The sequence below is a fragment of the Perognathus longimembris genome, chromosome 13 (genome assembly GCF_023159225.1).
Source record: "Perognathus longimembris pacificus isolate PPM17 chromosome 13, ASM2315922v1, whole genome shotgun sequence".
Lineage (NCBI taxonomy): Eukaryota > Metazoa > Chordata > Mammalia > Rodentia > Heteromyidae > Perognathus > Perognathus longimembris.
In genome coordinates, this window is record NC_063173.1 from 24,448,383 (window position 1) to 24,558,987 (window position 110,605).

The 110,605-nt window shown below is 40.4% G+C and overlaps 3 protein-coding genes across 6 annotated transcripts; 1 reads left to right on the forward strand and 2 right to left on the reverse strand.

Annotated features, from left to right (window-relative positions):
• Nucleotides 1-2,237: 2,237 nt before the first annotated feature.
• Uevld (UEV and lactate/malate dehyrogenase domains) lies at nt 2,238-44,064 on the reverse strand. 3 transcript variants are annotated; one of them, XM_048361506.1, is made up of 12 exons: nt 43,931-44,064; nt 41,320-41,404; nt 37,749-37,814; nt 28,618-28,781; nt 24,839-24,974; nt 23,857-23,969; nt 20,649-20,751; nt 14,154-14,324; nt 13,174-13,347; nt 7,949-8,012; nt 5,262-5,385; nt 2,238-3,029 (listed from the first exon to the last, which is right to left on the reverse strand). In XM_048361506.1, the coding sequence occupies exons 1-12, from the start codon at nt 43,970-43,972 to the stop codon at nt 2,841-2,843; spliced, it is 1,431 nt and encodes a 476-aa protein (XP_048217463.1). In that variant the 5' UTR covers nt 43,973-44,064; the 3' UTR covers nt 2,238-2,840. The 3 variants fall into 3 exon arrangements, 2 of the variants coding, with proteins under 2 accessions (XP_048217463.1, XP_048217464.1); XM_048361507.1 differs by lacking the exon at nt 43,931-44,064 and having other exon boundaries at nt 28,618-28,704; nt 41,320-41,388; XR_007213069.1 differs by lacking the exons at nt 2,238-3,029; nt 5,262-5,385; nt 7,949-8,012 and having other exon boundaries at nt 13,210-13,347; nt 14,154-14,298; nt 43,931-44,054.
• Nucleotides 44,065-48,536: 4,472 nt separating this feature from the next.
• Spty2d1os (SPTY2D1 opposite strand) lies at nt 48,537-58,265 on the forward strand. 2 transcript variants are annotated; one of them, XM_048361514.1, is made up of 4 exons: nt 54,555-54,623; nt 55,022-55,110; nt 57,408-57,445; nt 58,063-58,265. In XM_048361514.1, the coding sequence occupies exons 1-3, from the start codon at nt 54,555-54,557 to the stop codon at nt 57,427-57,429; spliced, it is 180 nt and encodes a 59-aa protein (XP_048217471.1). In that variant the 3' UTR covers nt 57,430-57,445; nt 58,063-58,265. The 2 variants fall into 2 exon arrangements, 1 of the variants encoding a protein (XP_048217471.1); XR_007213071.1 differs by lacking the exons at nt 54,555-54,623; nt 57,408-57,445; nt 58,063-58,265 and adding an exon at nt 48,537-48,650 and having other exon boundaries at nt 55,022-55,105.
• Nucleotides 58,266-60,941: 2,676 nt separating this feature from the next.
• Spty2d1 (SPT2 chromatin protein domain containing 1) lies at nt 60,942-83,811 on the reverse strand. The gene is made up of 6 exons (XM_048361500.1): nt 83,544-83,811; nt 70,887-71,001; nt 67,690-69,222; nt 65,545-65,710; nt 64,671-64,748; nt 60,942-63,061 (listed from the first exon to the last, which is right to left on the reverse strand). The coding sequence occupies exons 1-6, from the start codon at nt 83,601-83,603 to the stop codon at nt 62,968-62,970; spliced, it is 2,046 nt and encodes a 681-aa protein (XP_048217457.1). The 5' UTR covers nt 83,604-83,811; the 3' UTR covers nt 60,942-62,967.
• Between the last annotated feature and the right edge of the window lie 26,794 nt (nt 83,812-110,605).

A 110,605-nucleotide genomic window follows, 5' to 3' on the forward strand; every position in this document is an offset into this window, starting at 1 on the left:
ATAGTAGTGCTCAAGAAATAGCTACTGTATTGAAACGTTCCTTTTGTAATTAATATAGTCAGCTTTTGGCAATTATAATCGTTAAAGAATACTGGAAATCAGATTTTAGGATTTATCCAATTGCTAATGATCATTTATTAGAAATGAATGTCTTTTCAAATATACAAGGTTTTGTTGTCTTTTTTTTTTTCAGTGCTGGGAACAATCCAGGGCTTTGGGCATGTTAGGCAAGTGCTCTACCCTTACTTATATATGTTGGGCACAAATGTCAAAGGTGTTTTGTCCAGTTAAATCTGGGAACCTTTCCAAGCATATTAATTTTCAGCTTTCTTAAACATGTTATATAGAATTTCATCTGCTGATCAGCATTATAACTATCTACTATTATACTAAGTGAACATTAGATTATTTCCTTTCTACCTAGGATGCATGTATCATTGACAAACCATTTGGCTCCTATTTCCTTAGCTAGATTTGGATTTGTTTGTTAATATGCCTCTAACGCAGGTTGGACTTCTTCACAGTAATTACTATATTTGCCACCATACATTTGTTTGTGAGATTTGATTACTGTGTTTCTAACAGTTGATTTTTCTTTTCTTATATTAGATCATAAGCACCAGAGAGTTTGTACCTCATTCAGACAAGTTCATCATTTGTACTTGATGTATAATAAATTCCTATTAACTACTAGCTGAATGATTATAAATAAACAAACATTTGTGTCAGTATCTGTCCCATTTGCTATTAGCTGAGGATATATCTCATAATACCAGATAATCTTTCCAAACCATTTTTTTTTAAAGCAAGCCACTTATATGTCAGTGCTTGTGGCCTATAATCCTGGCTACTCAGAAGGCTGAGATCCGAGGACTGCAGTTCAAAGTCAGCCCTGGCAGGAAAGACCATGAGACTCTTATCTCCAATAAATTACTCAAAAAAGCTGGCAGTGGCTCTGTGGCTCACGTGGTAGAGTACTAGCCTTGGACAGTGCCCTGGCCCTGAGTTCAAGTCCCAGGACTGGCAAAAGAAAAAAGAAAAAGAAAAAAAAGTAAGTCACTACAGACAATAAAACTTTCATAATACTCAAAACCCCAACTTTGGGGTCTTGTGACAATCATTGGCTGTTAGAAGTCTTTTTCCCTTTTTGGTATCTATAAAGTTGAGGTTGTATGGATAGGTAATGTCCCTTTAAAGGCCACAAGAGCTTATGAACTACACCTTAATTTTCTCCTTAGCAAAGTAATGCTGGATTATTTAAGTGGATTATTTTGAGGATAGACTAAATAAAGCACTAAGCACAATGCCTGGCACAAAAAAGCACTGATGTTAAAATAGTTATGTTAAAATAGTTGTGTGTCACAATAGTACTAACATGATATTGTTCACATATAAAAATATTACTGCCCTACCAGTAAAACATATGTATTGCTATGTGATTTCTTCTGCAATGATTAAAGGGTTTTCTCAGTAAAACCTGTCCATTTAACCTCTTTTCTCTTAATACCAAAGGCTTTTCATGAAAGCCCATATTTTGACCTAATACATGGCTTTGTTATTTCTGTCCATTATAATACATATTTCTCTATGCTTTTCCTAATATCACAGTAAGTTTGTGACATAGGAATCCTAAACATCCCAGGAAGACGTAATATAATATTTCAGAAAAGAAATTCCACTAAAAATTAAATTACATGTTTTCTTTATATATTGAAATGTTTACTATTTTAATTTCTAAAAATTGTTTATTATTTTACTATTAAACAGGCATACAGAGCCTTTATTTGATAATAAATATAAAATTCTTTTCTAAGCACCCAGAGGCTCATGTCTAGATCACAGCTACTCTGGAGGCTGAGAAATGAGATTGCTATTCGAAGCCAGCCTGGCAGAAAAAAGCTGGAGTGGTAAAGTATCAGCTGTGAACACAAAACGCCAAGAGAGAGGTCAAAGCCCTGAGGTTCAAGCTCCAGTATAAAAAATAATAGCTGGGTGCCTACTATTACTCAGGGGGCTGAGATATGAGGATCGCAGTTCAAAGCCAGCCCAGGCAGGAAAGTTTGAGAGACTCTTATCTCCAATTAACCACCAGAAAACTGGGAAGTGGCACTGTGGTTCAAGTGGTAGAGCTCTAGCCTTGAGATGAAGAGCTCAGGGACAGTGCTCGGGCCTAGAGTTCAAGCCCCACAAGTGGGGACCAGTGGGGGATATATATATACACACACATATACATATATAAAAATTATTTTTGACAAATTTTTGGTGTTTGTTTTTAGACATGCTGGGGGTTAACCTTGGAGCTTTATGCTTGCTAAGCAAGTGCTCTACCACTTGAGCCATTCTACTAGTTCCTCTTTTCTAGCTTTTGGTAGCTAATGAATTTGAAGAATGAAAATAAAATACTTTGCCAACTGGATTTTGCAAAAGAAATATTAATACCTTGAGCTATGAAATCTTTGGAATGTGTACTCAATACTGATTTTATAAGTAAGGCCCATTCTAGCCTTTCTATTCATCATGTTTATTATAAATGTCAAAGAGAAATTGTTTAAAATGTATTTCTTACAGGACATTTCCAAAGTGCTAAATGTGCTTTGAGTTTAGGATATACAATTCAAAGTTATATACACTGAAGAGTAATATTTATCCTTGTTGTAGGTTTAAAGAACAGAATAATAATGTCAAGAATCCCCCCCCAAAATCAGATTTATCACTTTAACTTCTTAAAGACTCAAATTAGAAAGCTACCAAGAAACTATCTACCTTAACCAAGCAAGGATAAGATACAGAACTTCTCAAACTTATCTGTGCTGGAAAAATTAAGTGACCTTTCTTCCCTTTTAGGTAACTATACTTGAGAATCCAAGTTTTAACTGTTGTTGGAGACCATGGATTGTGTGTGCACTGCTCTGCAGTTTCTTAGCCACTGTGTCTTCTTTCACTGTGTTTCTGATCACTTCAGATACCCCAGTTGCTCCAAGGATGCAAGGCAGACTTAAAAACACTTCATTAGGTATATCATAATATCCCTGGAATGAAAATAATATGGATTATAATAGATTTAATCATTCTAAAGGGTAAGACAATATCATAATTTTCATCATTCATTCATACATTTGAATAGAGTCTTGTTACGTAGTCCAGGCTGGCCTTAAACTCATTATGTAGCTGATGCTGGCACTGAACATGAGATTCTCTTGCCTTAGATTTTCATCTCAAGAAGTATAGTTGTGTAGTACCATGCCTGGCTTTATTTACCTATTTTTTTTTTTTAGTTGGTCATGGGGTTGAATTCAGGGGTTGGAGTCCTTGAGCTTTTTTGATCTACCACTTTGAACCGCAGTGCCACTCTGGTTTTCTGGAAGTTAACTGGAGATGAGTCTCTCAGGCTTTCTGACCCAGATCCTCAGACCCTCAGATCTCAGTGTTATGAGTAACCAGGATTACAGGCATGAATTGGTGCCCAGCTATTTACCTGTTTTTTTTCAAAACTCAAGTAATTACTTCAGAAAAATTTTGAGACATGGGAAAACTTGGTCAAAGATATTCCCCTTGTAGGTAGGTAATTGAGCTGCCTGAAATGTGGGTTAGAAGCAGATTGGAAGCTAAGAAAAATGGACAGTGAGTTCCTTGGGGAGTGGGCAGAGTAGGTGTTCTGGACAGTCAAATACAGTAACTTTTTTGCTTTTGTGCCGGTCCTGGGGCTTGATCACAGACACTGGGAGCTGTCCCTTGGTCTTTTTGCTGGAAGCCAATGCTCTACCACTTGAGCCACAACTCCACTTCTGGTTTTTTGACAGTTAACTGGAGTTAAGAGTCTCGTGAACTTTCCTGCCAAGGCTGACTTTGAACATCAATCCTCAGATCTCAGCCTCCTAAGATAAAGCTAGGATTACAGGTATGAGCCACCAACACCTGACAAATACAGTAAGTTTTCTTTCCACATTTTATTTCCCTGCTGGAAAATTCTAATTTTTAAAAAATATTTGACTATGGGGGCTGGGGATATAGCCTAGTGGCAAGAGTGCCTGCCTCGGATACACGAGGCCCTAGGTTCGATTCCCCAGCACCACATATACAGAAAACGGCCAGAAGCGGTGCTGTGGCTCAAGTGGCAGAGTGCTAGCCTTGAGCGGGAAGAAGCCAGGGACAGTGCTCAGGCCCTGAGTCCAAGGCCCAGGACTGGCCAAAAAAAAAAAAAAAATATTTGACTAAACATTTGTACCTCATTTTTTTTTTTTTTTTGCCAGTTCTGGGGCCTGAACTCAGGGCCTAAGCACTGTCCTTGACTTGTTTTTGCTCAAAGCTAGCTAGCACTCTACCACTTGGGCCACAGTGCCACTTCGGGCTTTTTTTTTTTGGCCAGTCCTGGGCCTTGGACTCAGGGCCTGAGCACCCTCCCTGGCTTCTTCCCGCTCAAGGCCAGCACTCTGCCACCTGAGCCACAGCGCCCCTTCTGGCCGTTTTCCATATATGTGGTGCTGGGGAATCGAACCGAGAGCTTCATGTGTAGGAGGCGAGGCAAGCACTCTTGCCACTAGGCCATATTCCCAGCCCCACTTTAGGCTTAAAAAAAAATATATATATATATATATATATATATATATATATATGGTGCTGAGGAACTGAACTCAGAGCCTCATGTATACAAGACAAGCACTCTACCACTAGGCCATATTCCCAGCCCCTTGTACCTGATTTTAGATGTACTTTACAAAATTTATATCCTGAATAAAGTGGCAAAAATAAACTGGACAAGCAGAGCAATAACCAGCTTAGACCAGCTAGCACATCAATCCAGGGTGAGGTGGCCGACTGAAGTGACAAAAGACAACCAGAAGTTCATGGCATATATAATACTCGTTGATGAGGGCTGGGAATATGGTCTAGTGGCAAAAGTGCTTGCCTCATATACATGAAGCCCTGGGTTCAATTCCCCAGCACCACATATATAGAAAATGGCCAGAAGTGGCGCTGTGGCTCAAGTGGCAGAGTGCTAGCCTTGAGCAAAAAGAAGCCAAGGACAGTGCTCAGGCCCTGAGTCCAAGGCCCAGGACTGGCAAAAAAAAAAGTCAACTATAATACTTGTTGATGAATCTCAAAAATTATAAAGAGAGAAAAACTGGGCAGAAGTCTAGACTTTCCATAGCCAACAGGATAATGATGCTAAACATACCCGAATTACAGTTTGAATAGCACTTTTTATGGTTTTACGTTATTAATCTGTCAGGTCAAAATACAAGAGTAAGAATAGCTATTACCTTTGCTAAAACTGACACCGAATGTACTTTCTTTTTATTGTTCACAATGCTGTCAACCAGGTCAGCCACTGACAGGCCAACAGACCAGGATCTTTGACCTTTTACTCTTAGTATTTCCATGGCTCTAGATTACAAGGAGACAAAATCTCAGTAAATATCCAAAACATACACTATTTAGTTTATATTAAGGAATTATACATTTTATAATATGAAAATAAAAGTTATACATCAATTATTAGGGTGGCATACAGATAATTAACAAAGTTAAAAAAATAAGCTTATATTAGATGCATACTTCAGAGAGAAAACACAAATGTTCCCTGCCACTTCTTGTCATTCAATACTCTTTATTGTTACTGTAAAGGTGATGTAGAGGGGTTACAGTTAACCTAAGTCAGGTAATAAGTACATTTCTTTTTGAACAGGGTCATCTCTTCCCTCACTGTCTCCCAGTTTTTCCCTCCAGAGCCCCTCTCCTACAGGTGTAAAGTTCATTTTCAACATAGCGTCTGGTGAGCACCACTGCTACATTTGTTCACCCTTTATCCCACCATTTCTGTGCTCTCCTCCAAATAGATAAACTTACACAAGGCAAAAAGGTGTGGAAATCAAAAACAGTGACAAAGAAGAGAGAGAGAAAAAAACAAACAAAAAAAGAAAAAATAACATAAAACTTCTTGTTTCCATTTCCTGGAGTTCATTTTGATAAATATCATTTTATATGATCATATGCCTATAGCTAATGAACCCTTGTGAGTATTTAACTAATAGAAATTAAAACATCAAATAACAGTTTAGCCTATTAACACTGGCAAAAAATTAAAATGACTGAAAGCTAAGAAGCTACAGATAGGTATTCCTACAACTAATGCTGAGGGTATAAAGTAATCTAACCTTTTAGGAAGATTTGGCAAGATCCTACAGTAACATGTGCAAATTCAGGTATTTGGAAACAATCATCAAAGCAGACTGGTTCCATAAATCAGTACCAAAAGCTATACCATATAACTATTAAGAAAAAATGAGACAGAATTACATGTATAATATGGAAAGATACCCAGACTTATCATTAAGGAAGGATGTTGCAAGATAGTATGAATCTATTATAAGAAATAGCTATATTTATAGAAGTATTGAAAACAAACCAGGTGAGATATGAACAATAAATTCAACAGGGGTTCTCTCTAGAATATAGAATTATCCCAGCTTGTTACTATCTACTTTATGATCTTGCAGTATTTGAAGTGTTATCAGCATATAGCTTTTTTTGTTGAACCTAGGTGCTGTCTCTGAGCTTTGTAGCTCAAAGATAAAGGCTAGTAGAGCCACAGGCTCCACTTCTGACTTTTTAGAAGTTTAATGGAGGCGAGAGTCATGGGTTTTCCTGTCCAGGCTGGTTTTGAACAGCAGTCCTAAAATCTCAGCTTCCTAAGTAGCTAGGATTAAAAGCATGAGCCACCAACACCTGGCCATATATTCTTCTTATAAAAATAAAAATGAAACAATCATTTACATTTGTTTCTTAAAAAAAAAACTATAGGCAGTAGAGCTCAGTAGTAAATAAATGTTTACCATGTTTCAGGCCTTGGGTTTAATCCCCAGTACCACCAAAACAGAGCAAATAAGTTTACAAATGCAAGAAAATTATGCACCATTTTTCTCAGTAAGAAAGCACTCTTTCCACTTATTATCATATAAAAACCCCAAGTCGGGGCTGGGAATATGGCCTAGTGGCAAGAGTACTTGCCTTGTATACATGAAGCCCTGGGATCGATTCCCCAGTACCACATATATAGAAAACGGCCAGAAGTGGCGCTCTGGCTCAAGTGGCAGAGTGCTAGCCTTGAGCAAAAAGAAGCCAGGGACAGTGCTCAGGCCCTGAGTCCAAGCTCTAGGACTGGCCAAAAAATAAAAAATAAATAAAAACCACAAGTCAAGGTTTAAAAGTTAAATATCATGGGGCTGGGAATATGGCCTAGTGGCAAGAGTGCTTGCCTCCTCTACATGAGGCCCTGGGTTCGATTCCTCAGCACCACATATACAGAAAATGGCCAGAAGTGGCGCTGTGGCTCAAGTGGCAGAGTGCTAGCCTTGAGCAAAAAGAAGCCAGGGACAGTGCTCAGGCCCTGAGTTCACAGCCCAGGACTGGCCAAAAAAAAAGTTAAATTTCACCACCACCTAAGATTTGAGTTAACTTTGTTATTATGTGGCAGTGAAACAACAAATGATGTGAAAGTATGTGTGTATAAATCCAACCTGGGGAGCTCAGATCCTGGAAGACCTCAGAATAAAGGCAAACAGCAAGAATCTGTGAATTATACACTTGTCCTCTTGACATATAAGACAACATATTTATTCACATTAGGCTGATTTGAAATGCATAATTAATATAATTCCTAAGTGGTATGGAAAAATTTTCTTCTACATTAAGAAAACTGCTAATACCCTCAGATGACAGAATATAAGAAGAGTCTCTGTCTCAAACAAGGAAAATGTTCTCTTTAAATGTCAGTTGGAAGAGTTTACAAGGTAATCATAGATCTACCCTGAGGTAAGAAATCAAAGACTATACAACACCATTCCCTTACACTTTGGAATTTTTCCACACTAGGTAGTTTTTGTTAACAGAAGCCTCATAAGAACATGCTGTGATTTTTAGTTGGATTTGTGCAAATCTGCATGGTTACCTGTTAGACAGCTGTGCCTGAGAGCTATCACTCATTCCTTCCTCTTGGCCGCCCCATGTGGGCACTAAAAATTAAATGAAAAATTAATTATATTTTGTCAATGATTCTCTTGGGATTAAGATGTGATAAAGGTACCTGAATTAATTTCTTAAAGTTTGACTCCTTTGAGCAAGTTGTTTCCCATTTATGGTACTGTATTTGCTGAGAAAAATTTTAAACTACTACTTCCCCCAAAACACCATTCCAAATCTACTTGTAACCTTCTTATCTGTTCTCTCTTGTCAAGAATAGTTCCATAACAGCCATTTCACTGTTCAACTAGGAACAGTTGTTTCCTCAGCAGGCTACATATAACAGGCCACCAAATGCTGCAAGCACTTGGCATTTGTCCTGTTGGGAATTGCACTGGGCTAATTTCTTCCACTAGGGGAAAAATAATTTAGCAGCCTTCAATGTCAGGATAGAAATTTCACATTGTTAGAGCGTCTATGTTAGAGAGTCTGTATGTTAAATATTAAGTGGAAATAGTTACATTTTGTGCCTGGGAATGTGGCTTAGCAGTAGAGTGCTTGCCTTGGGATTGATTCCTCAGTACCACATAAATGGAAAAAGCCAGAAGTGGGAGCTGTGGGTTAGGAGGTAGAGAGCTAGCCTTGAGCAAAAAGAAGACAGGGACAGTGCTCAGGCCCTGAGTTCAAGCCCAGGACTGATAGGCAATAAAGGAAGGAAGGAAGGGAGGGAGGGAGGGAGGGGGGAGGGAGGGAGGGAGGGAGGGAGGGAGGGAGAGAGACAAAGAAAGAAAGAAAACTAAAGAAAGAAAGAAACAGGGCTGGGGATATGGTCTAGTGGCAAGAGTGCTTGCCTCCTATACATGAAGCCCTGGGTTCAATTCCCCAGCACCACATATATAGAAAATGGCCAGAAGTGGCGTTGTGGCTCAAGTGGTAGAGTGCTAGCCTTGAGCAAAAAGAAGCCAGGGACAGTGCTCAGGCCCTGAGTCCAAGGCCCAGGACTGGCAAAAAAAAAAAAAAAAAAGAAACAAAGAAACAAAGAAAAATTAGGAGAGAGGGAAGGGGTGACATTGCCTAAAAAGAAATTACTTATTATCTGACATGTAACTGTGACTTCTCTGTATACAACTTTATAATAACAATAAAAGTTAAAATTAAAAAAAGATGAATAATGTAGCATAGTAGGCACAAGACATGGATATGAAAGTCTAAAATTCTAAGGACTGCTGTCATCATACAGATAGATCTATCTTATCAGATGAATATAGATGGTAGCCAGCAATCTCACATTCTTTATCTTTCTTCTATATGAGATCTGACTTTTAAGAGCCACAAGAAAAAAAAATGTTAGAGAGGGAGAAAGGTTCACCATGTTCAGACTTCCCGGTGACATCAGAACTCTCAAGTGTTTCGATGAAAATAGTTATTATTTCTTTTATGCTCATCTTTTCAAATTTTATAAATGTATATTCATCCTAAAGTAGCCATTTCAAATATTGTATCTAATCATTCCTTATCTTCTGACGAATTCCTCAAGAGAAGGTGCTAAGAATTTTAATGAAAAATACCTGTGAGATAGCTTTTTTCATTATATAAACACTTTTCCCTTACCACAAGCAGTTGGGTCTTTTCTGTCCAGAGGTCTAGCCCTTAGATTTCTAAGATACCACTGCAGTTATCTAAAATTTATATAGGATTTCAGTACTAGCTGAAAATATCAGCATCAAACTATCTAGTTGTCCTGAAATAAATGAATGGGTTTTTTTGTTACATCAAGGTAGTGCCAAGATCACTCATTAGTTCTACAACATATGGAAGCCATTCCAAGCTCAAGGACATAAGCCTAGTTGGGTAAGTTGGCAAGTAATTAAAACACAGCATAATAATGAAACAGACACAATCACAACCCAATAATGGTCATAACACATGCATGAATGTATTTAACCTTGAGTACTTCCTAGGAGTGTTGGTACCCACTCCCAGTCCTAAGAGTAAGCAGAAATTAGCCAAGTGAATGAATGTTCAGGGAGAAGACGCAGCAGGTGCAAAGGTGAGGAAGCAAGGAATGTAGAACCATTATGAAGACTGTAAACTAACCATCTAACTGGCAGAGAAATGCTTGGCACAATGACAGAAGATGAAATTGAGGGAAGCAGGAAACTGATCCTAATGATTTTATATGCCACATGGTCCTTCCTGAAGCTGTAGCTATTGTTTGTAATTGAAAAATTTTAAAGAATAATTTTGTCTCTGCAACTTGTAGTCTTTCTTTCTTCCTTCTCTTATTTCTTTGGGCAGTACTGGGGTATGAACTTAAGGCCTTGTTCTTGGCTGACAGCATTCTATAACTTGAATCACACCTCTAACTCTACAACTTGTGTTCTGATATCTGTTCCCAAATCCTAACATTGCTTATTTCAAAGCACTGATGTTCTTTTGCCATTTTTAAATCCATCATTCTCTGGCCAATCCTATCATAACAACTACCATTTGCAGAGTGCTTACTATGTGCCAGACTTTCATAAATGCTTTAGATAAAATTATCTAAGTGACAGCAAGAAAGTGCACTTGTCAGGCACCTGTGGCTTGCTCATACCTGCCATCCTAGCTACTCTGCAACTCAAAGCCAGCCTGGGCAGGAAATGTCATGAGATTTATCTCCAATTAACCACTGAAAATCCAGGAGTGGAGCTGTGGCTCAAGTGGTAGAGTGCCAGCCTTAAGTGAAAAAGCTAAAGGATAGGACCTAGGCCCTGAGTTCAAGCGCCACTACAGGAGTACACACACACACACACACACACAGTTTCAATTCCGTTACTAGCTATATGACTTTGAGAAAATTACTTTTCCTTATTGGGCCTTCAGTTTCTTCATCTATAAATTTAGAAAACATCTCCTCTTTCAGAATGTATTTGTAAAGTTTAAACGAGATACCAAGGAGATGTACCCAGAGAGTTTACTATACATAGTAGGCACTTAATAAAAACTAATGATAATATTAATTACCTCAAATCATTACTGTGGTGATGTCACTTATACAAAAATATACCAGTTGGGGGCTGGGAATATGGCCTAGTGGCAAGAGTGCTTGCCTTGTATACATGAAGCCCCAGGTTCGATTCCCCAGCACCACATGTATAGAAAAGGCCAGAAGTGGTGCAGTGGCTCAAGTGGTAGAGTGCTAGCCTTAAGCAAAAAGAAGCCAGGGACAGTGCTCAGGCCCTGAGTCCAAGCCCCAGGACTGGCAAACACACACACACACACACACACACACACACACACACACACACGATGTCTGTACATAAAACCAGCAGAGCCTCTAACCTATTTCTGGCTTGAGGGTCAAGGTAAATGTACCTATCAATAGATGTAACTGTCAGCTATTTCTGAATCAAGCGTAGCAAGGAGTATAACAGTGGTGGAGCGTTTGCCCAGTAAGCTTGAGCGGGGCCTGATCCTTAGCACTGCTAAAACAAAAACAAAAAAGTGATCTGATGATACCCCTAGATGGCAAGCTGGAACACAGACTTGGGAGAAGTACATAGGAAGCTTCAGTGGTATTGGTAATAGTGTTAATTTGGATATTTTCTCTCTTATGTTTTACAACTTACGTGCAGGTTTTATGTGTTAAATATTTTACAACATTAAGTAATTTCAATTTACAAGCACCCATTTCCATTTTTGCTCCCAGTTTAGAGCTCAACACAATTCCCATATGCATTCTCTGTGCTTTTATCCTTGTTCACACTAAGTCAATATTTCCCCCTAGTCATTTCCTGACTTAGACTGCAAGCTTCTTAAAGGCAGAGTCAGGTGTATCCATGTCTATCTAGTAGTTCCACCAACAGACAGCAAGGCTCAGTAAAAGTTTCTGAAAATAAATTCCTACATTTGGAGGGAAAAAGATTCTTTAATCAAACATGAACTGGTTTTTTTTTGGTAGGTTTAAAATTGTTCCTGTTTGAAGAATTCACAGGTTTCTTTTTCTTTTTTTTTAAATTTTAATCTCATAAACCTGTCATTCCTAACTATGTGCCTTTTCTGTTTCTTATTTCCCACTCCTGGAATATCTATCCCATCTTTGTTATCTATTCAAATATTAGTTATTCTTTCAAAATCCAGTTCGGTGATGGCTTTTATAGGAAATTTTTCTAGCAATGTTGAGCCTATGTCCAATGCTTACTTATAAGTATCTACGTATGATAAATTGGTAATACTCATTTCGACAAATCATATCCTATACTTGTTAACTAAAAGATTTAATATTTTTACTATATATTTTCTATCTAAGATAAAGCACAAATAAGGTATAGACTTTGTTCTATACATCTTTTATGTAACCCTAGTATACAGTACAGTAGTAAGTAGACAAATGCTTATTTAGAAGAATAGAAATGTATACATAAAGGGGTATTGTTACCATCTGACCACCCTGGCTTTGTAATGTGGAATAATTAAGGAAGAGAACCTCAAATTAAATAGGGAAGGCTTTCTTTTAAGATAAGAAAAGGGGTCCTTTCTATTCAAAGAACTGAAACAATGCTTATGGTGTAGGGATAGAACAAGAGACTGGTTTAAAAAAAAAGACTGTAGGGGCCAGGTCTATGGCATGGTGGTAGAGTACTTACCTTGCATAAATGAAGCCCTGGGCTTGATTCCTCAGTACCACAGAAACAGAAAAGGCCACACATGGCGCTGTGGCTCAAGTGGTAGAGTGCTAGCCTTGAGCAAAGAGAAGCCAGGGACAGTGCTCAGCCCCTGAGTTCAAGCCCCAGGACCGGCAAAAAAAAAAAAAAAGACTGTAAGGATGAACAAATGGTAAAAATTCTTTTAGAAAAGGTATTTAGGAAAAAGACTGAACTTAGCAAAAGTAATAAGCAAGTTGGACAGTGGGACAAGAATGGAAAGAATTTTGTAACCATATATAAATATATATGTAAATGTTTACATGAAGAATTAAACTTTAAGTTAATTCTGGACTCTCAAATTAAGGACAAAAATTGAAAACCTGACTTATGGATTTTACCTCATCTTAAGCTTAAGGAAAAATGAGAATGAGACATACAAAGGGTCTACAGAGGGTCCTTTGCACAGAAGGTACTCAAAACATGACACAAAAGCCAACTAAGCTCCACAATTCTAAAGTCCCCAGATGGGCCTGAAAGCCTTAACTACTGGTGACTTATCAGTAACTAACAGAAATATACTTCTTACCTTTGTCTTCTCCCTGCTCTCCAATAACCCATACATCCTTGCCTGAAGACTGTGCCTTTAAAACATTTGTAATAACATATTGTAATCTTTGTGAATCCAGATTGCATCCAGTTCCAATCACTTGATTTGCAGGAAATGCACTCAGTTTCCATGTCACATAGGTCATGATTTCCACTAAATGTTATAGGCAAGGTGAAAACATAAAGGTTTACAAAATTGTACTTCCAGTCTAGCTCATAAATATTTGTTACTATAATAAGTATATCACAGCTTATTTACATTCTTCTTAGATACTAAGTGCATTGAAGCATTACATACACGTACTCACATACTTATACATCCCCAGGCTGGCCTCAAATCATAATCCTCATAAACTCTGTAAAATGTTAATGCACCCTGGCACATTCCTCAATATTTATAATGCTTCAGATTTAATAAAAGGCTCTCATATAAGTCACTGCATTTTTTCTATTGGTCTTTCAACCATTTTCTCACTGAGGAAGATATAGCTAACCATTGCAATATAATACCACATTTCATAAGAAATTCTAAGTTGCAGTATGGTTAATGATGGTCCTAGAAGTAACTGTCTGACAGCATATGGCAAAAGTGCTTTTACGGGATATCCATCCTTTTTTTTTTAGTGTCAATCCTGGGGCTTGAACTTAGGGCCTGGGCACTGTCCTTGAGCTTTTGTGCTCAATGCTAGCACTTGATCAGTGGAGCCATAGTTCTACTTCCAGCTTTTTTGGAGATTAATTGGAGGCAAGATTCTCATAGACTTTCCTTCCTGGGCTGGCTTCAAACTGAGATCCTCAATCACAGCCTCTGAGAAGCTAGAATTACAGTGAGCCACCAGCACTCTGCCTATCAGCCTTTTATAATCTAAAGTTTTATGCTTTTTTTTGTTGTAGGTAATAACAATTCTATTACTGATAGTAGTCTAAACCATCATATTAATGTAAAATAAAGCCTTTTACCTGGTTGAGAGGCAACAAGCAGGACACTATTCTGACTATAATGTCCCAGAGCTGGGACCAGGGATCTGAACATATCCACATTGTTCTGTACCACATCAAGGTAGGTCTCAGAACTACCCAGAGAGTTGACAGTGAAGATTACCACCTTGGAATGAGCAGAGGCAGACAAATCTAATGAATAAAAAGAAATAGTTGGAGCTCAAAATGTAAGCTTTAATTCAGTTCTAGTTTATGAGGACAAGTTTATTTTTCCTTTTCTACAGTTTTTAGACATACTTAAACCTAGATCAATTATACAAACTGCTAAAGTTAAGAGGAAAAGTAGATTCTACTCAGAACTAGTCTGAACTATACAGCAAGACAGTCTCAAAAACAAAACAGTTGGGAATGTGGCTTAGTGGCAGAGTGCTTGCCTAGCATGCACGAAACCCTGGGTTCGATTCCTCAGTACCACATAAACAGAAAAAGCCAGAATGGCACTGTGGCTCAAGTGATAAAAAGTGCTAGCCTTGAGCAAAACAAGCTCAGGGACAGCGCCAAATCTCTAAGTTCAAGTCCCAGGACTGGAAAAATAAACAAAATCTAAAAACAAAACAACAAAAAAGTTTATCCCAAGAGGAATAAGACAGCAATAAAGTTAAATAAAAATAAATTACAGACTCTAGAATGTAAATACAAGTTCTATTTCCCACATAATACTCAAATTTTTTAGGAAAAATAATAGGCATGAGCAAAATGAACCTACAATCAATTATATCACCAGTGTGATTTTATTGGTCCTAAAATTCCAAAGGGAGAGACAGGAAAGAGGAGAAGAGGGGGAGAAGGAATGGCGGGAAGAAGTGAGGGAAGGGAAAAAAGAGACACAGATAGACTTTGAAAGTCTCTAAATTAAAATGAAGTTTCTTGACAGGATGTGTGTGTGTGTGTGTGTGTGTGTGTGTGTGTGTGTGTGTGTGTGTGTGTTTTACACAGGGTCCTGCTATGTAGCCCGGACTAGTCTCAAATTCATTTTTTTTTTCTTTTGCCAGTCCTAGGGCTTGAACTCAGTTCTTGGGCACTATCCTTGAGCTCTTTTTGCTCAAGGCTAGCACTCTACCATTTGAGCCACAGTGCCACTCCAGATTTTTTCTGTGTATGTGGCACTGAACCCAGGGCTTGCTACATGCTAGGCAAGTACTCTACCACTAGGCCAAACTCCTAGCCCTTTTGGCTCATTTTTAACTGACTTTTTCTTACACTGGGTATAAGAAACTTGGGTAATAATTTTGTTCAACAGAACCCCCAGGTAAGCTACTGTAATGACTGGTCTCTGACCTCAAGCAGAAATATTTTCAGACTACCTAATTCTCTACCTTATCATGTATTTTACAGTAATTACATGTAAGTAAATGTCAAAACTGTGGCCAGATATAATGTTATCAGGACCTGAAACAGAAATAAAGTAGCTAGGATAATATGAGTCTACTCAACATTTATAATTGAATATTAGCATACCATTAGACAGTAAGTAGATTGCAAAGTTTGTAGATTATATTTGTCTGCCTATAGGCAAGCACCTCTAGCCATTTTCTGGGCTGGTTCTTATTATTTTTTGTTGTTTTTAAGGAGTTGTACAAAGTAGTTACAATTTCAGACAATTTCATGGGCACTGTCACTTCTTCCTTCACTTTCCCCCATTTCCTTGCCCCCTATGCTTAACCACAAGTTATAGTTCATTTTTAGCATAGTGTATATTGAATACAGTGGCTGCAAGTGCTCACCCTTCTTTCCCCATTCCTGTGTCCCCTTTTGTCCACACCTCCTCCGAAAGAGAAACAAAACAAAAACAACAATATAGAAAAAAAAAACCATGTTTCTATTTCTCAGAATTTGTTTTGATATGCTGTACTTTAGATGTTCAGAGGAATTATGCATTTGGATTCCTCCGCTTCTTACAACCTCCTTTAGTTAGTTTGTTTGTAAATACATAAAGCCCTATAAAAGTTACCATGTTTTAGTTGTATTTTAGATCTAGCTTCCACATATAAGAGAAAACATATGCTGTTTATCTCTTTTTATGTACTGGTTATTTTTTAGATAGGGGCTCACTTCCTACTCTGGTTACTATTAGGAGCGCAATCAGCCCATTTTAGATTTCTGGTCATAGCTAGGATGACAGGCATGCATTTCCACACAGTTATTAGTCTTGTGAACTTTTCTGCCTAGACTAGCTTTGACCTCTGATCCTCCTTCCAAAATAGCTGAGATTACAGTGTGGGTCATTAATAACCAGATACAAGGCTTATTATTATTTGTGTGTTTGTGTGTGTGCACCAGTCCTGGAGGTTGAACTAAAGGCCCTAGGCACTGTCCTGAGCTTTTTCACTCAAGGCTAACACTCTACCACTTGACCCACAGCTCCACTTCTTTTTTGTAGTTAATTGGAGATACCAGTTGTACAGAATTCTTAGTTTTTCCTGCCTGGGCTGGCTTCAAACTACAATCCTTAGATCTCAACCTCCTGAGTAATTAGAATAAAAGGTCTGAGCCACTGGAGCCTGATTCAAGGTTTATATTTAGAATTAAGTCTCTAAGACCTATATAAACTAAGATCTTTATAAACTAGTTCAGAATGACACACTTGTATAACTACTGAGAAATAAAATAATTCAATTTTAGTTCAAATTCTGACAGTTATGATGATAGTAGATCTTCAGTAATTCCTGTGTTTCAGGGCTTAGAGTAAAAAACTTCAAGAGCTGAAAGAGATACTGTTAATAGTTATTCATATAATTTAATCCATAACACAGAACAGGCCCTCATTTTACAGATAAGGAATCTGAGAAGCAAAGAGAAATTGAATAAATTGCTCAAAGTCTTAGAGCTGGTTAATAGATTTATAAGTCAATCCTTTGGCATTTGGTTTCAGATGCTATTAACACTCTTTGTTTTTAGAATCTTATTTCTTCTACAGACTCATGGAGATGAGGAATTCTGGGGCAGTAATGTGACTTGCCATATTAAAAATCAGGGAACAGAGCTGGCAATATGGCTTAGCGGTAGAGTGCTTGCCTTGCATGCATGAAGCCCTGGGTTCGATTCCTCAGCACCACAGAAACAGAAAAAGTGCTGCTGTGGCTCAAGTGGTAGAGTGTTAGCCTTGAGCAAAAAGAAGCCAGGGTCAGTGCTTAGGACCTGAGTTCAAGCCTCAGGACTGGTGAAAAAAAAAATCAGGGAACAGCTCAATTTACCACTCTACAATTTGGCCTCAACAATCTTGCCAGATCAATTTTCTTTGCCTCCTGTATGTTCTACTTTGAATGATATTAAGAGTAAGCAAAGTAATGTCTAATATAATTTCAAAAATACAAGAAAAGCTACCTACTCCATTGAGCTCCCAAACCTTTTTAATCTCTTTAGGCTTAGAAGCCAGTATTGCTTGATACTTTATTGCATAAATCCTTGGCTCAAGCTGATCTGCTTTATATTCACTCCCCAAAATATTTCTCATTTTCCTGATGTTGGTTTTCCCTGATGTTCCCAAATTCTTTCCATATGCAATGTTTCCCATATACTTATCACATGTTTGATAAATACCCACTAGCTACTATATCAGACATACTATGAGCTCTCAGAGAGCAGGAGTTGTCTGACTTAACTTTCTATGTATACGAAATAGTCCCTTAGTATTTGGTACACTTCTCTCACCTCTCTGCTAGTACAAGCCTCCGAAATCCTGCAAGACTTGGCACTTATCTCAATCTTACTCAGCTTAAAGTAATTCTCTTTGCATTCAATGCAAGGGTCCTCACTGACTGAACAATCCTCTCCACAATTATTTTACTCTCACTGCAAATTACTGTTTATATCTTCCTTTGTCTTTACATCAATTTGTGGCGTGTGTGTGTGTGTGTGTGTGTGTGTGTGTGTGAGAGAGAGAGAGAGAGACACACAGAGAGAGAGAGACAGAGAGACAGACAGACAGAGAGAGAGACAGAGAGAATGTCCTTGGGCTTAAATTCAGGTGTTGTCTCTGAACTGTTTTGTTCAAAGCTAGTGCTCTACCACTTGAGACACAGCTCCACTTCTGGCATTTCTGGTAGTTAATTGGAGATGAAATGTCTTAGGAACTTTCCTGCCTGGGTTGGCTTCAAATTGTGATCCTCAGATATCAGCTTCCTGAGGAGTTAGCATTACAGGCATGAGCCACCAGCACTCAGCTTTCACATCTGTGTTTTTAGCTACTTCTGATCACAGTCAGTCTTTCATTTGAAGCAATTCTTACATGCTAGTTTGGGCATTTATTATAAAGACAGTGCTGATCTTCCTCTTGAGCCATAGGCCCAATAGACATCTGTATTACCAGAACACAAAACTCCCTTCTCTCCAGTATGCCTAGAAAACACTACTACTTTCTTGCTAGGCCACTGGTTACCAAGGAATAGGCCCTGTGCTAGCAAGCATCACAATTATATAAGGAATTCTCAAAACAGTATTAAGTATACTGAAATGCTCAATAAAGACTATTTCATACTCAGATTATGAGGATTATGTGGTGATAAATGAAATATGACTTGACTTTAAAAGATTTCTCATTTATTCACAACTATGAAGAGGGTTTGGGAATGTGGATTAGCAGCAGTAGAGTGCTTGCCTAGCATGCACACTGTTTGATTCCTCAGCACCACATAAACAGAAAAAGCCTGAAGTGGCACTATGGCTCAAGAGATAGAGTGCTAGCCTTGAGCAAAAAGAAACCAGGGACAATGTTCAGGCCCTGAGTCCAAGCCCCAGGACTGGCAAACACACACACACACACACACACACACAAATATTTTTAAACTCAGAATTTCATGTTTATGTAGTCTGCTTGCTAGGCTTGCTCTCTCATTACTACCACATGAGCTGTACTTCTAGCCTGGACTTTTGCTGGGTACTCTGTAGATGAGGTGTCTTACAGACATTTTGGTCCAGCCTGGTCTTGAACCACAATACTCCAGATCTCATCTTCCTAAGTAGCAAGGAACTGAGGCATGAACCAATGGTGCCTAGCTTCAAATTCTTTTTAACACAACCCAAAATATTTGAAATGTATGTTTTCTTATACTTGTAATGACCCTTAATCTAGAAAATTGTTAAGATGATAACTATTAAAAATTGTATTGGTAGGGTACAAAAATTCCCAGTAGCTTTAGGTATTTTACTTTGCTTAATGAATAGAAGGAATGTATTTTTTTAGTATTTTCCCAGGTTCAATAAGTGCACAATCAGCTTAACTGTTTGCATGTTTTATATGTCTGTATATCTGCATGATCATATGTAAATCCCTATTTTATTTTATTTTTATTTTTGCCAGTCCTGGACCTTGAACTCAGGGCCTGAGCACTGCCCCTGGCTTCTTTCTGCTGAAGGTTAGCACTCTGCCACTTGAGCCACAGCGCCACTTCTGGCTGTTTTCTGTATATGTGGTGCTGGGGAATTGAACCCAAGGCCTTATGTATACAAGGCAAGCACTCTTGCCACTAGGCCATATCCCCAGCCCGTAAATCCCTATTTTAAAAAAATCTAAATAGAGCAAAATGCAACTCTAGGATGATCAGTCAGTTGTAAGCAATTTGCCATATCATAATGAGGTTACTAAAGCTTCCAAAGAAGCTTAATTCCCTAAATTGTTAATGTACATCTCTATGAGATGATAGCTACTGATACATTTTAAATTATTTATAGTAGTAGTCATCAGAAATTTACAACCCAAACTAATAAAAACATGATATATGCTTCAAGATCATATACATTCATTCAATATTCAATAGTTACTGTGTGCCATATGCTAGCCATTTAGTCCAAGAGTTCTGTCTTTCAGTTATGCAATAATTTCAAGTTTTTTTTTTTTTTGGCCAGTCCTGGGCCTTGGACTCAGGGCCTGAGCACTGTCCCTGGCTTCTTCCCGCTCAAGGCTAGCACTCTGCCACTTGAGCCACAGCGCCGCTTCTGGCCGTTTTCTGTATATGTGGTGCTGGGGAATCGAACCTAGGGCCTCGTGTATCCGAGGCAGGCACTCTTGCCACAGCCCTCAAGTTTTTAATGGATAGTAACACATACAAAAGTAGAAAAAGAAAAAGAATTTACTCAGGTTCTAAATGGCCTCACCTCTACGGTCAATGTACTAAAGAATTTTCTAAAGTTATATAGAAGCATTAAATGATCCCTTAAGAACTTTAGTACCTACAAATGACAAGCCCAAGAGAATAGCTCCCAAGGGATCGTCTAAGTGAAACCTATAAAGAGATTATTAAAGCAACTACAATACTCTTCTCAAAGAAGTAAAACAAACCAAAGGTTTATTAACCCGTGGCACCCAACTTTTGAACACACATGACACAAAGGTGGTTTTTAGCATTAAAATTCTATGATTTAATTCTTAGCACCAAGAATAAAAATATAAATTAAAAAAACCTAGGACTCAACTTTAAGAGCAGGCAAGGTAAACATCTTTAAGCAGAATATACAAACCTTTGCTGATCTCCACATGGGGCAGGTTGAAGATGTCAAGATCCATCGTCCCACCTTTAGTTCCTTCAGAAAGGTCTAAGAGGACCAGTCTGTCTGTAATGCCCTGCAAAGAACAATTGGAAAAAGAATAGAATTACACTGGACATGATCAGTTATTCAATCTAAATTCAGTAGGAAGTGAGAGCTAAACAAGGCCTGATAGGCCATCTAAAGAAGGAAAAGTAAGAGAAAAGCAGTGCAAGAAACATATACACTGAAAAAAAAAAAAAGCTATGTAACTTGTGGTTAGAGATGGGTGGAGGAAATTGGGGAAAAATGAAGGAAGGGGTAACACTGTCCAAGAAGCATTGTACTATTCATTACCTGACTTACGTAATTGTAAACCCTTTGTACCACTCCCTAATAAGAATTTAAACTTAAACATTAAAAAAATTAAAGTAATAAAATGATATCAACGTAAAAGGGAGATTCTCCGGGGGAGGAACCAGTAGGATTGAGGTAGTGCAAAGCAGATGAGAAGGTAAACACGGTCAAAGCACTTAATATGTATGTACAAAGACAGAACATAAAAATTAGTTTTTAAAAGTGAGGGATGCTGGGATGTAGCTCAGTGGCAAAGTGCTTGCCTAGCAAGTGCAACGTCCTGGGTTCGATCCCCAGTACCAAAAAAGAAAGACAAACAAATAAAAGTGGGGGATAAGATAAAAAGTCTAAAAACATAATAAACAAATGAATAAAGTACTTAAAAAATGAAATACAAGCAAGAAATTATTAGGAACTTGAGTAATGCGATCCTTGACTATTGAAAACCAGGATCACAGGCCTTAACTCAGTAGCCACAAACTGCAGGTTTCTTTGGATGGTAACAAAGATGAGTTTGTGTACTCAGTAAGTTTGCAACTGTTCCTAAGTTTATGTTTTCATGTTCATGCCATTATGTCCATTCTAATGATTTAAAGGGGGTTTATTTAAACTCCTCATTTCTAGCCTGAAAGTCAGAACAAATTAATGCCAGGTTTTTCTTTAAAAAAAAAATAATAAGAGGCTGGGAATGTGGCCTAGTCGTAGAGTGCTTGCCTTGCATGCATGAAGCCCTGGGTTCAATTCCTCAGCATCACAAAACAGAAAAAACCAGAAGTGGTGCTGTGGTTCAAGAGGTAAGAGTACTAGCCTTGAGCATAAAGAAGCCAGTGACAGTGCTCAGGCCCTGAGTCCAAGCCCCAGGACTGGTAAAAAAAATAAAAAAAATGAAGTAAGTAATAGCCAGAAGGCTAAAGTCAAATTTTATTATCATGCAGAAACTTCACCAAAGGTTTCATGGAAAAAATTCTACTGTCTGTGATTGGCTAGCAACCTGAGTGGTGGGTGATTTGCTTGTAAATGACAGCAAGGAAATTCCTAACAGTTTGTAGAAGGTATTAATTACCCTTGGATCTGTCTACCAGACCATAAGATAGAAGTGTAATGGTTAAGAGTATAACTCCATTATAAATTGTAAGTCCTGCCTTTCTGAAGAGCAATCTCAAAATATATAATGAGCTATAAAACAATTCATGTGGGCTGGGAATATGGCCTAGTGGCAAGAGTGCTTGCTTCGTATACACGATGCCATGGGTTTGATTCCCTAGCACCACATATATAGAAAACGGCCAAAAGTGGCACTGTGGCTCAAGTGGCAGAGTGCTATCCTTGAACAAAACTAAAAGAAGCCAGGGGCAGTACTCAGGCCCTGAGTTGAAGGCCCAGGACTGGCCAAAAAAAAAAAAAAAACCCACCAAAAAATCCAATTCATGTGCTCTGACTCACTGGTACTATTTTTTGAGTACATTTTTGAGTACTAGTACTCAAAAGTACTCACAGTACTGATACCCTGATGAGTACTTTGTTCTTATTGTCTTTAAAAGAAGAAAATACAAAAGAGAAAAAAATTGCATAGAGTTATTACTTGTAGAATTTTATTTAGTATTAAAATAACAAGAAGGGCTGGGAATGTGGTTAGTGGCAAGAGTGCTTGCCTCATATACATGAAACCCTGGGTTCAATTCCCCAGCACCATATTGTAGAAAACGGCCAGAAGTGGCACTGTGACTCAAGTGACAGAGTGCTAGCCTTGAGCAAAAAGAAGCCAGGGACAGTGCTAAGGCCCTGAGTTCAAGCCCCAGGATTGGCAAAAAAATAAAATAACAAGAAAACTCAAACTCTAATTAAGAGGTAGTACATTCAGATTATAGGTGAGGAAAAATAAACCTAATATGTGCCCCCAAATAAGCATAGACTGTCTGAGTTAATTTATTTCTGGCTCCTAGGATATAATCTAATTATTTGCTGAGGCAGAACTTAATTCTAAGATGTACCTGATTCTTAAATGGAAAGGGAAAAATTTAGATAACAATTGAATTTTAAAGGAAAAAGAAAAACCAGTGACAGCCAACAAATATACCTAGCAACAGCTGTTCCAGTCTAGGCACCCTCTGAAATGACCTAAAACATGCTATTACTATGATTCTGGGCCTGAGAGGGAGAGGGCAGGGCTAGAAGGGGATTTAAGTTTTGGTATAAACAACTCATACAGAAACGACTTAGAAAAAAAGGACAGGTAGTGGTAGAGTGCTTGCCTAGCATGCATGAAGCCCTGGGTTTGATTCCTCAACACCATGTAAACAGAAAAAGCCAGAAGTGGCACTGTGGCTTAAGTGGTAAAGTGGTAGCCTTGAGCAAAAAAGAAGCAAGAGACAGTGCTCAGGCCCTGAGTTCAAGCCCCAGAACTGGCAAAAAAAAACAAAAAAACAAAAAAACAAAAAGGACAGACCAAAAAATCATAAACTAATGTAAAATATTGAGTCAGAAACTAAGAAAGTAATTATGTAAGAAGAGACAATCCATTTTCTAAAATGCTAATTTTAGAAAGCTAAAATAATGAATTCTATTAAATAAGTTAATTAAACCATGATGACTCAGAAATCACAGAAGAATTTGTAACTAAGTCCGATGAATGTCAAATTGAGGCTTCTTTTGGATTAGAATGAGGCCATTGTTCAAATTACTTCTACAAAACCTACTCCATGACTGTTCTTTTTTTATCAAGTTACTAAATATATTCTACAGTACAATGAGGTATGCCTCCATGAAAAAATGTAGCCATTGGGTTTTGCTGTTCAATAAAGTACTTGGAAGTGTAACTGTATTGACAACCTTGATGCTTACATACCTTTGCTGAGATAGCTAATGTGCAGGCAATACCCAACTCTCCACCTCCAACCACAGTAATCTTATTGACTGTCTTTTCATTTGTCCAACTCTTTGAATTTATGTCTGAGACACCTATACAGAAAAAGATAATCCTCATTTAAAAATTCCAAAGATGTTGTTCTAGCATCTTAAAAAAAGAAAAACCACACACCAACCAATAGATATCTGTTGAATATACAAAGCCTTATATTAAGAATTCTAGGGCTGGGAATATGGCCTAGTGGCAAGAGTGCTTGCCTTGTATACATGAAGCCCTGGGTTCGATTCCTCAGCACCACATATATAGAAAATAGCCAGAAGTGGCGCTGTGGCTCCAGTGGCAGAGTGTTAGCCTTGAGCAAAAAGAGGCCAGGGACAGTGCTCAGGCCCTGAGTCCAAGCCCCAGGACTGGCAAAAAAAAAAAAAAAAAAAAAAAAAAAAGAATCCTAAAATACTGTTTTTAAAAATATTTTCCCAAACATTAAAAAAAAACTAAAAATATGTAAAATTTCTGAAATCCTGAAAAAAATTGTGATTCTTGCAGCTTTGTTCTACAGGACAAAAAAAGTTTAATACTCTACTAACATATTCTAAGTATGAATATTTATTTGGCTTGATTTTCAATAAGAAACACTGAGAATTATACATCTTGTCCAGTGCACTAAGTAAGTTAGAAAGCTACATAAACATATAGTGAAAAAGACTGGGGACCATTAATATATACCATGTGGTTTTGGTTAACACAACTATTTTATCTAAGAGTGATTGTTTTTATTTTAAGAAACTATTGAAACTGTATGATAATACCTTATGAAAGATGTACAGGAATTTTTATTAAATAGAAATGTATGTATACATGTGCATATTTATTTATCTAGAAATTAAGAAGCAGAGGGTAGAGAACTTTAATGAGAAGTTATCTAAAGTCTTAGGTCTGAAGGCAATCTGACAAAAATACAAACCTTCCGTGATTTTTGCAATGTAGGCTAGCAAGTCCACCTGCCGTGCTTCATCAGATGATGATACAGAATACAGGGGCAGTTCTTCTTGAAACTTGGTGATCATTTCTTTAATTAATCCAACAATGACAGATTTGGGCTGCAGAATATACACCAAGGGACAAGTTACACAAAAATTCTGCTAAAGAATGCGACTTTCTAACCTATACATCATTGACAATTTACTGTTGAACAATAAAAGGGTTGGAGACCTCAACCTGTGCACAGCTGAAAACCCGAGTCTCTGAGTGTTAGTTTCTTGAACTTTTTGTATGTTCTTGATATTAGGCCAGTCAGATGTAGTAGGCAAAGATCTTCTCCCATTCTATAGGCTGTCTTTTTAGCTTATTAACTATGTCCTTCCTTTGCTATGCAGAAACTTTTTAGCTTTAAGTCAAGCTAAAAATTCTTCATGATTTGCTGAGCACCTGAAACTCTACTGAAAAAGTACCTACATGTGCCAAGAAGTTTTAGTGTTTCTCCTGTTCCTTCTTGTAGTAGCTTCAAGGTTTCAGGTCTTACACTGAGGTCTTTGATCCATTTGAATTGATATTAGTACAAGGAGACAGAGAGGGATCCATTTTCAGCTTTCTGTATAAGGATATACAGCTTTCTCCACACCATTTGTGGAAGAGGCCTTTTTCCAAACTGTATTTTTGGCTCACTTGTCAAATATTAGATGGCTGTAGGTCTGTGAGTTTATTTCTGGATCTTCTATTCTGTTCCACTGGTCTCCAGGCTTGCTTGTTTTTGAGATAGAATCTTGCTAACTTTTGCCCTGGCTCCCTTCCAACTATGATTCTCCTATCTGCTCAAACTGGCTTCAAACCCTGATCCGTTTGGTCTCAGACTCCTGAGTAGCTAGGATTACAGGCCTGAGCCACGAGCATCTTTCTTTTTCCCTTTCCTTTAAGGTTTTGTATATTAAAATTACAGAAAACAATGAAAACAAAGTAAAACTTGTACATCTTTTTATAACACTAATATCTTCTTATATCTCTAAAGGCCACTTTTTATTCCAACTTCACCTGATTCCAATAGCCCTGCCCTCCAGTTCTACAATGTTATAAGTACTTATAAGTATATTGTAAATTGTTCTTTTATAAGATTTTTCATTACTTATAAAACATGAGGGCTGGGAATATGGCTTAACAGTAGAGTGCTTGCCTTGCATGCACCAAGTCTGGGTTTGATTCCTCAGTACCACATACTCAGAAAAAGCTGGAAGTGGGGCTGTGGCTCAAGTGGTAGAGTGCTAGCCTTGAGCAAAAAGAAGGCAGGGATAGTGCTCAGGCCCCGAGTCCAAGCCCTAGGACTGACAAAAAACAAAACAAAACAAAACAACTTATAAAAAATGAGAACATATTATGTATGGCTACCTCAGTCAAGTTTTTTGTTGTTGTTGTTTTTTGGTCGGTCATGGGGCTTGAACTCAGGGCCTGGGTGCTGTCCCTGAGCTCTTTTGCTCAAGGCCTATCACTTTGAGCCACAGCACCAGTGCTGGTTTTCTGGTGGTTAACTGGAGATGAGTCTCACAGATTTTCCTGCCTGGGCTGGCTTTGAAATGTGATCCTCAGAACTCAGCCTCCTGAGTAGCTAGAATTATAAGTGTGAGCCACCTGTACCCAGTCAATATTTTTGTTTTAATGACAAAACCTCCTTTTGTAGTATCCTGGTCACCCAGGACTTGAACCCATGACAATAAAGTCGCCAGCAATGAGTCAATCAGGCTAGGAGTCTTTATTTAGCTGTGCACAGAGTCTGGTCTCCATTGTCAGGATGGTGAAGAACAGCCCTGAGCTGGATAGGGCTGGATTTTTAAAGGTAAAAGCTACGCATTCCACAGCAGGTTGTCACGTATCACACACAGGGGGTCAATGCAAGTCAAAAACAGGTTAAGCAAGCCATTTATAAGAAGCAGAATTTCACACGCAGGCTGACCTAATATTAACTTCATTTTTAACAATTGTTACTATGTTCCCCTAATATCAACTAAGCAAGCATGAGCAGGCTAAAACAATCCAGTAAGCAATCATAAGTGGAGCAACCTGACAGTGGTAACCTGACAGTTACCATGGCATTTCTATAACTACTACTATGATTATTTCTATAATTTGTTACTACGATCATTTTCACAATCCATTACTATGGTTGCTACCTAGATACAGAGAGGAACAAAGGCTACATGTATCTTTAAATGTAAAACTATAAGGGGCTGGGGATATAGCCTAGTGGCAAGAGTGCCTGCCTCGGATACACGAGGCCCTAGGTTCGATTCCCCAGCACCACATATACAGAAAACGTCCAGAAGTGGCGCTGTGGCTCAAGTGGCAGAGTGCTAGCCTTGAGCGGGAAGAAGCCAGGGACAGTGCTCAGGCCCTGAGCCCAAGGCCCAGGACTGGCCAAAAAAAAAAAAAAACAAAAAAAAAACTATAAGGAACTAGTCTCATGGTTGGGGGTGCAGACATCTAACATGGAGTCACAAAAATGGAGTTACAGAAGCTAAGAGTAAACTCTAAGACAGTGAAATTTTACAAGCCCTATTGTTCTCACACTTTTAGTACACAAGTACTATAAAATAGGTGCCCTCCTACACTGACTACTGTTGATGTCAGAAACGTGTTTTACTTACATTTTTGGAAGCCTTGGTAATATATAAAAAAAAAAACCTTAAAAATATGTACAATTCCTTGATTCCATAATTCCAGAACCATGTACATACTAGGCAAGCTCTCTACCACTGAGCTACATTCCTAGCCCCAAGAAATATTAATGATAACATAAGATTATATACCTTTGTACATAATGATATCCACCATTAAGTTATAATACGGAGATTTAGAGGGATGATTTTTAATATCTTTATTCTGGATCATGAGGGAAACATTAAAAACTATGTACTTTGAAAACATTTTAACATGAAAAAAATGCTCAACATAATAATAGGTGGAAATTAAGAATACAAAACCATATGATGAATTGTAAAATAAACAAGTTACAATTACATACATAAATGAAGATAAAAATTTAAACTTCTCTGGCAAGGAGTATAACTCAGTGGGCTGAAAGGTTCAATCCCCAGAACTACAAAACAAAAATCCAAGAAACTAGGTATGGTAGCTCATGACAGTACTCAGCTACTTGAGAGGAACAGAACAAGAGGAACATGGTTTCAAGGTCAGTCTGGGAAAGAAGCTGTCAAAACTCCATCTCAGGGCTGGGGATATAGCCTAGTGGCAAGAGTGCCTGCCTCGGATACATGAGGCCCTAGGTTCGATTCCCCAGCACCACATATACAGAAAACGGCCAGAAGCGGCGCTGTGGCTCAAGTGGCAGAGTGCTAGCCTTGAGCGAGAAGAAGCCAGGGACAGTGCTCAGGCCCTGAGTCCAAGGCCCAGGACTGGCCAAAAAAAAAAAAAAAAAAAAAAAAAAAAAAAAACTCCATCTCAACAAAAGAATGTAGGTATTAATTCCCTAATGTCTTGTTACCAGCTTTTCATGTACTTTCTCAAGTGGCAAATAGCTATAAAAAGACTAGCTGGCTCCCAGACCAGGAAACTGGCTTCACACAGGCTGTTGTCATCAGGGTTCTGGACCTGAAGTACCTTAGAGAGCTCAATTTCAAATTCAAAGATCTTATGTAAGATCATAGAGCACTATACTTATCTGTACTATCAGAATCATAGGCAAATAATACTCAGAAAAATAAAGAACTTTTTGAAGAAAATCCAAGTTGGTCTTACATGGTTCCAGTTTTGGAGGTAGGGCAAGTATATTCTGCCTTGAGCATCCACATGTTTTCCAACTGAGATTCCCATATTTGCAGTTGGCTTCAAGAAACAAATGGGGGGAGCAAAAGGGTGAGAATCCAAAATCCAGAAACGAATTGGTATGTTATATGTATTACCTATTTGAGAAAAAATAAATACATTTTCAAACAATAATGAAGCATGTACATTACATTTATGTTACACTTAGATGTCATTTCAAAATATGAGTTGCTGACTCAGAGCACCTGATTATGTGTGAGTCACTAGGTTCAATCCCTAATAGTAAAAAGGGTCAGAGGAGGAGGGAGAAGGACAAATAGTTAAGTTTACATGAAAAGGATTAATGTAAATCAAAGCCCACTTCTCTCACTTCATCCACACTGAAAATCTGTCCACATATAGCATCAGTAAAACGTGAAGAATTAAGATAAGCCAATAACCAGTTCATCTAATTCAATAAATATTTATAGGATCTATTTCAAGAATTTGGGATATAACATTATTGTCTTTCCTAATACCAAGCAGAGATATTGTATCTCCCTTGAAAAGTAGTGGATATATCTATTTTTTAATTTATTGTATATTGAAATTATTTATTGGGCTGGGGATATGGCCTAGTGGCAAGAGAGCTTGCCTCCCATACATGAAGCCCTAGGTTCGATTCCCCAGCACCACGTATACAGAAAAATGCCAGAAGGGGCACTGTGGCTCAAGTGGCAGAGTGCTACCCTTGAGCAAAAAGAAGCCAGGGACAGTGCTCAGGCCCTGAGTCCAAGGCCCAGGACCGGCAAAAAAAAAAAAAAAGAAAAGAAAAGAAAAGAAAAGAAAAGAAAAAGAAAAACAATTATTTATTTACCAGCCTGTCTTCTTGCTTGCTTCCTTCCTTTTCCTCCTTCCCTCTGTCCTTTCCTCCCTCCCTCCCTCTCTCCCTTTATTGTGCCAGTCCTCAGTCCTGGAGCTCGAACTCAGGGCCAGGGTGCTGTCCCTGAGGTTTTGTGCTCAAGACTAGCACTCTGTATCACTTGAGCCTTAGCTCTACTTCTGGTTATTTGGTGGTTAATTAGAAATAAAGAGTTTTACAAACTTTCTTGCCTTTGTGCTGGCTTTGAACCTTGATCCTCAGATCTAAGCCTCCTGAGTAGCTAGGATTACAGGTGTGAGCCATTGACATCACTCAGGCTGCTTTCATGTTGTGCCATAATTTGGCTCATTTCTATAATGCAAGTAACAAGTATAGTGTCTAAGATGCCAATTGCTTTATGAGTTTTTCTGTAATCTCAGCACTTGGGAAGCTGAGGCAGGACTACAGGATCAAGAATGGGCTGGACTATTGAGTAAATTTAAGGCCAGTCTGTTATATAGTCTATGAGATCCTGTTATAATTTTTTTGTTTTGATTTTAGTTAGGTATGGTAGTTCCTACCTATAATTCTACTGTTCAGGAGGTAGAGGCAGGAGAATAGTAAGTTCAGGGTCACAAAGAAATACATACTCTATGGTTTCCCTCATTGGTAATAATTAGTATGTCTAGGGCAGTCCTAGCAGATGATCACAATAGCTCAAAAGCTATGTACATATATGATCACATAAGATGATGCTAAGCAAAATGAACTCTAAGATATGGAAACAAATGGTTTATCATTGTTGTTATTTTTAATGTACTATGTGAAATTTTTTTCTTTTGTTTATCTTCCCTGTGGTTTAGCCCCTGTTGTCACTGTATTTGATTTTGGTACTCTGGCTATTATGAGACAAGCACTCTTGCCACTAGGCCATATTCCCAGCCCGGTACCCTGGGTATTGTGTATACGTTTATCTGAATTAGGAAAGGGAACACCAAAATGGAGAGACAAAGGATAAAAGATGAACCAATGCAACAGCAATACTCACAAGACAATGTGCTGGAAATTAACTGTACAACTCGAGGCGGGGGGGATTTGGGAGGAGGGAAGGTGGGAGAAAAATGAGGCAGGAGGTAACAGTTAGACAAGAAATATACTCACTACCTTACCTATGTAACTGTAACCTCTCTGTACATCACCTTGACAGTAAAAATTAAATTTTAAAAAATGAAAAAAAATAAATTCAGAGTCTAAGCTACATGACATCCAGTCTCAAAAATCAACAAAAAGGCTAGGCATTGGTGGCTGACACCTGTAATCCTAGCTACTCAGGAGGCAGAGATCTGTGGATCATGGTTTGAAGCTACGCCAAGCAGTAAAGTATGTGAGACAATTATTTCTAATTAACTACCAAAAAGCCAGAAATGGAGCAGTGGCTCATGTGATAGAGCACTAGCCTTGAGAAAAAAAAAAAAAAAAAAAGCAGCTCAGGGACAGCATTCAGGTTCTGGTTTAAGCCCCAGAACTGGCAAAAAAAAAAAAAAAAAAAAAAAAAAAAAAAGGAAGGAAGGAAGGAAGAGAAAAAAAATCTTAAATAATAATGAACAAATAAATTAAAACTGAATGAACTAACCAAATAGGGTCTGATAACCCTCAAGAATCAGGCACATAGAATATACAGACAGAGAACTTAAAGATAGTACACACACAGATAAAAATAATCTTAGGGGCTAGGGATATGGCCTAGTGGCAAGAGTGCTTGTCTCTTATACATGAAGCCCTGGGTTCAATTCCCCAGCACCACATATACAGAAAACGGCCAGAAATGGCGCTGTGACTCAAGTGGCAGAGTGCTAGCCTTGAGCAAAAAGAAGCCAGGAACAGTGCTCAGGCTCTGAGTCCAAGCCCCAGGACTAGTAAAAAAAAAGAAAAAATAATAATAATCTTAACATTTTAAATATAAAAACAACCTTAACAGTCACCTTGCTCAATAATTCTGATACTTTAGTGTATGCATGAAATTTAAAAACATTCAGTTTCCTGGGACTTATCTTCAGAGATTGAGTTTCAGTAGATATGGAATAAAACCCCAAAATCTGCACAACCTTATACAAATCCATATTATACACTCTAGGAAATTAGATGCAAATGGTCCATGCATCATTTGGAAACACTAAAAAAATACATTTTAGAAATATTCTAGTACTATTTACAGAAAAGGAAGCAAGCACTGTGAATGATAAACACAAGGTAAAGAAATGACTGGATCTGGGAGAGCAATTCAGTGACAGAGGGTTGCCTAGCATGCATGAGGTCTTGGGTTCAATCTCAACCCCGCGGTAGATTTAATTACTTGAGGAAAGAATTTGAGCACATGCTATTGCAGTTTGAATCATGTAGGTCATGCCTACCAAGAGCAAATATTTCTACTTTGGTTACTAGGAAGCTAGAGATATTCTACTGTATCTCTTTTTATTCATATCTCTTAGTATTATTGAAGACTGTATCTTTTAGTGCACTTAACAATATGTTGCTTAGGACAAGAATGTCTAGTTCCACACACTACTAGCTTTATGTCTTCAGGCAGTTACTTAACTTCTCTGTTCCGCAAGTTCTATGTGAAACAAGGATTATAATAGTTCCTATGTCACAGAATTCTTGGCCTGAAATCAGTTCATGTATATAGAATACTTGCCATATATGGTACATGACATGGTAAATATTAATGTAGGATAATCTACAGATAGAATGCATGGAAATGAAAACCAGTTAAATCCTGGGCATAGAAAAAAATGTAAAGTGAACTAAGAGTCAGGAGCTAAGAAAAAGCTCTGTACTGAAGTTTCTCACTTTCCAACAGACTTTAGTAGCTAACCATGTGTTTAATCATGAGCACATTCTGGGTAAATATCTCAAAAAAGAAATCTAGTGAAACTCAAAAACTCATCCTGGGACTAAAAGGAGATCTTATTAAAGAAAAATAAGTATCTCTCAGATTTTTTTCCTGACTTTAGTAAGTCTCTGCTATAGAAAGTACCTGGCAGATTCTCAAGCATGTATCATTTATGTCAATTAAAGAAACATAGCCTCTGAGAATCTAAAAACGTATTATTAGCCTCAAAAACATACAATATGAGTAAAGGAGAATTACTAAGTTTGTAGGATTAAAAACTGTATTGAAGCTGGGCACCAGTGACTCAAGCCTGTAATCCATAGTTGCTCAAGAGGTTAAGATCTGAGAACTATAGTTCAAAGCCAGCCAGCACAGAAAAGTCCATGAAACTCTGGTCTCCAATTAACCACCAAAAAGCTAAAAGTGAAAGAAAAAAAAAAAAAAGAAATTCTCGGGGCTGGAAATACGGCCTAGTGGCAAGAGTGCTCTCCTGGGATACATGAAGCCCTGGGTTCGATTCCCCAGCACCACATATATAGAAAACGGTCAGAAGGGGTGCTGTGGCTCAAGTGGCAGAGTGCTAGCCTTGAGCAAAAAGAAGCCAGGGACAGTGCTCAGGCCCTGAATCCAAGGCCCAGGACTGGCAAAAAAAAAAAAAAAAAAAAGCTAAAAGTAGAGCTGTGACTGAAGTAGTAAAGTGGTAACCTTGAGCAAAAAAGCTCAAGGGTAGTGCCCAGGTCCTGAGTTCAAGCCCCAGGATTGGTGTGTGCAGGCATGCACATGTGCGTGCACACACACACACATACATGTGCACATACAACTGTATTGAAGAAAGAGAACACTATTCCTTCTCTGGGCATGTCTCATTTCCCCAATTAAGAATATATGAGGGGCTAGACATGATGGCTCATGCCTATAACACCAGCTATTCTGGAGATGGAGATGGGGAGGTTTGCTGTTTGAGGCCAGTCCAAACAAAACTGCAAAATGTTAGCAAGACTCAACAAAGTTCCTGAACGGTAGAGACTTTTATAATCAAGCGTGTCCTATAATCCCAGCTATGAAGGAAGCAGATTTAAAGGTTATGGTCTACAAAAATCGGGAATTCTATCTGAAGAATGACTAACAAAACAAAAAAGGATGAAAGTTTGGCTTAAGTGGTAGAGCACAAGAGCATGAGTTCAAGCCCCAATACCCCTCCAGAAAAACTGAATAATTTCTCTGACCTTGCCCCAGATGAGGGATGTGGACAGAATTTAAAAATGTCTGACACAGCAAGTGTTTTGATCAAAAGAGTGCTAATAAAAGTTACACGAGCCTGGCACTGGTGGTTCATGCCTGTAATCCTAGCTACTCAGGAAGCTGAGATCAGAGGGTTGCAGTCTGAAGCCAGCCTGAACAGAAAGGCTGGTGAGACTCTTATCTCCAATTAACCTCAAAACTGGAAGTAGAGCTGTGGTTCAAAGTGGTAGAGTACTAGCCTTGAGCAAAAGAGCTCAGGGATAGCACCCAGGCCCTAAGGTCAAGCCCCAAGACCAAGAACATCAACAAAAAGTTATAAGAAACAGGCACCCATGTCCCAAGACTTTTTAGTAATATCCTCCTTACATGCAATGCTTCTGCTTAGGTGATAATGTCAAAACTTTCTATCAGAAAAATGACTTGTATAGTACTAGTGCCAAGTATTAAGAACATGCTTATCTTGAGGAAAGTTGAAGTTCAGTTCTCGTAACCCATTTTAGCTAATATAAAGAGCCCAAGGGGAGTTAGGCACCGATGTCTCCCGCCTGTGATCCTCAGTGCTTGGAAGGTTGAGGGCCTGAGAATCATGGCTTGAGGGCAGCCCAGGCAGAAAAGTTCCAGAGACCCTATCTCAAAAATAAACAGCAGAAAAACTGAAAGTATAACTAAAATGTAGATTGTCAGCCTATTATACTCTAGTATGAGTTCAAACCCCAGACTGTCTCCTGTAAAAATAAAAAGGCCTTAAGTACACCAAGCTCTTGGATGAACTTCTTCCCCCACTATCTATGCATTAACTAAAACAGTCTTTGCTCCCTCTTCTTTTTTTTTTTTTTTTGGCCAGTCCTGGGCCTTGGACTCATGGCCTGAGCACTGTCCCTGACTTCTTTTTGCTCAAGGCTAGCACTCTGCCACTTGAGCCACAACACCACTTCTGGCCATTTTCTGTATATGTGGTGCTGGGGAATTGAACCCAGGGCTTCATGTATATGAGGCAAGCACTCTTGCCACTAGGCTATATTCCCAGCCCCTCTTTGCTCCCTCTTTTTTTTTTTTAATTTGTTTATTAATTGAACACAAATTTTTTTACAAGGTGTTGTGCAAAAAGGGTACAGTTACATAGTAGGGCAGTGTGTACATTTCTTGTGATATCTTACGTCCTGTTTTTCTATCCCTTCTCTAGGTCAGGTAGACATATATACAATATACAATGTATCAAGAACATATATAGTATTCACAGACTTGGTCTCTACTGTCTCTCTGTCTCATGCCCCTTTGTTTTCTGTGTTCTAGGCTTGTCTCGCTCAACATTATTTGTTCGAGTTCTGACCATTTCCCTGCGAATAACAACATTTCACCATTCCTAATCGCTATGTAGTATTCCATTGTGTATAAGTACCATATTTTTTGGATCCATTCGTCTGTGGAGGGGCATCTGGGTTGTTTCCATATTTTGGCTATTGTGAATTGTGCCGCGATAAACATGCAAGTACAAATGTCTTTTTGATATCTTAGGTTTTGCTGTTTAGGATAGATGCCTAGGAGTGGTATGGCTGGGTCATAGGGTAGGTCTATATTGAGCTTTTTGAGAAACCTCCATACTGTTCTCCAAAGTGGTTGTACTAATTTGCACTCCCACCAACAATGGAGAAGGGTTCCTCTTTCCCCGCAACCCCTCCAGCATTTGTTGTTTCGTGAGTTCAGAGTATAGGCCATTCTAACTGGGGTGAAGTGGTATCTCAGGGTTGTTTTTATTTGCATTTCCTTTACTACCAGGGATGTTGAGCATTTCCTCATGTGTTTCTTTGCCATTTTTATATCTTCTCTTGTGAAATCTCTCTTTAGCTCTTTTGCCCATTTCCTAATAGGTTTATTGGGCTTGGAGGGGCTTAGTTTTTTGAGTTCTCTGTAGATGACAGATATCAGGCCTTTGTCTGTTGCTGTGCTGGTAAATATCCTTTCCCATATCATTGGCTGTCTTTCTATTTTGGTGGCTATGTCCTTAGCTGTGCAGAAACTTTTTAATTTGTAGTAGTCCCATTTGTCGAGTCTTTCCCTCTTTGCTCCCTCTTACTTTGTGAATTGCTTTGAAAATTTTCCCATCAAATGGAATTCAAGGATCAGTCCAATTGGGAGGGGCACATAATGAGTTAAGAATCTGATGCAGAACCTTCTCTCTACCTTGTTTTCATGACAATGCTATGAATTGTACTTTTTAACCTCCAATCCATTTTAGAAATAGGCCAGGTATAAATAATAGTTCATTTTCACCAAAATATTTTTCTCACCTTGGAAATCCTCCTTCCTCTGAAAGCTACTTTTCCATCTTGCTTCCATCCACATAGAGCTTATACCACAATGATGCTCAGTATGTTTACACATTAGAAACATTTAAGGAACTCTGACAATACTCAAGGAAGTTTTGGCCACACCCCCAATGCTACAATGTCAGTTCTAGAAAACTTTCTTTTTGCTGATTCTAGGGCTTGAACTCCGGGCCTGGGCACTGCCTGTGAACCTTTTTTGTGCTTAAGGCCAGCACTCTGCCTCTTGAGCCACAGCACCACTTCCAGCCTTTTCTGATTAGTTTATTGGACATAAGAGTCTCACAGATTTTTGCGCTGAGCTGGCTTCAAACAGCAATCCTTAGATCCCAGTCTCCTGAGTAGCTAGGGCTCCTGATACCAGAAAACATTTTTACTTTTTTTTTTTTTTTGCCAGTCCTGGGGTTTGAACTCAGGGCCTGAGCACTATCCAGGGCTTCTTTTTGCTCACCGCTAGCATTCTACCACTTGAGACGCAGCTCCCCTTCTGGCTTTTTCTATATATGTGGTGCTGAGAAATTGAACCCTGGGCTTCATGTCTATGAGGCAAGCACTCTACCACTAGGCTATATTCCCAGCCCCCAGAAAACAGTTTTAAAGAGCTTCCTATTTAATGGGAATGTGCAACAAGCATTAAAAATCAGCATATTATAGAAATGTCTCTAATACATAGAAGTCTACTGATTTTATCTTAGCCTCTGTCAGAACCAGACTCCTTTTCCTTTGAGTAACTTATTTACAATATGTCTTTGAGAGCTGAGTGCTCATGCCTGCAGTCCTAGCTACTCAGGAGGCTGTATCTGAGGATCATGGTTCAAAGCCTATTGGGGCAGCAAAGTCCATGAAATTCTTATCTCCAATTAACCACCAAAAATAAAGCTGGAACTGGAGCTGTGGTTAACATGGCAGAACACTAGCCTTGAACAAATAGAGCTCAGGGACAGCACCCAGGCCGAGTTCAAGTCCTAGGTACACACACACACACACACACACACACACACACACACACACACACACCTACTACATAGGTATCCTGGTCACACCAGAGGACTGAGTCAGAAGAATCATTTGAGTTCATGAGCTTGAATAACATAAAAGACTTTGCCTCAAAATAATAATAACAAGAATTTTTAAATGTTCATTAAAGAAGTAAAATAATTTTCATTTTCCATAAATGTCTCTTAGCAGCATTTACACACTTTAATAGCCCATTCCTGGCAAGTCGCTGATGACCTGGATTCCCATAAATGTTAAGATTTTACTACTGATTTTTTCCTAGTATCTTCTTCCTTCTTTCCTGTCAGCAAATGTCCTGCCTCTAACCCTGCCTGTCTCGATTTTAGTAATTCATTACCAAAGGAGTCAGAACTACTGGAAGAGCTTTCAGATTTAAAGTCATTCTATAATAAAATTATAATTTCAGTCATCATAATGTTTAGATGGATATATTATTAAGATGGCATATATCTCTAAAGAATGGGCATAAGAAGAAAAATATCATCATGACCTTTACACAATTTTAACTTATTTACATTATGCCTTTGAGAGCATATAGAGAGAGAGCAGAATGAAATACAGTTATAATGGAGGACAGAATGTATACTGTTATGGAAAGCAGAGATAACTCTCCCCAAGGGCGTGTCTATGTCTTGTTCTTCTTTGTATTCTGTATCCCAGAACCTATCACAGTAGTAGTAGGCACACAGAGAGGAGGAAAGAGAATGTTATGGCATAAAAAATATGATTTGTATTAAAGAAACTGCTCTTTGAGGATAACCACAATTTTCTCAACTTCCATTCTTACCTTGATACATCACAGGAATAGTGCCAGTAAAATTCAGCAGGTCTTTTTGGGAACTATCTTTAAAAACTAGAAAGAAAAAAAAATCCCAAAATGTCAATCTTAAATAGAACTATAATTCAGTGCATGAGTGCATGTTCACACACACACACATATATACCCCTCGGTCTTTAAATACCAGGATCTATATAAAGGTCAGCAAGAGGAAATGACTAGAATGTTTACTCAGAAAACATGCTAGCAGAAAGAATGGAGAATTTTGACACTGAAACCAAGTTCTAAGCCATCTTCTTCCCTTAAGAGGAATGTGACTTGTGTTTAATCTATTTCATCTTCAGTTTCATCACTTGTAAAATAAAGATAACTGCTTCACAAATTTGTTATAGGAACAAATGAGACAAAAAAGCCCTTAATAATAAGTATTATACAATAAAGGAAGTTTTGCTTGTTTTTGTGCCAGTTCTGGGGCTTGAACTCAGGGCTTGGGGGCCACCTCTGAGCTTTTTTTGCTCAAGGTTGGTGCTCTATCACTTGAGTCACTCTTCCACTTCCAACTCTTTGGTAATTATTGGAGATAAGAGTCTTACTGACTTTCCTGCCCAGGCTGGCTTTGAACCATGATCCTAAGATCCCAGCTTCCTGAGTAGGTAGGATTATAGGTGTGAGCCACTGGTGCCAGACAAGGAACATCATTAAAGAATTGTCCCATGTAATTAATCAGTTATAGTCACATATAACCAGAAGACAAAATGTTAGATTTTCTTAAAGCAAACTTCTAGAAAGATCAGAAATTACTTTTTTTAATTTTTTTTGTTTTTTTGCCAGTCCTGGACCTTGAACTCAGGGCCTGAGCACTGCCCCTGGCTTCTTTTTGCTCAAGGCTAGCACTCTGCCACTTGAGCCACAGCGCCACTTCGGGCTGTTTTCTATATATGTGATGCTGGGGAATTGAACCCAGGGCTTCATGTATACGAGTCAAGCACTCTTGCCACTAGGTTATGTTCCCAGCCCCAGGACCTTGCACTCTTGCATGGCTTTTTTCTTCAAGGTTGATGCTCTGCCACTTGAGCCACACCTCCACTTGGGGAGGACTTTGATGACTTGTAGAAAGTAGGGTAAGGAAACTAGGCTGTGTTATCTTTTTAGGCTGCTATAATGGAATATCATAAAGTAGGTTTGTTTTGTTTTGACCAAACAACAGAAATTTATTTTGCAGAGTTCCAGAGGCAGGGAAATCCAAGGTGGTAGTGCTGGCAGTTTGGTGTTTGGGGAAAGGTTACTACCTAATTTACAAACAGCCTGATTCATAAGGCAATGGGACAAGACTCTTCTTTCTCTGGCTTCTTTTGTAAGGGTATTTATCCGATTTATGAGGGCTCTGTCACAGAGCCTCTCAAAGGCTGCACATTCTAAGGCCATCACCTTGTGGCAAAAACTAAAATGGAAAGAGAAGTGGAGTGGATTTTTTTTTTTTTTCCAGTTGTAGGGCTTGAATTTAGGGCCTGGGAGCTGTCTCTGAGCTTTTTTGCTCAAAGCTAGTGCCTCTACCACATTGAGCCACAGTGCTATTTCCAGTCTTCTGGTAGTTAACTGGAGTGTCTCACGAACTTTTCTGCCTGGACTGGCTTTGAATCACTATCCTCAGATCGCAACCTCCTGAGTAGCTTAGGGTTACAGGCGTGAGCCACCAGCACTGGCGAACATATGTTTAACATGAACAAAGCATTCCAGCAAAACAAAAGTGGGAACAGTCACAAATTAATCAAAGTCTAATAATTTCTTTTGCAAACACAATTAGCTCTTCTTATTTCATTAAACCTCAGATGTGTAATATATAAATCTGAATTTTATACATTATCTTAACTCAAGCAAATTCAAATTTAAAACATATCTACAGAGGAAAAATGCTTTTCAAACTGCACTCTGACTTATCTGTAGGTCTCAAAATCAACTTAGGGAGTCTAAACCAATATCTGTTTTTAAGTGGGATGGAATAGAAGAGAAATACCAGAACTAGAAATAACTAGAAAGTTATGTATATACAGTATTGTGATAAGAAACATACTTTCAACAGTGAATGGGGTAAAAAATTTTAAATAAAATAAAATCTTTCTTAGATCATCAAATTATCTCCATGAAATGAATAAGACAACTAGATTTCGTTATTAATACATAAGAATCAGGCTAGATGCCAGAGGCTCACACTTGTAATCCTAGCTACTCAGGAGGCTGAGAGCAGAGGATCATGGTTCAGGAAAGTCTGTAAGATTTTTATCTGCACTAAAGTACAAAAAAAAAAAAAATCTGGAAATGGAACTGTGGCTCAAGTGGCAGGGTACTAGCCTTGAGCTAGGTATAGACCCTAGGCCAAGTTCAAGCTCCAGGACTGGCACCAAAAAAGTAAAAAAAAAAAAAAAAAAATCAAGAATCAGCTATAGAGGTTTTAAGTACAATAAGGAAACCTCCAAGATGTCCCTGTCTTATCCCTTGGGATCTATGATTTGTTACCTTACTTAGCAAAGTGACTCTGCAGATGTGATTTAAATGACTCTGACATGGGAAAATTACCTAGTACTCAGAGTAGGTCTAATCTAATCACACTGGTCCTTAAAAGCAGAGAATATGCCAGGCATTGGTGAATCTTGCCTGTAATCCTAGCTACTCAGGAGGCTGAGATCGGAGAATTATGGTTCTAAGTCAGCTTGGATACACAAAACCAAGAGACTGTTATCTCCAATTAACCACTAAAAAAGTCAGAGGCAGAGCTGTGGCTCATGTGGTAGAACCTCAGCCTTAAGCAGAAAATATAAGGTTGTGAGTTCAAGCCCCAATACCAGCATGCAAATGCATTAAACAAAGAGTCTTTCTCATCTATAATGAGAGAGAAAACTTAAAACAGAAGAATGGTTATAGACATGAAGTACTGCTGGTTTTGAAAAGACAAAGGTGATTGAAAGCAAGGAATGTAGGTAAAGAAGTTAGGGAGAAGATTCGCCCCAAGAGTCTCTAGAAAGGAGGCTGACAGAAAGACCTGCTGACACCTTGATTTTAGTCCAAACTTCTGAGTCATACACTTATGTGACTCTAGACTGCAGAACTGTAAGACAATAAGTATATATGTGTATGTGTGTGTGTATATTTTTTATTTTATGTATATTTTTTGCCAGTCCTGGGGCTTGAACTCAGGGCCTGAGCACTGTCCCTGGCTTCTTTTTGCTCAAGGCTAACACTCTACCACTTGAGCCACAGCGCCACTTCTGGCTTTTTCCATTGACGTGGTGCTGAGGAATCGAACCCAGGATTTCATATATGCTAGGCTAACACGCTCTTCTGCTAAGCCACATTCCCAACCCCTAAATTTATATATTTTTAAGGCACAAAATTTGAAATAGTTTATTCCAATAATAAACAAAACTAACATTAAAATATACTTAAATTTCCTCAAAAACCATAAATAGTCACAGGTAGTTAAACAGCAGACATAAAAGAATAATAAATTAATCATTTTTCAGGTTTCCAGAGCCAAATAATAATCACTCAAACAATGCAAGAAAAGACTACATATCATTCTTACCATATGTGTCCATGGAGTATCTGAAATGTGGGAAAAATGTATTTACATTCTTCAGTTCTTCTACAGTTAGATCCCTAAACTTGTACTGAAAAAAGAAAATAAGGAATAAAATCTACTATGAACAACAAAATAATTATACCTAAGTTATATTTAGGCCCTAGAGCTTTATAAACAAAAAGAGTATTTGATTTAATCCTTTAAACCAGTACCTAAAGTAAGGTTTACAACTGTCCTGTTTCACAGAAGAAAAAAAATACAGAAAATCTAGCTAATTAGCTGAGCAAGTAAAGTAATGAAGCTCAAGCTCAAACCCCAGGACCTGGGCCTTTCATTGCTAAAATAAACTGCCTCTAAATACCCTTAAAAGACAGGACAAGATGAATCACTCCCCTCACCACTACTAAAGATCCAATTCTCTTTTCAGAATACCTCATTCACTCAAGAACCTTGACTTTACCAACCCATACTCATGGTCTTGCAACTTGGGTTTCGTTTTTTTTTTTGCCAGTCGTGGTACTTGAACTCAGGTCTGAGCATTGTCCCTGGCTTCTTTTTGCTCAAGGCTAGCACTCTACCACTTGAGCCACAGCGCCACTTCCGGCTTTTTCTATATATATGTAGTGCTGAGGAATCAAACTCAGGGCTTCATGTATACGAGCTGAGCACTCTACCACTAGGCCACATTCCCAGCCCCGCAACTTGGGTTTCAAAAGGAAACAAAACGGGGCTGGGGATATAGCCAAGTGGCAAGAGTGCCTGCCTCGGATACACGAGGCCCTAGGTTCGATTCCCCAGCACCACATATACAGAAAATGGCCAGAAGCGGCGCTGTGGCTCAAGTGGCAGAGTGCTAGCCTTGAGCGGGAAGAAGCCAGGGACAGTCAGGCCCTGAGTCCAAGGCCCAGGACTGGCCAAAAAAAAAAAAAAAAAAAAAAAAAAAAAAAAAGGAAACAAAACCATGCACATGCTGAGCACCAGTGGTTCACACCTATAATCATAGTTCAAAACCAGATGGGGCAGCAAAGTCTGTGAAACTTTTTTTTTTTTTTTTTTTTTGCAGTCCTGGGGCTTGAACTCAGGGCCTGGGCACTGTCCCTGAGCTTCTTTGGTCCAAGGCTAGCACTCCACCACTTGAGCCACAGTACCATTTTTGGCTTCTTCTGTTTATGTGGTACTAAGGAATCTGAACCCAGAGCTTCATGCACGCTGTGGAGCTGTGGCTCAAGAGGTAGAGGGCTATCCTTAAGCAAAAAAGCTAAGAGAATGTGCCCAGGGCCCATAGTTCAAGTCCAGGTTTGGTTTGCCTTGAATTGAAGCTCCAATACACACACATACACACACACACACACACACACACACACACACCCATTGGTGGGATGGGAATTGTGCGGATGGGTGATAGGAAAGCCCTCCCCCACTACACACTGGTGGGGTGGGAACTATGCAGGTAGGGGTGATGGGAAAGCCTGGACTAAGAGGCAGGTAGCGTTTCCTTAGAAACTCAAGCTAGCTGAATCCCAGAAATGTAGGTCAGACATCTGGGTCAACAACCCCAATCTTTAACCTACCAATATGGAGAGGCAATCACCTGTGTTTTCAAGCTCTACATTCATTTCTAAATCTACTCTGCTCTTTCAGTTGGTGATTTAGTACCGACTCGGTCAGGCACAGTGCTGTTAAATACAAAAGCAACAGCAGTCACTACCTTCAAAAAGAGCTCACAGGGGGCTGGGGATATAGCCTAGTGGCAAGAGTGCCTGCCTCGGATACACGAGGCCCTAGGTTCGATTCCCCAGCACCACATATACAGAAAACGGCCAGAAGTGGCGCTGTGGCTCAAGTGGCAGAGTGCTAGCCTTGAGCGGGAAGAAGCCAGGGACAGTGCTCAGGCCCTGAGTCCAAGGCCCAGGACTGGCCAAAAAAAAAAAAAAAAAAAAAAAAGAGCTCACAGCAGGAGTAAGGTTGGTAAATGATCACCTCCCGAAAGTGACCGTGCAGATATGTCTGAAAGCAGGTTCAAGTCTTCTAAGGAGTGTCTCAGAGTCCAGTGAGAGGCTGAGAAAAACACTCGGTCCTAGCTAGACTCCGGTGGCTCACGCCAGTAATACCGACTAAAACCGACTACTCTGGAGGCTGGGATGGCGGTTCGCAGATTGTGGTTCGAGGCCAATCCGGGCGGAAAAAGTCCGTGACACTTAAGTGGTAGAGCACTAGCCTGGAGCAAAAAATAGCTCAGGACCAGTGCCCAGGCCCTGAGTCCAAGCCCCAGGATTGACAGATTCACGGACACACCTGGGACGGTCACACCTGGCCCATTCTAAGAAAAAAAGGCGTGGGCACGGAGACGGCAGGTGCTGGGAGGGAGCTGTTAGCGACCCGTGTGAAGGCCGTGGCGGGCGGAAGCTGGGGACGTCCGGGCTGTGGGCCTAACCAGAGCCTGGGCCGGGCCTGGGCAGTGAAGGGGAGGCCTGGCCGCCGCGCGGCCTCTTCGCGGGACCTCTCCCCTCAGCCGGCCTCCGCTTCAGGCCGAGGAGCGTGAGGAGGAGGCAGCCCAACCTCCCAACCCCAGGGCCCTAGAGCCCCCGGACCCAGCCCAGCCTCCAGATCGCACCTTGCCAAGCAGCCGCCTCACACCTTCGCAGTCGAACTCCATCACTAGGCAAGTTCTGGAGTCAGACCCCCAGACCCCAGACCAGAAACTTTCTTCCGGAACAGCTCCTGGACGGAAGCCACCGAGGGCCAAACGCAGGCGCGGCACGAAACCCCGCCCCTTTCCCCGGACCAGAAATTCCTGCGGCGTCCCACGTACGCACGCTTGCGGGCCGCTAGCATCCAGCCCCAGCGAGCTACAGGTGACTTGGAGGCACCGTTCGAAATGCGTTGGCAATCCCACCTCTGTCCAACTGGAAGGAAACTCGACATCCTGAAGAGAGGAATGGCAAGGACCTGTGTAGTAGCAGTAAAGGGGGTAGAAGCTATACGCAGATTTCTAGAAAGATGTATTAACTTTAGCATAGTGCGGGGGGGGGGGGGGGGGGGAGCCATAAACTTTGGTTGTATTTGGGGAGCAAAGCTATATGGGAAACAGGATCAAGAGGAACCTTTTCACCTAAAAAGACAGTTGTATAAAGATGATGCCCAGTGGTGGGCTTGTAGGGTTTTGTTGTTTCTAAGGAGAGTTGTAACAGTTGGTGTTTGATTGGGCCTGGTGTAGACGCTCAAGTGCTGATCCCAGCTATAGATAGGCAATAGGTAGGATCCCAGTCCCCAGTCCCGTAGGCCAGGACAAAAACCAAAGACTACTATTTGAAAAGTAACTTAAAAAGAAAAAAGGACAATAAAAATTAAAAAAAAAAAGAAAAAGAAAAAGGCTGATGGAGTGGCTTAAGTGGTACAGAGTCTGCCTAGAGTGCATAGGACCTTGAGTTTAAACCCCACTACCACCAGCTGTTGGTGGCTAACAAATGAAACATGTGTGGGTTAGTTTTGTGGAAAAGGTCATCTGGAGAAAGGCAGCGATTAAAAGGTAAAGCATATGGTAATTTTGTTTGGTCTCTTGACTTATGGAGCTAGCTATTTACCTTACTCCGTGTCCATGGGGTTAAGAAGGTGTAAGAGCTCCCATTAAGTTGGTCCTTCAAGAGGGTGATTGTATTTATAGAAAGAGCCAAAGGGGGCCAGGGATGTGGCTTTTTGGTAGAGTTCTTGCCTAGCATGCATGAATCCCTGGGTTTGATTCTTCAGTACCACATAAACAGAAAAAGCCCAAGTGGCACCATGGCTCATGTGATAAAACACTAGCCTTGAGCAAAAAGAAGAGACAGTGCCCAGGCCCTGAGTTCAAGTCCCAGGACTGGCCCAAAAAAAGCCAAAGGCAGTGATGCCGTTACTCAGTTGGAAGAAACTAAAACTACTGGAAGGCACATTTATTTATTCCCTAAAACTTGTTGATGATCCACTTTGTTTTCCTAGGTCTGAGAATACAGTATTGAACAAAAAAGGCAAAAATAACTGTTCTTATCCTAGACTGTCACTCTTAGAAGAGGGAGGGCAAAACAGTAAACTTAGTAAGTGAAATATTTAGCCTGTTGGAAGGTTATAGAAATACAGCTGTGTTCTGCTCTAAGCTACTCCATATTGTTTAGTAAACAACAGTAGCTTTCAGGCTGTGTGTTGCCCTGAGTGACTCCATTTTATAAAATGACACTTTGTTCCATTCTGAATGCAAATACTGATGCAAATGAATTTACCTCTTGTTTTTGCAAGTCAACACTTGCCATCTGTCCATCCCAAACCATGAAACAATTAAATAATGTTTATGCAAATAAATAGTGTCACCTATGAACTAACAAAATAAAATTAGGAACACATGGGGATATCATAACCATAGCAGATAAAGGAGGCCAATGTAATTAGCACAGCAGACCAGGGGATGCTTCAACCCTCTCACCTGGATCATGTAAAAGAAGGGTCATCTAACATTGGAATTCAGGTGGCTTTTTCCTGTGCGTGTGCATCAAGGATGAAAAAGTCATGAACTTCCCTATGAACTCTCAACTCTTGCCTCCAGAGCTGTCTATCAGCAGGGCTTCAGCTCAGCATGATTTCCCTACTTAACCCACTCAGTCAATGTGGAACCTGCTCTGTGTTTTGACACCTCTGTACCACAACTCCATTACTTGAGGTTATGTTAGACAATTACTTTGAGTTAACTGCATTGGTATCAGCTATCTGCCCTTGCATTTAGTAAGATCTCTTTGAACCCCACATCTGCTTTAGCCCACTTTTTGCAACCTATGCTATATTATGTGGAGTGCAATATGTGATCTTGGAATTAAAGTACCTGTGATTATAAGTCACTTTGGCTACCAGATGGAATCAGTAGTACTTGGAGAATTATTACCAACAAAATTGATGTAGCTTCTTGTCACTCAACAAATTCTAACATTGTGGAAAGACATAGACATGTTTGGCTAGTTTCTGACAGCTCATGATATATTCTGAAGATTTTTTTTTTTTTAAGATTAAGGGGATCAGAGCAGGTTTTAGAGCTGAGAGAGTAAGTGCACCAATTAAATAGCAACCACAGCAAGATTCTGAGACAGGCCCATGATTGGAGAGGCTCAAACAAGGAGGAGGAGGCCAGAGGAAAATGAACAAAGAAGTGGAAATAGGAGCAAATGCAGAGAAAGAAACAAAGGGATAGTTTAAAAAAGGTTTCTTCCAGGGAGGTGAGGGAAAATGAGGGAAAGAGTAACAAGTTGGATAAGAAATGTGCTCACACCTTATGTATGAAACTATAACCCCTCTACTTCTCTTTGACAATAGAGAAAACAATGATTTTAAAAAAGTGATTCTTCCAGTGTGTTTTTCAAAACTACACCCCCAGCATTTCCTAGAACTTATTTTAAAAAAGCAGATTAAAAAATATTGGCAAGGGCTGGGGATATAGCCTAGTGGCAAGAGTGCCTGCCTCGGATACACAAGGCCCTAAGTTCGATTCCCCAGCACCACATATACAGAAAACGGCCAGAAGCGGCGCTGTGGCTCAAGTGGCAGATTGCTAGCCTTGAGCGGGAAGAAGCCAGGGACAGTGCTCAGGCCCTGAGTCCAAGGCCCAGGACTGGCCAAAAAAAAACAACAAAAAAAAATATTGGCAAAACTGTATGTTTATTGCTTGCGGCTTGGTGTTTTGAGATATATGTACATTGTATAATAACTAAGTTGAGCCAATTGACATAGAAATGTAGATCCTAATATCTCACACTGGACTTATTCTTTCAGAAACTCTGGAGATGGGCCCAGCAGTTTGTTCTTGTCATTTATTTTTTGTGTGATGGATAGAAATAAGGGTGCCAGTACTCAGTCACTGTGTTACACTGTGTTAATTTTTTTTCTTCTTCTTTTTTTTTTTTTGCCAATGCTGGAGCTTGAACTCAGGGCCTGGGCACTGTCCCTGAGCTTCTTTTGTTCAAGGCTAGCACTCTACCACTTGAGCCACAGTGCCAATCCTGGATTTTTCTGTTTATGTGGTACTAAGGAACAAACTCAGGGCTTCATGCATTCTTGGCAAGCCCTCTGCCACTAAACCACATTCCCAGCCACTCTTAATCTGTCTTAACCAGTCTTTCAGGTGATTCACAGGCAATGAAGTCAGAGCTGAGTGTGACACCATGTAGATAATTTGAAGGACTTTGTTGTGAGTAACCTTCAGCTTCAAACTGGAATAATAAGCTCATTTAAAAAATTACATGAACACATTTAGACTTAACAAATTGTTATTCTTTATAGTGAGGGAACTGGTACTCTTACCATTGGGACAACTCAGTAAGTGAGTGTTAAGTATTAGAATCCTATTAAAGGACTTAGTTGAGTTCTAAGGAAACAGGGCTTCACTTTGGATTGTGTGCTGTCACAAAGCGGACATATTGGTGGCTAAAATAGCTATACATATTGTTGCTGTATATAAGCTTTGAGCCAGGAATGTAGCACATTGTTCTCATTCCAGCACTAAGGAAGCTAAGGCAAGAGGATAATGATAAGGCCAGCCAACTCTTCAGCTACATTGTAAGACTCTGTTTAAAAAAACAAGACTAGGACTGGGAATATGGTCTAGTGGCAAGAGTGCTTGCATCCAATACATGAAGCCCTGGGTTCCGTTCCCCAGCACCACATATATAGAAAATGGCCAGAAGTGGCGCTGTGGCTCAAGTGGCAGAGTGCTAGCCTTGAGCAAAAAGCCAGGGACAGTGCTCAGGCCCAGAGTCCAAGCCCCAGGACTGGCCAAAAAAAACAACCCAAAAACCAAAAAACAAGACTAAAGAGTGAAGGTATAATTGATCAAAGAAGCCACAGTCACATTAGCAGAGAGAGGGAGATATTTGGTATTTTATGCCTTGTACAGTGACCTTGATCTTACCTCTGTTTAGACAGAATTACACAGTGCCCCAGTTGTTTCTCACTTTCTTAGTCAGAGTAACCTTGTTGTGTGAGATTGTGTGTGTCCAACAGAAGAACCTGCATCTAACAACACTGAGCTCAAGCTATGTCAGGTATCTCCCTGAACTCAGGACTTGATTATTTTCCTTTCTCAGGCTATTATTGTGAAAAAAAGAATCTAGGAGAAGAGGATAAGGGAAAGTGATGGAGGTAAGTGAAGATGATTTGGAATACATTTGTGAAAATGTCACGATGAATTCTTCCTTTTTATAGAGAAAATATGCTAATAAAATAGGAAGAAAAGAAGGAGAAGCCACTGGAAGGTTTGGAACGGAAGAGTGATGTGAGTCCTCTGATGATGGAGACTGAACCCAGGACCTTTTGCATGTTAGGTGAGCATTCTCCCATTGAACTACATCCTCAGTACTTGTGATTGAGTGTTAAAAAGAATGACTCTAAATGCAGTGTAATAAAGAGATGGTAGGGCTTAATGTGAGGCAGGAACAAAAGCTGGGAGAAAGGTAGGACATGGTCAGAGGAAGACTAGGGAGCAAAGTTGAAAGATAATATGTCTATTAAATATACCTTACCCAAATCTGAGAAACCTTGGAAACAGGAGAACATATGGGGGTTCCAAGATCTAACAGAAATTACTTTGTTAGCAAGAAATCTATTAATAAAGGAAAAGGTATGAAGTTAGCAGTTTGACCAGAATAAGTTCTATCTTTTATGAAAGAGACTCACAGAATAAGCCTTCCATCCAAACCACCAGTTCTAAGCATTATAAATACTTTTTTTTTTTTTTTTTTTTTTTGCCAGTCCTGGGGTTTGGGACTCAGGGATTGAGCACTGTCCCTGGCTTCTTTTTGCTCAAGGCTAGCACTCTGCCACTTGAGACACAGTGCCACTTCTGGCTTTTTCTATGTATGTGGGGCTGGGGAATCGAACCCAAGGTTTCATTTATGTGATGCAAGCACTCTACCAGTAGGCCATATTCCCAGCCCTATAAATACGTTTTGCAAAAAAACCCAAAAAAACTTTTTGCACAAGTGTGTGTGTGTGTGTGTGTGTGTGTGTGTGTGTGTGTGTGTTAGGTACATCACTAAGAGTTTATGAGGGGCTGGGAATATGGCCTAGTGGCAAGAGTGCTTACCTCCTACACATGAAGCTCTCGGTTCGATTCCCCAGCACCACATATATGGAAAACGGCCAGAAGGAGCGCTGTGGCTCAGGTGGCAGAGTGCTAGCCTTGAGCGGGAAGAAGCCAGGGAAGGTGGTCAGGCCCTGAGTCCAAGGCCCAGGACTGGCCAAAAAAAAAGAGTTTATGAGCTTTATCTTAACCTTTATGAAACCTTATTGATAGAATTATTACCTGTTAAATTTACCTGTTTCCATGTTTCTGAGATCCTGTTCAAGGTGTATTAATGACAGGGCAAAGAAAAGTCTATAAAACTATATATACTTATTTTAACATGTGTACTTGCTTAAAAATACACTTGAATGTGTGGGCTGGCATAGTGGTTCAAATTGTAGAGCACCTGTCCAGCAAGCATGAAGCCCTGAATTCAAACCCCATGTAGTACAACTGGCTCCATCTTACAGATTGAAAAAACAAAGACTCAGAAAGCTTATACTATTGTAGGTAGGTAGTATCAGAAATCATTTTCCTAGCATATATGTTATATTGCCTCTCACTATGTATGAAATTGTGATAAAACTTTGTGAACAGCAATTTAAAATATTTGCTTACTGTGATAAGGGTACTAGGATTTGATCTCTAGCATTGACTGCAAAGAATGAATAAGTTAGACATAGGTGGCTCACCTCTATAAAACTAGCTACTCAGGAGGATGAGATCTAAGCATTGAAATTCACAGCTAGCCTGGTCAGAAAAATCCAAGAGACTCTTATCTCCATTTAACCAACAGAATACTGGAACTGGAGGCATGGCTCAAGTGTAGAGCACTAACCATGAACAAAAAAGCTGCGTAAGAGTGAGAAAATAATTGAGGAAGTCAGAATTCTGTGTCTATTGGTATTTATTAACCAAAAGAAGGTGTGTAATGCAAATGCTTTCATGACATCTAGTGTGGCAACTTTTTTCTCTCGAAACAGATGTAAACTAACCAGGGTGAAACATTCGCTCTTTCCCCAAGCACCATGCTTAACTCATAATTCAGTGCCTGGTTGTTCTGAATTGTATTGGATACCTGTCTACTTCCACCTGTTCCCAAAGACCTGAGGTCCTGGAGGATAAGGGTAACATCCCATTCATCTCTGTTGCTAATGCCATGTGTTCTTGAACCTGTGCATTTATTCATTCTGTTAATATTTAAAAAATGGGATACAAAGAGGATGTGAATAGAAAATTTGCTGAATGAATAACAATGTAAGTATAAGGTGACCAAAGCCTTAGAGGGAAGAAGATAAAGTATATTGATTCTTTGCTTTGTCTGGGTTTTACACTTTTTTTTTTTTTGGCCAGTCCTGGGCCTTGGACTCAGGGCCTGAGCACCATCCCTGGCTTCTTCCTGCTCAAGGCTAGCACTCTGCCACCTGAGCCACAGCGCCCCTTCTGGCTGTTTTCCATATATGTGGTGCTGGGGAATCGAACCGAGAGCTTCATGTGTAGGAGGCAAGCGCTCTTGCCACTAGGCCATATTCCCAGCCCCATGGGTTTTACACTTTTAAGAAAATCTTTTGGGAGATATAGGCTTGCCTTAAAAAAAGGTCATATTCCTATGTATATAGTCCATTTTGTGTGTGTGTGTGTGTGCGTGCGCGCGCGCGCGCACGCACACACACACACCATTCCTGGGGCTTGAATTCAGGACCTGGACACTGTCTCTGAGATTTTCTGCTCAAGGATAGTACCCTGCTACTTGAGCCACTTTTGGTGGTTAATTGGAAATAAGAATACTAACGACTTTCCTGCTTGTGCTGGCTTGGATCCTGGATCCTCAGATCTCAGTTTCCTTATTAGCTAGGATTACAGGCCACCAGCACCTGGCAGAAACAGGAATTAAAAAAAATATTTTCTGGGGCTGGGGATATGGCCTAGTGGCAAGAGTGCTTGCCTCGTATACATGAGGCCCTGGGTTCAATTCCCCAGCACCACATATACAGAAAATGGCCAGAAGGGGCGCTGTGGCTCAAATGGCAGAGTGCTAGCCTTGAGCAAAAAGAAGCCAGGGACAGTGCTCAGGCCCTGAGTCCAAGCCACAGGACTGGCCAAAAATATATATATATATATTTTTTTCTAAATTATCATTAAGTTGTTGTTTAGAGAGGTTTTAATTCAACTAATCAGTTTATAAGTACAATATATCTAGCTCAATGTCACCCCCTCCATTGTTTTCCCGTCTCTCCTAACTCCTGCCCTCAAGTTACATAGTTCCATTTTCACATGTGTACACTGAATGTGACTGTACTTTCCCACCTTGTCTCCATTCTTTGCTCCCTCCCCTTACCAGTCCTTCCCTGGAAAAATGTGTTTCAGCTTTCCAAAACAAGAAATTTTGTGTATACTCTGTAGCTTTGTTTAATGCTGTAGAGGAACTTGTTTAAAATTACAGCTTGTTTCTTGGTATTCTGCTTCTGGTCTGTGCATACTAGTTGTTGCTTTCAGGTTTTGCCTATATCACATGCTCTACTAAGGGATGAAAATGGTTATTGAAAATACCAGGCACAGATCTATGCCTCCTAGATGGATGTAGCATATTGTTAGTTTTTTTTTTTTTAGTTGACCATGAATTGGCGTATTCTGTAGGTTATCCCGCCCATCCACAAACATTCTTTTTTCAATTTTTAAAATGTTTTATAAATTTATTTTATTGTTATTAGAGGGATTGCAATTACATGAATCAGGTAATGAGTACATTTCCTTTTTTTTGGCCAGTCCTGGGGCTTGAACTCAGGGCCTGAGCACTGCCCCTGGCTTCTTTTTGCTCAAGGCTAGCACTCTACCTCTTGAGCCACAGCACCACTTCCAGCCTTTTCTTTTTTTTTTGTTTTTTTGTTTTTTGGCCAGTCCTGGGCCTTGGACTCAGGGCCTGAGCACTGTCCCTGGCTTCTTCCCGCTCAAGGCTAGCACTCTGCCACTTGAGCCACAGCGCCGCTTCTGGCCGTTTTCTATATATGTGGTGCTGGGGAATCGAACCTAGGGCCTCGTGTATCCGAGGCAGGCACTCTTGCCACTAGGCTATATCCCCAGCCCCACTTCCAGCCTTTTCTATATGTGTGGTGCTGAGGAATTGAACCCAGGGTTTCATACATGCTAGGCAAGCACTCTACCACTAGGCCACATTTCCAGCCTGTACATTCCCTTTTGTACAGTGTCTTCCATTCTCTCTTTCTCTCCTAGTCCCTTCCTCCTGTCTCTACCCACAAGTTTTATAGTCAGTCTCATCAGTGTCCAGTGAGCTCCACTGCTGCACTTTTTTATCCTTTTTTCCCTCAAGTTCTGTACCTTCCCCCAACCCTTCTGAAGATGTGCTTTTTTTTTTTTTTTAAATTGGACAATCCTGGGCTTGAATGCAGGGCCTGGGCACTGTCCCTGAGCTGCTTTTGCTCAAGGAAAGCACTCCACCACTTGAGCCATAGTGCCACTTCTGACTTTTTCTGTGTATGTGGTACTGAGGAATCAAACCTAGGGCTTCATGCATGCTAGGCAAGCACTCTACCACTAAGCCACATTCCTAGCCCCTGAAGATGTACTCTTGAATACACCATACATAAGGTAAAGAGGATAGAGTCATCAAAAACTAAAAAAAAAGGATAAAAGAAGGTCTCTTGTTTCCATATCTTGGAGTTCATTTCAGTATGTATATTATTGTTATTGTTGTTGCTGTTGTTGTTGTTATTGCCAGTCCTGTGGCTTGAACTTAGGGCCTGGGCACTGTCTCTGAGCTGCTTTTGCTCAAGGCTAGCACTCTACCATTTGAGCCACAGCACCACTTCCAGCTTTTTCTGTGTATGTGGTACTGAGGAATTGAACCCAGGGCTTCATGCATGCAAGGCCAGCACTCTTGCCACTAGGCCACATTTCCAGCCCACATACATTTTTTTTTTTTTTTTGGCCAGTCCTAGGCCGTGAACTCAGGGCCTGAGCACTGTCCCTGGCTTCTTTTTTGCTCAAGACCTCAGTTCACAGTTCACCTGAGTTCACGGCCTAGGACTGGCCAAAAAAAAAAAAAAAAAAAAGAACTCAGGGTCAGCATGCAGGCCCTGAGTTCAAGGCCCATGACCAAAAGGGGAGGGGATAGAAAGGAAGAAAAGAATTAACACTAATTCCCATTATTATTTTTTTTTTTTGCCCATCCTGGAGCTTGAACTCAGGGCCTGAGCACTGTCCCTGGCTTCTTTTTGCTCAAGGCTCTCTTCCAACTTGAGCCACAGCGCCATTTCTGGCTTTTTCTAAATATGTGGTGCCGAGGAATCGAACCCAGGGCTTCATGTATATGAGGCAAGCACTCTACCACTAGGCCATATTCCCCACCCTACCAGGGATGTTTAATGTGGTTATCAAATCATGTTGAGAATTCCTTCAAGATGTGAGGGAAAGGGTTGTAGGGACAAACAGAAGTAATCACTTTCCTAGGACTGATAGTACCCTCATTGCTGTCATAGACCTAGCAACACAACTTTCCAAATTTTTTTTCTTTTGGTGCTAGTACTTGATCTCAGGGCCATAGCTCTGTTTCCGGTTTTTGTGTGTTTTTTTTTTTGCAGTTGTTAATTGGAGATGGATCTCACAAGCTTTCTTAACCTGGCTGGCTTTGAACTACATGTATCCCTAGATCTCAGGCTCCTGAGTAGTTAGGATTACTGGCATGAGTCACCAGTACCCCTGGCCTTGTCTTTGATCTTAAGACCTCAACTTCTTACAGATAACTGGGACCAAAGTCTTGACCTGGTCTGGAGCATCAGTGGTTTCCTCTAGTGCAAGTCACAATCTCTTCACCTGGTTTTCTCAGTGAAATGGGATTAGTAAGAGTACTTACCTCATAGTGTTTCTATGAGATAAGGTATACACAGAGCTCAGTTTGCTACATTCAGCTACTGTTCTGGGGCCAGTATCTCCAGGGTGTTGTGAATCTGGGCCATATGATCAATGATGTCATAATGCCCCAGTAGACGCCAGCTTCTCCATTAGGTAGTTTCGGAGCCAAGGAATGGAACTGACATGTGACACCTCTATCAACTGAAAGTTTCATGAACACACTCCTTTGTCAAGATCTTGGTGAATAGTGTCTCACTGTGCAATTGTATCTTTAGATATTATTTTACTTTTTATTATGATTGTGCTTGGATGGATGCTTTTTGTTGGACTTACATGTTACATGGGTACATTTCCAGAGTTGATGGTAAGTAATGGCCTTATGTATGATTCACTGGTGGTCCATTCTGGCTCTGCCTCACCCTCTCATGGGAATTCTTACCAACTGGGAAAGATTGTTGAGATCTCAGCGCTAATTGGAAGTCAGGATATGATAGACACAAAGTTGAGACGTATTTCTTTTAAATCTTCAACTCCTCTCCTTTCTCTTCCCCTCCTTCTCTTGGATCCACAACTTGTTTCAAGGCAGTATAGAATTTATAAGGGGTCCATTAGAGACTGCCTGAGTTTTGAGTTTCAAGTTGAGGCGTTGCTGTTAGGAAGGGGAATTGGGACTGGGGGCACCTTTGATCAGTCACCACACAGAGGCACTGATCAAGAGCCAACAAATGTTGACACCCCTTCCTTTAATTTTCTTTCATTCAGCCTCCGACTCTGAAGTGGAAAGAGAGGTGGCTTGTTCAGAAGAGCAAGGCACGATGGAAGAGCCAGGCTTGGGAAGAAGAGCGGCCCCGGTGAGTGGGTAATCTGCTCTGTTGGGCTAGGTTCCTAATTTCCAGAGAACTCTGCAGTAACCCTGGAGATTCTATTCTCTTGGAAAATGTAGTCAACGGTGAAAGGGTAAATGATAAGTGTATGGAGGGCAAAGAGTGGAGGAGAACTGAGGATAGAAGGCCAAGGTTCAAATGTCTGTTAACACTGCCTTGTAATTGTTCTCTTTGAAGACTTCCCATTTTCTCTTCACATACCAGCACATTTGAAAAAAATTTTGTTAGTGTATATTAATGGTACAAAACAATGGATTTCATAGGGACATTTTCATGCATGCATGTAACCTACTTTGATCATATACTCGCCTCCCATTATCCTCTTATGTCCCTCTTCCCGTCTTCCTTTTGTTCCCTTCTTCCTAGATGTGGGGTTTTCTTTGCTTTAGGTTTATTTGGATAGTCTCAAGTTTTTGTCCACAATCCTATCTACAGCTTTCCTGGTAGCTGGGTTTATAGATATGCCCACCAGGTTCAACTTACTGTGATGGGGTTTTGGTAATTTTTTGCCTCACCTGGCCTATAACTGCTATCATCTAATTCTCTTGACTCCTGAGTAGCTGGGATTACAGGCATGTCACCATACCTACTCTCTCTTTATTTTTTATGCCTAGCCTTGGCTTGAACTCAGGGCCTGGGCACTGTACCTGAGCTCTTCTGCTTAAGGCTAGTGCTCTACCACTTGAGCCACAGCTCCACTTCTGGCTTTTTTTTTGGGGGGGGGGGTAGTTAATTGTAGGTAAGAGTCTCATGGACTTTTTTGCCCAGGTTGGCTTCTTCAGAGTTCAGCCTTCTGAATCGTTAGGATTACAAAATGTGAACCATCCGTGCCTAGCATGCACACTCTTTCGACTTTTTAATGACCCTTTTGGCAGATTGTGAAATGAGTTAACATGAACTTGAGTTCAAGCCCTTATTTTGTTACTTGCTAGCTCTGTGATCCAGTAACTATGCCTTAGATTCTTCATCTATGCAATGAGCGCTGAGTTATCTTATTGTTTTTGTGAAGATTATATTTGGGAATTTAAGGTATTTTATGCCAAGCTTGGCAGTTAGTATTTAGTTAACTACTGCCTTAACAGCTAGCTGAACAAAGATTTAACTGATGACAGTGACCTGAAGCACCTAATACTACACAACCAGCTCATTGGTATAGGTGGAATGCACACACATCCTCTCACATGCATTTCACTAGACCAGCCTGCCTCTAGGTAACATCACAGTATCCTTCAGCAAACATTGAGCTGCTTGTATCCCACTCATTTCATTTAGACTTGTGTTTGTGTTTCAGAGCAGTTCCATTGTTAAAGAAACTTAATAGTTTTAACAACATTCTGATTACTTGCGTATTAGTGTTTTGGGAAAGCTCCTGAAGAAGGTAGAAGTATCAAACCTAAGTCCCAGGTGTACTAAAGTAGGAAACAATGGTTGGTCTTTTAAAATTTCCATCTGTGCAATGATTTCTTTGAGCTTTGGTCTAAAGCCAGACTTTTGTGAGTGTGGTGTGTGGTGTGTGGTGATGTGGATAGGAGAACGGTACTTAGTTGTTTACTGAATACTATTATGAGATCCTGATCAAATCATTTAAACTAGTTTGTTTCTTCCCCTGTGAAATGAGTACAGAAATCAGTCATCTTTCTTCTCTTTCCAGAGAGGTTATGGAGTGTCTTGTTCTGCATAAGGTTTTGTCATTTTAAATTACAAATGCAAGATGTTCCCTCTTTAACAGCACAAATAGAATAAAGCCTACTACGGACAGTCTTAGCTAGACAGTTCAATAAATCTAGAGTGGGCTTATTTTTCCCCATAGCTATTTTTTAATGTATCATTACTTAAAGCCAATAAACATTTTGGCTTGCAATACATTATTAAGGATGTGATTCTAGCTAGGTCCCAGTCATCAAGAAAGATTCTCTTTAGTAAGATTTTAGCCACAGCACTCTTGGCATCCTGGTCAACCATCTCATTACTGCTCACCCTGGGGCTCCAGTGTCATAGGCAAATGTCACAATTGATGTCTGAGCCCTGCCCCCAAAATGGCCATGAAGAGCCATTTTAGTTCAGACTAGACCACAAGGGTCCTTTCTCAGGAACTGTCATGCTGGGCCACCCACCATCTGGTCTCTAATGAAGAGAGCTCAATTCCCAGGACTTAAGAGATAGAACACCACACCTTTCCAAATCACCCACTTCTCCTGCACACACCACCAGCTGAGTAAGAAATCCCACAATGATTGTCGTCTTATGGATGCTTCTCATTGCAGGAACAATGTGGAAGGGATATAAATATCCCCCAGGAGGGGTAAGTGTACTTTTAACTTCTTTATACCTACTTTAAAATGTATAAAAATTCCCCTCCGGTAACTTTAGAAAACACTCTCGTGTATTAAAGTTATTGTAGTTTATCTACATCTATTCTTTACTCAGAAATGGGAAGATTCCTACATTCAGGTGTTTTCTTATACCTATTTTTTCTTTATTTTGTAATTTATTAATTAAACAAAATTTTTTGAGGTGTTGTGCAAAAAGGGTACAGTTACATAGTAGGGCAGTGTGTACATTTCTTGTGATATCTTACACCCTGTTTTTCTTTCCCTTCCCTAGGTCACGTAGACATATATACAATACACAATGTACCAAGAACATATACAGTAGCCACATGGCCTACGTCTTATACCTGTTTTTAAGAAGTTCTTTATGTAAAGGAAATATTTCTAACCCATGGTCAAAGGTTTCTGGCTACAGTAAAGTAGTTCATTGTGCTAACCAGATGTTTTTAAATGTTTAGCCATTTATGCCATTTTCGGAATCAGTTCATTTCAGCAACCCAACCTAAAGCTCTTCTTCAGTAAATTCTTGTTTGTTAAAGGGTTGGAGGGACAATCACTAGATCCACCTAATAAACTTTTTTCCCCTCAGACTCCTCTGGAAATAAGCAAGGATGATCCTGGTGAAGTCATGCAGCTCTGAAGCTCACCTGAATAACTGTACAGTTCCTGTTGTTGGTTTCACATAAAATAATTGCACATTACTTTGTCAGTTCATGTATAGTCACTGTACTTTTGAAGATGAACACATAGCTCCTTGTAGGGAAATAGATTCTTTCTGTTGCAGGCTCTAAGGCTGGCATTTAAAGCTACTCTGTGTAAAGAGTCGAGGAGCATGAACCCAGGACTTCGGTACTGTCCCAAGACACAGCTCCACTTCCAGCTTTTTGGTGATTACTGGAGATGTCACAGACTTTCCTGCCCCAACTGGCCTTGAATTGCAATCCTGTCATCTCAGCCTCCTACATAGCTATGATCTTTGGAGGTGTTATCCCTGTAGCCTTTTCATAGGTATTACTAAGAATCCAGAGCTTTCCCCATGTGGGGAAAGGTCCTCATTTTAATATTGGGGCCAGACAGTAAAGTATAAGTTAATTCTTACAATTACCTTCTAAAGCTGGGAAGTCTCATTTACAAAGGAGCAAAATTGAGGCCAAGAGGCCTTAAATATCTTGCCAGCATACAGCCCTGGGTCATAGTCAAGATTAAAACCTGGGCTTTCTCCAATGCATGCCTTTATGTGCCATGGCAAGAATCAGTCAGATTTGAGGAAATGGGATGTCCACAATTAGGCTGCCTAAATGTTTCTGTTACCTGAAAGATGAGGTCCAGTGTTTGTTTGTTTGTTTTTAAAAACCACACCATGTATAAAAACAAGCTAATTGTGCCTATGATGAATGAACTGAGGTATGAAACCAGAGTTGGGAGCCCAAATAAAAACCTATGAAATTAATGAATAGGGTTTCTAAACCCTGGGATCTTAATAAGCCCTCTAAAGATGGCTTTAGCTTGAGGATCCCCTCTCTGTCACACACACACACACACACACAGTGAGTGGGAGCTTGAGGGTGACAATTGTTCACAAAAAATGTACCTTTCCCCTCATTAGCACATCTTTTTTTTTTTTTGCCAGTCCTGGGGCTTGGACTCTGGGCCTGAGCACCGTCCCTGGCTTCTTTTTGCTCAAGGCTAGCACTCTACCACTTGAGACACAGCGCCACTTCCAGCCTTTTCTGTGTATGTGGTGCTGAGGAATCAAACCCAGGGCTTCATGTATACGAGGTGAGCACTTTACCACTAGGCCATATTCCCAGCCCATCATAGCACATCTTTTGGTTTCACAGGAACATTTTGTAGATGTACTCAACTATAAGTGCTCTCTGCACTGAACGGCTTCCTTTTTTTATGGAAAGGAAAATGAATTCAAAATTTATGAACACAACTATGAGTAAATTCAGAATCTAGGATATTAGCATCTCTCTTGTATATACTACATGACCTAGACTCATTCCAGTGAATCAGGTACCTATAGTCTCTTGTGTGGTGGTGCCCACCTGCTCACATATAATCCTAGGACTAATTTTCTCAACATCTGAAGCTCTATTGGGATTGGAACATGTACATTTCATAAGAACTAAATACTCAGGTCTATTTTTCCCCTCCAATTTGATTAAACTTCCAAAACTCAAGCCACAAAGCTAGATTCTGCTGCTCTAACCACCTTACAGTTCTCTTGGACATCTTCAGAGCACAGAGGTACTTTGATATTGGAAGCAGACATAGTAGTGGTAGGAACTGAAAAGACATCGATGTGTAAGAGAATGCACAGGCATGTGTATAAGTAGACAAACCTGATCTCTGAAGTCTGATACGTCTACTATAAGGTGTCTAGCAGGAAAAAACGTTTTAAGTTGAGATAACAGCTTAAAGTTTTGACCAATAAAGGCAAACCAATAAGAATATCAATAAAATACTTTTAATGCCTACAATTTCTTGTATACATAAATCGTAAAACATTCACCTGTATGTGCAAAAGTATATTCTCTTGCAGGTCAACAGCACCAGAAAACAAGCTAAGCTATGTAAAAGGTTTCCATTTAAACTTTTGATTTGTCCATTATGCAAAAGACATGGATTTAATAACTCCAAAGAAATCTATATTCCACTCTTAACCATACACTACACACCTGCATATTTATCACAACCACTCACAAAATAAATAGTAGTCTAATCAGCACACTGAAAATAAAATGACCAGTCTCTCTTCATATATTTATTCTCTTTCCAAAAATTGTTTTGGTCTCCTGCTATAATCTCAGAAATGTACTAATAGCTGCTGTGAAGTTACAAAATACAAAATAATTTATTTCTTGGAGAAAATCTTGGGGATTATTTTTTGAAATGAACTTTTGAGTTCCCATAAACTTTCTTTTTAATTGTCTTTGAACTTTCTCATGGCACACATGTAAAGGCTGCCCATGACATGTGATACCCTGGCCTCCAAATAGACATATTTGCATTTATAGTTTAGAAAAAATACACAGCTAAGTCCTGAAAGTAGCCTTAAAAGAAAGTACCCTTTGCTTTGACACATAACATCAGAAGCAACTGGGACTGTGCAATCAGAGCTGTGAGTTTTATGAAAACTACTTTCCTTACACATAATTTGTGTTAGAGAATACCACATCCATGATCATGTAACATTACAATTGTGAAATAACATTACTACATTCGTGAATTAATATTACCCAATAAAAGGCACATCTTTAAATATTAAGGAAATCTGAAAATCAAGACAGAATATACTAAAAACCAAGCACTTCATTTGTAAACCTTGATAAAATGACAGCCTATTCCAGTTTCTTCAAAGGTCTGTGTGAACAGTGGTTAGGAAGTACAGAAGAACAAGATGGAAGACAGGATTTGAAAACAAGGCCAAGATTTAAAAGACATTTTTTAAAAAATAATTACTTTAATAATATTGATGCAAATTAGCATCTATTATAGAAGAAACTATAAATGACAGACATTACAATCTGACTCTTCTTACTAAGTTCTGCAACTTTAGCACAAAGATTCCTTTCTGTACAAATAACTGTACCATATCAGCAAATGCTAGTAAACTTTAAAAGCCACCAGAAATCTTTTGGCTACAACAAGCACTTGATTGCAATTATATTTCAGTCTTACTATTGAAAAAATATTCAATAATTCTCAAAAATATATCCAATAAAGACCATTTAAGTGGGGTGGGGGGCAGAGGGTAGAAGCAAATAAATGATAGCAAAGAAAATGTTTTAAACCTACATTAAATGGAGTATCCACTACCTTAAAAATAAATTTCATTGAAGGTATACGATTTTTTAGTACTTTGTAAAAGATCTATGTGGAAGGGTGTTACAACTAGTGATTAAGACAACTTTCATATCATATTCAACTTTAAAATTAGATCCTTGTACTTTCAAAAGTTTGAAAATTCATCATGAGTTAATTCTAGACTGGGTCACATGGTCCCCTTAGGGAAGGCTAACAACAATACGCTACAATTCCCAAACTTAAAGAAAAAAGGCTTTATGGATAAAAATATACGAAACATCTGGATCTGTTGAAAAGTAAGGTTTCTTAGTGGGATATTCCCTACAATTTCCTATTCTTTTTCCAATGGCTTAAGATGGCCAGAACATTTACTGTAGAAATTTTCTACAAGCTTAGTTCTGTCTCTAATCCTCCAATACTTAAGAGTGAAGGACAAATATTCTTAACAGCGCATCTCATTTTCTGATGCTGTCCTTGAGACTTAGTTTCCTTCCAGCAATGTCTGGAACTGCTTGGACTTGAGGCTTAAGTGATACAAAGGCTATGAGGGTGAAAATGAAGAAAGTTCCATAGCCCAATAAAATTCCAGTACAGAAAAAACCCCTTTTTTTCCTACCTGGGGAAAAATTCACTTCACAGTGCATAGTTTGAAATAAAAGTGCAATATGGGCAAAAGGAGAAGGTGGTGCTCTTGATATTCACGAATTTAAATGTTTTTGGTTTTTGCCATTTAAGGAAGTTAAGCTAAAAATGCAAAGTCAAGAGGTACAGGGCACATTGGGATTCCAAAAGATCTTTATGATGGGATATCTTTATGATTGAGAGAAGCCTCACATGTCACTTTCTTGTTTTTGTAAACTATGACTTTTTCAAATCTAATGTTTGAATAATTACTTAATACAAAAATGAATTTTTCAGATAAAGTTAATCAACACAGTGACCATGTCTATTTTATACTAACGCCACCATAACAGTTAATCTGAAAGGAAAACTTGGAAAATATTCCTATACTGACATTTGTATTTTTAACATGGAAAATTAAAAAAAAATTAACTGCCAAATTACCTATTAAATAAGAATGCTTAGCATCCAATCCACAAATAATGACGAATACAATATAATTTAGTCTATTTTGTACTTCTGAGTCACAAGGATGACACCCATGTGATAATTATAAAGCCTTCTCTACATTTTTGAGATCTCAATCTGAACACAGATTAGGCTACTTTATTGCTGACAACATTCATGAAGGATCAAGTTCTTCATAAAGACAGTAAGTTTGACTAGAAGCTGGACAGTACCCTGTTCACACATCAGTGGAATTATAAGAGGTGGAGGCAATTTTTTTTTTTTTAATCCTTAAAGCAGCAAAGGAACAATAAAAGATTGACTGACTGGTCAGTAGCCCCACAGAGTGCATAGCTCATTAGGATCAAGGCTGACATTTGTGAACAGGTGACTTCATAAGGGCACACAGCAGACATTCTACCATCTACATTAAGATTTCACCCTGGAGTATTGAAAATACTTTATGCTCAAATGACAGCCTGCATTGACAGTATGCATTCCTTCTCCTTGAATACCCAAGTACAAATATAAAATGGTAAGGAGGCTTATTCAGTCTGAAGGCAGGAAATCCTTGTAGCAGTCTTCCTAGAGTTTTACAAAAATAAAGCAGCAGCTAACGTCTCTTCAGCTTCTTAGCCTTTCGACGTTTCATTTCTTCTTCCTCACGTCTCATTTCCTCTAAGTCTTCTTGCATACCTAGTCTTAAACTGTTTAAAAAAAAAAAGTAATATACATGAGATTGCTACTTTAAAAGCAAAATGAAATTTCAACTGGGAGTTCATAAGGATTGTGTGGATTGTGCTTCTAAGCCATTGCTGCTTAAGATGACTTAATACTTGCCTGCCATGCACATGGTTCTGGGCTCAATCCCCAGCACCAAAAAGACCAAAAAAACTAAGAAGAAGAAACACCTATTAATCTTTCCCAACATTATTTTGGCATTTTATCTAGTAATAGGAGGGGAGGTCTAAGAGGGAGAAAAGAGGCTTATTGTGGATTAAAACCAGGGGCCAAGTGGCTCATGCCTGTAATTCTAGCCGCTCCAGAGGCTGAGATCTGAGGATCATGGTTCAAAGCCAGCTCAGGCAGAAAAGTCAGTGAGACTGTTATCTCCAATTAACTACCAGAAAACTGGAAGTGTTGCTGTGGCTCAAAGTGGTAGAGCATTAGCCTTGAGCTGAAGAGCTCAGGGACAGGCCCAGAGTTCAAACCCCACAACCAACACACACACACACACACACACACACACACTTTATAATAGTGAAAACGATAAAGTAACCAGGGTTACCCCTACTCAAGAAATTATCATTAGTTTATCCAGATAGCCAAGCATGAATTAGAATCTAACAACCTGGGTTATCAAGATTACAATTTAAGTGGAAAGAAAAGAAAAACACTTCCCAGTTAGAATTAGGGGAGGCTTCTAATATCATTTGCTACAATACACATGTGAGGCACTATAAGCATCTTGTATACATATTGTCTCAACTCAAGGAAAAAAGTACATGTTCATTTCACAAATGAGAAAACATTTGTAAGACCTAATGCATTTGTCTAAGGCCCTTACAGCTAATTGGTAGGATGATAGTTCAAAACTGTGTGAGCCAAAACCCATTTCTAATATTCCAAATGTAGCAATAAGCAGAAGTATTTATTTTTTTGGTGCTAGTCCTGGGGACTGAACTCGGGGGCTTGGGCACTGGCCCTGAGGTTTTTTTTTTTTTTTGCCAGTCCTGGGCCTTGGACTCAGGGCCTGAGCACTGTCCCTGGCTTCTTTCTGCTCAAGGTTAGCATACTACCATTTGAGCCACAGCGCCACTTCTGGCCATTTTCTGTATATGTGGTGCTGGGGAATCGAACCCAGGGCCTCATGTATATGAGGGAGGCACTCTTACCGCTAGGCCATATCCCCAGCCGGTTTTTTGGTTTTTTTTTGCCAGTCCTGGGCCTTGGACTCAGGGCCTGAGCACTGTCCCTGGCTTCTTTTTGCTCAAGGCTTGCACTCTATCTCTTGAGCCACAGCGCCACTTCTGGCGGTTTTCTATATATGTGGTGCTGGGGAATCGAACCCATGTATGCGAGGCAAGCACTCTTGCCACTAGGCCATATTCCCAGCCCTGGCCCTGAGGTTTTTTTGCTCAAGGCTAGCATTCTACCACTTGAGCAACAGCTCCACTTCCAGCATTTCTGGTAAAAGTCTCGTGGACTTTCCTGCCCCGGTTGGCTTCAAACTGGGAGCCTTAAATCTAGCCATTAGCACCAGACTGAAAAGAACTTTTAGAACATCTATGCATGAACATACTGTTTTGTGCTTACCTCTTTGCTTCTTCCTTTTGCTGTTCTTTCCAGCTACTTTCCATGTAACGTAAGGCATAATCACTTTCATCTTTGTATCTGATAAGAGAAAAGCAAAACTGTAAAAAAAAAAAATTCAATTTTCTAAAAGATCTACATCCTCTCATTTAAAAAAGAAACAAATCTTGGCTGGGGATGTAGCTCAGTGGTAGCAGCACTTGCCTAAAAATATCTCTTTTAGCCAGGCATCAGTAGCTCACACCTGTCATCCTAGCTACTTAGGAGGCTTCTTGAGAACTAGGGGATTAAGATTCAAAGCTGGCCCGGTGCATGTGGCTCATGTTTGTAATCCTAGCCTACTCAGAAGGCTGAGATTTGAGGACTGCAGTTCAAAGCCAACCCCGGCAGAAAAGTCTCTGTGAGACTCTTATCTCTAATTAACCATTGAAAAACTGGAAGTGGTGCTGTGGCTCAAGTGGTAGAGTGCTAGCCTTCAGGCTGGAGAGTTCAGGGACAGTGCCCAGGCCCAGAGTTCAAGCCCCATGACACCCCCCCCCCCAAAAAAAAAAGTCTAAGAAGGGTATTTTTTGGGTTTCATGCAAATAACTATGCAAACTATTAAAAATACTGTTAAAAGAGTAACTATTTAAAATAACTATCATCCAAGAGTTTCTAATTAAGCACTGTATTCAATATCACTACTATGAATATTTCTCCCTCATAATGTGAATTATTCAAAATATGCCAGCCTGGTAGTACATAGTTGTAATCCTAGCACTTAGAAGAATTTCAAGTTAAAGGCTAGCCTAGGCTACATAGCAAGACCCTATCTCAAAAACTAAACAACAATGGCAACAATGAAATATATCATATTTATCTAAATCTTCAGACGTACTTTTTTCGGTCATAGCCAAAGATTTCCCGAATGTGCTTGGATATTTCTTCCTGAGGTTCTCCTTCATCTTCAATAAAATCATCCATTTCAGAATCATAATCATCTTCTTCATCTTCATATTCTCGCTGCCTTTTGTAACCAGTAGGAAAGGGAAGCCTCTGAGGACCTAAGTACAGAAACAATTATTTCTACTTAAATCTTAAAGTATTTCTCTAATAGATTTCTACATAAATTGGGATCTCTCTTATTAGTACTGTACTTCTGGGACTTAAAAGATTAGCAGGGGGCTGGGAATATGGCATAGTGGCAAGAGTGCTTGCCTCATATACATGAAGCCCTGGGTTCGATTCCCCAGCACCACATATATAGAAAACGGCCAGAAGTGGCGCTGTGGCTGAAGTGGCAGAGTACCAGCCTTGAGCAAAAAGAAGCCAGGGACAGTGCTCAGGCCCTGAGTCCAAGGCCCAGGACTGGCCAAAAAACAAAACAAACAAAAAAACCGGATTAGCAGAATTTCTAAAACTAAATAAAAGTTATAGAATCATGAAGTGTGTGTGTGTGTGTGTGTGTGTGTGTGTGTGTGTGTGTGTGTGTGTGTGTGTGTGTGTGTGTGTGTGTGTGTGTGTGTGTGTGTGTATATATATATATATATATGCAGGTCCTGGAGACTGAACTCAGGGCCTGAATGTTGTCCCTGAGCTTTTGTGCTCAAGGCTAGAGCTCTACCACTTGAGCCACGGCACTATTTCCAGCTTTTTGGTAGTTAACTGGAGGTTAAGTCTCAGGGACTTTCTTGCCCAGGCTGACTCCAAACTGCGATCCTCAGGTTTCTTGAGTAGCGAGGATTATAGGCATGAGCTACTGGTGCCTGGCAGAATCATGTTTAATTATGTCAAGTAAAGATGTCAAAGTAACACACTTCTATTCTGATCACCATAATTTTGTCTATAAATTTCAGGTCCTGTACACACTTACAGCCCCAGCTATCAGGAAGGTTATGACAGGGAGGATGACTTGTGCCCAGGAGTTCAAGATCAGCCTAAAACACAGGCAAAAAAAAACAAAAACAAAAACAAAAAAACAAAAAAGAAAAAAGGGGGGGGGGGAACCAGATAGGAAGAAATTACAGAAAATTGTTCAAGCTGAGTAATTTTGGAAAAACTTTTAACTCTATTTTAGCCATTTTGCCAAAAAGATTGATTATACAACAACAACAACAAAAACCCAAAACTGCAAAAGATAGATATGAGCTTGTGGGCCAATACTGGGAATAAGTGCATTTTAGTCTTTGAGTACAGATACTCTTTTTGTTGTTCTATGATTGTTTTTAATATGAATGGCCTGTCCCCCTGGCTCAAAGTTTCTCAACCTTGACATTAAATAACATTATGGCCAGATGATTCTGTGTTATTGGGGGCTGTCCTATGTATTGTGTTAGCAGCATCCCTGCCAGAAATATGCCCTGTTCCAAGCTGTGACAATTAAGTGTCTCCAAAGAATGCAAAACATTACTTTTGGGGGTTCTAACTGAATTAATCACTTATTTCTTCTTACATTCTACTCAATGTTTAACAAGTGCTTTAACAAATGCCTACTACCATGTAGACCAAGCAACTAGCAGGTACTGCCAACAATCTTGTACCTTGGGAGAGTAGAAGCCTAAAGCACCAATGGTTAGGACCTTGATTACTATCTCTGAAGAAAAACAAGGACAATCTAAAATAGCTCATGGTACATAAACAGGTGCTTAACAAATATTTGGTGAGTGAACAATACTCTGAAGGCTTCAATTATATTTTCATAGTTAAAGGCATCTCTTTTTGATAAAGATCTCTTCATGATAAAGAATCCACTGAAACACATAGATTGCATGTACAGTTACACAATCTCACAAATCACAAAACCAAGTTTCTTACACTTGGGAATACTGCAGGGGTCAATAAAGGGGACCCTAGATAACCCTTTTTCTAAAGACTTACCCAAACCACGTTCAGTAAAGGAATTCTCAGGCACAGGGCAGACAAGGTATGACAATTCTATCCACACTAGAGTACATTAATGGGTCCTTGGTTACATTAAACTAAGTTCTCTTCCTAATTTCTTAGAACAAATATATGTATTCTGTAAAATGAAGGCCAGTCTTACCTTGGGCAGATCTGTAGCCAGGTAGAGGAGGCCTCATTCCATTCATCTGTCCACTGTGGGATCGGCTAATAATATTCTTTGAAGAAATTGTTTCTGCCACGACAGTACACCTGGGCTTTGTGGGGGGACCTGGGGTACTAACTGTCCGCCCAGGTCCTAAGCTGCTTACTGGTCTCCCAGGACCTGAACTACTGACAGTTCGCCCAGCTGGAACTGAACCACTTATGGATCGCCCAGAGCCACTGACTGACTTCCCAGGATGGCCTGGGCCACTCACTGGTCGTCGAAGGTCATGTGGACTGCTTCCTGGCCGCCCAAGGCTTCCAGAGTTGCCCACAGGTCTTCCAGAACTACCTGAGCCACAGCTGGGTCGACCAGGGCCACTCGCGCTGTTTGCAGGTCGTCCAGGACCACTTGTACCACTGACTGCCCACCCAAGGGCATTTGTGTTACTGGCTACCTTCTTGGTCCCACTGACTGATCGTTCAGGTCCTGAGCTGGAGCTGCCATTCTGGCCCCTGGCAACAGGGCCAGAACCCTGAGTAGGCCGAGTTGTTCCTAAGCTTGGTCGCCCAGGAGCTGAGCTGGAGCTGCTGCCTGTCTGCTTCATACCTGAACTCTTAGCTTTATTGTTTGGAGTAACCACGAGCCCAGGCTTGGAATGGCTAGGATTAGGAGATTTTTTGGCTTTATGCTCAGTGGCAGACTTCTGAGTCCCACTAGCAGAAGTCTTTGGGACATTTGGTGAATAGGTGCTGGAGTGGGGCTTTTTAGCCCCATTGAAAACAGGTCTGTCATGACCCTCATGAAGTGAGGGTTGGGAGCTACTGCCAGATCCTGCCTTGGTCCTCTCTGCCAGCGTGGATTTGGATAAAGTCAAAGCTGAGTGCTTCTCATTGGCTGGGCTGGGTCGGGATTTCTTCTCAGCATGAGGAAAGGGTACTCCCTTGGAAGAAGGTTGCTTGTCCCCAGAACCTTTGCTAAGTTTTGTGACCATACTTTCTTTCTGAGTGGGTACCTTTTTGGACACAGTTGGAGGTAGTTTTACATCTGTCTCAGGTTTCTTTTTCCTATGCTTTCGTTCAAGGAATTCACGCTCCCTAAGTTCTTCTGCAGTCATAGGCCGTTCTTCTGATTTCTTCACTACCTTGATCTCCACTGGTTCAAACTGCTTTTTCTCAGCCAGTCTCAATAAATCAGTGAAGTTCATGGGTGGTGGGGCACTTTTAAGGGGGACCTTTGGTTTGCTTTCAACTTTGGGAGGTTCTTGCTCTTCCTCGTATTCCTCCTCTGACACTGCTTGATTGTATTCAAAGAACTCATTCTCTTCTTCCACCTCATACTCCTGGTTTGGTCGGTGGCTGGTGTGGCTGTCCACTGCCTGCCTCTTCTTTGACTTTTCCTCAATAGGAATTCCATCGTAACCATGGAAATTATCCTTAGTCCTTTTGGCCATAGCTCTTGCTTTCTTGTCATGTTTGAGCTCAATTCGCTTTTTCACTAGGTCTTCTTTTCTCTTTTTCTCTTCTAAGGCTAAAAGGAACAAAATAAGAACATATTATTTCAAGGTCTCAAAATAGCAGAATGCTCATGTGACATCAGTAGGTGGCCAAAACAATCTTCATTACAGTCTGAAGATATCTAGGAATCAAATGAGGAAGTTACTTGAACAAATACCAATTGAGTCATCTTCACATAATGAATAGGTCGTGAGTTTTTCTATATGACTAAACAAGTAGAGGACTTGGTTTTCAGCATTAAGTACACAAATCACTTAGTACTCACTTAGAATTTGTTAATAATTACAAATTAATATTCAAGGTTTTTTGTGAGCACTGTCCCTGGCTTCTTCTTGCTCAAGGCTAGCACTCTGCCACTTGAGCCACAGCGCCACTTCTGGCCATTTTCTGTATATGTGGTGCTGGGGAATCGAACCCAGGGCCTCATGTATTCGAGGCAAGCACTCTTGCCACTAGGCCATATCCCCAGCCCCAATATTCAAGGTTTTTGAATTGTTATTTGCATTAAGAACAACTTCTTGAGAGTTTTTCAAAATATTTTTTTTGAGGGGGGTAGGTGGTCCTTAGACTTGAACTCAGGGACTGGGCTTTTGTTCAAGGCCAGCATTACACCACTTGAGCCACAATGCCACCACTTCTGGCCTTTTCTGAGTAGTTTATTGGAGATAAGAGTCTCAAGGTGGGGTGCTGGTGGCTCATGCTGGTAATCCTAGCTACTCAAGAGGCTGAGATCTGAGGAGCAGAAAAGTCTCCATGAGACTCTTATCTCCAGTTAACCATTGAAAAACCAGGGGTGGAGCTGTGACTCAAAGTGGTAGAGAGTGCTATCCTTGAGCAAAAGAGCTCAGGGATAGTGCCCAGGCCCTGAGTTCAAGCCCCACAACCAACAACAACAAAAGTCTCATGGACTTTCTTACCCCAGCTGGCTTTGAGCCAAGATCATCCCATCTCAGCCTCCTGAGTAGCTGGGATTACGTGTGTGAGTCACCATCATCTGGCTAAAAAAATTCCTATTTTAATTAATGAGCTCTAAAATAACTCATTTTTATTTTATTTTATTTATTTATTTTTTGCCAGTCCTGGGCCTTGAACTCAGGGCCTGAGCACTGTCCCTGACTCCTTTTTGCTTAAGGCTAAAACTCCACCACTTGAGCCACAGTGCCAGTTCTGGCTGTTTTCTCTATATATGGTGCTGAGGAATTGAACCCAGGGCTTCATGATTATGAGGCAAGTATTCTTGCCACTAGGCCATATTCCCAGCCCAAATAACTCATTAATTAAAACATGTAATATATGTACAGTTTCAGAACCAAAGTTGAAGAATAGTGAACAAAATCACTAACTCCAATAACCTTTTTGTTTTAAATAGGTCTTGTTACCCAGACTCTTATCAAGGTCCTAGGCTCAAATAATTGTCTTGACTCAGATTTCTTAGTTGCTGGGACACACCACTATGCCTGGCTCCAAAAACCTTTAAGGCAGATTAACAAACAAACAAAAAAACTTCCATACAAACAACCACTACATGAATACATGTAAAGACATACTAAGTCAATCCAGAGACAGACATTCAGATTCAAATCCATGACCTATTATGTTTTTACAACCAACCACTGGTTAAGTACATACTAGATATGAAATTGGGAATCTTTAAAATGGAGAATAAGGCATATGTACCTTTTCGTCTAAGTTCTTCTTCTTTCCTTCTAAGAAAAGCTTGTACAGCGGCTGATTGAACACCTTTAACTTTTGGGTCTTTCTTGGGAGGCCCCACTGCCAAACTATATCTTTTCTAAAAAGAAAAACAGAGAGAAAACAATAAGCAAACCAACTTTACAAAAATATACTCTTTAGGGGCTGGGTATGTGTGTGGTTTGGTGGCAGAGATGTAACAGGGCTGGTGTAGAATGCCCCAGGCCTGGGTTCTATTCCCAGCACCAGAAACCCCCACCCCACCCCCCCTTTCCTCAGAAAGAAGCATTTCCAAGTCCAGTTTTCAACTCAAAAAATGACTACTTAACTGCTTTCTGACTACACTATTTTGTAGCAAGAATCTTATAACTGCACAGGTTATTTTGCTTAGAACAAGGAAACATACATTTTAAAATTTGCTAGTTGGCAAGTCATAGTTTCATCACAGCAAATTATAGCCTAAAAGCATTTCAAAGAAATTTAGGGGTACTACCTAGCATTTGTGAAGCACTGGGGTCAATTCCTAGCACTGCAGAAAAATGAAAATAGAAGGATGGTAGAAGGAAAGGAGGAAGAGAGAGAGTGAAAGAAGAGGGGAAGAAAGGACAAAAGGAAAGAAATGTAAACAGAAAGAACCTAACTTTCAGTAATCTTTAGCTCAGCCTCACATTTATTAAATATTAATTTGCTATACAAACTCTTTTATACAGGTTCCCATATCATCCAAAACATGCTGACTCTATCTTGGCACAGATGGTATTTCCCTGAACCTTAGTTTTTATGTAACTGCATAGAGAAATAAATAAGAATATTAATTTGAACTATGAAAGGAATCTTTTTTACTTTGTAAGTATTTTTATTAGAAAAGTGTGATAAACATAGAGCTAATAATTCAAACTGGGGACAAACAATTCATCTCCAGGACCACTCACATTAAGTTTATGAGCTAGGAAATAAAGGTGTTATTTTGGGCTGTTTGTAGTTTTTTTTTTTTTTTTTCTTTTCAGTGCTGGAGCCTCACACAACTAGGCAAGTACTCTACTACTAAGCTTTAGCCCTAGATAAGATTTTAAAAGTATTCTTTCTATTTTGTCTTGTTGGGTAGATATCATTCTCATCCACTGCATTCATTAAGGGACCTAACAGAAAATGAAGTAGTCTCATAAACCAAACATATATTCCCATTATGTGTATGAAATCCTTGGAGGAAAGCCAAAGGATTAGTGTGGTAAACTAAAGGCTGCTAAGTATAAACTATCTTGAAACAGGCTCAAGTTCCAACTAAATCAGCATACCAACAAAGCAGCTGGCCAAGGAGGTAGGCCCTAATCCAACCTGAAAGTCCTGCATGATAGCAATGCTAAGAACTGACACATCCCTGACACAGAAATCCCAAGACAGTATCCAATTTTTCCCCCCAGTTACACTGGTTAGGACACAATGAAATCTCTTAGTCTACATCTTTATAAATTGAATTGTAAACTCTTTTAATAGTGGACAGAGAAAAAAAAGAATGGGAAGAGAATGAGATATAGGACTAACTAGATATGTAACATTTTCACCATGAAAATTCTACCATGAAAACAATTCCTGATTCAAATTAAAATGCATGAAGAGTCAGAATATGCAGGGTCACAAATTAATTCCAGTTCAACTCATCAAGAAGTTCTGAAAAGGGCTGGGAATATGGCCTAGTAGAAAGAGTGTTTGCCTCCTATACATCAATTCCCCAGCACCACATATATAGAAAACGGCCAGAAGAGGCGCTGTGGCTCAAGTGGCAGAGTGCTAGCCTTGAGCAAAAGGAAGCCAGGGACAGTGCTTGGGCCCTGAGTCCAAGCCCAGGACTGCCTCCCCCCCCCCTAAAAAAAAAAAAATCTGAAAAAAGGAATCTTCAATTTTTGTTGCAAATACTATAAGATTTTCCTGTTCCTGGTCCAATTAGATATAAAACTCACAGAGCTGGAGATATATAAATGGCAGACTGCTTAGCCTAATAATCAGTCAATCTTATCTATCAACCATAGATTTGCCTGCCAAATCAAAGCTGAACATAGAATTCTCTGCAGAAAAGTTAGAACATACATACTAGCAGTATTTATTTTAACTAGACAGGTTTACTATCTAGGTAACACAAAACTGAGTACCACAACATGTTATGAGACACCTTTTGTCCAAACCTGGGATAGAAACTGGGATATTGTAACAGATGTTCTCCATTGAACAGTGGCATCCAAAAGAGAATGTATGAGACATAGTTAAATGTGTTTGCCAAGCTCTGGTCATTTACCCAATATCCTTCATGATTTCTGACTTTTTAAATATACATCCTGAACTACTACTAAGAGAAAATGAACCTAATACTATGACCTATTAATATACTGCTGAGATAGAGCTCAGAATATTCATGAAATCCCTGGCTTGAAAGCTAGTTATATTTTTCCATTTTATGTCAATATACATAATAACTACTGGAATATAAAATACCCGTTTTATCACCTAAAATCATGGTTCAGCCAGTCCTAAATGTAATGTCTTGGAAGAAACAGTGACTTAAGGGGCAAAAATATAGCAAAGGCAGAAAAACCAAGAAATGGTGTTCAGGAACTCAGCTCTGCTCTGAAAAGAATTACAGACTACTTCTATTTATTTTTCCTCTGAATTGTTCCTATCATTTTCCATGTATATATCAAATTCTTTTTTTTTTAAGTACTACTAAATTTGCTTTGGTATTGGGGTTTGAAAGCAAGGCCTTTACCCTTCAAGCAACACCTTAAAGGTACTAAGCCTAAGGATATGTAAACTAGTTTCACACTTAATCCAACTACAGTACATGTGCTCTTCTCCCTAGAATGCACAAGGAATTCAACAAGCGTATAATACATCTACTTTATAGATCTGCTAGAAAATAATGATAAAACAAGCTACAGGGCAAAGTTAACACTGTTTTGATGAGGCTAAATCTTGTTTACATGAGCTGAATTACAATAATTTCTTTTAAAAATTGTTATTATAAAAGTGATGTACACAGGGGTTGGCATTTCATAAGTTAGAAAATGAGTACATTTCTTTTTGGACAACGTCACTCCTTCCTTCTCTCTCTTCTACTTTTTCCATTCCATCCCTGGCCATAAGTTGTGTGTATTTTGTTTTTGCCAGTCCTGGGGCTTGTACTCAGGGCCTGAGCACTGTCCCTGGCTTCTTTTTGCTCAAGGCTAGTATTCTACCTTTTGAGCCACAGCACCATTTCTGGCTTTTTCTGTCTGTATAAAGGTGCTGAGGAATCAAACCCACGGCTTCATGCATGCTAGGCAAGCACTCTACCACTAAGCCGCATTCCCAGCCCCCTGGCTAAAAGTTGTATAGCTCATTTTCAACATAGTGTCCACTAAGTACCACTGCTGCATTTGTTCACCCTTTGTCCCTCCATTTCTGTACCTATCCTTTTTTTTTTTTTTGCCATTCGTTTTATTTGTTTTGTTTCTTTGCCAGTCCTGGGGCTTGAACTCAGGGTCTGGGGACTATCCCTGGCTTCTTTTTGCTCAAAGCTAGCACTCTGCCACTTGAGCCACAGCACCACCTCTAGCCTTTTCTATATATGTGGTGCTGAGGAATTGAACCCAGGGCTTCATGTATACGAGGGGAGCACTTTACCACTAGGCCGTATTCCCAGCCCCTGTACCCATCCTTCTTATCCCTTCAAAGACAAATAAACAAGACAAAAGCAAACAAACCCTTGTTTCCATTTTCTAGAATTCACTAAGATCATCCTCCTTTGGTCTGTGTGTGAATGACTAGATGCTTGCTTAATTTTATCATGTCCTCGATGTTTTAGGTCTGGCTTCTGCACGTGAGAGAAAATATGTGCCATTTGTCTCTCTGGGCTTGGCTTACCTCACTTAACATGATTTGTTCTAGATCCACCCATTTCCATGCAAATGGCTGTGTTTAAAATTCCATTGTATATATAAGTACAGCATTATTTCAAGCCATTCATCTATTATAGGACACCTGGGTTATTCCCATAACTTGGCTATTATAAATAGTGCAGTAGTGAACATGGATGTATCTTGGCTTGTGATATTGTGGGTAGATGGTATGGTATGGCTGGGTGGTAGGGAAGACCTATGTTTAGTTTTTTGAGGAACCTCCAGACTGCTGTCCAGAGTGGTTGTACTAGTTTATATTCCCACCCAATAGAGTTCCTTTCCCCCCATATCCCCACCAGCATTTGTTGCTGTTCCAATTCATGATGTTGGCAAATATAACTAGGGTGAGGTGGAATCTCAAAGTTGTTTTGATTTGCATTTTCTTTATGGCCAAGAATGTTGAACATTCTTCATGTGTTTCACTGCTATTTTTTTTTCAAGCAGAGAAGATTTATTGGAGGGAGAGCAAACTGCAGGCCCTCACAAGATGAAGGTGCGGGGAGACAGAGGGGAAGGAAGAAGAGAAAAAGAGAGAAAGAGTCACTGCTATTCTTATCTCTTCTGAGAAGTCTCTCCTTAGCTCCACTGCTCCATTTAGTGATTGGTTTATTAGTTTTAAGAGGGGTTAATTTCTTGAGCTCTTGTATATTGTGGATATTAGGCCTTTGTCGAATTATTAGGACTTTCTTACTTCTTCTTGAAATGCACTCAAAGGCACAAGATGCCAAGAAAATAAATAGTAAAACATTTTCTTAGGCAAAGTTGAGAGCACAACCTAAAATCTGGAGGATTGGGGAGCTGGGTTGCCACAAACTTCTACTTTTTTCCCCCTCTGATACTGGGGATTAAACCCACCAACTCCAAATATTAGCAAGTGTTCCACCATTTGAGCCATGATGCCTGCCCTTTTATAAAACATCTTTAAGGTGCAATTCACATGCCATGAAATTCATTCATTTAATGTGTATAATTCTTTTTGTAATATTCAGCAAATATATACCATGTGATATATAAGCATCACTACTGACTTCATCTTAAAAGGAATCTGCTGAGTGCTGGTGGCTCATGCCTGTAATTCTAGCAACATAGGAGGCTGAGTTCTGAGGACTGTGGTTCAAAGCCAGCCCAGGCAGGAGTCTGTGCTGTGGCTCAAGTGGTAGATTGCTAGCCTTGAGCTGAAGAGTTTAGGGACAGTGCCCAGGCCCAGAGTTCAAGCCCCAGGACTGACAAAACACACACAAAAAAGACAAAACAACAACAAAAAACACACAACAAAACCCCCAGAATTAACTCCTGCCTCATTTTTCAGTCTACTGGCCTAGCCTACTAATTTTGGGCTTACTTGGCCAAATAATAAATTCCCTTAAAGAAATACTACTGGGTCTATTTCTTTGGAGAACATATATATATATATAATATGCCTTTTGTATTCAGCTTCTCTCATTTTAAACCATGTTTCCAAGGTTCCTATTGTAGCATGTGTCAACATACCATTTTATCTAATGGATGAATATTTCAATGTACATGGACTTAAAAATCTATACACCTATATCTCACATACTCTATTAACTATTCCTCAGCTAAATATCTGGATTATATATGTTTTGGCTATTATGAATAATGCTGCTGTTAACATTGTATACAAGTGTTATATGGGGGCTGGGGATATGGCCTAGTGGCAAGAGTGCTTGCCTATAATACATGAAGCCCTGGGTTTGATTCCCCAGCACCACAGATACAGAAAACTGCCAGAAGTGGCGCTGTGGCTCAAGTGGCAGAATTGCTAGCCTTGAGCAAAAAGAAGCCAGGGACAGTGCTCAGGCCCTGAGTCTAAGGCCCAGGACTGGCAAAAAAAAAACACACACACACACAAAAACAAGTGTTATATGGATATATGTTTAAATCTTAACCTTGAGCTGGCTAGGGCTTTAGTGAGACACTGCAACAATGGCCTTTATTTCAAAAGATTTTTAATAATGGACTATTTTATAACACTCCCACCCCACTGGGGTACTCCAGTAGAGAATGACTTTGTTTTTTAAAGACTCAGGCTCAGAGCACATTATATCCTATTTAATAAGGCAGAGGGCCTTATTAAAAGTAAGTGTGGTAAGTGTAATAAGAGTGCTTGCCTAGCAAGCACAAGGCCCTGAGTTCAAACTTCAGTAGCAACAAAAATAAATAGATAAAAATAAGAAGAAAGCAGAAATACTTGGCATTTTCCCATGTCAGATAGTTATATGTAGTTCTAACCACAGCATATCAAGATGTACCCATCAATTCTGAATCTGATTCAAGGCACCAGGCTGCTTCATTGTTTGAGGTTCATGAAAAGCAGCCAGACAAGTTTCTTTTATACTAAGCCTATCTATTCTGTTACACTGCAAGCTAACACTCTCATTCTGTTGGACTCCAATGAATGATCCACAACACTGGTGCTTATATCATTCAAACAAAGCACTAGAAAATTTGCCAAGATTTGTTATTCTGAAGCCAACAAATGTAGAAAATATCAATCCCCTTTAGCATATGTGTCTCTTGCGCTGAAACTATCACGCCTATAATCTTAGCTATTCAGGAGGCTGAGATCAGAGAATTGAGGTTCAAAGCCAGCCTGCCAGAACAGGAAAGTTTGTGAGACTCTTACCTCCACTTAACTCCTTAAAACAAAAACAAAAAAAAGAAGGAAAGAAAAAGAAGCAGCTATAAGTACAGCTGTGCTCAAGTAGTGGAATGCTAGTCTTGAGCACAAAAGCCCAGGGACACTGTCCAGGCCACGAGTTCAAGTCCCAGGACCAGCATTAAAAAAAAGAAAGAAAGAAAACGTGCTTTTGGTCTGGAAATAAAAATTAACCAATGTTACTCTTTTCTTGAAAGCTGCTCTTTACTCAGAAAGTAACACATTTTGTAATTGTAGAATAAACATAATTCCTGATTACTTACATAAATTGAGTTATTAGAATCAGGAGTTAGGAATAGAAATATTAAAAGAATATGTCTTCTTTGGGAGGGTAAGGGGGAGACACAGAAATGGAGGGACAAAGGGTGAACAAATGTGGCAGTGGTACTTACTGGACACAATGTGGAAAATGAACTATATAAATTGTGGATGAGGATGGGAAGAAAAAACTAGGAGAGAGCAAGGGAAGGAGGTGAAAGAAATGTACTCATTACCTGATTTATGTAACTGTAACCCTTCTGTACTTCACTTTTATAATAACAATTTTTAAAAAATTAAAAAAGAATAACTTTGTGTGTAATCTATAGCTGTGACTCATACCTAGCTACTCGGAAGGCTGAGACGTGAGGACTGAGATTCAATGCTGGTCCAGGAAACAAATCCTTTGGACCCTGATCTCCAAATAATCAGCAGAAAGCTAGATATGGAGGTGCAGTTCAAGTGCTAGAACACTAGACATGAGTGAAAGGAAAAGTATGAAGCCCCAAGCTCAAGACCCAGTACTGATACACATAAAAACTGTTTATCCTAAACACTATTTTCATAAAAGAAAAATTTCATTCCTTTTATTAGAAATTGACAATACAGCCATGCACTAGTGGTTCACACCTGTAATCCTAGCCATCTGAGAATCACAGTTGGAAGCCAGCCTGGGAAAATTTGAGAGAAAATCACCAATCAATTCCCCAAAAGCTGGAAGGGGAGCCCAGTGCCAGTGGCTCATGCCTGTAATACTAACTACCTAGGAGGCTGAGACCTGAGGATTTCAGTCCAAAGTCGACATGAGCAGACAAGTCCATGAGAATCCTATCCCCAATTAACTACCAAAAATGCCAGAAGTGGAGCTGTGGCTCAGGTGATAGAGTACCAGCCAAGCAAGAGTTTGAGACCCTGAGTTCAAGCATCACTACTACCACACACACATACACCAAAAGAAGGCAATGTAATCTTATATTTATGAAACACAAAATGGTGTTGTTATGGGGGCTGGGAATGTGGCTTAGTGGTAGAGTGCTTGCCTTGTATTCATGAAGCCCTAGGTTTGATTCCTCAGCACCACATAAACAGAAAAAGCTGGAAGTGGCTCAAGAGGTAGTGTTAGCCTTGAGCAAAAAGAAGCCAGGGACAGTGCTCAGGCCCTGAGTCCAAGCCTCAGGAGGGTGGGGGGTGGGAGTTATGATTTGAGTACAATGTTGAATAATGAATACACTGAGCTAATTAACACATTCACACTTCCAAAAGTGGTGCTATGGCTCAAAGTAGTAGAGCACTAGCCTTGAGCTGAAGAGCTCAGGGACAGCGTCAAGGTTGAGTTCAAGCTCCATGACAAAAAAAATAAAAATACAGGAGCTAGGGAACAAGGAGCTGAAGAGTTTAGAATATATATATGATATTTATTACCATCATATCTTTGATATTGTCCGTATTCAATACAGTGTTGTCATCTTTAAGAACAAGAACTCTAAAGCCAGTGTCCCTGGATGAGATTCTCTGCTCTGTCCTAACTAACCCTATTACTTACAGGCTTTGAGTTTCTTCATCTCTCTGGAGCCTTAGTTTCCTTATCTGAAAAATAACCTCCTGTACATGCTTGTAAGAATTTATAAGGTCAAGAACTGGTGGCTCATGCCTATAGTCCTAGCTATTCAGAAGGTTGAGATCCAGACTGGGCAGGAAATTATGTGGAACTCATTATCTCCAATTAACCACCAAAAAGTCAGAAGTGGAGCTGTGGCTCATGTGGTAGAGTGCTAGCCTTCAACACAAAAGCTCAGGGGCAGCACTGAGGCCCAGAGTTCAAGCCCCAGGATTGGCACACGTGCTTGCACACATGCACGCGCACGCACACACACACACCCCACATAGAAAAGTGCCTGGCAAAGAGCAAGCACAGTGTTATTTTTAACCAGAGACACGTTATCTAAAAGAATTCTTGTGGGCAGTATTTTCCAAAAGATCTTCTCCCTAACACCCTGGTTGAGAAGTACTGTCCTAGGCTAGAGATCCAAAGCTGCCTCGGGTACGTGTCATCTTTAGATCTGAGTAGAGAACCATCCAACTTACAGATAAAACACTACCCACAGGAACAAGTTTATTACAGAAACTTTGGTTGGCTCCTTCAAAATAAAATGTTGCTATAAAAAAATCAGACTTTTCTGGCTATTCTATCAAATAACTACTTTGTTTTTTGCTATTGAAGCTGGGGGGGGAGGGGGAGAGGATCAAGGGCAAGGTTACCAAAAATACCTTTTCTCCTTTAAATAAAAGAGCCTGTGATAATGACTAGTTACATCACCTTGATCAGCTGTTATTTGTACTCAGATTTCCACTGGGAAATAATAGTGTGCCTAATATTTCTAGGCATGAATGATGCAACCCTACCTTTGCTTTAACTAAAACATTATAAAAATAACTATTTCACATAAAAGAAACAAAGAAAAAGAACAATTTGGGAAACAGTTGAGTTGAGCAGCTCTAGTCCTCAAATCCAAAACATTTTAGGCACTGACATGTCACTTTAAGTGGAAAATCGCACATCTGACTTCACACAATGGGTCAAAGTCAAAACAAAACATACTAAAAATACGATATTAAGACTGTGTATAAGATACACATACATTTTTTGGTTTAAGTTTGGCTCCCATTTCCATTAAGTCTGGCTCATTGTATTATTATTATTTTTTTTTTTTTTTGCCAGTCCTGGGCCTTGGACTCAGGGCCTGAGCACCGTCCCTGGCTTCCTTTTGCTCAAGGCTAGCACTCTGCCACTTGAGCCACAGCGCCACTTCTGGCCGTTTTCTATATATGTGGTACTGGGGAATTGAACCCAGGGCTTCAAGTATATGAGGCAAGCTCTCTTGCCACTAGGCCATATTCCCAGCCCTCTATTTGTTTATATATTACAAAACAGGAAAAAAATCTAAAATCCAAATTACTTCTGACCAAAAGCATTTCAGATAATGGATACTCAACTTGTAGCTCTCAAGGAAGATATAAACATACTTCCTTTCCAGAGTAAAGGTCTTACCTAAGAATTCTGAAGGCTAAAACCTATCAGCCCTAATAGGACCCAAATGGGAAGTGAAAACGGCAAAGATAGCTAAAAGAAATAATCATGCACAGAAATGGAGGGGCAAAGGATAAACAAACACACCAATGGTACTCAGTGGACACTATGTTGAAAATCAACTATACAACTTGTGGGTGGGAATGGGATGGAAAAACTGGAACAAAAAAAGGGAAGGGGTGGCAGTACCCAAAAAGACCTGTCTCTTTACCTGATTTAGGTAACTGTAACTCCTCTGTTCATCACCTTTATAATAACAATTTAAAAACCCAGAAATGATCACTAGAAAGGAATGTACCTTTGCTGTCAGTTATTGAAACGTCTCAGACTATTGAAGTGTCAACCAAGCAGATTCCATATAGGGCAAGAGAGTGTGTGTGTGTGTGTGTGTGTTTGTGCACATGTGTTTAAATTGCTTTTGTAATAATCTGTTACATGTAGAGTAAGTCTTAATTAAAAAAAAAAACAAGATTTAACAGTCATTTACTTTGTTTTATTCCTCATTAGGGACTTTTCATTACACGTGTGTAGGTTTTTTTTTTAAAGGATTTCATTTTATTTTTTGTTTATGTGGTACTGAGGAATTGAACCCAGGGCCTCATGCATGCTAGGCAAGCCCTCTACCACTAAGCCACATTCCCAGCCCTTTTTGGAGGATTTTAATGCTAACTTCTAGCTTTACTAGCTTTCTTGGATTAGAGCAGGGAACATGATTCATAAAATATATGCCTGCTATATTTCTATTCAAATTTAGTCACCAATTTACCTTTTTTTGTATACAAGTAGATGGATAACATACATACCCTGAACTGGAAGCAATTGTTGACTTTAAAATAAGAAACTATTAGCCTTGAGAAAAAAGAAAGAAAAGAAAGCTCAAGGACAGCACTGAGGCCTTGAGTTCAAGCCCCAGAATTGGAAAAAAAAAAAAAAAAGGAAGGAAAGAAGGAAGAAACAACTTAGTTTTGATTCTTCTACAGATCATTATCCTGGGCATCAAGTATTATCTTTGATTTCTCCCGAAATAGAGGAAGATCTAGAGTGAAATTAGGCAAAATAAATGACTGTCAGGTTCAATGCTGCCTTGTCTGAAAAATTTGCAGATGCATAACATGTAGGATAAGAGGATGACTTAATCATATCCATTCATATGTAAAATAAGCAGATCTAGACTTTGTCACCCCTTATTTTATTATTTTTAGATCAATATACTCAAAAAGGGTAAAAGAACTAGCCAGATTTGACAGGAAAGGTAGGAGAGAAAAATACTGCAACACATAAAAATCTAGGAAATGCAGACTACAAGAGAGCCCAATAAAATAACTTCCAGTTGAACTGACTTTGAAAAGATGTTTCACACCTCACTGCTCTAACTGTGGGTTATTACAAGGCAATTTGTTGGTTTACAGCTGTGCTGCGGGAACCATCTGAGGATCCAGATATGACTAGTCCATGCAAAACAGGTACAAGTCCATGAAGCAGACACCCTCTACCACTTTAATATTTAGCTTTTACGCTTTACATTCTCTCTGCTACTCTTAGCTTATCCGAAAACATTAGTGAGCAAATGGTGTTTTTTTTAAAGTAGGTAGTCGATAAAGGAGAACACCACGCGGTATTCAGGCTGGAGAGAAAGGTTTGTTCTGCTGACCTGCTCCCAACCAAGTTCAAGGTGGACGAGGCGGGCAAGAGAGCGAGTCACCCCCGGGGGATGCCTAAAGTAGGGCAGGGATGGGGAGGTGTGGCCAGGATGTGACCAGGAAAGGGGGAGGTAACTGCCTCCAGGTATGCGGGTTACCCAGGTAACTGGGTGGAGACTTATCCAGGTCGGGGGCGTCAGCACGTAGCCCTCGGGGAGAGGACCTTACAAATGGGACCTGACTTTAAACAAAGACTAAAATCTGGAAGGCCTCGAGTAAACGGAAGATTTAATAAACTCATACCCTCACCTTCCACCCTCCCCCCGCCCCCAACCCCGCAGTGGGGAGGGAACCCAGTGCCCCACGCTTGCTAAGCAAATGCTGTATCTTAACTAACCCGCTAACTCATCCTTCGTTTGACCACGGATTCCTGGAAGACGCTCAACTCCCCGCCCCCCCCAACAAAAAGGTGATACTCCTCCCCGCCCCCAGCAGGTGATTCCCATCAGTGGGTGGGGCCACGAATGAGAGAAATCACTAAACCTTTCACCGATGATTGGAGATGTACACCAGCCAAAAGGCCTCCAAAGCTCTTAAACCAAGTCCCCGAAACAAACATCATCATCATCAACAACAACAAAAAACACACACCAAAGAAACCTCCTGAGCTCCCCGACAAAACATTCTTCCTCCCAGTCCTTGGCTGAAGTTTATGCCGATTCCCCGCCCCCCCCCCCCATGCTACTTACTTACTAGAAAGAGCTAGATCCCACGACGCGCCGGGAGCTACTCGCTCCCCAGCTCTCCCCACCACTCGAAAACACCCAGATCACAAAGTCACAAGAAGACTCCCATCTTGCCTCTCAGACCCTCCTACATCCCACGTTCCCAGCAGCATAAACTCAACAACTGGAAAAGAAGGAGGTCCAGCTGTCGGCTCGCTCGGGAGCCGACTTCCAGGTGGCTCCGCCTGGAAGTTCCAAGAGCCGCACCTTCCGAACTTGAAGCCGGTGGTCTCCGACAGTGTCGCCCGGGCGGCTAACTTACCGGTACATGGTTGACACCTTGTCCTTTGGAAGCGATCAGGAGAATTTCCCTGAAGTCCATGTTTCGCCGAGAAGAGACTGGGCCGGGCTCTCGGACAGGAGGCTAGGCGTGCCTCGCCGAGAAGCCCCGCCGCCCAAAGTGAACTTCCTCCGCAACCCCTCCGCTACCCCTCCGAGACGCGACCACTTCCGGCGCCTGCCAATGCGGTCTGACCACCCCTCTTCCCTTCAGCTGCCTTGTATCCTCTCAGGGCCGCCGCCGACCTCGCGAGTCTTGGGTCACTTCCGCTTTCAGGACCGAGACACGTAAGACGTGAAGACGTGGCTGCTGGCGTAGGCTCAAGGGGGCGGGACGAATCTTTTATCCACCAAAGAGAGGCGGCCTTGACGGGCTGCGGGGCTAGAGGGTGGGATCTTCTTTGGCGTCTTGGGCTCGGGTCTTGCTCATCTTGGAGGTCCTTCTGATTTCTGGTAGGGGAAACGAAGGGGGTCTGGGGTTACTGATCATAATTAGGTTCTCTGGATAATGTAATCCAGAGCCACGACGTGCCCAACAGCAGAACCTATAGGGATTTCGGTGCTTGTTTCTAGGCTCCCGCCTCTTGCGAAGCTGCGCAGGCGCAGAGATCGGCCGGTCCTGTGCCACTCTACCAGTCATTACGTCCCGGTACAATCTGTGCACTCACGGCCTAAATAGATGCACGATCACTTTGGGTATAGGAGCTAAGCGCCCTCTGCTTTTTCCTGGTTTAGATAATGAGTGCCACGGTAGAGCGTCCAACCTGTGTTTTTGCCCAGGGAATGGCTGGAGAGATTTTTTAATTTCACATGCAGACACCACTTTACTGCTAAACACATATGGCCATATTCATATGCACTGCGAGTCTATTCCTGGCTTCCATTTGAGAACTACCTTGAGTTTGTAAGGCTGTTTTGACTCGGTAAAAGGCACAATTAGGCAAGCTGAGTCTGAGGATTGGATTGACAGTAAATAGGTGCAGGGTGTGTGTGTGTGAACCCTGGGTATACTTCCAAGATAAATTATGGGGGGAGGGGGGTTTCTCTATCAACAGGTCCTTGTGCAGGTCGAAGTTGAATAGGTGCTTAGAAGCTGCTTTTACTAAAAAAAATCACTCACGACTTAGCTTGGGTCCACAAATCAACTAAAGGCTAGGTTTCCCAGCCTCCATTTTTATCTGTCTTTTTTACCCAGAACCTTGCCCTTGCAGTCTCCTGCAGTCACTTTACAGCTATCTTGAAAGCCTGGAAGGAAAGATTAATAACTTATTAAAGCAGTCCCCCACCCCACCTCAAATAATGGCCAACCACCTCTGGTCATTAGAACACCAGAACATTATGGAAGCTGGGAATATGGCCTAGTGGTACCGTGCTTGCCTCCTATATATGAAGCCCTGGGTTCGATTCTTCAGCACCACATATATAGAAAAAGCCAGGAGTGGTGCTGTGGCTCAAGTGGCAGAGTGCTAGCTTTGAGCAAAAGGAAGCCAGGGACAGTGCTCAGGCCCTGAGTCCAAGCCCCAGGACTGGCAAAAAAAAAAAAAAAAAAAAATCTCTTTGTAGAACAGGAGAACATTAGAACACCAGAGTTTTTAACTGGGCCTGTTTATAACAGGATCCTTTTGCCCCTTTCCTCCAATTTCTGTACTACAACCTGGTTGAAGATGAATTTAATCTCCTTTCTCTGGTCTTTACCTTATCTCTTTATTTGGTGTATAAGTGGGTCTATGATCAGACCTGACAGAATCCCAGGAGTGTGGGTACATGTTTCAGGCCTGGGGCTGAAAACTTAATTCCTAATAAAGTTATATGTAAATAAAACTGAAAAATATTCAGCAAAGTTCTTGGGCCCTATTCCTTCAATTAATGTTTTAATGCTCAATTGAAATTTCTTTGCTTCAGGCTTTTTAAGAAACAGACTATTAAGCCTTTGGCCTGAGGCAGTATTGAAATTCTGAAGTTTGCTAGTGATTCTGGGAAACCCAGAATAGCATATAGTACCCTCTGACACATTTCCCATTCACATACATACTCAACTTGTTTTAAATAGTTCACATTTGATACAATCCATTCCTACCTACATTGTGCCTTTAAGAATTTTGAATAGTGTGGAGGCTTCACCAGGGTGTAATATATTGGGTCAAACATCTGATTCCTCATCTATAAAAAAGTAAAATCAAAATCCCTACACTTACTAAGTACAGGTGTCTCAAAGCTGTAATCCTAGCTACTCAAGAGGCTGAGATCTGAGAAACATGTTTTGAAGCCAACTCAGGCAGAAAAATCCTCAAGGCTCTTTCTTCAATGAACCAGCAAAAAACTACTGGAGGCGTGGCTCAGGTGGTAGAGAACCAATAATATGCATGAGAAAAACCAATCAAAAGCACAGGCCCAGAGTACAAGCGCTGATACTAGCATACACACACACACACACACACACACACACACACACACAGACACACTCCTGTACTCTTCACCCCCCCCTTCTCTATTCTACAGCTGAATGATCCTTCAATAGGTTCCTATTGTTTTTAGGATAAAGACCTAAATCCTAATCTTGACCTTGGCCATTGCCTATAAGGACTGACTTGGTCTCTTTAGCATTGTTGTTGTAGTTCGTTCCTTCCTTCCTTTTCCTTCGTTCCTTCGTTCCTTCCTTCCTTCCTTCCTTCCTTCCTTTCTTTTCTTCTCTTTTCCTTTCTCTCTCTCTCTCTCTCTTTCTTTCTTTCATTCTTTTTCTCTCCCTCCCTCCCCCTCCTTGTTTCTTTCTTTCTGTTCTGGGGCTTGAACTCAGGACCTGAGCACTGTCCCTGGCTTCCTTTTGCTCAAGACTAGCACTCTACCACTTGAGCCACAACACCACTTTCAGCCTTTTCTGTTTATGTGGTGCTGAGGAATTAGGCCCAGAGCTTCATGCATGCTAGGCAAGCACTCTACCGCTAAGCCACATTCCCAGCCCCTTTCATTTTCTTAAATGTGCCTGAAACTAGAATTCAGACAAAGAGCCCTGGCTCCCAAGGACCCAACTGGACTAGATGACCACTTGTCTCTATACTCTATTAAAGAGACCAATGTTGTAAGGAAACTGAGTCATGAAGGTATCTGAGTAAAGAAAGAGCAGAAAGCAAACTCAGTAGGCCAACAGACTTTTATTTGGGGAGTAAACGTCTGAGAGGGATGCCAGAGACTTCCAGCCAGACTGGAGAGACAATGATGCTTTTACAACTGAGGTCTCTTATAGGGGGAGAAGGAGAAAAAAGCTTTTTGTGTGAGCTGTGGGAGATTCTTGGGCTACAGGCTGGGAGTTGACAACAGAGATGTCCACAAAAGATGTGACTGGAATTTTTTTTTTTTTTCTTTTTGGCCAGTCCTGGGGCTTGGACTCAGGACCTGAGCACTGTCCCTGGCTTCTTCTTGCTCAAGGCTAGCACTCTGCCACTTGAGTCACAGCGCCACTTCTGGCCGTTTTCTGTATATGTGGTGCTGGGGAATTCAACCCAGGGCCTCATGTATACGAGGCAAGCACTCTTGCCACTAGGCCATATCCTCAGCCCCTGGAATTTTGAAAGATCTGTGGTCCCAGAGTCAGTTGCCTAGGGTGTTGAAATCAGGATGTGCCAAGCAATTTATCTAGGGAGGGGGATTGTTTGATTTAGAGGAGGGAAGGAGGAAGTTAATGTTTTAGCCATTTGTTTTTTTCAGGGTCAACTTGAAGGCATTTTATATTGTTGGGTACTGGTAGCTCACATCTGTAGTTCTAGTTACTCAGGAAGCTGAGATCTGAGTATCAAGGTTCAAAGCCAGCTCTGGGAGACAATTCTGAGAGACATCTGTCTCCAAATGAGCCATTAAAAAGCTGAAAGTGGAGGCATGGTTCAAGTGGTAGAGTTCCAGACTTGAGTGAAAAAGCCAAACAAGAAAGAATAAGGCCGAGAGTTCAAGCCCCATTGTCACCACACATGTACACACACACACACACACACACACACACACACACACACACACACACACACACACACACACACACACACACCAGACAAGCATTGATGAGCTGAGAAACAAGGTTTAGTTAACTCCAGTTAGAAGGAATTCAGTACCCTAGAAATTGCCTTAGGGGTTTTGGAAAAAAATAAGCAGAGGCAGAATTAGGGATAGGGGTGATGAGAAAGTGCATAGTTAAAATAGTCACAACTCATAGGTATGTTCCCTAGTCATTGGGTGCTGCAGACAGTAGTCACTAGTGGTTGGTGTGGGTTGATCATAAGTTTTTGATGTCTTTCTGGATTCCAAGATGGTTGTTTGCTTCCTTTAGAGCAGTTTTGCCTTTTGTCACTTTATAAGAAGGAAGCAGTGGGCTGCAAATGTGGCTTAGTGGTAGAGCGATTGCCTAGCATGCATGAAGTCCTAGGTTTGAATCCTCAATACCACACAAACAGAAAAAGCCTGGACTCGTGCTGTGGTTCAAGTGGTAGAGTGCTAGTCTTGTGCAAAAAAGCAAAAACAAAAAACAACAAAACTCAGGGACAGTGCCCAGTCCCTGAGTTCAAGCCCCCAGGACTGGCGCAAAAAAAAAAAAAAAAAAAAAGGAAGCAGTTTGCCTTACAAGATGCTTAAGTCCTGTCACTCCTGAAGATTATAAAGTGACTGCTGGAGAGAATGGTTCAGATCAAAGGGCACAGATGTAAAGGTGGGGGAATGGGTGCCCAGCTTTTATCTTGCTTTTAGTTAATGCACATGACCAGCAAAAGCAACTTCTTTTTACATGACAAGCCTTCTTCCATTTCAGTCTTTTTTGCATATACTTCTCTCTGGTATATTCTTCCTAATCCATGTACTGAGCCAGCTCCAACTTTTTTTTTTAAGTGCTGGTCCTACGACTTGAACTTGGGGCCTTGGTGCTGTTCCTAAGCTTATTTTGCTCAAGACTAGTCCTACCACTTGAGCCACAGCCACACTTCCGTCATTTTGGTGATTAATTGGAGATAAGAGTTTCATGTGGGGCTGGGAATATGGCCTAGAGACAAGAGTGCTTGCCTTGTATACATGATGCCCTAGGTTCGACTCCTCAGCACCACCTACATAGAAAACGGCCAGAAATGGCACTGTGGCTCAAGTGGCAGAGTGCTAGCCTTGAGCAAAAGAGAAGCCAGGGGCAGTGCTCAGGCCCTGAGTCCAACTCCAGGATTGGCCAAAAAAAAAAAAAAAAGTTTCACGGACTTTCCTGACCTGAGTCACTTTGAACTGTGATTCTCATATCTCAGCTTCTTGAGTAGCTAGGATTACAAGCAGGCACTACTAGTGCCCACTGCTGGGCTCCCAGCTCATTCTTTACAGACTTTGGTTGTGGTTATATGGATTCAAGTCTGTCCTTCACAGGCTCCTGCCATGTAGGCAATCACAGTCAGACTTAGCAAATAAAAATATATTCAGTTAAATTGGAAGACATCCTTACATAAACAGTTGTTCATCTGGTATTCAAATTTAACTGGATCTTCTGTATTTTCTCTGGCAAGCTTAGAAGTGATAGAATTGTAGTTATAACATGAATAAAGACAGAAAAGGATATTAAAGGCTTTTGAGAATAAGTGGGTGTATTTAGGAGAATGATCGGAAATAAGGTCAGAAAAATAGGTGAAGCATGCTGAGAAAGTCTTGAGAGCCAGGGAAAAAGAGAAGGAAAATTAGAATTGGCGAGGGACTAGTTAGAGAGGTAGGAAGAGAATTATCATCATACATCATACTTTTCTCACTCATCACATTGACAAAGTTCAAAAAGCCTGAAAAGAGCGATGTGGTAAGGTCAAGAAAATAAGAGAATCTATTGGGAATATAAATTAACCTATTTGAAAGCAATTTGGCAAAATGATACAACACAGCCTAATGTTATATGTGTGTGTTTTGCACTCTACCATGAGGCCACATTCCTACCCCCCCTAAGCAGTTTTTACATATTAACAAATTGATTTTTTATAGCAACCCTACAAAGAAGAGGTGCTATTACAGATGAGAAAACTGTGGCAGAGTGGTCAGATGACTTGTTTATGTTCTCCTAACTAATAAGTGGCTGAACCAGCACTTGACTTTAAGGTGCATTCCTTTTCTATATTTATGTTCCACCAAAATATTCACAGAGCTAGGAGCCCATGGCTCACACCTAGCTACTCAGGAGACTGTGATCTGAGGATTGAGGCAGAATGGAGTTGTGGCTCAAGTGATAAGAGTGCCACTCTTTTTTTTTTTGCCAGTCCTGGGCCTTGGACTCAGGGCCTGAGCACTGTCCCTGGCTTCTTCCCGCTCAAGGCTAGCACTCTGCCACTTGAGCCACAGCGCCGCTTCTGGCCGTTTTCTGTATATGTGGTGCTGGGGAATCGAACCTAGGGCCTCGTGTATCCGAGGCAGGCACTCTTGCCGCTAGGCTATATCCCCAGCCCCAAGAGTGCCACTCTTAAGCAAATAAGATAAGGGAAGAGTACCCTGGCCCTGATTTTGTCCAACTACAGGTACACAAAAAAATTCACATGTACTGTATATGCAAAAGTTATTAATTGCAACATGGTTTGATTAAAAAGCATAAGCTTGAAAATAACCTGAATGTCTTTTGTGAAAGAGACTTTTGAGTAGAGAGCTATGTAGACTCTACAATTGGATCTATATGCATACATATGGAGTGATCACTGAGATTATTTATTTTTCCAGTCCTGGGCCTTGAACCCAGGGCCTGAGCACTGTCCCTGGCTTCTTTTTGCTCAAGGCTAGCACTCTGCCACTTGAGCCACAGTGCCACTTCTGGCCATTTCCTATATATGTGGTGCTGAGGAATCGAACCTAGGGCTTCATGTATACAAAGCAAGCACTCTTGCCACTAGGCCATATTCCCAGCCCTGAGGTAAATTTTTAAGTTGAAGAAAAAAGTAAGGGGCTGGGAATGTGGCTTAATGGTAGAGTGCTTACCTAGCATATAGCCCTGGGTTTGATTCCTCAGTACCACATAAACAGAAAAAGCCAGAAGTGGTGCTGTGGCTCAAGTGGTAGAGTGCTAGTGTTGAGCAAAAGAAGCTCAGGGACAGTGTCCAGGCCCTGAGTTCAAGTCCTGGGACTGGAAAATATATATATATATATATTATATATAGATATATAATGAAGATATCTTTTACTGTTGGATCTAAAAAATAATTTTAAGGAGCTGGAACTATCGCTCAAAGTTAAAGCATGTGCAAGACCCTTGGCTCAAAAAGCAGTGACTTTAGTATTCGTATGAACACTATATATGCTGTACACATGTAAGTTTTTTTTTTTTTTTTTTTTTTTTTTTTTTTTTTGGCCAGTCCTGGGCCTTGGACTCAGGGCCTGAGCACTGTCCCTGGCTTCTTCCCGCTCAAGGCTAGCACTCTGCCACTTGAGCCACAGAGCCGCTTCTGGCCGTTTTCTGTATATGTGGTGCTGGGGAATCGAACCTAGGGCCTTCGTGTATCCGAGGCAGGCACTCTTGCCACTAGGCTATATCCCCAGCCCCACATGTAAGTTTTATCTAAAGGGATGGGTGCTAAGAAAATGATCTAGATAGAGGCATAAAATTCCATTGTGTATATGAACCACATTTTCTTGATCCATTCGTCTACTGAGGGGCATCTGGGTTGGTTCCAGATTCTCGCTATGACAAATTGTGCTGCGATGAACATTGTTGTGCTGGTGGCATTACTGTGATTTTGTTTGTGGTCTTTTGGATAGATACCCAAAAGTGGGGCTGCTGGGTCATAGGGGAGTTCTATATTTAGCCTTCTGAGGAATCTCCATACTGCTTGCCATAGTGGCTGAACCAGCTTACACTCTCACCAACAGTGAAGTAGGGTTCCCTTTTGGCCACATCCCCTCCAACAATTGTTATTGTTAGTTTTCTTGATATAGGACATTCTTACTGGGGTGAGATGGAATCTCAATGTTGTTTTGATTTGCATTTCTTTTATGGCCAGTGATGTAGAGCATTTTTTCATATGTCTCTTGGCCATTCTCAATTCCTCATCAGAGAAGTTTCTTTGTAAGTCTTTAGCCCACTTGATGAGGGGGCTATTGGTTCTTTGCGGTTTTGTTTTGGAAGAAGGTAATTTTTTTAGTTCTGCATATATTTTAGATATGAGGCCTTTGTCCGTTGAATGGCCGGTAAAGATCTTCTCCCAGTCTATGGGCTTTCTGTTTATCTTGCGAGCTATGTCCTTTGCCGTGCAGAAGCTCTGAAGTTTGATGCAGTCCCATTTGTTCAGCCTTTCTTTGATTTGTAGCCTTTCTGGGTCTTTGTTAAGGAAGTTCCGTCCTAAGCCAAGGAAAAAATTATACTAAGTGAAGTGAGCCAGACCCAAAGAAACATGGACTCTATGGTCTCCCTTATTGGGAATAATTAGTACAGGTTTAGGCAAGTCATAGCAGAGCACCACAAGGCCCAATAGCTATACCCTTATGAACACATACGATGATGCTAAGTGAAATGAACTCCATGTTATGGAGACAATTGTTATATCATAGTTGTAACTACTTTCAACATCCCATGTGTATCTGTAGCTTCTATTATTGATGATGTTCTTGTATCACCTTCCTGTGGTTGTACCTACACTATCTCTGCAATCTTATCTGAGTATATTGGAAACTGTGTATACTGGTATTGGAACTAGGAAATTGAAAGGGAATATCAAATTTGAGAGACACAGGGTAAAAAAAGACAAACAACTACAAAAGCAATACTTGCAAAACTGTTTGGTGTAAGTGAACTGTACACCTCAGGGGGGGAAGGGGGAGGGGGGAGGGGGGTATGAGGGACAATGTATCCAATGCCTAACATATGAAACTGTAACCTCTCTGTACATCAGTTTGATAATAAAAATTTGAAAAAAAAAAGAAAATGATCTAGAAAAGAATCAGCTCCAATATTACCAGGAAGTCTCAGTTAGGTGTTGTTCCAGGTCCTTGGTGTCTCAAAAAAAGAATTGGATTAAAGTGGGTTGCTTCACTGCACAGGAATGGGACTGACCAAAGGCCCAGAAGAATGCTGTCAAGGACAACTTTAGGTTGGTTTGGTCTAAGGGGAGGTCCTTGTTAATGGACAGTTCTTATTGGAAGGTAGTTACATAACAGTTTCCCCACTCATCACAATGCATGCATTCTGGAAGAATGTTATTAATGACATACAGTGCCTAAGTATGAGGCCTTAATTAGGGTCTCTCCCAAAAGTTCATTTAAGGGCAGCTAAGCTCAGAACTGTGCATTTATCATTGAGTGGAATTTTATTTTATTTTGCTGAACAAACATCCTTGTTATTAGGATGTGGTACCCATTTGGCTTAAGGGACATATACTAGTACTTCCCCCCTCCCTCCAGTATTGGGATTTGAACTCAGGGCCTTGACCTCACTGCTTTCTTGTGTGTGCCCAGACCTCTACCATTTGAGCCACAACTCTAGCTTAGCTTTGTTGTTGTTGGTGGTGGTGGTTATTTTACCAACAAAATTTCTGCCTAGCTGCTTTCAAACTCAGATCCTCTGGATCTCAGCCTTTTCAGTTGGTAGAATTACAGGCCTGAGTCCCTGGGGCTGGCTGTTAGTATTTTTTGGTAGTCATGAGGCAGGGAGTTGGGAAGGGTCATGGAGTATTCTATTCCTCAGTCAAGGCCTGTCTTACCAGGAAGTGATTATGGCAACCAAAGACCTTGTGTTTTTTTGGTCATGGGGCTTGAACTCCAGCCTAGGCACTGTCCCTGAGCCCTTTTCACTCTACCACTTTAAGTCACAACACCACTTCCTGTTTTCTGTTGGTTAATTGAAGAGACTTTGTCTTGGCTAGCTTTGAACTGTTATCCTCAGTGCTCAGCCACTCACTAGGATTACAGATGTGTGCCCCAGCACCTGGCTTTCAGACCTTGTTTTATCTACCTACCTCATCTTTGCTGTTTAGATGCTTCCCTCAAAAGATTTCTTTTTAGGGCTTGAAAATGAGGTTCCTTACATAAATTTCTTTGACCTTCATGCGTTCTAAAGAACAGTCATATTTTCCCTTTTCTGCGGATCAATCTTCAGACTTGAATACTCTGTCAGAAATCTCTGCCTGAAATAGACCCCATGGGGTGTCAGAGCTGTGACCAGGGTGGTTGTATTATCAACAGGAAGAACCAGAGGCTTGGACAGAGCAGGGCAGGCGCTGCGTGTTTAGCTGTGTCAGCGCTTAATTCTTCTGCTAGTTAAGCAATCTCTTCCTGGCTTAGGGATTTTATAAGCAGCTTTAGCAGTGTGATGAGGGCTAAAGAGAGGACCAAGTTAATGAGGTGTGGGGAAGAACAGGTGAGTGTATATTTCAAGCCATTTGGTAATTAGCTAATGAGGGTGGCATGCAGGGAATGTGGGGAGAAATGTAAACAGTGTGAACAGGAAAGAATGGAATAAACATTATCCTAATCCCAGGTACTTGGGAGGCTGAGGCTGGAGGATCAAGAAACCAGCCTGGTTTCTGAGACTTTGTCAAAAAAAGACAGGCATACAGCGTGGTGTGTGTGTGTGTGTGTGTGTGTGTGTGTGTGTGTGTGTGTGTGTGTGTGTGTGTGTGTGGTGTGTGGTGTGTGTGTGTATGTGTGTGTGTGTGTGTGTAAAGGAAGACTTAATTAAGCCCCTTCACATTCATATTGAAATCTGAATCTCCAGTGTGATTTATGTGGAGATAGGGCCCTTTAAGAGGTAATTAAAGTGAAGTGAAGTCACTGAGGTAGCTCCCTAACCCATAGGACTTGTTATTAAAGGAACTCACACCAGACATGCTTCTTTTCTCACTGGTAAAGAAAGCCAAGTGAAAATACTGAGAGAAGACAATCATACACAAGTCCAGAATGAAGGCCTTAGAAGACACCAACCTTGTCAGCTTTGATCTCAGATGTTAATGCCTGTCTTTTTGCTCTAGCAGACTGGGATAGTTTGTAACTTAAAAAAAGATATTATTTTTTTCAGTCAGTTTAAAATAAATAATGGGTTAGAGATGTAGCTCATTGGCAAAGCACTTACCTAGAATGTTTGAGGCCTTGGGTTCAATTCCCAGCACCACAAAACATAGTAAATAAAATAAAATATATCATAGCTATTTTCCTGTCACAACAAATTGATCTTTTAAAAAAATAGCTGTGAGCTGGTGGCTCATGCCTGCAATCCTAACTGTTCAGGAGGCTGAGATCTGAGGATCATGGTTCAAAGCCAGCCTGGGTAGGAAAGTCTATAAGACTCTTATCTCCAATTAACCACCAGAAAACTGGAAGTGGCACTGTGGCTCAAGTGGTAGAGCACCAGTCTTTGGTTGAAGAGCTCAGAGACAGTGCCCAGGCCCAGAGTTCAAGCCTCACAACTGACCCTCCACCCCCCCCCCCCCAAAAGGTGCTACATATATTCACCATATGCACTTAGAATAGTTTAACCACACCATTAATATATTGTAAGGTTTTTCCATAATGAACAATGTTGCATTGAATATCTTTGGACATACTTTTTCATGCAAATAGTGATCATGCTTTCCTATGTTAGATATTTAGATACCTAGAATTTGGTTTGTTGAAACAGATGTATACACATTTGATTTTATTTTTTTTTACATCAAGGTCTAGCCATGTATTCCAGGCTTCCCTCAAACTTACTATTTAGCCCAGGATTGGCCACTAACTCATGATTCTCCTGCTTTGGTCTCCTGTGCTGGGATTATAGGCACGTGCCACCACAACCAGCTATATTTTAATAGCTACTACCAACTTGTCCTATAAAAAGAGCATGTCAATTTAGATTCCTGTCAGGAAAATATTAGAACTCCTTTTCCTCTTTATTTTATTAGAGCTGGATATTATCAAGCAAATGCCAATTTGATGTGTGAAAAATGTCTTCATTGTTTCATTTTACATATCCTCAATTGCTAACCAGTATCTTTTTTTTTTTTTTTTTTAAAGTGTGAGCCTTTATTTGGTATGAGTACTGGGTTTTTGTTTTTGTTTTTTTGGTCAGTCCTGGGGCTTGGACTCAGGGCCTGAGCACTGTTCCTAGCTTCTTTTTGCTCAAGATTAGCACTCTGCCACTTGAGCCACAGCGCCACTTCTGGCCGTTTTCTGTATATGTGGTGCTGAGGAATTGAACCCAGGGCTTCATGTATATGAGGTGAGCACTTTACCACTGGGGCATATTCCCAGTCCTGCACAATGCATCTTAGTATTCAGCCTCTCTCTTTCTAAGTTTCAGTCTCTTGCAATTGACTTCCAGATGAACCAATCAGCAACAGCCCCAGCTTTCTCCTACAGCCTCTCCCCTCCCCTCTGTTAATCCCCTTAAACTCTCCCTGAACTAGTCAGTCTCTCTCATCATCCTCCATCATCCCCTTCCTTCCTTCCTTCCTTCCTTCCACCCTCTTCCCTCCCCACCCCTTCTCTTCCCTCTCTTCCTTCTCCTTTGCCTCCACCACATAGTCAGGATCCCAGATGCTGAAAGGCCCTCTCAGGTTTTGTCTAATAAAACTTCCCTGTAGGGCTGGGAATGTGGCTTACTGATAGAGTGCTTGCCTAGCATGCATAGAACCCTGGGTTCTATTCCTCAGTACCACATACATAGAAAAAGCTGCAAGATGCACTGTGGCTCAAGTGGTAGAGTGCTAGCCTTGAGCAAAAGAAGCTCAAGGACAGTGCCCAAACCCTGAATTGAAGCCCTAGGACTGGCAAAACAAAACAAAACACACACACACACACACACACACACACACACACACACACACACCCTGCCTATGAAGCTTCCATCTTGACTCTCCTTGTTCACTCTAACCTTACACACTTTTTTTACACTATGTACAAAAGACTTTGTTATTTTGAGGGCTTTTCTTTTCCACTACTATGGATCAACCAAGACCTTGCTTGTCCAAATCAAGTGATATACCACTGAGTTATATTTCTAACTTTATTTTTGAATTGTTAAATGTCTGAAAACATCTCCATTTGCTTTTCCCACTTCATCATTAGGCTGAAGTAAAAAGAAACTTTTCACAAACATACCTACTATATAACCCAGTTGCAGACATGCATTTACTTAAAGGAAATGATTACATGTGTTCACAAAGGCATGTGCAATTAGTGTTCATAGTGATCTACTTGTAATGGCCTCAAATTGGAAACAACCCAAATATTCCCCAAGAGTTGAATGGATAATCAATTATGGCATATCCATCCAATGAAATACCAAGCAAAACACAACACAAAACAAGGAATAGGTTGGTTGTGTAAAAGGTGCTTCAGGAGTGCTTTTGCTGAGTCCTTATATTAGCTATAGGTAGGAGAAAAGCTTGATATCCCTGTGTCCATTTTGAATGTGTCTACTTCTAAGCCTTCTCTCTGCAGTCACTTGCAATCAACATGAAATATGATAAGGACAATATTTATCACTGACCCACAACGTCTTCGTGGTGAGCACTGACACTATCCCTAAGGAACAATAGAGCTTCCCAGGAACAACCACCTGCCAGACAATGATGACTTGTTTATGAGGCAAGCACTTTCTTTTTTTTTTTTTTTTTTTTTTTTTTTTTGCCAGTCCTGGGCCTTGGACTCAGGAGCTGGTCACTGTCCCTGGCTTCTTTTTGCTCAAGGCTAGCACTCTACCACTTGAGCCACAGCGCCCCTTCTGGCCATTTTCTGTATATGTGGTGCTGGAGACTCGAACCCAGGACTTCATGTATATGAGGCAAGCGCTCTTGCCACTAGGCCATATTCCCAGCCCCTAAATTTTCATAATACGTTTTCAAAGGAATTCTTTCCAAAACGATTTTGTAACATATTCCTAATTCCAGAAATTTGAAGTAAAAGAGAAAAATACTGTCTGTCCCAGTAAAGTGCTGTATATCCTTGTCCTCAGAACTGTGTGTTTATTTCAGAAGCACATAATTGTTGAATGTTTCTCTAATGACTAGATGAGATGGTGAATCCTAGGCAAATAGCCAGAGAGTCGCTTCCTTGATAGTTTTGAGAAATAAAAATATCATTTAAAAATGCAAAAAAAGGGGCTGAGGATATGGCCTAGTGGCAAGAGAGCTTTCCTCGTATACATGAGGCCCTGGGTTCAATTCCCCAGCACCACGTATACAGAAAATGGCCAGAAGTGGCGCTGTGGCTCAAGTGGCAGAGTGCTAGCCTTGAGCAAAAGGAAGCCAGGGACAGTGCCCAGGCCCTGAGTCCAAGGCCCAGGACTGGCCAAAAAAAAAAAAAAAAAAAAAAAAAAAAAAGCAAAAAAAGAGAGAAGAGAATGTAGTAGGAGGAGTTCACTAGTATCACTAGTATTAAAATACAGAAATATGGATCACCATGAGGCATGATATGGGTCTTTGGATTAGAGCAGCACCGAATTTTGTTGGCTTCATGGCTTCTATTCCCTTTAGTTCTGACATAGGGTTACTTCAGTTACCAGTTTCTGATAACCAAGGCTGTATTACCCTTGGTCTGTGAAGGACCTCCTTCCTGTAGGAGTATATGGCTTGCAGCACCCAGGGAAACACAGGCCAAATGGCCCAACTTACAGTTAGTTCCTCAAGTGAGTTCAGCTTTAAAGAATGTATATACTTGCTGGGAATGTGGCTTAATATACTGGCTGGGAATGAGCGCTCCTCAGTATCACATAAACAGAAAAATCCGAAAGTGGTGTGGTGGCTCTTGCTAGCCTTGAGCAAAAGAAGCTTAGGTACAGTGCCCTGGCCCTGAGTTCAGGCCCCAGGACTGGGGGGGGGGGGGAATATATATATACATACATACATATATATCTCAGTTTGACAACTTTTGCCCTAACTCCTTCAACTTTCTAGATAATAGTTTCAGTAGAAACACCAAGTCCTGGGGGGAGGGGGGAATGAGGGAGGAGGTACCAAACAGTACAAGAAATGTATCCAATGCCTAACGTATGAAACTCTGTGTACATCACTTTGACAATAAATAAGAAAAAAAAAGAAACAAGTGTAGATTACAAGGGGAAAAGGGAAAATGAGACCAGAGAAAGCAAGGCAGTGACATTTGGCAATGTCAAAAACCTGTCAAAAACAGTAGTGTGAGAAAGCAGTAAGGTCTGAGGAGACAGTCTTGGGAGGAGTTAAGGGCAGTCAGGTGCTTTAAGGAAAACACAGGAAGCAGGATGCTGAAGAGATAAGGGAGGGTGAAGTCATAGAAAAAACAAATTCCAACATTTATTTTCACATTCCTCTTTTTGTGCTTGAACTCAGGGCCTTGAGCTCTCATTTAGCTTTTTCAATCATGTGTCCACTTCCAACTTTAAACATTTTACTGCTTTTTCATGTGGGGGATCTCTCTATGTCTGTCTCTCTGTGTGACTCTGTCTGTCTCTCCCTTTGCTGGGGACTGTGAAAATTATGGAAAAGTGTAGCGCCACCCCCACCCCCCCCCAGCTCCTAGAAACAAAAGGGCTTGTAAAATTTCACTATCTTAGAGTTTACTCTTAGCTTCTATCACTCCATTTTGGTGACTCCAAGCTAGAGGGTGCACCCCCACCCGTGAGACTAGTTCCTTGTAGTTGGACATTTAAAAATATATGTAGCCCTGTATCTAGGTAGCAACCATAGTAATGATTGTAAAAGTGATCATAGTAATAGATTATAGAAAAAAATCATAGTTATAGCAGTGCCATGGCGACTGTCAGGTTGGTCCACTTATGATTGAGTACTGGATTGTTTTAGTCTGCTCATGCTTGCTTAGTTAATATTAGGGAAACATGGTAACAATTGATAGAATAAAGTTGATATTAGGTCAGCCAGATATCAAAGTTGATATTAGGTCAGAAGTGAAATTCTGCTTCTGTAAATGGCTTGCTTAACCCATTTGTGACTTGCTCTGACCCCCTATGTTGACCCCCTCCCCCCGTGTTGACCCCTACATTTGTGCTATGTGACTACCTGCTGGAGAATGCATAGCTTCTACCGTTAAAAACCCAGCCCTGTGGTGGTGGCTCATTGCTGTTCTTTACCATCCCAATGGTGGAGAGCAGATGCTGTGCACAGCTAAATAGAGACTCCTAGCCCCTTGACTGAGTGCTGGTGATTTGATTGTCATGAGTTGAGTCCTGGGTGACCAGGATACAACAGGGACCAAACTCAGAATCTCACAATGCAAGATAAACATTGTTACTGGAGCTACACTTCCAGCCCTTGTTCTATTTGTGTATGTGTGTGTGTGTGTGTGTGTGTGTGTGTGTGTGTGTGTGTTTGTGGGGCTTGAACTCAGGGCCTGGCCACTGTCCCTGAGCTTTTCTGCACAAGGCTAGCACTCTACCATTTTGAGCCACAGCTCTACTTCTGGTTTTCTGGTAATTAATTGGAGATAAGAGTCTTACAGAATTTCTTGTCTAGGTTGGCTTTGAACAGTGATCCTCAGATCTCAGCTCTTAAATACCTAGGATTACAGACATGAGCCACAAGGGCCTGGCTTTTTTTTTTTTTTTTTTTTTGCCAGTCCTGGGGCTTGGACTCAGGGCCTGAGCACTGTCCCTGGCTTCTTTCTGCTCAAGGTTAGCATACTACCATTTGAGCCACAGTGCTACTTCCGGCTTTTTCTGTTTATGTGGTACTGAGGAATTGAACCCAGGGCCTGCTAGACAAGCACTCCACTGCTAAGCCACATTCCCAGCATGCCCAGCTCTTTTTGGCAACAACTGTTCTTACTTCGGTGAAGTGTTATTGAACTCTATCTATCTATCTATCTTCATATATATTTGTATATCTTCTTTTGCAAAATGTCTGTTCAGGCCTATTGCCCCTTTTTAATTTGGTTGTTTTGTTATTGTTGTGGATTTGTATTTATAGTAATTAAAAGGTTCTGAACTTGAGTCTGCAGGGCCTCATGCTTGCTAGGCAAGAGTTCTACCACTTAGCCATGCTTCAGCCATTTTTTTTTTTTTTTGTCAGTCCTGGGCCTTGGACTCAGAGCCTGAGCACTGTCCCTGGCTTCTTTTGGCTCAAGGCTAGCATTCTACCACTTGAGCCACAGCGCCACTTCTGGCCATTTTCTATATATGTGGTGCTGGGGAATCGAACCCAGGTCTTGATGTATACAAGTCAAGCACTCTTCCCACTAGGCCATATTCCCAGCTTCCCCCACCCCCTTTTTTTTAATGCCTTAGTTATTTTTCAGATAAGGTCTTTGAGTTTTTGCCTTGGGCTCAGACCACAATCCTACCAATTCCTTCCCATAGTGGGGATTACTAGTTCACATCATCACATGTAGCTTACTAATTCTTTTTGCCTAGGCTGACCTTGAACTATGGTCTTCCTAGTTTCTTCATCCTGAGTAGCAAGGATTAAAGGTATTGCCAATAACATCTAGCTGCTTTTCCTCCCTTCAGTACTGGCTTTGAACTCGGGGCCTTATGCTTGCTAGGCCGATATTCTACCATACCTCCAGCCCTAATTTTTTTTTTTTGAATTCCATATACAAGTATGTGCATCCATTCCCCCCGCCCCTGCCCCCCAGTGTTTGTTAACCCTTATCAGAGGTATAGTTTGGAAATACTCTCTCTCATTCTTCTTCTTTTTTTTTTTAATTTGCCAGTCCTGGACCCCGGTACTGTCCCTGGGCTTGTTTTGCTCAAAGCTAGAACTCTACCACTTGAGCCACAGCACCACTTCTAGCCTTTTCTATTTCTGTGGTACTGAGGAATCAAACCCAGGGCTTCATGCATGCTAGGCAAGCACTGTACAACTAAGCTACATCCCCAGCCCTATTTTCTCTCATTCTATAAGTTGTCTCTTCCCTTTTATTATTATGTAGAAACTTTTTAAAGTTTGATATAATTCCCATTTATCTACTTTTGCTTTTTGGTACCTGTACTTTTTTTTTTTTTTTTTTTTTTGCCAGTCCTGGGCCTTGGACTCAGGGCCTGAGCACTGTCCCTGGCTTCTTTTTGCTCAAGGCTAGCACTCTGCCACTTGAGCCACAGCGCCACTTCTGGCTATTTTCTGTATATGTGGTGCTGGGGAATCGAACCCAGGGCCTCATGTATATGAGGCAGGCACTCTTGCCACTAGGCCATATCCCCAGCCCTGGTACCTGTACTTTTGAGATCTCAGCAAAAAAAATTCCTTGCTTTCTAGTTTCCTGAAATGTTTCCCCTATGTTTTTTTCTAGCAGTATCATGGCATAATTAATTCTGAGTTAATTGTTGTCACCACTGAGAATTAGGGATCTAACATTCTAATTTTCATGCTTTTGCATGTGATGACTCAGTTTTCCTTGCACCATCTGTGGAAAAGACTCCTTTCTTCAATGCATGTTTTTAAACACTGTTGTTGAGAACTAGTTGGCTTTAAATGCATAAGCTTACTTTTAGGCTTTTTTTTTCTGTTCCATTGGTTTTTGTTTTTACATGGTACTGTTTTTATGCCAGTACCATGCTGTTTTGAGTACTACCACTTTCTAGTGTATTTTGAAGTTGTATAGTGCAACATTTTCACTCTTCTTGTTTCCCAATGTACAATAAGTTGTTATTATAGTTATCTCACTATGCTAAAAATACTGAACTTAACTTTCCTGTTGTTGTTGTTGGTGGTGGTGGTGGAGTGTGTGTGTGTGTGTGTGTGTGTGTGTGTGTGTGTGTGATAGAGCTTGAACTGAGAGCCTGGGCACTACCCATGATCTTTTGTGCTCAAGGCTAGCAGTCTACCACTTTGAGCCACAGTTCCACTTCCAGTTTTCAGGTGGATAATGGGAGATAAGAATCTCATGGACTTTTCTGCCTAGGCTGGCTTTGAACCATGATCCTCAGATCTCAGTCTCCTGAGTAGATAGGATTACAGCGTGAACCATCAGTGCCTGGCTGTTGTATTCTTAATTATTTTGGTGACAGTGTTTCCTTATTTAACTTAGACCAATCTGTACCTCATGAATTTCTGTCCTCTGTCCCGATTGCTGGGATTATAGGCATCTAATAGCATTTTTATACCTGTTAACTAACTTTTCTTTATCTCTATTCTGCTCCTCCAAAATGAATTTCTAAATTCTAGAAATAGCCACAGGAAGTGACAAATGTATTGTATCCAGTGTTCAGTAAATGGGAGCTTTATTGTTTGAAATAAAAACCAAATGGAGAAACTGCTCTAATAAAGTACAGTATTGGGAGAAATTTTTATTTTTTTGTATTTTCTTGTGAGGGAAACGATGACAGAGAGGATGTTCCTTTCATGTTTATATCTTGCAAGTAGGGTAAGAGTAGGGTACTGGTGGCTCATGTCTCTAATCCTAGCTGTTCAGGAGGCTGAGATCTGAGGATTCTGGTTTGAAGCCACTTGGGGAGAAAAATCAGTGATATTCTGATTTCCAATTAGCCAGCAAAAAGCTGGAGTTGGAGCCGTGGCTCAAGTGGTAGAGCAACAGCTTTGAGCGAAAAAAAACAAGAAAGAAGAGGTCCTGAGTTCAAGCCTTAGTGTACACACACACACACACACACACACACACACACACACACACACACACACACACACACACCATAAAGCCAGAATTTAAACCAGAGTCTTGACCACAGTGATTCATAAATCATGTAAAGCTATCGGTTTGGAAAGCATTGAGGTGGTTGTAGTATCATGGATTTGCTAAGAGTAAAGGGAGGTAAGAGATGGTGCACTGGCTGGGAATGTGGCTTAGAGGCAGAGTGCTTGCCTTGTATGCATGAAGCCTTGGGTTTGATTCCTCAGCACCACATAAACAGAAAAAGCCAGAAGTGGCGCTGTGGCTCCGCTGGTAGAGTGCTAGCCTTGAGCAGAAAGAAGCCAGGGACAGTGCTCAGGCCCTGAGTCCAAGCCCCAGGACTGGCAAAAAAAAAAAAAAAAAAAAAAAAAAAAAAAAAAAAAAAAAAAGAAAGAAAAGAGTGCAGAATGAGAAATAGAATTTTGTGTAAGCTTTTGATAGAGTTACTAAATTATAGAGCATCCAGTTAAACCTGAGTTTCAGATAAACAATGATTCCTTCCATCCTCTCCCTCCTTACTATTTTCCTTCCCATTCCAGTCTCTCCTCCCTTCCCCCATCCTCTCCTCTCCTCCACACTCCTGTTTTTTTTTTTTTTTTTGTGCTGAGGCTATGTGCTAGACTTTGTGCATGGTAAAATGTTCAACACTGAGGTACATCCCCAGCCCCCAGCCCTTTTGCTGGTCCTTGGGCTTGAACTCTGGGCCTGGGCACTGTCCCTGAGACTCTTTGTACTTAAGGCTAACACTCTACCACTTGAGCCATAGAGCTACTTCTGGCTTTTTCCAATTAGTTTATTGGAGATAAGAGTCTCACAGACTTTTCTGCCAGGGCTGGCTTTGAACTGCTATCCTCAGATTTCAGCTTCCTGATTAGCTAGGATTATAGGCATGAGCCCAGCTTGTTTTTAAATATACATATATTTTATTGTTATTATAAAGGTATACAGTAGTTTCAGTTACATAAGTCAGATACTGAGTACATTTCTTTTTGGACAATGTCAGTCCTTCCCTCACTCTCATTTTTCCTCCCATCCCTACCCACAAGTTGTACAGTTCATTTTCCACGTAGTGTCTAGTGAGTACCACTGTTGCATTTGTTCATCCTTTGTCCCTGCACTTCTGTGCCCTCCTTATTCTCCCAAAGACAGATAAATGAACAAAGAAGACCAAAAAAAAAAAAAAAAAAAGAAAAGAAAAGAAAAGAAAGGAAAAACAACAACATAGAGAAAACTTCTTATTAAGCCCTTAGTTCTTTTTTGTTTGGGGTTTTGTTTTTGCTGGTTCTGGGGCTTTAACTCTGGGACTGGTTGCTGTCCCTGAGCTTCTTTTGCTCAACGTTAGTGGTCTACCATTTCAGCCACAGCACCACTTCCACTTCTTTTGGGTAGTTTATTGGAGATAAGAGTCCTATTTCCTGCCTGGGCCAGCTTCAACTGCGATCCTCAGATCTCAGCCTCCTGAGTAGCTAGGATTTCAGGCATGAGCCACTAGAGCCCAGCTTAGCCTTGGTTTTTAAAGAAAGGTTTTTGCTATGTATTTCAGTCTCACTGAATTCACAGTCCTCCTTCCTTAGACTCTCTAGTGCTAGGTATTACAGGTATACGGTACATGGTTATAATGAATTTCTTTTAAGAATGACTCACATACAATTATTTGCTGTTTACCTGAAATTCTGATTTAACAAGACGTGCATTTTGAACCCAAATACCTAGGAATCAAGCTTCAGGGAGATTCAAAGAGAGCCTGTGGTAAATCCAGCTGTCACTAGGCGGCAGTAGAGGACTAAGCAGAGCAGGGGCAGGCTAGTTAGCGGAGGGAGAGAAGAGCAGATGGTGAGGCGCCTCCACATCCTCCTGAAGAATCTCAAATAGATCCAGCAGGGGTGGGAACACCCGACCTGACTGTGTAAAGTGTGCAAAAATCATTTGGTTTGGCCCTGCTACAGCAAACATTGGTAGGTCAATAAATTTAGGAGCTATTTCATAGCAACATAATTTTTATATTAAGTAAAACGTATGAATGTAAACTTTGAGGGGCAAGCAAGGAAGATTCAGAAAAAAGTTTCCCCACACCTGCCAGATATAAACAGAGCTGAGGATGTAGCTCAGTGTAAAGAGCACTTGTCCAGCAGGTCATGGATTTGAGCTCCAGAAAAAAAGACAAGAAGAGGAAGCTCCCAGAAGACCAGCTTGTTCATGACTAATAAGCATGAAAAAAAAAAAAAAAAGAGCTTAGTCCCACTCATTTATTCATTTAATAAACCTAAAATAAATGAGTTATTTTCTCTCTCCAATTGGCAAAAATTAAAATATATCATAAACAACTAATAATATCAGGGTTGTGACAAATGTGAGAAATAACCGTGTGAGTTCATGCTGGTGCCTAGTCTTTGTATTAATATCAAAATAAGAAATAAGAAACACATGTAGTTTTTAATCAGTGTTGAATTCCTAGGTATTTATCAAACAGCTTAATTCTCCCTTGTATGTAGAGGCATATAGATGATCATGGGAGTTTGTGCCAGTCAAAAACAAAGCAATCAACCCAAAGAAGACTGATAAAATAAAGATGACATACTTAGGTAATAAAAGACTACACATTTCTTTAATGAATACTGTGTATATGTCAAGAGTAAACAACCATTAGAATGGAGCTGCTGTGATTCAGAGCTTTAACTTAGAGTCAGGAAGCTATAGTTAATCAGATCTCAGAAACTTTCACAGCTAACATTTGAACTGGGTTGCTTACCACAAATTTGAGCATTCTTTGGAATAGACCAAATCTGAAGTTTTCAGAAACCCTGTTTACCCCTGCTGTACAATGAACCTTTTTCCTTAAATGACTCAGAGACAGACTACACCCAACTCCTTTCTTCAAAATCAGTCATAATTCCTGACTAAGCCCCTTGCAGTCCAAAGGTAAAAGTACAACCATTGCATAAAACCTCAGAACACTTTCAAGGTTGCTTTGAGTCTCTGTTTTTGGAATTGCAATTCTAATTACCCCCCCAAATAGATGTAGTTTTCCTGTTTTTAAAACTAGATTGATTTTATTCTCAGTTGACAGACCTGTATTCTTTGCTGCTGAGGAAAGAATTCTAAGAAACTTTAGTAGTAGGTGAAAAAAATCAAGGTGCAAACCAATACATACAGCTTTCTTCAATTTGTGTGTAAGATTGTGTGTGTGTGTGTGTGTGTGTGTGTGTGTGTGTGAGAGAGAGAGAGAGAGAGAGAGAGAGAGAGAGAGAGAGATAAACATTTCTTAAATGTTATCCATGATAGCATTCAGCTTTCAGGAGGAGATGTTTTTGCTTATTAACTTTTTTTTTAACCAGTCCTGGGGCTTGAACTTAGGGCCTGAGCACTGAGCACCTTGGTTTCTTTTTGCTCAAGGCTAGCACTCTATCACCTGAGCCACAGTGCCACTTCTGGCTTTCTCTATATATGTGGTGCTGAGGACTGGAACCCAGGGCTTCATGTATAGGAGGCAAACACTCTATGACTAGGCCATATTCCTAGCCCCTTATTAGTTTTTTGGTTTTTTTTTTTTTTTGCCAGTCCTGGGGCTTGAACTCCTGAGCTTCTTTTGCTCAAGGAGAGTACTCTACCACTTGAGTCACAGAACCACTTCCAGCTTTTTTTGTTTATCTGGTCCTGAGGAACTGAACTCAGGGCTTCATGCATGCTAGGCAAGCATTCTACTGCTAAGCCACACTCCCAGGCCCCAAACTTATGTGTTTTAAACTGCTAAGTCTGAGCGTCATTTATTACACAGAAATAATGGGTAAAGGTACTATTTATTGACAGCCTTCTAAATACCACACTTTTCCAAATGTATAGCCCATGTGAATTTCACAATACATATGGGACATAGAAATTGTCACCTCAAGCTGGGTGCTGGTGACTCATGCCTTTAATTCTAGCTACTCAGGAGATGGAGATCTAGGGATTGTGGCTCAAAGCCAGCAAAGTCCCCAGTTGACTCATCTCCAATTAACCACTCATAGCTCAAAGTGGTAGAGCACTAGCCTTGAGCACAAAGCTCAAGGAGCTTTGTGAGCTGTGTGCTCAAGGACAGCACCCAGGCCCTGAGTTCAAGCTCCAGGACTGACAAGAAATAAAATAAAATAATATCTATCCATAATTAAGTGAAGGCAGTGTTTGTAACAGTTGGCACTATAGTAAGCTCCTGATGTGTTGTTTACTAGGTTAGGGCAATAAAATCTTGCTGCCAGTGCAAATGAAGAAAAGAATGAAGAAATGCTGTGAGAGTTCAAGTGTCTTTTAGTGTTCCCATGGTGGTTAGTTGACTTGCCCAGCCAGGATCTGAGCCTGGGCCACTGGACTGTTAGGCCTAGGCCCTTCCTGTGGCTTGTGGCTGATTTGTCCTTTGTGATATCATGCATAGTTGCCATGTAGGTGCAAAATGGAGCTTGATTACTGGTCCTGAAGAAATCTTAGTTATCAGTGTTCACTCTATCAGCTGTGGTACACTGTCACTTGACCAGTGGGAGGAGCTCTTAGCAGGTCTGGTTTAGGGACTTTACATTAATTACTCAACTTCTTCCTCCCACCTGTGCTAATCTGTGCTACTCTGAGAAGCAGCAAGGGACTAGTCTGGATTTTAAGAACCATCTAAGAACCCCAATGTCTAAATCATAGCTCTGCCTCTGAGTACTTCAACTCCTTATTTTCATTCATTCAATTGAATGTTTTTAAAAAGTTATTGAGAACTTGCTGTGCAAGTCCTAGCACTCAGGAGGCTGAGGCAGGAGGATCAAGAGTTCAAGGCCAGGGCTGGGGATATAGCCTAGTGGCAAGAGTGCCTGCCTCGGATACACGAGGCCCTAGGTTCGATTCCCCAGCACCACATATACAGAAAAACGGCCAGAAGCGGCGCTGTGGCTCAAGTGGCAGAGTGCTAGCCTTGAGTGGGAAGAAGCCAGGGACAGTGCTCAGGCCCTGAGTCCAAGGCCCAGGACTGGCCAAAAAAAAAAAAAAAAAAAAAAAAGAAAAAGAAAAAAAAAAAAAAAGAGTTCAAGGCCAAAGCCAGGTACTGGTGACTCAAGCCTGTAATCCTATCAACTCAATAGACTGAGAATTGAGGATTAAGGTTTGAAGCTGGTTTGTGCAAGAAAGACTACCTCCAATTAATCAGTAAAATGTTGGAAGTAGAGTGGTGTCTCAAGTGTGTTAACCTTGAGCAGAAAAAGGTAAGGTACAGCTCCCAGGCCCTGAGTTCCAGCCCCAGTAGTGGTATACACACACATACACACAAATGTGCACACACAAAAATTTTTGTTGGCCAGGGCTTTATAGTGAGACAGGAAGCAATCAGCCAGACCTTGTATTAATAAACAAACAAACAAACTTGCTAGGCATTGGAATTCTATATGTGAGCAGGACAACAGGCTATGCTCCTTAAAGCTTTTGTATGGAAGGTTGTTGAGAAAAAGAATAAATAGGAAAGCTAATAAATATGTCATTTGGGAATGATCCTATGTGTCAGGCTCTGAATTAAATTATAGTGACAAAATAGTGATCAAAAAACAAGCATACTCTCATCTCTTATGGCACTTATTATCTAATGGTGAAGAAAATAAAATTAAGTTAGCACACAAGTGCAAATCAAAATGACATCTATAGAAGAACCAATTGTGCAGTTATCATTGCAAACACTGAAGGCAGTGGTCATGGTGTTTAAAAAAATATAAGTGAAATCACTAAAGTGACTTAATTAAGTCTTAGGGAGTCATGGGGAGTTCATTTTCATAAACTGTTGGGCGAATTCAACCTCTTATGGTAAACATAGTATATGACCTTGAACAAACAACTCAGGTTACTACAACAAACATTTTAATAAAATTAATTTCCTATAAAATAATTACAATCCCAAGGTTGTTAGTTAACGATCTTTCAAGCCCTCAAAGTCAGTTTGAGCTGAGTGTAGTGGCACATGCTTATAATCCCAGCCCTTAAGAGGGATGCAGGAAGACCTTGATTTTGAAGCCAGCCTAGGTTTTGTAATGAGACCCTGTCTCAAAAATCCAAATTAAGCATCAACTTGAAGTATTATAGGGAAGTCTTTTTAAAAAAAATGTTATTCTTACTAAGGAAACTTAATAACTATCCTTATCAGCTGCCATAGCAAAATACTATAGGCTGCTTGGCTGGAACAGCAGATACTCAATGTTCTCGAGGCTGGAATGTTCTCAGGGTGCCAGCATGGTCAGGTTCTAATGATGGCCTTCATGTGTTCTCATTTGCTAGGGAGGAGAAGCTCTGGTATACTTATCTCTCTCTCTCTGTGTATGCATGTGCATGTGCATGCATGCTGGTAGTAGAGCTTGAACTCAAGGCCTCTTGCTCTTGCTTAGCCTTTTCTGCTGAAGGCTGGTGCTCTACTCCTTGAGCCACACTCCACTTTTTTCTACTTAGTTGTAGGTAATAGTTTCTTGGATTTGTCTTCCTGGGCTGGTTTTAAAGCAGAGTCCTCAGATCTCAGCTTCCTGTGTAGCTAGGATTACACGTGTGAACCATGAGCAACCAGTTTATTTGTCTTTTCTTATAAGATGACTGATTTTACGTTGGAGATTTAATCCTCATGACCTGCCTTAAACCTAATTTTCTCCCATGAGCACTAACTCTTAATACTATGATGGTAGGGATAGGGCTTCTAAGTATGAATTTTAGGGAGACACAAGTATTCAGTCTATAACAGAAACTCAACTTTATAATGACAGAATGGAGAACAAATATAGATTAAAAATTAAATGGTAATTGATATGATTCTCAATATATCCTTTTAATTATTTCTGTTAGATGCAATGCCCAGCTAACACTTCTGACATATGTAGAAACCTTTATCACCAGTTTTCTTTTCACAGTTCCTCATTAAATGAGGAACTAAGGCTAGTGGATTTGGCTTCAGATATAATTCCTAACAAAGATTTCTTTTAGAGAAGAGTTTCCTCATCTGTGACCTAGGGCAAGATCCCTTACCTGCCTTGAGTTTCTTATCTATACAATGACGGTAATAATACTTCCTAAACTGGGTGCCCGTGGTGGTTCATATCTGTAATTCTAGTCACTCACAAGCCTGAAACTGGGCAGTGAAGTCTGAGACTCTTGTCTCCTATTAAACACACAGAGACACACAGACACACAGACACACAGACACACACACCAGAAGTAGAGCCGTGGCTCAAGTGGTAAAGTACTAGCTTTGAGTAAAAAAGCTAAAGTTATAGTGCCCAGGCTGAGTTTTAAGCCCCAGTACTGGCGTGCGTGCACATGCGCGCGTGCGCACACACACACACACACACACACACACACAAATAGTAATTATTTCATCAAAATATTGTGAAATGTAAAAAGAGAAAGTATAGGTATCTAGCCTATGGCAAGCACTAGAAAATACTTCCTATTACTGATATAGAACGTATAGAAAATTAATTGAAAAAGAAATGTGATCTTTGTATCATAAGTAAAGAATTTATTAGTTACTTATCTGATGAATTAAGATTCTTCATAGTAGTCTCAAAAATA

Coding starts and splice junctions, on each gene's coding strand:
- Uevld (XM_048361506.1), bottom strand. CDS start 43,972: ATGGAGTTCGACTGCGAAGGTGTGAGGCGGCTGCTTGGCAAG. Junction 28,782..37,748: donor TATTCCTGTGATGTATCAAG/GTAAGAATGGAA, acceptor TTTCTCAAATAG/GTAATACATATAACATACCA. Junction 8,013..13,173: donor AGAGCAGGGAGAAGACAAAG/GTAAGAAGTATA, acceptor TTTAATTTTTAG/TGCCCACATGGGGCGGCCAA.
- Spty2d1os (XM_048361514.1), top strand. CDS start 54,555: ATGATTGTGCTTGGATGGATGCTTTTTGTTGGACTTACATGTTACATG. Junction 54,624..55,021: donor GTACATTTCCAGAGTTGATG/GTAAGTAATGGC, acceptor TCTTTCATTCAG/CCTCCGACTCTGAAGTGGAA. Junction 55,111..57,407: donor TGGGAAGAAGAGCGGCCCCG/GTGAGTGGGTAA, acceptor TTCTCATTGCAG/GAACAATGTGGAAGGGATAT.
- Spty2d1 (XM_048361500.1), bottom strand. CDS start 83,603: ATGGACTTCAGGGAAATTCTCCTGATCGCTTCCAAAGGACAAGGTGTC. Junction 64,749..65,544: donor TTTGGCTATGACCGAAAAAA/GTACGTCTGAAG, acceptor TTCTCTTATCAG/ATACAAAGATGAAAGTGATT. Junction 63,062..64,670: donor CAAAAGGAAGAAGCAAAGAG/GTAAGCACAAAA, acceptor TTTTTTAAACAG/TTTAAGACTAGGTATGCAAG.